Source organism: Loxodonta africana, chromosome 21 (assembly GCF_030014295.1).
Source record: "Loxodonta africana isolate mLoxAfr1 chromosome 21, mLoxAfr1.hap2, whole genome shotgun sequence".
In the NCBI taxonomy this organism is placed as follows: Eukaryota; Metazoa; Chordata; class Mammalia; order Proboscidea; family Elephantidae; genus Loxodonta; species Loxodonta africana.
In genome coordinates, this window is record NC_087362.1 from 70,005,346 (window position 1) to 70,149,524 (window position 144,179).

The following is a 144,179-nucleotide window of genomic DNA, read 5'->3' on the forward strand; positions in this document are numbered from 1 at the left end:
CTCAGTATGAAAAATTGAGACCATGCAGATAAAGAAATCTATAACATTAAAGTCATCTTGGTTTTTTTTGGGGTGGGTAACCTAACCACTCAGAAATATATCACTTCATTGTTTCCATATATCCACATATAGATTTCTTGTAAGAAATGGATTACAATATATATTCAGTTTTATAACATGAACTTTTTATTTAATGTATCTGGAACTTTTCTTCCAATATTCATATAGTTTTATAACTTACATTGTTCATTTATTATGTCATGACTATGATGCCATAGCACAGATATTATTTATAACATTATTTTTTAGTGGCTGATAGTTGTTTGGAAACCCTGGTGGCATAGTGGTTAAGTACTACGACTGCTAACCAAGAGGTCGGCAGTGCAAATCTGCCAGGCGCTCCTTGTTAACTCTATGGGGCAGTTCTACTCTGTCCTATAGGGTCGCTATGAGTTGGAATTGACTTGATGGCAGTGGGTTTGGTTTGGTTTTTGGATAGTTGTTTATTATATGAAGTCTCTTACAGTTGGACATTTCTTTTGTGTAACTTAACACACGGTCTTTGATTTCTACTGAGATTTACTACTTAGAAATGTTTACTGGACGCTTGTTTTTCTAAGTTTTGAGAGTTTCCTGCTTTTCTGCTTAACAATTGTTTCCCATTTCATTTGCAAAAGCTGATTATATATTAAAAACATACAATTCTTATCACATAAGTTGCAATACATTTTTATTTAACATTATTAAAACTTTTTTTGTGAAACATAACACATATATAGAAAACTGCTCAAAACAAAACATTCTACTCATGAGTAATCACATTGTGGACATTTGTGTGACCACCACCCAAGCCAGTACTCTAAAACCATCTCCTTTCTCTCCCTCGACAATAAAACAAAACAAGACTATCAACCAACAAACAACAGTGTGGTAACTTTGATGGTATTAAATTCCTTGTATTGCTTTGTAGTTTACTACTTAGACATGCATGCCTTCATTTTGTCAGTTTTTTGAACTGTCTCTCATGAGATGGTGCACTGTGTTGTGTTTGTTGCCTGTAGCTACAGTTCGTTCATTTTCATGGTGCCGTAGGTTTCCCTTCTGTGACTATATCACAATTTACCCATTATTCTGTTGATGGACTTTTAGGTTATTTCTAGTTTTGGGTGAAATGAATAATGTGTCTCTTGATTCATATACATATGCATTTTTTTGGGGTACATACCTAAAATTGGGATTTCTGGGTTAGAGTACGCGTATGTTCAGTTCAATATGTATCACCAAAGATTTTTCCAAAGTGGCTGTACTACTTTATATGTTTTAGGAATGCATGAGCTTTCTTCTTGCTCCATATCTCTATCAACATGTAGTATTGCTGGTTTTTAATTTATTTTAATTTTTTGTTATTTTAGCTGTTCAGGTGTGTGCATAGTGGTACCTCATTGTGGTTTGAATTAGCATTTCCTAGCTGCTGAACACATTCTCAAATGTTTATTGGCCATTTGTATGTGCTCTTTCGTAAGTGCCTGCTCAGGTCTATTCTGATTTGGCTTTCTGTTTCTTACAGCTTTGTGGTTTTTTGTTAAGTGCCCTCTGTTAGATTTTTAGAAACTTGACAAGCTGCTTATATGTCTTCTATTTCTGCAAAACAAATTACAACAAACTTAGCGGCTTTAAAAAACACACTTTTTTTTTTGTTATCTCACATTTTCTGTGGGTCAGGGGTCCAGGCATGGCTTAGCTCCTGTTAATGTCTTTTGATGAACAGAAGTTCTTAGTTTTAATGTAGCAAAGTCTGCCCCAAGGTCATGAAGATACTCTCCTGTGCTCTTTTCCAGCAGCTTTATTGTCTTTTACACTGAGATCTACAACCTCTGGGAATTGATTTTTGTGTGTTGTGTGAGGTAGGGTTGATTTTTTTCCCTCTAATAAATACCTAGTGGTTCCATTACCATTTCCTTATAGCTCTGATGTAATCTTTACCCCTGACTTGGTTATACAGTGCTGCTAGAACAGAAATACCACAAGTGGATGGCTTTAACAAAGAGAAATTTATTCTCTCAGAGTCTAGGAGGCTAGAAGTCTGAAGTCAGGGTACCAGCTGCAGGGGAAGGCTTTCTTTCTCTGTTGGCTCTGGGGGAAGGTTCTTGTCATCAATCTTCCCAGGTCGAGGAGCTTCTTAGCACAGGGACCCTGGGTCCAAAGGGCGTGGTATTCTCCTGACTCTTATTTCTTGGTGGTATGAAAATCCCCTTGTCTCTCCACTTGATTCTCTCTTTTATGTCTCAAAAGAGATTGACTTAAGACACAACCTAATCTTGTAGATTGAGTCCTGCCTCATTAACATAAGTGCCTCTAATCATGCCTCATTAACATCATAGAGGTTAGGATTTACAACACATAGGATAATCCCATCAAATGACAAAATGGTGGACAATCACACAATACAGGAATCATGACCTAGCCAAGTTGACAGTAAATTTTGGGGGGACATGATTCAATACCTGACAGCACCTATATAAAGCAAATGTTTCTAAATGCGTGGACCTGTGTCTGTTCTTTGTCATGTTCTGTTATTTGTTTTTTCTGTCCTTGAACCAAAGCTACACAGCCGTGGTTACTATAGCTTTTGAAAAGATCTTGGTAGAGTAAGTTTTCTTTCCTTGGTCATCTCCAAGACTATCTAGATTTTTCAAGATATTTTGGTTTTCAAGAGTATTCTTTGCATTCAAATACATTTTAGGATCTCTCTGGTTGGCATATTTCAAGATCCAGTTCCCATTGAGTTGACTCTGACTCTTGGTGACCTTATGTGTTTCAGAGTAGAACCATGCTCCATAGGATTTTCAATGGAGGTAGATCACCAGGATTTTCTGGTGACTCAGACCTCCAATTTTTTGGTTAGCAGCCAAGAGCATTAAACATTTGCACCACCTAGGGACTCCATTTCTAAGATGACCCCCATGATTCCTGCCTTCTGGTATTCACACCCTTGTAAAATCCCCTCCCCTTGAGTGTGGGCAAGATCTGTGGACTTAGTCCCAGCCAATAGAATATGGTAAAGGTGATGTGATGCCATATGTAATTGATATGTATGTGTGTGTATATACACGAATGTGTGTATGTATATCTATCTGGAGTCTTACCATCATAAAACTGACTCTCCTACTGGCCTTGAAGAAGCAAGCTGCTATAATGCAAAGTGACTGTGGAGCAGGTCACGTGGCAGGGAACTGCAGGCAGTCTCCGTGAACTGAGGTCTCAGGCCTACACAGCAAGGAGCTAAATTCTGACAACACCAGCCACGTGATTCTGGAAGAGGACCCTGATCTTCAGATGAGAATGCAGCCTGACCAACACCTTGTTTTGAGTGTTTTTTTAATCTTGATTTATTTTTGTGATTTCCTTGTCTGGGTTGACCTCTGATTGCTCTGTCCAGTGTTCCACTCTTGGGTTAATACTTGATATTATTGATTTTCTAAACAAAGAACTCCCTTTAGTATTCTTGTAGTTTTGCTTTGGTTTTTATGAATTCTCTAAACTTCTGTTTATCTGGAAATGTCCTAATTTCACCTTCATATTTAAGAGACAGTTTTGCTGGATATACGATTCTTGGCTGGCAATTTTTTTCCTTTGATTCTTTATATAAGCCATCCCATTCCCTTCTTGCTTGCATGGTTTCTGCCGAGTAGTCCGAGCTTATTCTTATTGACTCTCCTTTGTAGGTGACTTTTCGTTTATCTCTAGCTGCTCTTAAAATTCTTCTCTCTTTATCTTTGGTTTTGGCAAGTTTTGATTACATGTCTTGGTGACTTTCTTTTAAGATCTACCTTATGTGGAGTTCAATGAGCATCTTGGATGGAGATCTCATCTTTCACGATATCAGGGAAGTTTTCTGCCAACAAATCTTCAACAATTCTCTCTGTATTTTCTGTAATCCCTCCCTGTTCTGGTACTCCAATCGCTCGTAGGTTATTTCTTTTGATAGAGTCCCACATGATTCTTAAGGTTTCTTCATTTTTAAAAATTCTTTTATCTGATTTTTCTGCAAACATATTGGTGCCAAGTGCTTTATCTTCAAGCTCACCAATTCTGCCTTCCACTTGCTCAGTTCTGCTCCTCTGACTTTCTGTTGAGTTGTCTAGTTCTGTAATTTTATTTTTAATTTCCTGAATTTCTGATTGCTGCCTTTCTATGGGTTCTTGCAGCTTATTAAATTTTTCATTGTGTTCTTGAGTAACCTTTTTAATTTCAACTGTTTTATCTGTGTGTTCCTTGGCTTGTTCTGCGTATTGCCTGATCTCCTTCCTGATGTCTTGAAGGGGTCTGTATATTAATCTTTTGTATTGTGCATCTGTTAATTCCAGGAGGGCATTTTCATCTAGAAGATCCCTTGATTCTTTGTTTTGAGAGCTTATTGAAGCGATCATGGTCTGTTTCTTTATGTGATTTGATATTGACTGTTGTCTCCGAGCTATTTATGTTATTGTATTAGTTTATTTTATGTTTTTTCTTTTTTACTGTATCCTAGCTTTTTGCTTTGTTTTGTTTTGATATGCCAAAATGATTTGCTTGAGTGAGCTAGCTTGATTATTTTCATTTTTGAAGCTCTGACTTCCTGTCACCAGATGGTTAGAGCTGTTATCAGGTATATCAGTCTAGGAGTCCATTCACTTTCCTTGTACGGGTTCAGCTTAGGTAGCTGGTCATTAAGTGTGTGGTACAAGCTCTGTCCTACAGTCTTAGAGGGGCCGGGGTGATTGGTGTAGGTACCAGTATCTGATTGCAGCAGGGAGTCATGCTCTGAACAAGGCAGGGGGCTCAGAATCATCCCCCAAGTGACTCTGAGGAAAGTGTGTCCCTCTTCCCTAGAGCATGCATGTGGGTGGGTTCTGCAGACTGACCATGGGCACCTACTGCTTTTGGTTGTAAGGACTTGGAGGTACCAGTTATCCTTGGACCCCTGTTGCAGTTGACTGGGTGACCTGAGTGGAACCACCAGTCCTTATGCCCCAATATGGGTAGGTGGGGACCTTGTTTAATAGGAAAAGTGGCGTCAGTCATCAAACAACCACCTCTCCAGTGCACAGCTGAAACAGTTGGAGTCTGCCAACAAGGGCCTATTCTCATGAAGCAGGCCCACACAGGTCCATGTAGGGGGAAAAGATATCCAAAGTCCATGGACCATTTACGCCTAGGCAGGAGCTGCTTCTGTCTGGAGCTTCCCAGTTTAGCGGAGCTGGCAAATTATCTTTTCCCCCAATTGCGAATTTTTTCCTTCTCCAAGATCGGGAGAATGGCTCCAGACACTCAACAGGACCTATCTCAGGCCCAGAGATATCAACAGCCTCTGAGGCCAGCTGGGGGGTGGGGGGTGGAGTGGTGGTAAAATATATGCAAGTACTTAGCTTTTGCCGAGAGCGCCACTCTTCCCTGGTTCCAGAGATGCGAGTAGGCTGTGCGGCTGGCTGCTTCTCCCTGAGGGAACTGTGGCTGAATGCTACCACCAGCCCACTGCAGCCGCTCCTGGGAATGGTTCCTGAGGGATCCTGGCGATTCAGGTCTGGCAACTGCTCTCCACTTCTGAACCGTCTCTCAGTCTCTCAGCCACTCAGTCCATTTTCTAACTTTGCCTTTGATGTTCAGGGCTCCTAGCCTGTCATAAATATAATAGTTTCACCTGTTTTTTCAGGTCTTTGTTGTAAGAGGGATTGCCAGAAGTGTCTGGCTATTCTGCCATATTGGCCCCACCCTGACCAATGCCTTGATTCCAGACTTTGGAGACTCTGAACAAAGGAGCCCACTAAGCCATGCCTGGACTCCTGATCCACAGAAAATGTGAGGTAATAAATGTGTTTTTAAAGCCTCTAAGTTTGTTGGCAGTAGTCAAAGAATGCTACAGTTCACCAAGTTTCTAACAAAACAAAACAACCAAACAACCTGTTGGAATTTTTATTGAGATCTTACTGAATCTATTAGCTAAGATAGATAAGCTTAGGGGAAATCGACAATTTTACAAAATTGAGCCTTCTTATCCATGAACATGAAATATCTCTCTATTCAAGTCCCTTGAAATGGTATTTATCCAAGTTGTGGGGAAAAAAAAAAACAATCCCAAATGCTAGGCTCACATCCTGGGTCTCCATTTCCCCATCTTGGGATGGCCTGGTAATTCTTCGCTATTTTGTTAGTTCTATTTTATGTATCCTTAAAGTAGTTTTTTGTTTATTTGTTTTTAACTATATTATTAGCTGGTTCTTCAAATTGTCATGGGAGGATGGTAGTTCAAATAATCTATTCCATCTTTATCAAAAGTGAAAGTGCCACAATAATCTTTTATTTCTGTTAACAGCTTTATTGAGGTACTATTTATATATCATAGAATTCACTTACTATAATTGCACAGTTCCATGAGTTTTAGTAAATGTATAGAGTTTGTACAATAATCATCACAATCCTATTTTTGGAACATTTTTATCATCCCAACATTCCCACATACCTGTTTGCAGTTGATCCCATTTTCAGCTCTCAGTACCAGGCAACCACTGATGTGCTATCACTATAAATTTGAATTTTCTAATAAGTTCATATAAATTAATTCTTAAATATGTAGTGTTTTGTCTTTGGCTTCTTTCACTTACCATAATGTTTTTGAGGCTCATCCATTTGTTCCATGTAATGATTTATAGTTTTTAGTGTATAAATTTTATAGTTGTAGCTTTAGTGTACAAATCCTGTACTTCTTTTGATGCTATTGTGAATGGAAGTATTTTCTTAATTGTATTTTTGGATAGTTTATTCTTTTTTTTTTTTTATATAAAATACAGTTGACTTTTATAAATTGATCTTGTATCTTGTGACCTTGGAGAACTCTTTTATTAATTCTAGTAGTTTCTGAACATTATCTGCAAATAAAGAGAAATTTATTTCTTCTTTTCCACTGTACAAGCATTTAATTTTTCTTGCTTTATTGCACTGACTAGGTTTTCCACTCTACTGTGGAATAGAAGAGATGAGAATGGGCATCTTTTTCTTATTTCTCATCTTAGGTGGAAAACATTCAGTTTTTCACCACTCAGTATGATGTAAGCTGTAGGTTTTTCATATATGCCATTTATCAGGCTGAGGAAGTTTCCTTCTCTTCCTAGTTTGCTGAGAGTTTTTATTTTTTATCATAAAGGGAGGTGGATTTTGTCAAATGCATTATAGGTATCTATTGAGAAAATCATGCATATTTTTTCTTTATTTTATTAATATCAAGTATTACATCAATTAATTTTCAGATGTTAAATCGACCTTGTGTTCTTGGGATAAATCTCACTTGGTCATTTATAATCCCTTTCTTTACATTACTGGGTTTAATTTTCTAATATTTTGTAAAGAATGTTTTCTATCTCCATGAGAAATATTTATCCGTAGTTTTCTTCTCTTGTATTTTTTCTGACTTTGGTATAAGGGTAATACTGGCCTCATGGAACAAGTTGGAAAACGTTTCCTCTTCTCTTATTTTCTGAAAGCATTTGTGTAGGATTGGTATTATTTCTTTAATACTTGATAGGATTAATCAGCTCAGCTACCTAGGCGTGGACTGTTCTTTGTGGGAAGTCTTTTAAGTACTAATTACTGTTATAGTTCTTTTTTTTTTGTTATAGTTCTATTCAAATTTTCTCTTTCTTCTTGAGTCAGTTTTGGTAATTTGTGTCTGTCTTAGGAATTTGCTCATTTTATCAAAGTTGCCTAATGAGTTGGTATAAAGTTAATCATAATATCTCCTTGTAATTCTTTTGATTTTTGGAGAGTCTATAGTGATAACACCTCTTTCATTCCTGAATTTATTAATTTCTGTCTTCTCTCTTGTTTGGTTGATTTGTCTAGCTGAAGATTTATCAATTTTGTTGATCTTTTTAAAGAACCAGCTCTTTGTTTAATTGATCTGTCTCTGTTTTTTTTCCTGTTTTCATTTTCATTGATTTCTGCCCTAATATTATTATTTCCTCCTTCTTCTTGCTTTAAGTTTAATTTGCTTTTTTTTTTTTCTTTTTCTAATTTCTTAAGGTGGAAGCTTAGAGTATTGATTTGACAGCTTTCTTCTTTTCTAATATAAACTTTTAATACTATACATTTTCTATTAAGCACTGCATTACCTGAATGCCACAAATTTATTGTAGCATAATTCATGTATAATAAGCTGTACATATTTAAAATATACAATTTTATAAGTTTTGACATATGTATATGCTTGAGAACTCATCATAGTAAAAATAATAAACATATCTGTCCAAAAGTTTCCTCATCTCTCTCTGTAATCCTTCTGTTCTATCTACTCCTTGCTGATCCAAGAATTTTTAATATGTTGTGATGTTCTGATTCTGTTCAAAATATTTTAAAATTACCCTTGTGATTTATTTTCTGAGCCGCTGGCTGTTTAGAAATGTATTGTATAACTTTCAAATTTTTGTTCTGTTTTTGATTTCTAATTTAATTCTATTGTGGCCAGAGAACACACCCTAAGTGATTCTGACCGTTTTAAATTAATTGAGAATTTTTTTTATTGCCTAGACATTGTCTGTCCTGGAGAATACCCTGCACACACTTGAAAAGATGTGTATTCTGTTGCTGGGTGAAGTGTTCTATAAATGTCAGTTAATCACATTTTTCAAGTCATTGATATCTTTACTGATTTTATCTAGTTATTTTATCTATGATTTAGAATGAGTTATTGAAATCTCCATTGTTGAATTATTTACTTCTTTTTTTAATTCTGTCAGGTTTTGCATCTTGTGTTTTGAGACTCCATTATTAGATGCACATACATTTATAGTTCTTACCCACCCAGTGCTGTCGAGTCGATTCCGACTCATAGCGACCTTATAGGACAGAGTAGAACTGCCCCATAGAGTCTCCAAGGAGCACCTGGAGGATTTGAACTACCAACCCTTTGGTTAGCAGCCATAGCACTTAACCACTACACCACCAGGGTTTCCTTATAGTTCTTACATCTTTTAAATGTATTAGGACTTTTGTCATTATGGAATATCCCTCTTTATTCCTAGGAAAATTTCTTGTCTTAAAATCTATTTTGTCTGATACTAATGGAGCTCTCCTAGCTATTTTACTGTTAATGTTTGTGTCTTAAGCTGGGTTCTCTAGAGAAGCAAAACCAGTGAAGCTTCTCTCTCTACACACACACACACACACACACACACACACACACACACACACAGAGAGATTTATATCAAAGAAATGGCTCACATGGTTGTAGAGGCTGGAAAGTTCCAAGTGTGGGGGTCAGGCTGCAGGGTTCTTCTGACTCACATAGCTGCAGGGGCTGGTGAACCCAAGGTTGGTAGGTCAGACAACAGGTCTCTGGCTCATGGCCTGCAGAGGCCAACAAATCCCAAGATTGACAGTTCAGATGGCAGGCTACTGGCTCACAGACTGTGGAGGCTGATGAATCCAAGATTGGCAGGTAAGCTGCTAGTTCAAGTCCCTGGAACCAGAGGTCAGATGAACAGGAGCCGGCTGCAGGACCCAGAGCAAGCAAAAGCCCACGAGACTTGACAGAAAGTCCACCGATACTGGATGCAGGCCACACCCCAAAGGATAATCCCTTTCGATGATTGGCTACTCACAGCAGATATCATCATGGATGTGATTACATCATTATACGACTGCCAAACTACACCATAACTGCCAAACCACTGAGAATCATGGCCCAACCAAGTTGACACACAAGCTTGATGATTACAGTTTGCATATCTTTTTTCCATTATTTTATTTTTGATCTTTTTGTATCTTTGAATTTAACGTGTATCTCTTAAAGATAACATTTAGCAGGGTCTCACTTTTTTTAATTCACTCAGACAATTTCTGACTTTTGTTTGGAACGTTTAATCATTTCACATTTAATATCATTATTCACGTGGTTGGATCTATGACTGACATTTTGCTATTTGTTTTCAGTGTCTCTTATGTCTTTTCCTTGATTCCTCTGCTTCTCCTGTGCTGTCTTTTTTGTTAAACCAACATTTTTGGTGTACCATTTTAATTCCTTTGTTTTTTAAGCTATATGTATATGTATACATATAGATATATAAAATTATTATTGTTATTTTTGTAGGTGCTGTAGTGGGCTTAAAATATGCTAAGGTATCACAACATACTTCAGGTTAAAACTGATTCAATTTCAGTAAAATTCAAGTTACCAACTGATCATTTCCTTTCATTCTGAAGAACTACCTATAATATTCACTGTAAGAAAAGTCTGTTATCAACATTTTCCTCAAGTATCTAAGAATATCTTAGATAAACCCTGGACTGGTTTACACAGTTGGTGTTGTGAGCAGGGTTGGCTAGAGAGAGCCTTGACAGCATAGAACTTCCATTTCCTCCTCCCTCCTTTGTGGTATTATTGTCATATATATATATATATATTTTTTTTTTAGTGTGAGATATTATGTTATAAACCCAATGATACAATCTTATGTTTTTGGAAGACATTAAGAGAAGAAAAGAGATAAATACATATTTTTGAAGTCTTTTATATTACCCACATATTAACATTTCTGGAGTTTCTTCTTTTCTTCCTATGGATTCAAGTTACTAACTGGTATCATTTCCTTTCATTCTGAAGAACTTCCTATAACATTCATTGTAAGGCAAGTCTGCTACCAACACATTTTTCCCACATTTATCCAGGAATACCTTTATTTTGTATTCATTCTTTTTGTGGTTTACTTACTTATTTTATTGTTGTAAAAATATATATAATACATTTGCCAATTCAACATTTTTCTGATGTACAATTTAGTGATATCAATGACGATAATCATGCTGCGTGACCATCACCCATGATTGTTGCCAAATTTTCTACCACCATAAACAGAAATTCACTGTTTCCTAAACAATAGCTCCCCTTTCCCCCCTACCTCCTGCCCCTGGTAACCACTAACAAAATTTTACCTCTACAAATTTGCCTCTTATTTTTATTTCATACAAATGAGACCATACAATATTTGCCCTTTTGTGATTGAGTTATTTCACTCAGCATAATATTTTCAAGGTTTATCCATGTTGTCGCATGTATCAGGACTTTAGTTGTCTTTATGGCTGTGTAGTATTCCATTGTATGTATGTACCACATTTTGTTTATCCATTCATCTCTCAGTGGACATTTAGGCTGTTTCCACCTTTTGGCTACTGTGAATAGTGCTGTAATGAACATTGATGTGCAGGTGTCAGTTTGCATCACTGCTTTCAAGTCTCTTGAGTATATACCTAGAAGTGAATTTTCTGGGTCATATGGTAGTACCATGTTGAAATTTTTGAGAAACCACCAAACTGTTTTCCACAGTGACTGTACTGTCTTGCATTCCCACCAGCAATGGATAAGGGTTCTAATTTTTTTACATCCTCCCCAATATGAGTTATTTTTCATTTCCTTGATCTTAGCCATCTTAGTGGGAGTGAAGTAGTGTCTCATTGTGGTTCTGATTTGCCTCTCTTCAATGGCTAATGGCACCGAGCCTCTTTTCATGTATTTATTGGCCATTTCTATATCCTCTTTGGTGAAGTATCTGTTCAAATCCTTTACCTATTTTTTTTGATTGGGTTGTTCATCTTTTTGTTATTAAGTTGTAGAAGTTTAATACATATTTTGAATATTAGATACTTATTGGGTATGTGATTCTCTGAAACTATGAGTTATCTTTCCACTTTTCTGATAAAATCCTTTAATGAACACAAGTGTTTAATTTTTATGTGGCCCCCCCTTTTTTTTTTTTTTTTTTTTGCTTATTTTGTCTTTTGCTACGTGTGCTTTTGTTATCATATATAATAATCCCTCAGGTTAGGTTCTGCAGCCATACCTCTATATTTTCTTCTAAGAATTTTATAGTTTTAGTTTTCAAGTTTATGTCCTTGATCCATTTTGAATTGGTTTTTGTGTTTGGTGTGAGGTTTCTTTTATTTTTGAAGGATCATTTTGCGGGGTATAGAATTTTTGGTTAACAAGTCCCCTCCAACCCTCCCCCACCAATGCTTTGAATATATCATTTCACTGCTTTCTGGCTGCCATTGTTTCTGATGCAAAGTCAGTTGTTAATATTATTGTTATTCCTTTATAAACGATGAATCATTTGACTTTTGTTGCTTTTAAGGTTTTCTGTTTGGCTTTCCACAATTTGACTAAAATATCTTTATCTTACATTTGTTTTGAGCTTCTAGGATCTATAGATTAGTGCTTTCCATCAAATTTGGGAAGTTTTTGGCCATTGTTTCTTTGAATATTTTCTCTGTACCTTTATCTCTTTTCTACAGCTCTGAATTCCTATTAAAACATGTGCATTAATGTTGTTGTCCCCTAAATCTTTGTGGCTCTGTTTATTTTTTAATATCTTTTTTTCTCTCTGTTCTTCAAGTTGGATAATTTCTGTTGATCTTTCTTCGAGTTTATTGACTCTTTATTCTATCATCCCAAATCTGATGTTTAGACCATCTAGAAAAATTTTCACGTTTTGTGCTTTTCACTCTAGAGTTTTCATTTAATTCTTTTTATAGTTTCTTTTTCTCTGTTTTGCCTCTCAGCTTTAGTCATTGTCATCATATTTTCCTTTAATATTTAAACATATTTTTTCTTTAATTCTTTGAACATATTTATAATAGCTACTTTAAAGTCTCTGCTAAATACAAGTCCAACATCTGAGGCCACTCAAATACAGTTCATATTGATTGCTTTTTTTCCCTGTGTATAGTTCATACTCCCTGTTACTTTCCATTCCATGTGACTTTTTTTGTTGAAAATTGGACATTTTAGATAATGTATTGTAGCATTTGTAGCATGATTTTTCCTCTGAAGTTTTTTTTTTTTTTTTTTTAATTTTAACAACTTGGCTGGTCTTAAACTGTGGAATCTGTCTTCTAAGCATGTGTGGATGTTGATGTCTCTGGTTAGTATTTTAAATTTTTGTTTTTTAGTCTTGTTTCCTAAGGTACCCCTGTGTTTCCATAGATTAGTGGTCAGCCAATGATTGGGAAGATGTTGTGCTCACACGTCTGAAGTTCATAAAGGTACCACACTCTACTGATTGATGTGTGTGTGTGTGTGTATTAGAGATTTCATGCCATATTTAGGAAGTTTTAAAATTTGCCTTGATGTTTAGTTTCTATTGGACTTTCTTGGGTCTTTCCTGTACTTGCCAGAGGTTCTCTACTCAACCAAGGATGTGTGAATAACTTATTTAGCTCTAAAAGGATCTTCCTATTACATTTATGGTTTGTCCACCACTCACCTTAACTGTGACTGAAACTTCATGTTAGTAGAGGTGCAGACTTTTCCCTTTTCATTTTGTACTGAGTTTGTTACTTTTACTAACAGCACCTCCAGGCACAGGTTTGTGCTCTGTTATAAAACCGTTCAGCCTGTTTTGGAGCTTGCCTGGCAGCAAAGATGTTGTTTTACAAGGCCAGATTTACCTTGGTAAAACTACCATGCCAACTGAATCAGAGAAGACAGTAAAGGAAGTCCTTAGACAAGCAGGTCACAGACTCCCACTGTTCTTACTTAAAGTTCTAGCAGTTTTTCATGAATAAACCCTCTCAATTTTTTATTAGTCTTTAATCAAATTCCAGAGCCCTGAAATGTTTGTTTTGATAATTTTGTTCAGTTTTATACTTGTTTTATGTTGGGAGTGTTTACCTATCTCTTCACTTCACCATAGCCAGGAGTCTTGCTACCACAATAACTGTTTTTAAATTTGACCTTCTTATTTTCACATGGATGAATATATCAACATTTTCTTTATGGTTTCTACTATTAGTATCATACTTAGGATTTCTTCATTCCAATATTTATTCTCTGATATGATTTTTTTACATTCAAATTCTTAGTCTTTTTAAATTATTTATTTATTGCCTGATATAAGTTTTTAGCTAACTTTTCTCCATAATGTTAGTTGCCCCATGACAATTATTGAGAAACCTTTTTTTCTGTTGAATTTGAAAAACAATGTTTTTGATTATTATATGTTTGCCTATTTAACTTTGTATTCTATTCCATTGATATGTTTCAGTATACCTGTAACAATGTTACACTATTTTAATGATACCTTTAGAATGCATTCTAATATAGATTGTGACAAGGATTTCCCTCTTCCCATCTTAGATTTTGAACCATAAGTTAGAACCATAATTTTCATATACAAATAGTTAGCATTTATTCATTCATTTCCTCATTATTTCACCCTAAAGATATTTATGGAGCTCATACTGTGCGCTAGACAGTGTGGTGACTGAGTATTCAATGGTGGGCAACATAAACATAGTCCTTGCCTTGCTGGAGTTTCCATTCTAGATGGAGACAGGAAAGACAAGTATATACACAAATGAATAAAATAATAGAAAATGATAACAAGAAATATAGTGAACAATCAAGGTAGTAACATGAAGAATAACAGAGGGGGCCTGTTTTAGCTGATATGGTTGGGGAATTCTATTGGATAAATTGATATTTAAGTCAAAGCCTGAAGGATAGGTAGGAGCCATGAAGGAACTAAATATTTTTTCTCCCAGATATTTACTCATTTGTCCCAACACCGGTTATTGTAAACTCTGTCTTTCTCCCTCATGGGTGGAAGAGAGCAGTTCATGCAAAGAGAACAGAGCATGCTCATGCCCTACCCTGGAAAAGGCCTGACAAAAAACCTGTGTGGCCTGAATCTTGTGTTTGGGAAGGCTTGAGTTGAGTTGGGAAGGTGGTCAGGGGCCAGATTATGCCAGACCTTGTAGCCCATGGAGGGAAGTTTGGATTGTGTTCTTAATGTAATGCAAATGCCATATGGTATATACCAGGGGCAATGTTGTGATGCACATTATGTTTCAAAAAGACTACCCCTGTTGTTGTATGGCCAGGGGACTGGGGAAGGGGTTGAAGCAGGAAGGCCAGCTAGTGAGTGCTTGCAGCAGGTCAGGTGAGAGATGATTGTGGTCCCAGGTGGAGTGCAGGTTGTGTGGGTGGCAAGGAGATGGAGAGCAGGTCCTGCTGGTGTACCACACATGGGGCAGATGAAAAGGCACATGTCAAGGGTGGACCAATTTGGTCCACCTGTGGATTTTGAAAACAGGTCTTTAATTATGAACCTGGGAAGTGTAGAGAAGAAGTATGCTAGGCTTGTGTGGATGAACAAAACCCAACATGGGCTGCCTTTATTCCAGGCAGCTTCTACCCTGAAATTAGAGCATAAGCTGTGAGTGCCTTGTAGATGACTGACATGTAGACACAGCTCACTTCATTGGAAATCTGGCTGTGTGAACAGTGAGAGAAGTGACACAGAGTCTCTTGGTAAGCAGAGCACATCAGGATCAGGAAGGGCCAAGAATCCAGCAGAAAAGGCAATCAGTATGAGAGGGAGATGTAAACAATTGACAGAATGTTATGGGCTGAACAGAAATGTCAGGGTATTAAAGTGGGTGTCTGAGAAAACAGAAAGTTACAATCCGAAATGATGAATAAGCCACTGCCAGTTGTCACAAAATGTGTGAGGCATGTATGTGAGCAGAGAGGAGGCTAAGCTGCACTGCTAAGTAGCAGGCAGAGGTGGACATGACGCTAAGTCAGATAGACCATCCTGCAGCCAAGGATGGAGCCAAGATGCTCTCCTATAGCACCCTGATCCATACTAAACATTTTTCCAATCACATATGTTCCTTGCCTCCCTGGCTAGAGTGAAAGTTGTATAGGGTGGTGTGGTACGTGGGCCCCAAGGTTCCCTCCTCCTGGTGGACAGTGGACATACCCTATACAATCTTCTCCCCTTCAGTGTGGGTGGGACTTTTGAATGTGACTCCTGTGAATAGGTTGTGTATATGAAAAAGGGAGGGATTTTACAGATACAAATCAGTTGAGTTTGTGTTAATCAAAAAGGAAATTATCCTGGGTGGGTTTGACTTAATCAAATGAATCCTTTAAAAGAGGGTCTAGAGGTCAGAAACTTAAAGCAGCAGAGATGCATGCCCACTGGCCTTGAAGAAGACAACTTCCGTTTTGTGGAGGGCACCAAGTGGCAAGGAACAGTGGGCGGCCTCTAGGAGCTGAGAACCTCAGTCCTATATCCTCAAGAAGTTGAATGCTGCTGATGCCAAGTGAACTTGGAAGATGACCCTGAGCCTCAGGTGAATCACAGCCCTGGTTGAAACCTAGACTGAAGCCCAGTGAGGCCCTGAGCAGAGAATCCGGCTAAGCTGTGCCCAGATCCTGGCCTACAGAAAATGTGAGATAATAAGTAAGCATTGCTTTAAGCAATTTGTTATGCAATAATAGAAAACTAATACAAGAAGGAGACACCTTTTACTGCCTTGTTCCTTGCTGCATCCTAGTACCTAGCACAAGGTACCATATACAGGACACCTGTCCATAGTAGGTATTCAATAAATACTTGTTTAAGGAATGAATGGATGGATGATGGAAAAATGGGAAAGTGTGTGGTCTTGGTGTGTGTGGTCTAAAAGCCATGGGTTCTGGTTGCACATAGTGGGGTCAATGTGATTGGAACATTGACAAATGCTGACATGATCAGAGGTTGCATTTGCCAGGGTCCAGGATGAGGAAGGCTGAGCCTTTTCTGTCCGGGCTGGAGTGAGCACACCTGCAATGGTGCATTGACTTTTGGGTGCTGCAATTTAAGAGGCCCCGGCAAACCTGAGCACATAGTGAGAGAGTCACCAGGATGGCTCAGGGCTTGGAGACATAATCTCAAGATGTGGGAAAGGACTTTGTGGACTTGAGGATGGAACACTTGGAGGTAGGGCACAAAACAATGGTGCTGGGGTTGATGGGTAGAGTTTTGCCTACCGTCAGGAGCCTTGTTGTACATGGCCAAAATCTGCATTGAGCTAGGTGGTGATTACAATCCTCCAATGGCTTCCTATGCCTTTGAAATAAAGTCCAAACTCCATCCACACACCTGTTGGGTACAACATGCTCTGACCTGGTCTTGATTTTGACTTCATTTTCTCTCACTGAGTTCTGGCCATGCTGGCCTTCTCCCCATGTCCGAGCATGCCAAGCTCGTTGCTGCTGGGTTGTTCTCTCTGCCTGCAATGCTTCCCTCCAACTCCTCTCCTAGATGGCACCTTTCCATTATCACCTTCCCAGAGAGGATTTTCCTGACTGCCATGTCTGAAGAATACGCCCTGCCCACTCACCCAACCACCACCAGCCACTCTTTATGACACCCTTCTTTTGTTTCCATCACAGCAGTTATCACTAGTTGAAATGATCTGGTTTATTATTTTGTATACTTGTTCATTGTCTCAGTTGCTGGAACGTGGAGAACTGACAGCTTGTCTGTTTTCCCCAATTCTGTATCCTGTGTCTTAGCACAGTGTGGCTGGTATACAGTAGGTGCTCAAAAAAGTACGCATGGAAGTGTCTTAGGCTGGGTTCTCTAGAGAAGCAAAACCAGTAAAGTGTGTAAATATATATTGAGAGACATTTATATCAAGGAAATGGCTCAGGCAATTGTAGAGGCTGGAACATCCCAAGTCCATGGATCAGGATAGAGGTTTCTCTCCATTCACGTAGCCACAGGGGCTGGTGAACCCAAGGTCAGTAGGTTGGAGAGCAGGGCTCCTGCTCTCAGGCTGTGAAGATCGATGAATCCCAAAGTCTGCAGATAAGCTTGTAGTTCAAGTCCCAAGAGCTGGGGGTCAGATGAACAGGAGACAGCCACAGGATCCAGAGTGGGCAAAAATCTAGAACGTCTCCTTATGCAGGTCCTTGGATGCAGGTCACACCTCCAAGGAAACTCCCTTTCAATGGATTGGCTACTCACAGCAGGTTCAATCATGGGAGTGATCACATATAAACGCCTCAGCTAAATTGGCACACAATCTTAACCATCACAGGAAGGAAGTTGTTTTTTCTTTTGTCTTGAGTTTTCTGCACGTGAACAGTTGGCTTATTCCCCATGACCTCAGGGAGAGGGCTCCTCTGTGGACACTATTTCAAAATTACTGTGACCATCATTAAAGAGGAGAACACTAAATGGATTTGATGAAAGTGGAAAAGTGGCCCATTGGCAGCAGGGCAAGAGGGCAGGTAGAGTTGGATATTCCCAAAGGCACTGGGTACCAGCCGCCAGGTGCCCCGACCTGTGGTAACTCCACAAGCATTCTCTAGGATGCCACAGGGAAACCAGCTCACATTCCTCATCATGGCTACCATCATATTGAATTATCTCTTTAACAAAAGGCCTCACTTTCTCAGAGGTTAAACATGATGCCAGCAATATCTAATACTCCAAAATTATAGGGCAACCAATGGTTTGGATAGTTCCTTGAAGTTTATTATATAGGAATTTAATTTGTTCAAAAAGAAAATATATTGTCCCTGCCCCAAGGGCCTTGTGATATAATGGGTGAAGCCGGACCATATATTTCAGAAAGCTTGTGATTTAAAGTACAAAGGAATCCACCTGTTGCTAACCATGTCATCCTTTTGCTTAGCCAAGAGCTAAGACATCTTCAATTGGCAGCCACATGCATTCCTTGTTTTATGCCATACCAATTTTCTTGGATATTCCCATATAAGTCAACATCTTATACATTGAATTAAATACACAAGTGATGTTTGGCATTTTTTTTTTCCATGTCCAGATACATCAGTTAGGAAAACAGAAATCACTCTATATATTTCAAGTAGGAAGAGACTTATTGCAGGGAATGTGGGCCTTCTAAAACTATTGGAAGGGCTGGAGGAGTGAAGATCAGGGAAACCACTGCTGGCTCTAAGATGTGCTGCTGGATTTCAGAGTTGAGACTTTGCTAGAACCACCAACAATAACTACAGTTGCCTCCAGCATTTAGCCAGACACTTTGCAGATTGCTGCAAAATTTCTTGACTGTAGAGCCGATGTATTTGCCCGTGGCTAACAGAAGAGTATAAATTCCATCAATTCCTGGAGCCTTGTTTTTCACCAATGCCTTCAGAGCAGCTTGGACTCCTTCCTTCAGTATCATGGGTCCCTGGTCATATGCCACCTCATGAAATGATTGAACATCGACCAATTTTTTTTGGTATAGTGACTGTGTGTATTCCTTCCATCTTCTTTTGATGCTTCCTGTGTTGTTTAATATTTTCTCCATAGCATCTTTCAGTATTGCAACTTGAGGCTTGGATTTTTTCTTCAGTTCTTTCAGCTCGAGAAATGCTGAGTGTGTTCTTCCTTTTCGGTTTTCTTTCTACAGGTCTTTGCACATGTCATCATAATACTTTACTTTGTCTTCTCGAGCCACCCTTTGAAATCTTCTGTTCATCTCCTTTACTTCATCGTTTTTTCCTTTTGGTTTAGCTACTCAGTGTTCAAGAGCAAGTTTCAGAGTCTCTTTGATGGAAAACCAATTGAGATGTTTCAACAAGGGATGCAGTGCTGGAAGTGCTTGTTAATCTACGCCAAGAAATTTAGAAGACAGCTACCTGGCCAACAGTTTGAAAGAGATCCATATTTATGTCTATTTCCAAGAAAGGTCATTCAACCGAATGCGGAAATTATCGAACAATATCATTAGTATCACACACAAGTAAAATTTTGTTGAAGATCATTCAAAAGCAGCTGCAGCAGTATATCAACAGGGAACTGCCAGAAATTCAAGCTGGATTTAGGAGAGGATGTGGAACCAGGGATATCATTGCTGATGTCAGATGGATCTTGGGTGAAAGCAGAGAATACCCTGTGTTTTATTGACTATGCTAAGCCATTCAACTGTGTGGATCATAACAAATTATGGGTAACATTGCAGAGAATGGGAATTCCAGAACACTTAATTTTGCTCATGAGGAATCTGTACATGGATCAAGAAGCAGTCCTTTGAACAGAACTAGGGGATACTGCATGGTTTAAAATCAAGAAAGGTGTGAGTTAGGGTTGTATCCTTCACCATATCTGTTCAATCTGCATGCTGAGCAAATAATTCTAGAAGCTGGAATATATGTAGAAGAACTGGGCATCAGGGTTGGAGGAAGGTTCATTAACAACCTGCATTATGCAGATCATACAATCTTGCTTGCTGAAAGTGAAGAGGACTTGAAGCACTTACTGATGAAGATCAAAGACCAGCCTTCAGTATGGATTGCACCTCAACATAAAGAAAACAAAAATCCTCACAATTGGGCCAATAAGCAACATCATGATAAATGGAGAAAAGATTGTGATTGTCAAGGATTTCATTTTACTTGGATCCACAATCAACACCCATGGAAGCAGCAGTCAAGAAATCAAAAGACACATTGCACTGGGCAAATCTGCTGCAAAAGACCTCTTTAAAGTGTTGAAAATCAAAGATGTCACCTTGAGTACTAAGGTGATCCTGGTCCAAGCCATGGTGTTTTCAATTGCCTCACATGCATGCGAAAGCTGGACAATGAATAAAAAAGACTGAAGAAGAAATGATGCTTTTGAATTGTGGTGTTGGGGAAGAATATTGAATATATCATGAACTGCCAAAAGAATGAACAAATCTGTCTTGGAAGAAATACAACCTGGATGATCCTTAGAAGCAAGGATGGTGAGACTATGTCTCACATACTTTGGACACGTTATCAGGAAGGATCAGTCTTTGGAGAAGGACATCATGCTTGGTAAAGTAGAGCATCAGCAAAAAAGAGGAAGACTGTCAATGAGATGGATTGACACAGTGGCTGCAACAATGGGCTCAAGCATAGCAACAATTGTGAGGATGGTGCAGGACTGGGCAGTGTTTTGTTCTGTTGTGCATAGGGTCGCTATGAGTCAGAACCCACCCGACGGCACCTAACAACAACAACAAAAACAACCAGAAGAGTAGAAACAATGGACTCAAGCATACCAATGATCATGAAGATGACACTAGGCTGGGCAATGTTTCATTCTGTTGTACATGTGGTCACCATGAGTTGGAGCCAACTCAATGGCACCTAATAACAACAACACTGGAAGAGAAACAATATGGCTTCTGTAAAGCATTCGGCTGCTAACTGAAAGGTTTGTGGTTCAAACTTCCTCTCCATGGGAGAAAGGTGTGACAGCCCACTTCCTTAAAGATTTACAGCATTAGAAACCCTATGGGGCAGTTCTTCTCTGTCCAATAGGTTGCTATGAGTCAGAATTGACTCAATGGCAATAGTTTTTTTTTTTTTTGGTGTGTGTTATTCTAAATATTTGGCAAGTGTCTCTCATTGAAAACATGGTTTGAAGAAATGTAGTTTCCAGGTTTCTAGCCCCTCATACACATACGAAAGCTGGACAGTGAATAAGGAAGACTGAAGAAATGATACCTTTGAATTGTGGTATTGGCAAAGAATATTGAATATACTATGGACTGCCAAAAGAATGAACAAATTTGTCTTGGAAAAAGTACAACCAGAATGTTCCTTAGAAGTAAGAATGGCGAGATTATGTCTCACATACCTTGGGCATGTTATAAAGAGGGATCAGTCCCTGGAGAAGGGCATCATGATTGGTAAAGTAGAGGGTCAGCAAAAAGAGGAAGACCCTCAATAAGAGGGTTGATATAATGGTTGCAACAATAGGCTCAAGCATACCAATGATTGTGAGGATGACACAGGACTGGGCAGTGTTTCGTTCTGTTGTACATGGGATCAATATGAGTCAGAACCCCCTGGATGGCACCTAACAACAACAAAGCCCCTGTAATATGGGGAGAATATAGAAGGAGGGATAATGGTATTGAATTATCAGTAGACAGTATGGCATTCAATATGCTTACTGAATGCCATACATAATGATCCAGTGTGTGTACTGTCACAGAGAATGGAGTTAATCCCAGCAATATATAGGCTCACAGGCTACAGAGTACCCATGAATCCCTGTGATCTCATAAGAGTGGGAAATCGATGCTGGGAAACCAGTGTCAACCTCATTCGAACATCGAGGTGCCTGAGGCCCAAGGAGGTCATGTGGTTTCTCATAAGTGACAGAACTGGACTCAGAGTCCAGGATGCCTGCATTCAGTCTTAACTTCTTTCCTTGGCCCCGTAGAGCCTTTCCTGCCATGACAGCAGGAGAAAAGGCAGTTGGAAAGAAGAAGAGATAATGTGATTGAGAAAACAGGTCCAGATGGAGGCTACAGGCACTTGTAAAAGTGGTCATACAGCTCTACATGGCAATTGGAGAGTTCCAGAGAGGGTGATTCTCAAGTGAGCCAGGCTTGGGCAACCTTGTGAAGTTTCAGAAGAGTGATCTAGAGTTTGTGTGTGTGTGTGTGTGTGTGTGTGTGTGTGTGTGTATGTGTCTCTGTTTCAAGTAAAGTAACAAGCAAGGTGAAATAAAGGGAAATCTTAAAATCATGGTGGCCTAGTCCCATCTTCCAACCAACAATAAAAGATCCATTCCTATGAATCAGCCTCTGTTGCTTCTTTACTTCTGATTTATATCCCATCTGCCTCCTGAAAGCCTGTGAGGTGGCTCTGATGGAATTCTAGGAGAAATTCAGTGTCCCAACCAAGTTCATGCAGCCCAGAGATGGCTCCTGCCAAGCACGTGGCCCTGACCTAAGAGAGAATCGGGAAGTGCTTGAAATACTTGGCATTCAAGATCAGGCTGGACCAAATATGGGCGCTGCCTTTTCTCCTTACTCAGACCCATAAGCTTGAGTTTCAGTTTCAGAGCTCAGAGGCCGGGGCTGGAGGAGGTGTGGGGGAAATGCTCAATATGCCACTAGACAATGGCGGGGGGAGGGTTCCACAGGGAAAGGGGGCAACAATGCAAACCCGGAGGGCCTGAACTGGGGTCCAGGTTTCAGGGTCTGTTCCACTGAGCCAACTTCCTTTCTGGAGAAGTTGTAGTTGTTGAGCACAAGGGTGGATAGGGACAGAGGATGTCTGTGACAAGTGAACAGAGAGGAGAACCATCAAGTTTGAGGACCAAGATCATGTCCAAGCAATGGGTGCCTTCCATGTGTATTTGACTTCAGAGCTTACAGGCAGTTGGACAGACTGACCAATCGACCACACTCCTCATTGCCTTGGGTTCCTGTGGTCAGCTATTTCTCATGGAGTAGAAAATGACATGCAGCCCACCCCAATTCACTGCTGGGAGAAGGAATCTCAGAGGCTGAATCCATAATGCCTACTGCAATTGTGAAGTTTCTCTAATATCTTGTGATTTATTTAAAAAAGTCAAGAAAGTTTGCATCCTGTTTATTAATATATATATATACGTAACTGTCTTCTTTAACGTAAAAATTAAAGCTATCATTATATCATATAGAGCGAACTCTAGGAAAACATGTTGCTTTTTCCCTGTGGCTTCATCCTGTGCCTCTCTTCCCATGTCAATGCAGGCCCCACCTCCCCTTGCTGTGTGTCCTCTGGTTTGAGAAACACAGCTGGGAGGATGACAGGTGGAAAGGCCCTGGACCTGAGTATTTCCTCTGACAAGGTTCCCATCTGTCGTACTAGGGCTGTGATTTTTTAGGAGTGAGGTGTTTAGAGCAGGAATTAAGTAAACTTGAAGAGTTTTCTTCGGATGACCACTGGGATTTTCTTTGACTGGATGCCTGAACCTCAGCCCTCTCAGCTGTGAGTTAGGGCAGTGAGGGTTCTGCTAAATGAGGTCTGTTTCCAACAATCCCTGTGACACTTCAGGATAAAGGGAAGTGTCATCGGCTTTTCCTCTGTCCAGGTGAGTGGAGCCTGGCCGACACCATGATCTGCGGCAACTACTCTGTGAACACTAGGGAATCCAACTCTCAGGTCCAGTAGTAAGCCAGCCACCCACCAGATCTGGACCCAGAGTCCCACCTTCTCCCACCCCAGCTGGTCCTGGTGGCTCTGGGGGCTCACCACCCACCTGCCCGCCCATCCACCGATCTCCACAGTTTGCCTGCAGCCACATCTTTGGCCTCGATGGGAGCCAAGGCAGTCCTGTAACAGCTGGGCCTGAAACACCCAGGAAGAGAAGCCAGTGTGGGGCCTAGCTACAGTCTGCTCCAAGTCAGCAATTACCTGAGTAATGTAGCAATAAACAAAACATAATCAAGTGGGTTCCTTCTTTCTTTCTTTTCTTTTTAATTTTTTTTCCCTTTTTTTTTCCAGCAAGAGGAAAGGATGTTCCTTTCAACCTCAGCTGATAGGGTTTCAACCACACACAGAGCTGGGTTTTCAATAGCCCCTCACACTTCATATAGCAGCTGGCTGGGAAATAAAACATCTTGCATTTAGATAAATAAGCAAAAAAAAAAAAAAAGTCTGAAAATTAATAACCAGAAAGATACACTTATTTTATGACAATATTTCTGAAACAAAACAAAACACAGGCTCCATAAAAGGCAGGCCTATGGAGTAGGAACGTGAAGACCCGTTGGAGCAGCTGTGGGCCAACTGGGGGCTGACTGGGGTTGGGGGGGGTGCTGGTCTCCTGCTCAGCAGCCCTCATTGAGGGCTTCGCCTTTCCTGGGCCAGGGTGGGGCTCAAGTCTGAGAAATGGCCTGAGCTGGCCTTCCCATGCAGAGCCAGCCCTCAGGACCACTGTGACTTCGTCCCGCTGCCCAGGGATCCTTTCCCCTCAAATGCAGCCCAAGGTACTCTGTGCCTGCATGTCTAGCCCCCTCCTCTGCCCCCTGGACCAGGCTCTCCCTGCCTGTTTCTGGCATCATTCTCTAGGCCCATCCCTGCCCAAGGTACATCCAATCATTCATGAGTGTTTACTACGTACCAGAATCTGTGTACAGCACTTGACACACATAAGCCTCGAAACAGCCCTGTGAGGGGGATGCTATTATGATTATGCCTGTTTTATACATGAGGATGATGAGGCACAGAAGGTGCCCAGTGTCCACAAATAAAGACAGAGCTGAGCTCCAAGCTCAAACATTTGGGCTCTGGCTAGAAGTGTCCAGCTGCTGAGTTAGGCTCAGAAGCCCTACGTGAATTTAAATAAAACTAATAAAAATTTTAAAATAAGAGAATCTGTTCTGAAAACACTGAAGTATATTTGAAATCATTGTCTTTTAAAAATGGACACTTTTTATGTACACAATTGCAATGCATGGAAACTGCTGGTCACGGGACAGCAGACAACACAGGATACAGGGAAATGTACGGAAATGTGACTCTGGTGTGCTCACTCTTGAGGGTGTGGTCCGGGGGGGCGCCGGCTTTGAGGTCACTCCCTGAACGGCTTTGCTCCAGTGCCATCGGTGTGCCTCCAGCGCTGCGTGTCCTCACTGAAAGGTCACGGTAAACTCTGCCCCTGTCCCCCCCCCGACAAGCAGCTCGTCCTGAGCTCCCGTCACCCTGGACATCCCTCCACACCCAAACACACCCTTGCCCTTTCTTGTCTTAGGCTGGGTTCTCTAGAGAATCAAAACCAGTGAATATATTTAGAGAGATTTTTCCCAAGGAAATGGCTCGTGCAGTTGTGGAGGCTGGTAAGTTTCACATCCATGGGTCAGGTGTCAGGCTGGAAGCTTCTTCTGGCTCGCGTGGCTGCAGTGGCTGACAAACACAAAATCAGCAGGTCAGGCAGCAGGCTGCTGGCTCAGATCCCAAGAACCGGAGGACAGATGATGATGAGCTGGATGCAGGGTCCGGAGAGAGAGCTTTCCGAGTATCCATATATGTTGGGTGCTGGTCACACGTCCAAGGAAATTCCCCTCACATCAGATGCTTGCGTAAGAGTGTGACCTGAGTAAGGGTGTGACTCAAGATACACCCCACACTAATCCTGCTTCATTAACATATAGAGGTTTAGGATTTATGACACATACAATGGTGGGTAATTATATAATATTACAAAATGGAGGGTAATTACATCAGATCACAAATGGAGGATAATTACATAATACTGGAAATCACAGCCTAGCTGAGTTGTCACATACGATTAACCACCACGCTTGTTTCCTTGCCTTTCTTCATGTGAACTTCTCTCCTTCTCTTTCCCTTTCCCCCAATTGCCATCTGTGTCTGATGATATCTGACTTGTTCCCAAGTCCTTTACAGAAAAGTTGCAAAGACTCTATGCTGGAGCACTGTTCTGTGATGTTGCAAGGATCCCTCCAGCTGGAATGTAATCTCCCAGAGCACAGGAAGCTGTCTTACCCTTCCATGGTCCCTACAGTGCTTGACAAGGTGTCCTGCACACAACAGGTGCTGAATGACCAACTGTCAGATGGTGTTGCTGGCTGGAAGCCTGTGAGGACTCTGTACTCAGCCCTGGGCGAAGGGCTTTGGGGAGGTGTGAGTGGGTAAGACATGGCCTTGGTCCTGGGTTTCCAGTCTCACATATGGGAGAAAGGAAAAATACATGCACCAATACCTCTGATAGAAGAACACCATGAAAGTTTTTGAGGAGATGAAACCCAACCACAAGAATTCAGAGTAGGGGATCATGTCTAGCAGGGAACAGGGAAACTTGAGAAAGCCTGGAGGTGGGCCTTGGAGGACAGGGCACTGTGTCTTCCTAGGCCTGGCATGGTCAGCAGGCGTTACTTGGGGAAAAGTGCAGGAGGGAATGGGCATGCTTTCCCTACTAATTCCAGGCATTGACAGGACCTGCAGGGTAGACATCCCAGCTCCACAGAGAGCCCTTGCAGGTGGTGAGTTAAAAATGGAGCTGGAAGCTTGAGAGACTAGCTATGCAGACAGCTGTTGATGACATTGAGTGCTAAGGCCAGAAGGCTCAAACTGGTTGGCAGGATGACCCCAATATCTTTGACCTGAGTAACTAGGACAAACTGACCTTAATTGAGATGAGGAAGACTGTAGGAGAAGCAGGTGCTGGGGAAGGGGTGGTAGGATCAAGTTTTAGAGACTCAAGTGTTAAATACCAATTGCTTTGGCAAGGGTGAGGTCAGAATCTGGAGTATAGGGACTGCGCTAGGGATCATGAACATGGAGGTTGATCCTACCTTGTGTGAAAGACTTATATGTTCTGCAGGTGAAGAAATCAAAGCCCAGAAAGGTTACATAACTTGTAAAGGTTCTCACAGTTAGTGATGTCAGGATTCAAACCTGGGTCTGAGTGACGCCTCACCTGGTGCTCTAACCACTGGACTACCTGCGCATGAATGCAGTGCTCCTGCCTGTTGGAATAGATTACCCCTCACTCTGACTCCTCAGTGTTTTTTTTTTTTTTTTGCTTTATTGAAGCCCCCCACCACCTGGAAACAATAAGAACAAACTATAAATGTGCTTAACAAGGCTTTCATTGCCCTGAGCGGTGGTCCTCAAAGTGTGGTAGTTCTCAAAGTGTGGCCCCAGACCAGTGGCAGCCATATTACCTGGGAACTGGGAAAAATGCAAATTCTTGATCCTCACCCAAAACTACTGAATGAGAAGCTCTGGGGCTGGGGTTTTAACAGCCCTCCAAGTGATTCTGATGGCATTGACATTTGAGAACCACTGGCCTATTGGTAAGGAGCCCTGGTGGCACAGTGGTTAAAGCACTCAGCTGCTAACCGAAAAGTCAGTGGTTGGAAACCACCAGCAGCTCCTCGGGAGAAAGATGTGGAAATCTGCTTCTGTAAAGATTGCAGCCTTCGAAACCCTATGGAGGCAGTTCTACTCTGTCCTGCAGGGTTTCTATGAGTTCCAACTCAACATCAACGGGCTTGGTTTGGTTGGTTGGCCTATTGGAATTCAAATACTTCCCTCTGCCCTCTCCTGTCCCTCCCCAAGCAGCTCCACTTGCCCGCTGCCGTTACCCTGGGCAGGGGCAGGTAGGAGCCTTGCTCAGCGGAAGCTATGCAGCAGGGCTGCCCTGATAGAGAGCTACCTATGGCAACAGCCCTGGGAAGCACCTTTACAGGTTTGATAGCATTGCTGCTGAGAAAATATGGTTTATGGTTTTCTTCTTCTGGTCTGTGGTGGGTGTGGGAAATAATGACAGAAAGCAAAAGATGCTCCTTGACATTCTTTCCTCCCTCCCATCACGTGGACCCCAAATCAAGGAAGGGAGTAGCCTTAATTGCGATGGTCAAAGGTGCCTGCCTGGCCAGAGAATACAGACACGGTGTCACTTGGGGTGTCACTGGGGGCATCCCAAGTTCAAAAGACTTTCAGCATGAAACACCAATGAGTGAAGTGGGGCATGTATAAGAAACACATGCAGTTCGCTTGGTCTAGCTCTTCTTTCCACTTTTTTTTTTTTAATGAACTTTTTATTTTGGAAAAATTTTAGAATTATAGACAAGTTGCAAAGATTACACAGAATGCTCTTGTGAACCCCTCACCCAACTCCCTCTAAGGGTAACATTTTACATTACCAGGGCACATTTATCAAAACTAAGAAACCAATGTTGATAAATGGCTATTTACTAAACCCGAGACTTCATTTAGATTTCACCAGTTTTTCCACTGTCTGTTCTAGGATCCAGTCCAAGACACCACATTAAACTTAGCCACATCATGTCTCCTTATTCTCTCCTGGTCAGAAACAGTTTCTCAGTCTTTTCCGATTTCCCAAGACCGTGACAGTCTCAGCAAGTACTAGGAAGGTATTTTGTAGAATATTCTTCCCATTTTTGATAGGAACAAGTGAAATATCCTAATTTTAAGATGCTGGTTGTTGTTGTTAGGTGCCATTGAGTTGGTTCTGACTCACAGTGACTCTGTGTACAACAGAACAAAACACCGAGCCCATTGTTGCAGCCGCTGTGTCAATCCATCTAGTTGAGGATCTTCCTCTTTTTCAAAGACTCTCTACTAGGAAGAAGTACAACCATAATGCTCCTTAGAAGAAAGGATGGCAAGACCGCATCTTACATATTTTGGACATGTTGTGAGGAGGGATCAGTTCCTGGAGAAAGACATCATGCTTGGTAAATTACGGGATCATCAGAAAAGAGGGAGACCCTTCACGAGATGGATTGACACAGTGGCTGCCACAATGGGCTCAAGCATAACAATGATTGTGAGCATGGCTCAGGATCGGGCAGTGTTTCATTCTGTGGTACACAGGGTCGTTATGAGTTGGAACTGATTTGATGGCACCTGACAACAACAACAGCAACTACTTCACCAAGCATGATGTCCTTTCTCAGGGACTGGTCCCTCCTGATAACACATCCAAAGTATGTGAGACGAAGTCTGGCCATCCTTGCTGTATTTCTTCTAAGACGAATTTGTTTATTCTTCTGGCTGTCCATGGTATATTCAATATTCTTAGCCAACATCATAATTCAAATGCATCAGTTCTTCTTTGGTTTTCCTTATTCATTGTCTAGCTTTGGCATGCATATGAGGTGATTAAAAATACCATGGCTTGGATCAGGCACACCTTAATCCTCAAAGTGACATCTTTCTTTTGAATACCTGAAAGAGGTCTTTTGCAGCAGATTTGCCCAATACGCTGCATTGTTTGATTTCTTGACTGCTGCTTCCTTGGGTGTTGATTGTGGATCCAAATAAAATGAAATGTTGATTACTTGTTTTAAATGCTAGTTCTCACTAGGCAACAGGTCACAACTCTCGTAGGTGCCATTTACATCACATCTGAGGGAAATGTTTCCTCCTAGAGTTGTGCACAGTTGTCAACATGGGCCCTGTAATGACAACTAATTAACAATTTAGAAACACATACACACTATGTATGTCAAACAAACACATCTGCAACCTCTCTCCAGCCCATGAGCCTTGACTCATGGGTTTTAGAGATGGAAGGTAGTCATTGGACACCCAGGGCAATGGATTTGGGAAGAAGTAAAATTTTAGCTTTTGCATATCAATCTCACTACTGTTTACTGTTTAACAATATTGCTTAATGAGTAACCATTTTTCCATGGGGTCCCTGGCTTATCTGATCATGGTGACCTTGATCAGAAAACTTTCTGCTGAAATTCTTTTCCCCAGGCATGGACTGAGTAGATGACTGTCTGCCAGGTTTATAATGAACTTCAGTCTCAATGGGTGGGAGTCCATTTGGAAAGCGATCTTGTCTATAGCTGGCCTAAGAGAGACTTACTTTTAATAATACCAATGGAGTGTTAGTGACATGTTTCTGGAGGGTTTGGATTCACCGGCGAGAATTGGCGTGCAAGTCCCTTCAACCATGCACCAGCCCCTGTTCCGAGGGCATTGGTAAAGTTACCTTGAATGATACTTCAGTATTCTCCATCCTTCTCAGGACACTGAGGCACAATGAGATTAAACTGCTTGCCCAAGATCATACAGCTACCTGGTTATGGACCCTAGATTTGTCCCCAAGCAGTCTAGCTGAGGACTCAGTGTTATAGACTCTATTCTTTGCTGAGATCTTTGCCAGTTGAATGGGAAGGTGGTGAGTTTGCCTAGGAAAACACATGTGGTCTGGAAAAAAGTAATATTTGGGTAAATGCCTGGTGAAGAATGAACAGAATTTGTAAGTTATCACCCAGGGTATAGATAGATAGCGGCCCTTGAGTCGACTCCCACTCGTGGTGAATTTACATCAGAATGAAATGCTGCCTAGTCCTGCATCATTCTCGTGATTGCTGGCGTGTTTGAGCCTATTGTGGCTACTGTGCCAATCCATCTCAATAAAGGTCTCCCGTGCCCTTGTCGGTCTTCCACTTAACCAACCACGATGTCTCCCTCCAGCTGTTGATCCCATCCGACGGCACGTCCTAAGCAAGCGAGTCAGATGATATTCTGTTGTGATGCATAAGGCTCTCACTGGCAGATTTTCAAAGCAGATCACCAGGCCTTTCTTCCTGTCTTGCCTTAGTCTAGAAGCTGGAGTTTGTCTACCATGGGTGACTGTGCTGATATGTGGAATACTGGTGGCACAACTTCCAGCATCAGAGAAAACTGTGCCGTCGAGGCAATTCCAACTCACAGTGGCCTTATAGGACAGAGAAGGACTGCCCCACAGGGTTTCCAAGGAGCAGCTGGTGGATTTGAACTGCAACCTTTTGGTTAGCAGCTGAACACTGAGCCAGACACCAGGGCTCCAGCATCATAGCAACATGCAAACCACCACTGTATGAAAAACTGACAGATGAGTGGTGGGCCTAGGGTGTACCCAGGTTCAGTTGCAGGAAGACCATCCACAGAGGGGCGTGTGGAGCTCTCAGAGTTTCAATTCCACCTCTAGGATCAACCATATCAGCCAAAGTGCAGACAAAGTACCTAGTCTTAATGTGCCCATGAAAAACCTCTGGTGTCTGTGTTCCCCATTGCAAATTCTTAGATTCCTGGCAGCATAGTGGTTAAGAGCTCAGCTGCTAATCAAGATATCGGCAGTTATGAACCCACCAGCTGCTCCTTGGAAAACCTATGGAGCAGTTCTTCTCTGTCCTATAGGGTCACTATGAGTCGGAATTGACTTGACAGCAATGGGTTTGGTTTGGGTTTTGGGGCTAATGCAGAGGCGAGAAAGACCTTTTGTACTTGTAGAGCTGTCACGTGACACCGCCCAGCAAAGCTCTGGGGCTACTTGAAAACCCTCAGCTGTGGGTGAGAAGGAAGACACGTGATGCCTGGTTTTGTCCGCAGCCTTGAAGACGCTGTTCCGTGGCTGTGCAGTGCTCGGTGAGGCCTGGAGACACTTCACTGTGGGAGTCACGTTTCCAGCGCTCACAGCATGCTGTAGAAATCTTACAGTTGTTTTTCTCCTTATCTACATAAAGAACACAACTTTGTCAGAAAATTGAAAATGTGCACTTTGTCCCATCAGCTAAAATGTCTGTCAGATAAGGCTTTTTTTTTTTTTCCATTGTATCCGATGAATGATGTAAATGGTTTTTGGCTTTGGAGTTTTTTTTTGCCAGGCGCTAGAGTAAATGATCAGAGTGGTAACATTTTTAACCTTATCTATCACACTGAAACATTTTTTCTGCCTCCAATAAAACCTGTCAGAGTCGATTAAGGACATTTTTCCATGAGGTATAATTCACAGATTTTAGTAGCAAATCCAAGAGCACCGAGGTATTAAAGAGGCTGTGAATACTTAATTATGGTTACGTTACTATCCTACTTTTGCCTGAATTCCCTTAAGACTTGGGAGCCCGGCTCTGCAAACGTGCGTTTTGTCTGGTAGCGAGGCCGGGAGAGTCGCAGGTACCACAGCTGGGGATGTGACACATTGTGTCTAGTGACAGGGCCATGAAAGATAGGGCGGCTCAGTCCGTTTGGCAGTGCTTATCTGGTACATGAGTGCACATTACTTCCCAAAGACCGGGATCACTTTGGACAGTATCATTAAATGCCACGTCATTACCTGTTATGGAGCAGAGCTTTAGCTTCAAGGGCCTCTTGAGACACGTGCAACAGTCAGAAGAATGATGCGCAAAGATGGAGCTGGCATTAAATTTTCAATGGAAGCAGTATTGGTTTTGACTTTGCGGAAGCCTTATCTGTTAGATGGTGTTTGTCACTGGGCTGCGGAGCTGTGGATGTTCGTCAGTTGCAAGTTGCAGGCAGTTGAACGATATGGACAGGTGAAGCCTCCATGGGGACCGGCCAGCGTGCGGAGAGCTGGAGGGGGTAAATTGAAGGTTTATTTATCCCGTTCGCTGTCAAGGTCAGCTTACTAGAGAGCTGTCCTATGGATACTTACAAATGCCAAAATCCTGGCAAATTGTCGGAAAGAGCTTCCAAATCACTGACCTTTGTACAGCTCCCATCAACATGCCGGTGTCTCTGAGCGGGGTCCTCAGAGGGTTGGCAAAATGAGGCTGATGCTGTTGCTGTAATGCCGACAGAGCTGCTATGTATATTTTATTTCCGTGTTTTCAGCAATAAGGACGAAGTGAAAGATATGATCGACATAAGAGGGAGGGGGCACTGAGCAAAATAATTATGCTAGTGTGGTTTTTGGCAAACGGGTTGGATGGAATTTGTACATGTGAGCATATTTTGAGCTTGAAGTCCGAGACACTTAAGTGTCTCTGTTGTTATGTCCCTTGGTGGAAAAGTGCATTTCAGAGTCTTGTCATCCCTCCTCTCTACCCAGGGAGCCTGATGTAGCTTTAGGGTCTCATGGGGCTGGACATTCTGAGTGATACCTTTGCCTGCTTGGAGTTTTGGTCTGATTTCCTCATGACAGCTAATTTAAGGAGACAGGACAGACCCAATCTTACTGTCTTCTGTTCCTTTTGTTGAGGTGTGGTTTGGGTGGAATTTACTAAGTTAGCCAAATACGGAGAGAATTACCTAGCACTCCAGGGCCACCCATATCCTGGAATATCATGCATCCATTAAATGCACCTGAAGACTTGAAGTGAGAGTCACAGGACCCTAAGTGACGATACTCAGGTGCTGAGATACTCTAGGCGAAAATTTCATCAACAATTCTCAGATTTCACAGAAGAATACCACCACCCCCTGCCTGGGATTTCCAAATAAAATACAGGACGTCTAGTTAAATCTGAATTTTAGATAAACAAGGAGTAATTTAATGAAAACTTAAAAAATTATTTATTATTTTTATAAAATTCAAATTTAGGCAGACATTGAGATTTTTATTTGCTTAATTTGGCAACCCTTCCCCTCCTTCCAGATGAGTATGTAATTATGTATATGTGATATATATATGTATACCAAAAAAACTCCAAACCCAGTGCCGACGAGTCGATTCCGACACATAGCGACCCTATAGGACAGAGTAGAACAGCCCCACAGAGTTTCCAAGGAACGCCTGGTGGATTCGAACCGCTGACCCTTTGGTTAGCAGCTGTAGCACTTAAGCACTATGCCACCAGGGTATATATATATATCTATACATACACATGCACACATACACACACACACCTATATGTACACACACATATACTATATATAAAAAACACGCATATACACTTTGGCATATATATATATCACGTACACGTACATTATATATGCATATATATGCATGTGTGTGTGTGTGCAAGTATATGTGCGTGTATGTGGTTGTATGGGTTACACAGTTGATAAGAATTTCCTGGAGGGGCTGCATCTGGGTTGATGAGAGACTGTGGTGCAGGGAGCAGATGGCGGGGGAAGGAGCAAGGGAATCAAGGCAGAGCAAACACTTGTCCATTCTACCAAGGCTTGTAGATATTTCCTGTGTCAGGGCCTGAGCCGGGCTAGCTAGACTTCTGAGAGTATATGGCCAGAGGCCCAGCCTCTTGGGGCCCGCCCTCCAGTGGAGAACGCCAATCCTGGAAGTCTGCCTTCCTAGTGCACAGTCCTGGTGCTGGCTGCCACAGGCTCGCAGGAGGGGTCTTGGCCCTGGGTGAGATGTTCAACGGTTCTTCTGGCATTGCTGGTTTGGAATAAAAAGTAAAAAGGTGCATCTCATCAGCCCTGTTTTCACTCTCTGGGAATCCCTTCTGGGGTAAACTTTCTGCTTCGCTCTCATAACATGACAGAGATGGCCTCACAGCATACATTTGGGGACAGTTGGGGACATGGTAGAGGGGAAGAGCAAGCCAGCTGGGAGAACACCACCTCCCATCTCTCTTCATTTAATGGTGAAGACAGTCACTGTGGGGACCCAGGCATCCACTATTTACAAGACCGTTGAAAACCCTCCTTCTTATTTCCGAATTCAATTAGAGAGCTGTTAATATGTCCCAGGCTTGTTGTAATGAGCCCATAACAGAAACTGACATCGTTATCAATTCAGACAAAACACAAACACTTCATCTTTTGCTTCCTCAGGGAAACACCCAACTTCCCAAACCCCACCTTTCTCAGGCCAGGAGGATTCTGGGAGGCTCACCTGGGTTTCTTTCTTGCAAATACAAAGGGCTCTGCAGAGGGCACTCTCTTACCACTGCACCCTGCTCCCTTTGGTCAACCGAGATTTTGGTACTTATGGTTTTGAAATGTTCTTTCTACAACCCAATTCCCTTTTGGGATTCTTTTAGGAGAGGAGAAACTGCATAAAGCTTGGCAAATGGGGACTGTCTGTGTGTTGTGTGGCCCAAGTCTCCCGTGCCCTTGGCTCTGAACATCTGCTTTGTGTAATACAAACTTTCTGGGGTTCCAACACCTCCTCTTCTGAAACAAGGAAGAAAGAAGCCAAAAATCCCATCTCAGTAGAAATGCAGAGGGAAGAGAAGGAACGTGGCAGTGTCTATGTGTGTGTGTGTGTGTTTACGGCGGGGAGGAGGTGAGAGGGCCTAGTGTCAGGGAACAGAGGGTGAGGGATGGGCAGAGTGGGTGACCCTGAGCGACCTGAGGGTCCTCAACTTGTAGCCAGGGCAGGACATATGGGCGCCTAGGGATGTGTCCAGTTGGGCCATCCATCTGACCTAGGACCTTGTTCGCAGGTGTTCCTAGGAGCTGTGAACTCGCTAGGTTTTCCTCGGATGGTGCATTGAAAGAGAGGTACAATGGATTTTAGGGAGATGGGACGTGAACAGTTACTGAACGCAAACAGAAAGCCAGAGATGTACTGAGCACATGACAGGTGCGTGGTGACCTCATTAAATTCCCTCAACAACCCAAGACAAAGGGAATGACAGCCTTAGTATTTTCAGATTAGAACTTCAGGTCACTGAGAGGCTATGTCATTTATCCACCTCATAAAAAATCTGCTTAGTGACTGAACTTGTTCTCCAAGATCTTTCTAGAACAGCTGAGAGGTACAAGCACCTGCAGAGTCTACCCTGTGAGCTGTGAACTCACCCACAGGTGACCCAAAGCCCCACTCTTAATGTACAAGATAATACTTCTTCGACCCTCCTGGGTCCTCGTGGTTTAAACACTGAGCTGTGGTTTCTCTTGTCGTGTCTCTCTCTGTATCCTGAACACCTTCCTTGTTGAAGGGCCCCAGTGTCCCGGGGTCTAGCTGGAAGCTCTCGCATACACTGAGGAAATCTGGCCTGGAGCCCACACTGTCCTGGGATGTGTGCCATTCCTGACAAGGCCATGAGTCTGAGCTGGCCACACTGACAGCCAGCATTTCCCATTGATATGCGCTTGGTGCAGTGGGCTGGGGACACGCCTCAGCCTGGCTGAGGTGTGCTGCAGCCTGTTCCAGGAGGCCAATGCACAGCTTCTTTACAGACCCTGCTTCTGGGAAGGATTTGGGGTCTAGAGCCCAGGAGAAAAGGCCCGTCAGCAATGCCTGTGCTGAGCCTCTACAGCACTTGCAAAGGAGGTCAATTTTCCCCTCTCCCCTCTGTCAACCGCTCAGCCCTAGGCTTAGGTTTAGTGACCCTTCTGTGTGAAGGTGGAGGCTTCAATTGCTGCTGACCATCCTGCAGTGGAAAATGACCAGTGATTTCTGCACAGAGCGCATCAGCTTTGCCTCAGCTGGCACCCAGCTCCTGAGCTATGTTTCTCATGCAACTTCATGGACTCCCAAACAGCACACCCACCAACCCCAGTGCCATCGAGTCGATTCCGACTCATAGGGACCCTATAGGACAGAGTAGAACCACCCCATAGAGTTTCCAACGAGCGCCTGGTGGATTCGAACTGCCGACCCTTCGGTTAGCAGACGTAGCACTTAGCCACTACACCACCAGGTGTTTCCTAAATAGCACACACGACCCCCAATTCCAGTGACTGGTGAGTCAGCCCACAGAAAGGCCAAACTCTGCTTTTCGATTTGTTTTCCTTCCTTACTGTTTGATGGATCTCGCTTTAATCATTCATTCCTTCAACCCCTGCCTCCCTCCCTCTCCCACCAGATAGGTATTGAGTTATTGAGGGCACGCTGTTAGCAGGCATGGTTCCAGCCCCTGAAGACAAGATGCCTTCATGGAGGTTATGTACTTTGGGGGAGCAGACAGTAAACAAGCAAATAAGATAATTTCTGAGAGCAGTAAGCTCTAGGAAGAAAACACCAGGTGAATATGATGGTCAGCTTTGCTTAGGGTTTTGAGTTGAAAGCTGGAAGTCCAAGGAGCCAAACCAAGCCTAGAGCTTGCCTTGGACTTCCAGATCTTGCCTTGGTTGGTTCCCAACAGAGGAAAAGTTACGTGCAAATGCCCTGGCCAGGAGGAGCCGGTCTGACTGAAGCTTAGCGAACACAGAGACATGTGGTTGGCAATGAAGTCAGAGAGGTATAGAGAGCTGGATCACACAGGAGTTGAATTTTATTTGCAGCCTAGTTGCTCACAAAGGGCCCAGAGACTGGAGCTTCCTGCTGCTTCTGCTGCTTTACTGGGGCTGCTGCTTCCTTCTCTGAGAAGTGCTTGCCATCTCTGCCTACTGAAATTATACTCATCCACAATGGTCCCTTTTCCAGGAAGCCTTCTGTTTCCCCGGCAGGACCCAGCTCTCTCTTCCCTGTGTCCCCCTTGCACATGACGCCCTGCTGACAGCACTTCCCATGGTCTTGCCAGTGGGATTCTGAGTTGTAGAGCCTCACTGTGCTGTCTTTGCAGCCTCACAGCACCTGGTACACAGCACATGCTGATATGGGTCCCTCCAGGCCAACAGGTGCTGCGTTCAGGAATGAGGCTGGCAGGCTGCCCTCAGGCCAGCCTGGGAGACAGAACCAGAACTAGACTTCTGCGTGTTCCCTCCAGCCCTTAGGAGGAGCCTTGGGCTGGGGCCCCAGCGGGAGTTGTTATTTTTTGTTTTGAGTGAGCTGCTGGGTAAGCAATGACTCAGAATGGTGAGCATGGGCAGGCAGCTGAAGGCAGCATCTTTATTGCAGACTGTGGACACAGCACTCCTGACAACCTCTGCTGTAGGGCTGTGCTAACTGGGGCCATCACTGGAAGAGCCTAGGGTGGGTACATCTTTCTCACCATGGGCCATAAACATTCATCCATCCCAGAGCAGGAGGACCTGGGGGAGGCAGCTTCTTGCGGATTGATGCTGTATAGAATCCTCTGGCCCCAGTGACACATGCCTGGCCCCCTGAGCAGACCCTTGGTCTGTGGAGGGACTTTTGCATAGTGGAGCCTGGTTTGGCTGAGGGCTGGTCTGGATCTCTCTAGCGAGGACCACATGTTACAGTGGGACTGTGGAGCTGCTCCTGTTTACTGGTGACCCTCTAGAGAGGGGTTGGATGGAATTTTCTCTGGGTGCTCCCCAGGCCCTTGCTGTGGATGAGTGCAGCTCCAGCTTACAGGGAGGTGGCGGATGGATTCACAGTGTGGAGGCTACTCTGCTAGAGCAAGCTGAGTGTCCAGCCTCCTCTCTCCTTAGGCCTGATGAGAACTGGGAGGCAGCTCACTTGGCAGCCTTTGAAGTCTGAAAGCACCGTGTCTTCCTAGTACCCACCCTGCCCCAGCTAGGTGCGAGGGTCAGCTCTTCTCCTTGGCCTGTCTCACCCACCAGCTCAGTGTCCTCTTAGAGGGATGAGTGGAGCAAAAAGGAACCCTTCTCCAGCCTGTTCTGCCACTGCCCAGACCTCTTCTCTCCTTGAAGACAAGAAGATCTGCCTTCTTCCCCCTTGGTGTTCCCATCCCCTTCCCCCTCCGCTATTTTTGGTGGCAATTGTGCTTAAATCAACACCAGGGTACAGATGGTGGCTGTAGCTATATGCCCTTGTTGTTGTTAGTTGCTGTCGAGTCAGCTCCAACTCACGACAACCTTATGTATAAGAGAACAAAATGTCGCCCAGCACTGTGCCATCTTCAAGACTACCGGCATGCTCGAGTCCATTGTTGCTGCCACTGGGTATTTTAAGTGCCTTCCAACTTAGAGGGATCATCTTCCAGCACTGTATTGGACGATATTCTCCAGCCAGGGTTTTCATTGGCTGAATTTTGAGAGTGGATCGCCAGGCCTTTATCCCTTGTCTGACTTTGTCTGGAAGCTTCTGCTGAAAACAGTCCACCATGGGTGATCCTGCTGCTATTTGAAATACCAATGGCATAGTATCCAACATCACAGCTGCATGCAGGCCGTCACAGTACAACAAACTGACAGGTGATGGTGTATGCCCTTAAACGCCTCTCTAACCAATAACCAACACACTGATCTCAAGTGTGCTGGGTGCCCATCAGCCCATGGCAGGGGTACGGGACTTGGCAGTTGTTCCAGTTCTGTCTCTGCCCAGCAGCTGTCGCCTCGTAATGGGTGGTGGTCAGGACCAGAGTCCAGCTGTGCTCAGCTGTCTCCGAAGCCCCCAAACATATACAGAGCCTGGCACTGGGGAACTGCTCCAAGGACACAGAATTCTGTGGCTCTTGAAAGGATATTTTCTCCACGAGTAGCTGACTTTGCTAAAGGAGGTGAAACTGTGGCCTTGACCTTGAGGTGGCACCGTTATCAACAGAGCTGCATGGCTGCTGTTCTGGGCTGCCTGCGTGTGCCATGCCAACTTGCCAAAAATACCAGGAATATTTACAATTGGTCTTTAAACAGCAGTGGGTATGAATAAAAGAGCAATATCTCACATCATTACTCCATAAATATGCAGTTTAGTTTTATTTGTCAAATAAAATAACCTGAGATTGAACTGCCTAGTTGAAAGACATAGATATACGCACACTGTCTCCTTGCCCCACCTCTTTCCCGATCTCATGTCTGCAGGCCCTCAGGAATGTTCTTTGCCACATGTGTCCTATTCTCTCCTTTCCCTGGCATTTCTGGGGAAGGTCAGTCATCCAGGCAGGGCTCTCTCTCCTGTCTCTTGAGGGGAGTCATTGAGTCCATCAGCTAAAGCTTCCCAGGAAGGAGCATTTGGAGTTCCCTCCCCTGCTTTCCTTATTAAAAGGAATCTCATTTTCATTCTTCTATAAAAGGCTTCCCCCACTTATCTGTCAGCTTGTCGTACTGTGGTGGCTTGCATGTTGATGTAATGCTGGAAGCTATGCCACCAGTATTTCAAATAACAGCAGGGTCACCCATGGTGGACAAGTTTCAGCAGAGTTTCCAGACTAAGACAGAGTAGGAAGAAGGGCCTGGCAATCTAATTCTAAAAAATTGTCCAGTGAAAACCTTATGAATAGCAGAAGAACACTCTCTGATATAGTGCTGGAAGATGAGCCCCTCAGGCTGGAAGACATTCAAAATATGACTGGGGAAGAGCTGCCTCCTCACAGTACAGTCGACCTTAATGACGTGGATGGAGTCAAACTTTTGGGACCTTCATTTGCTGTTGTGGCACAACTCAAAATGAGAAGAAACAGCTGCGAACATCCATTGATAATCAGAACATGGAATGTACAAAGTATGAATCCAGGAAATTTGGAAATTGTCAAAAATGAAATGCATGCTTAAAGATAGATATCCTAGGTATTAGTGATCTGAAATGGACTAGCATTGGCCATTTTGAATTGGACAATCACGTGGTCCACTATACCAGGAATGACAAATTGAAAAGGAACGGCATTGCATTCGTTGTCGAAAAGAACATTTCAAGGTCTATCCTGAAGTACAACACTGTCAGTGATAGAATAATATCCACACGCCTAAAAGGAAGACCAGTTAATGCCACTATTATTCAAATTTATCCACCAACCACTAATGAAGAAACTGAAGATGCTTACCAACTTCTGCAATCTGGAATTGATAAAACATGCAATCAAGGGGCATTGATAATTACTGGTGATTGGAATTCAAAAGTTGGAAACAAAGAAGATGGATCAGTAGTTGGAAAATATGGCCTTAGTGATGGAAACAGTGCCAGAGATTGCATGATAGAACTTTGCAAGACCAACGACTTATTCATTGGAAATATGTTTTTTCAACAGCATAAATAGCGACTGTATATGTGGGCCTCACTGGATGGAATACACAGAATCAAATCGACTATATTTGTGGAAAGAGACTATGGAGAAGTTCAGTATTATCAGTCAGAACAAGGCCAGGGACTGACTGCAGAACAGACCATCAATTGCTCATATGCAAGTTCAAGTTGAAGCTGAAGAAAATTAAAACAAGTCTACAAGAGCCAAAGTATGACCTCGAGTATGAAACTGTTGCTGTCGAGTCAATTCCAACTCATAGCAACTCTACAGGACAAAGCAGAACTGCTCCCATAGTGTTTCTAAGACTATAAATCTTTAATGGAAGCAGACCACCGCATCTTTCTCCCAAGGAGTGGCTAGTGGGTTTGAACCACAGACCTTTTGGTTAGCAGCTGAGCGCTTTAACCACTATAACACCAGGGCACCTAGTTGAGTATATCATGACCTTGAGTATATCCCACCTGATTTTAGAGACCACCTCAGGAATATATTTAACACATTGAGCAATAATAACCAAAGGTCAGACGAGTTGTGGGATGACATCGAAGACATACATGAAGAAAGTAAGAGGTTGCTAAAAAAGAAAAGGAAAGACCAAAATGGAAGTCAGAGAAGACTCTCAAACTTGCCCTTGAACATAGTGTAGCTAAAGCAAGTGGAAGAAATGATGAAGTAGAAGAGCTGAAAAGAAGATTTCAAAGGGTGACTCAAGAAGACAAAGTAAAGCATTATAATGAAATATGCAAAGACCTGGAATTAGAAAACCAAAAGGCAAGAACATGCTTGGCATTTCTCAGGCCGAAAGAACTAAGGGAAAATTCAAGCCTTGAGTTGCAATATTAACGGATTCTTTGGGCAAAATACTGAATGAAGCATCAAAATAAGATAAAATGAATTCACAGAGTCACTGTACTAAAAAGAATTGGTTGATGTTCAGTCATTTCAGGAAGTAGCACATGATTAAGAACAAATGGTATTGAAGGAAGAGGTCCACGCTGCACTGAAATTATTGTAGGAAAACAAGGCTCCTGGAATTGATGGAGTACCAGTTGAGATGTTTCTGCAAATGGAGGCAACACTGGAAGCTACGCTGAGAAATTTAGAAGACAGCTACCTGGCCAAGCGACCAGAAGAGATCCACATTTGTGTCCATTCCAAAGAGAGGTGATTCAATAGAATGTGGAAATTATTGAACAATGTCATTAATATCACACACAAAATTTTGCTAAGGTAATTCAAAAACGGTTGCAGTAGTACATCGACAGGGAACTATCAGAAATTCAAGCATGATTCTGAACAGGATATAAAATGAGGGATATTAATGCTGATGTCAGAAGGATCTCCGCTGAAAGCAGAGAATACCAGAAAGATGTTTACCCTTGTTTTATTGACTATGCCAAGGCATTCAACTGTGGATCATAACAAATTATGGATAACATTGTGAAGAAAGAGAATTCCCGAACACTTAGTTGTGCTCAAGTGGAACCTGTACATAGACTAAGAGGCAGTACTTCAGAGTGCAAGGCTGAAGGCCGAGCCCCATTTGCCCTGCTCCCACCTGGCTCTGAATAGGGGAGACCTGGTGATGGATGCTTGCACCTGGGCTGAGCCTGGTCAAGTGGACCATGTCCAGAGTCTGGTGTTGTAGCAGAGAAGGGTGCTCTTGACCAGTGGGTGTGGCTGGTGACTGGCCTCTGCCTCTCAACGCTGTCTGCAAGAGTTTCTGAAGAGATAGCTTGAACTTCATCTAACTCAGGCACTGCCCAGCCAAAGTAGTACATGTTCTGATCTGAACTTTAAACAGTTGTTGGTAATTTTTTTAAGCAGAAATATTAAAGATAGCTTATCCTGTCAACGTACAATATCACCATGACTTAGTATATTAAGTCTGAACTTTATCTCAGAATGTCAGTTCTTTTTGAAAAAGAACTTTGAATTCCAAAGTAACGTTCACCTTGTAAGGCTTAGAGGCTGAGCTCCAACAGTGAGGCTGGGGGAGGTGATGGTGAAGTGTGCGTGCCTTTGGGGAGCACGGTGAGTGTCAGAGTGTACCCGCCAAATTTCGAGGGGCTTCTGGGAAAAACGTTCTTGCTGGTACTCTCCTTACAGGCTCAGCTTTTGCTGTTCTCTGTACCCTCGTGACAACTCTGGTAAAACAGTCATAGATAGATTTTATATTCTCACCTCTTAAACACAAGGACCCAAATACAAAAATAAGTCATAGTTTTCAGCTAATATGAGGCAACTTTTTCTTATTGCTGCTTCTTCGAGAGATTTATGTTCATGGGTGCCACGTTTTATTAAAGTAACCTGTGTGTCTGTGTTTTTTTTTTTTTTAATAAGGAAGCTGGCAATGTAATGAAATTCAAAGCATTTTATTTTCCCCATCAAAACACCCTCTTTAAAAGGTACTGAAGAAGGCATTAGGCTTTCATGTTACAAAGTGATGTAAGAGATACAATGAACTGAAAATTCAGCCTTCTTAGGACCTACAAGAAATACACGGAATTTAAACAATTGTAAAAAGTAGGAAAAGGAAGAACATTGTGCCCAGTCCGAACTTCACTGTGAACAACTCATAGCCTCGGCACCTGGTATTGTGCAGAGTCGTGCAGCATCCACTCTGGACTGAGTTTTTGGGTTGAACTGGGGGACATTTTACAGAGTCCACCTTGAAGTTTGATAAGAGCAGACCTTTTCTGGCATGATTTGTAGACATGGTCTTTGGGATGTGGGAGGAGCCGGCTGTTCTATTGCGTATCTCTGTAAAATCTTACCCTTTTGGTGTCCTTGAGAGTTTCATCTTTTTAAGTGATGGTCATTTTCTTGGTGCCAAGATACTGTTTTTGTGCTTGAGCAGTTGTCAAAAATTGTGACATAAGACAGAACTTACACTACTTGCCGTGAACAAAAAGGAATGTGTCTTGTTAGCAGCCCAGGCAGGATACACAGCCCAGGCCGACTGCTTTTATTGCTTTTGCACAGCAGAGGAAAACATCATCCAGCTCAATGAGGCTATATTCTTGAAGAAATAGACAGGGTTTAACCCGAAGCATTGAACAGTGGGTTTCCAATGGCTCACTTCGGCTGACCTTCAGACACGGGTTGTTGGGGAGATGCTCAGACTACTGAGGTGGAGTAGACATGGATTGTTGGGGATAGTGCTAGGATTCTCAGGGTGGTGTGGATATGGATTGCTAAGGGGCATGCTCAGACTGTTGGGGTGGCATAGATGGATTTTTGGGGAGAGCGTGCAGGCCATTGGGTTGTTGTAGACATGGATCTTTGGGGAGCATGCTTAGACTCTCAGGGAGATGTAGATAAGATTGTTGGGAAGCATGGTCAAATTCTCAGGAAGGTATAGGTGTGGATTGTTGGAGAGTATGCTCAGACTCTCAGGATGGTATATATCTAGATTGTTGGGGAGCGTGGTCAGACTCTCAGGGTGGTGTCTGGACAGCAGAACCTCACATGCACGTGAAGTAAGCACCCACCGCACTTGGCTGAGTCACAGGAAGTGTACCAGGTTTCAGATCCTGGGCCGAGTGCTTTTCAAGGTGCAGATGCACACCTTGTATAGCCCCATTCAATGAAACTATGTTCAAGGCCAGGTTTACACCCGTTACTTCTTTCCTTAGCTTAAGCAGGCCCTGTGCTCATTAGATATTCAAGGAATGGGACTGATGGAATGACTGGCTGCACAGCTGTCAGTGCCCGTCTGGTGAACTGCCTTAACTGAAACGATCTGGTGTTCATTTCTTTGTTTCTCTGTAGACACAACTAAGAACATTTTTCCTGAAATGCTTGGTTCAGGCTCAGCCTTAGCACACTGTCAGGAAAACAGCTAAGTAAAATTTCCATGAAAACTGTTTTAAAAGGCAGTTGTTGACAAGAAGTAAAAGTGTAATAAAAAGTTTAAAATGCAGAAATTTTTTGGCCTGGGTTTTCTTCTGTAAGGGCCCTTCAGAACAAGCTGGTCAGTTCAACCCCTGTCCCCAGCCCCAGTTGATAGAGAGCCCTTTCCTGGGGCACAGAATGGGTGAGGGAATTGCCACAATCCCCACTTTACCGCCAGCTGGGACCCAGGCCTGATGCCTTCAAAGGGGAGATTAGAGTCAACTCCCAGGGGAAGGAGGAGGCTTCGCATTTGAGGATGTGCTTAAAGCATTTATAAAACATCTCGAAACTTCTTCCAGGAACAAAAGTTTTAAGTGGTAGAAAGAGTCTCAGCTATTTCAAGGTTTTGGATCCATTCCCTTTCTAGCATTTGTGAGGAGCCTTGCAGATTTTGAAGCAGCCTCCGGGAAGGGAGGAAGACTGATTTGGCAAGTTTGCAAAGAGTCCACTTCCGTCCTGTTTTAAGGTAAAGCCTCTCTTTGTGTGAGGAAGATAGATCAGAGCCTGAGGCTTGATTGTAGTGGTTGTGGCATATTTCACGTTTCACAATGTTTTAATAAATTGACTACTAGTGTGGCAGTTGGACACAGGTCATTAAGGAAAGAAGCCAAATTAAAATATGGGGGCCCAAGCCTTTGCTATCTTTGCTTGTGGCCCTCATGTGATCTTTATCAGTTTCTATTAACCTGCAGTACTTCCAGAATGACCACGCAATTAATGGTGGCTGTCTGGTGGTGCAGTAGTTGAGAGCTCGTCTTCAAACCAAAAGGTCAGCAGTTCAAACCCACCAGCTGCTCCTTGAAAACCTTATGGTGCAGTTCAATTCCATCCTATGGGGTCGTTCTGAGTTGAAACTGACTTGACAGCAAGGGGTTTGGTTTTTATTTGGTTCTTTGGCCATGGAATCCCTAGTGGTGCAAAGGGTTAATGCGCTCAGCTGCTAACAGAAAGCCTGGCTGTTCGAATCCACCTAGAAACCCCTCAGAAGAAAGACCCAGTGATTTACTTCTCCCAAATCAACCATTGAAAACCCTGTGGAGCACAGTTCTACTCTGACACACATGAGGTTGTCATGAGTCAAAATTGACTAGATGGCAACTGGTCAGGTAAGTCCCTGGGCCATACTGGGAGCTCCTTGAGAACAGGACTGTATCTTAGTTTTGAATCTCCATCCTATAGCTTGAATGTTTGGCAATAAAAGTGCCCAAAAGAAGCTCATTGACTGACATTCAATTGCCCGTCTCTTTCCCTCTCCCCAGTAAGACTGTGCGAAGGTATGATAGGAAATGTTCTGGCTTAAAAACATGGACTGTAGTCTCCATGAGAACATTAGCTTTTTTGCTTATGGTTTCTGATCATGCTTCCCACGATGTCTGTACTGCTGAGCATGCCTTAATCCAGACTTTGAAAATCAAGTGCCACCTGCTCTAGAAAGTTTTCTCTGTGTTCTGCAGGACAGATGTGCACACACAGCACACACATCCTTAGGGATCTGACAGCCATGGGGGTGTTGGGAGGAGGAGGCTGGGAGGAAGAACTGGGAGGATCCCGTGCACCTTTATCCTGGGTAGGAAAAGAGAGGTGTTGACTATGGCTGGAGGAAACCATCAGGAGCTGGAGCAGCTTGTGTCTGTAACTGAGGGAGGGAATGGGTCATTTATTCTGGAAAGATAAGGGCTGTGATCCAGGGTGAGGTGAGGTCAAGGGAAGCATAGTGACAAGGAAAACCTATCCGATTACTGAATTTCAGGATTACAGCCCCAAATGTCCATGACAGGAGCAATCCCAAGCTGTGGACTTATGTGCACTAGCCAATTAAACTAGGAGAGACACTTCAAAGGAAAGTCATTCCAGCAAAAATTTCACAAGCTTGGGCTGACTTTGAGGATCCATGTGAAATTGCAACGAAGCAAGTTTTTTTTTTTTTTTTTGGTTTTTTTCCTTTTAGTGTTTCTGGGCTAAGATATTGGAGTTCTTGCTGCGTAAGTGTTTGGAGGCAGGACCGTCTTTTCCTAGAGATAAAGCCTGGAGTCACAGAGGCTCTCTTGAAGAGAGAGGTACTCAGATGAATCCAGGGGGGCCAGGCAGGCAGGAGGGGCAGGAGGGAAGGGGGTTGGATGGAATGCTGCAGCCAGGTTAGGGTGTGTGCAAGCAAGCTTTGCAATGACTCCTTGTCTCTGGTGTTTCCCTCAAGGTCCTCTTCTCATGTGTGCACAATGTAGACAGATACGAGGAGATTCTCCGTCCTCTGGGCAAAGTCTGGACCCTCAGGTCAGCAGTGGGAGCATTTGCTTATTGATAGTGTCATGTTTCAAAGTGAATGGGAGCAGTTTTGGGGTGAAGAACAAAGTAATCAAAGTAAAAATGACAAATAATAACAATAATAATACCAGAAGAGCACCCAACGCCATAAGTGGATTCCTAGAGAACAGTATCTGCTGGCATGGTCAACGAGATGATGCCATTTCAATCTTCCACTTTTTATTTCAGAGACAGATAAAAAAGAAAAATAACCACAAGCTGTCTATCTACTGATAACACAAATATAACTGTAAATAAACATATCAAGGTCTATACACAACATCCATACACAAAGTCCGAGCATATTCATGCAGAATCTGTCCTCTTGGTTCTTCTTCAGTTATCAAGCATATGTCCCTCGGAGCCTAAAAAATCACACTGTTAATTCAGTCTTGGGGTTTGGGGTAAAGTTTGTGAATATAGAGGTAAGGCTAATTAAGTGGTGTTCACTGGGGATTTAGAAAGGAAGAGACTTCTCTGTGGGAAGGTAATTATATCTTCATTGACCCTCACATGTTTCCTCACCCCCAGTGTCTGGGCTCTCTGATATCTCCTTTTGGGCTGAGCTGCCTGTCACCTTCCGAGGGTCCCTCTCCACGGATGTATTTTCTAATCAGTTCACATGATTGAGCTTACACCAAGTGATGCTTTACTTAATTCCTTTCCGCCTGTAGGGTGTGAGGCTTGGAGGGCCTCTCGTCAAAACTTTGGAGAGCTCTGTCAGTTTGAAAAGAACATGACCTTTAAATTGTATCAGTATGTTTGCTGGTGCATAAGGGAAAGGAAAAGGTTGGTCCTGATGGAAAACCACTTGGAAACCAAGGAGTAATTCAGAGGGAACCAGTCCAGGAAGTGAATTTGTTTATACATAATTTGCTAAGTGGGGCGAGAATAGGGACATGGTGAGAGAGGGCTGACGATTTGGGTCTGGGGACATTTAGTCTATCTTAGAGTATTTTTCTTTTCATTGCATCTCCCCTCTGAGCCGCAGATGTTGCTCCTCTGTTATTAGAACCGGTAAAACAATATAGTCCTGTTACTGCAATAGAGGGAATGATTTTAGGAACAAGCTACCTCTATACTCCTGTCAGCTCTTGAGCTGAATTATTAACTCCTCCAGCGGGATTAGTTGGGGCCATTCTGCTAGAATGTGACTGAAGCGGGAAGTGAAGATTGGTTTTGAAAAAAGAAGTTTAAGAAAAAAGGAAATGGTTTTTTATAGATCAAGGCGTATATTCTGAGTTTACTTTGAAGGTTTTATTAGAATAGAAAGAATCCAGGAAGTCCATCTGTTTTACACACAAACACATACGCACGTGTGCATATACTTTTTATGCTTATTTGTGTAATTTTTTAAGGTTGTACGACTTTCAATGTATAAAACCTTTAATTATGGCCCTTCCTGTCAAGGTCTGTTATGGCTCCCTTCTTTTTTCTAGTTAAAATATTTTGATTTATAATGCAGAAAAAATAGAGGTTAAGATAATGGACATCTCCTGGTTTAAGGAGGTGACCAAAAATAACAATTTGAGCTTGGAGTAGACATGTACTTATTATTATTATTTTGTAACATGCTTATCCTTCATAATCAAGAAAGCTGCCCATGTTGTCATTCCTCTCAGTGTCTGTGGGTATGGAAAACCACTAAACGTGTATGTCTTAGGTTTGTCTTAGATTGCTTGCTCATACCACTGGGATAGAGCACTTTGTTCTCCTGTGGAGGCTTAAGCTATTTCTGGAAATTAATAATTTTGGAGAGAAAAAAAAGTGGCTTCTTCCAAAGAGAGGAGCTGCATAGATGGTGGTCTCGTTACATAAACATATTGTTACTAGACTCTGTATCTGCTGTTTGCAGAGAGAAAGAACAACTAGCAAGCTCTTTGCTCTGAGTCCTGTTTATCCTCGTGCTGTGAAACGCAATCATTTGTCAGCTTAGGTGAGGTGCCTGTGCTCCAGTGCAAGCTGTGGGGCTGTGAAGTATTGACTGAGTCTGGGTTCCCAATGCAAAATGCAAAATGGGAACTGAAACACACTTGATGGAATTAAAACACTAGAATTGGCTTTCAGCTCTTGATTCTCTAGCCCCTGTAGTAAATGCAGGCCATCTTCAAAATAAAAACCAACAGAAAACACCCAGGTACCTTTGCAAGGCAGATGAGGCACACAACCTCATTGTGAGATTTGCAAATTGATTTTCTCCAGTGCGGACTCTAGCAAATGTTTCATCTCTAACTTTGACATATATTTCCCATTTATCTTATGTTGGAGGCTTTTATTTTTACTGTGCGTATATGAAGACACTGTGACATGTTAGATAAGTGAAATAATCTGGATTACTACATTAAACCGTATACAGGGATCTTATAAAGAAAGTGCCATAACAATTCTAACACAGGTACATTTACTATGACAAGCATGTGCCTATACTGGGCCTTCTCCACGGTGTAGCACGCCATAGAATGGAATGTGATGTCTGGCCTCTTCCAAGGAAGCTCACAGGGAAGGGATCATGAGAGAGCCCCCGATGAACATGGATCCTGGTACCTTTCGAATCCTGTCCTTTATTAAATAGGTTTAATATCATCAATGAATAAAGAAGACTGAAGAAGAATTGACTCCTTTGAATTATGGTGTTGGCGAAGACTATTGAATATTCCGTGGAATTCCAAAAGAACAAATGAATCTGTCTTGGAAGAAGTACAGCCAGAATGCTCCTTAGAAGCAAGGACGGAGAGGCTATGTCTCACATACTTTGGATGTGTTATCAGCAAGGACCAGTCCCTGGAGAAGGACATCATGCTTGGTAAAATAGAGGGTCAGTGAAAAAGAGGAAGACCCTCAAGCAGAGGGATTGACACAGTGGCTGCAACCATGGGCTTAAGCATAACAATGATTGTGAGGATGGTGCAGGACAAGGCAGCATTTCTTTCTGTTGTACATAGGGTCGCTATGAGTTGGAACTGACTTGACGGCACCTAACAATGACAACAACAACAACAATATCATCCATGTGGCAGGAACCAACACTTCGTGGCTTTGTGGACATACTTCTTTGCACCTGGTGCATACTTAGTCCCAAATCTTGGGACTCTGAGTGAATTGTGATGACCAGACCTTTATGCCCCAATTAATCCAGCTTTCCCATCACCTGACTGTGGTGGCTTGTGTGTAGCTGTGATGCTGGAAGTGATGCCACCTGGTACTTCAAATGGCAAAAGGGTCACCCATGGTGGACAGGTTTCTGTGGAGTTTTTAGACTAAGACAGACTAGGAAGAAAGGCCTGGTAATCTACTACCAAAAATTAGCCAGTGAAAGCCCTGTGGATCACAGCAGTATATTATCTGACATAGGACCAGGCAGCATTTCATTTTGTTGTACATGTGGTCACCATGAGTCAGAACTGATTTGACAGCAGCTAACAGACAACACACTGCTTTAATTTTCTCTACTTCCTCAAGGGTTTGAGTACATTTGTGTCTGTGTGATGCTCACCAACAGGCCTCTTGCTTGGGCCAGGGGGCAAAATGGCACAAAGGACCACGTTCAGCTTCTAGACCTATCCACTCACTTATTTGTCTAACTTTCCAGCATTTTCAACTGAGAAGAAAGAAAGCCATGGTGATATTTTCTAAAGGACCTTTTGGCCTGGTAAAGCAGTACACTATTTCCTTCTCTTCTTTATCTCAAAACTTGTCATTTCAGTCACTTTTCCTCAGACCCAATATCTATTCCCCAGGCCTGGCAGTTTCTCAGCCCTGGGAAGGCAAGAAGTTAAATGGTGGTAGTGGCAGGAGTGGGAACCTTTGGCCCAAATCATCCACTTAGCTAGTAGTCATGGGTGGAAAGCCTCAAGGGGAGCCACCACTCACTAGTCACCACTCCCCATGGATCTCGGCTGGCCCATGGAGGCCACACTGGACCTGAGGATGGCTTACCCTGACGTACCCCAAAAGTTTCTGGTTCCCTTTCATGTCACAAGTCCCTGCTGCTTCGGTAGCCTTCCCCTCTAGGGAGCTCTAAGACTACCTTTTTTGAAGCAACAAAATTTGTTGGGTCTCAGAGACCCATTCATTCTAGACTCTGAACCCCCAGGTCCCTGGGACTGCATCTTGGCACCCCAGCCATTTCTCTCCAGAGTTTATCTCAAGAGTCATTGTGAGATGAGTGCAAGAAGGCCGTTTGACCTCAGCCTGCAGAGCTGTCTCCAGTTCCTCTAGTCTGAAGGCCTCAGCTTGATTTCAGGTGACTTTCCCTGGGGATGGGAGTGGTGTGGGCTCCCTGGTTGGTGCCTGGATCTGGCATTCTGTTTTGTGTGGAGAGTGAGCAGCTCGGCCTGTGGAGCAGGGAATATTGTCCCAGGGTCTGAAACTTTCCTGAGACGTGGGCCTATCTAGACAAGGTAGATTTGTGAGGCTCCAGACACATTTTGAGTGAATTGGTTTCAGCTTTCACGAAACGCTAATGTTGATATTGTTTACATCTCGACGCTTTGTTTTTTACTTTAAAATTACAGCTTTAGTACATTAAGCTAATTTCATAATACTGTATTAACTTAATATTCCATAAATCACACATGTCAGATTGCATTGTTACGGATGCACGAAACCCAAATTTACTCTTCAAGCTTTCCGAACACATGTATTCATAATTTGCTCCAGCGAACGCTGCGTCGCCATATAGGGTTAAGGAATTACACATTCCAAAGCCAGGCACAGATCACGCTGCTCTCTCTCTGCGATTGTTCTCCATACAAATTGAAACAATATATTTCCAGCCATTTTCATAGTTGTAATTACTAGCAAAAATCGTAATACCACGAACATATTTTAAACACCTGCACTCTTGATCCAACTCTTTTTCTTTCTTTCTTTTTTTTTAAGCTGAGCGTTCCTGTTTGAATCACGTTGAGAACGCTTGCTGGTGGTAGGAATAGTTGGGTATGTTTTTTTGGTTAAGATTATAACTTTTGACTTGAAAAAAGAAAGGTAAAGAGATAGGCAGAAAGAACTCAGTTTGCAACCTCTCTATCTCCCCCTTCTCTCGCTCCCCGCTTTGGCAAGGGAATTTAAGTGGGGCAGAAGTGGCTTTTACATGTTGCCTGGTCATCTTGTGTGAAGCCCAGCTTGCTGGTTCCCAGGAACAAAGAGCAGGATGCTCTCTGTGGGGAAATGGTGGCAGGCTGGGGCAGTTGGGAGCCTCTGTAGGTTTTTAAGCACACACTGTCTAATCGCGCTCTGACAAGTCCATAGTAAATCAAAGGTCTGGTAAGTGGGGATGCCAGAAATGTTTGATCTCCTTCCAAGCCTTGAAACAACTTGCTTATTTTTTCTGCAGTTTGGCTCCTCACTAAAATAAAACATTGCGAGATGAATGTTCTGACGGGTCATTGTGTGTCAAGCTGTCACTCTGTAATGGTTACATATTTCAGCTGGATTGAGGTGGTGCCGGTTGGGGGAGGTCTGAGAGAAAGAGGGAGGAAGAGAGCCGGCGAGGCTAAGAAAGAGACAAAGAGTAACAAGATTTCTGCTTTCTCCTTGTGGCTGATCTTCATTTAAACCAAACACTTGTCATGTTCAGGGGAAGTTTTATAAATTTTTAATGATATTGGGTACAACTGGTGCTTTGAAATTTGCTGTACTTTAATTTTTTCTTCGTTAGCAAGGGTTCACTAATGCATTGAAGTGCTAACAGCGTATCCCAAGGATGCCACGATAATTGTGTTGTTAATAATCCTGTGGCACTAGTAATGTTCTCCTGGTAATCAAGGCATGAAATTTTTTTTTAATATATTCAGTTATTACACTGCATCTCGTACAAATCATGTCAATTACAATTGCCAGCCTGTGACAGTTAAAATAATTGTGTACGTTTTCTAGAATTTTCCATTGGCTTGGCTAATCAAGCTAAAAAAAAAAATCAACACATTATTTTCATTAATTTTGTTTCTACTCTGTTTCTACTCCTAAATCATTTGTCCATCTCCTTCAAAAGGCAGAACAGTAAGTATTTTAACAATAAATATACAAACACATTCACACCAACCTAATTTAAGAATACTTCTCTAGGGCTGGCAGGGCAGAATCATCTGGTGGGAACGTTTTGTGTGACTGGGTTTATGACTTTAACTAGTGTGCAGGCATGCTGATATTGAGTTCCTGGTGTATTCGCTTGGGATATGCGGATTATATGTTTATAGAGACAAACCTTGTAAGAGCATTCATTTTCGTATTTTCTATTTCTATATTCAGTACCTAGTTCTGTCTAGGTCAGGAAAATCGTATGATTTTGGTCTTTCCATTTTGGCTTTGCTGAAATAGCTCTATATCCCCCTGCACCAGGAAATGATGTATGTAATACTTTGCAGAACGGCGCTGCAAATTTGCAGCTCAAACGCCAGTCTTCTATGGGCTCTGCCTCCTGACCAGCACTGGAGCTTTCTTTATTTGGAACTAAAATAGCTAAACACTCAAAAAGTACTGAACATTTGAAACCAGCCGCACACGAAAACCCCTGCAGTGTCTTAGCAAATTTTCCCAAAGCCTAGGCTTTCGTGAGTTTCCGCAGCACCCCTCCCTGTCACAGCTGAGAACACGGAGAGCTTCCTTTACCTGGAGGCATTCAGAATGAGGACCCCGGGAGGCTGGCTGGGAGTCTTCCTGCCTGCCTGCCATAGCACACAAGGATAGTGGGTCGGGGACAGAGTAAGGTGTCTGCCCGAGGATGATTCCTGGGGAGAACCTGAAGGGTGAGTCAGCCTGACCTGTTTCAGCTGTGAAAGAGGATCAGAAAGCAAGCAGGGAGTGTAGCAATTTCACAAGGAGGCCGGGAACAAGAAGGAAAAGCAGCTTTTGCAAAATAACAGCAGCAGAAGGTTCTAGAAATGACAGGTGAACATGACAGGATTATTTGAGAAATTATCAGGCAGCCTGGTGATATTATTTGGAGAATAATAAATAAGTTCCCAGATTTCTGAGCCCCCACCCCTCCCCACACCCTCCTGAGCGATGTTTATGGCGTCAAGATTTGTGCATGAGAATCACTGCCCACAGGTTATGGGGGTCAGGGACACAAAATATGTTTTTTTTTTCTTTTTTAATGCAATCGTATTCTCTTAAACATGGCTTGAACAAATCATCTCTCAAAACATAGAATTTATTTCTCAACTTTGCCTGGAGGTAAAAGCAGAGAGAACAGATTTTTTTCCCTCTCTCTGGCCCTTTGAGTCTTGACCATACAGAATGAATGGCTTTAGAACTGTACACGGACAGGAAAATCAATGCGTCATACCAGGAGGCTTCAGGGGTTAGGCTCCCATGTTCATGTCAACAAGGCTATTGGTTTTTTTAATGCTCTGAAGTTATCACTTCCCGGCTGCAAGAGCCACCACTGTGACTTGTGTGGCCAAAGCTTAACAAAAGAATTCTCCCTTTGCCCACCACTCGGGTGGTGTGTAATTTAATCACTGCGTGAAGATAATCTTTCCACGTATGGCAATTGAAAACAGGCCTGCCCCCAGCAGCAGACATTCCCTGGGCACCAGACTGGTGTGTTTCAGTGAGTGTCATGGATCTTGCCGGGGGTGGGGACACCATGTTTGTTCCAGGTCTCAGCTCAGTGGCCCGATGGAGGGTGACCTGGTGAGTTTCTGCTGCCTCCAGAAGCTCCCGGGGTCCAGCCTGCTGGCCACAGGAGGGTCCTCTCGGTGTCCCTTGGAATCGAGGCAGGTGGCAGTTGGCGTCGTGGGCATCCTTCCTGCTTGGACCACTTGGACAACTATTAAGGATGCTTCAATTTGTCAATTGAATTACATGCCACCTTGCTTCAAATGATATTTGTTGTCATCAGATTTTAAACTGATTAACCGGCAATGAGGTCTTGGTTAAATCTTTGCGGATTTAATCCCTCCAAACACTGCATCTGGTTGGCAGAGCCAGGAGGAGTCCCTGCGCCTGGACAGCAGCCCTCTATGCGGTCTTGAATTTCTCTGACTCACAAGGGCAGCCGGCTTCCAGCCTCTCTGTGTGCCTGGCTGGGCCCAGACCCCTCCCAGACGCCTGGCCCGCGGACCCCGTGCCCTCCTCAAGCGGCCCTTTGGTCCGGTTTCCTTCTCGCCGCCCCCTCCCCCACCTGCTCTTCCCCGGCTGTCCTGCCTGCGGTGACACAGTGCTAACGCCATGGCGCTGGAGGCCACGGTGAGCATTGCTCACCCACAGCAGGCGGATGAAAAGGCAGTGCAGATGTAATTTGTTTTCAATGGCTGTTTCAAAAGAATAATTGTGGTGACATTGCCTGATCAATATTATAGATTTTTGTTTTCAAGTACACTGTATGTGTGGTGCTAAGGGGAGGCAGGAAATACAACGGTGCAGCCTGAATACAATAAAAATGGATTGAGGTCTGTGGGTATTTGTCGGGTGCTAGCCGTCACGGGTTTGGAACATCATTGGTGGGATTACCGAGTTTGTCCTCTGGTTTGGTTATTTCACGGCGAACGCGTGCAAGGTTTCCTGCAGTTTTCCTCTTGCGCATCTTTGGGGACCTGTTTCCTAAATCTGTGTAAAGTAACTGGAGATGAGGGTCCATAAACGGCGTCGTGCCGGCTTTTGCTCACAAGTGGTGGTGGTGGGGTGGCATGCCTGTGGACTGCAGGGGGGTGTGGGGATCTATGGATCTGTGGAAGAGCCGGACATTTTCATGAGGAAACAGCAGCCTGTAATCCAGCCCGGGCATAGGATGGCTCTGGCAATGGCTGCTTACGCCCTCCAGCTCCTCACATAGAGGCTTTAAAGGGTGAACCTCACCTCAAGTGTTTGCAGGGCCTGGATTGAACCCAGGACTCCTGTGATTGTGGGAGCTCCTCCCAGCCCCCGCTGGAGGGCCTGAGGCTGCACCCCGGTCCAGGTCCTTGGAGAGTGTGAAGCCTGTCTGAATATGAGAACTGTCACTTGGAAACCCCGTGAACGCCAGATGAGGTGATCGAGGCCTCCAGAGTTAAGGTGGGTTTCCTGAATTGGGGTAACTAGACAAAAATGGAGATCCTGGGGTGCAAATTTTATTAACAAAGAATTAGTAATAAGGCTGCATCCATGTAACCATGCACCGAGATGTGAAAGGGAGTGTGGTGCGTGCTTCACCCTCCACCCTGATCTTTAATAATCAGCCCTAGAAAGAAAGGGAAATTTGGGCAAAATACCATTCTAGTTGCTGGCTTCAAACGGTAAATTGAAATGATTTTGTTTGGAGTAGAGGATTATCAGGTAGAGGGTAGAATTTAGAATCTACTCATTTTACAGATGAGTAAACTGAGGCATGGAAAGGAAAGGGCCTTCCCTAATCTTCCAGTGCCTTCATGTTGTTATTGTTGTTGTTAGTTGCCACCAAGTCGGCTCTGACTCACGGCAACCCGATATACAACCAAATGCAACTTTGCCTGGTCCTGTGTTACCTTCACGATCATTGGTAAGTTAAAGTCCATTATTGTGGCTCTAGTGTAGTGTCAGAAACCCTGGTGGCGTAGTGGTTAAGTGCTACAACTGCTAACCAAAAGATCAGCAGTTTGAATCTGCCAGTCGCTCCTTGAAAACTACGGGGCAATTCTACTCTGTCCTATAGGGTCGTCATGAGTCGGCAGCGGGGTTTTTTTTGGTTTAGTGTGCTGTCTTCCAACCTAGGGGGCTCATCTATAGTGGATAATATTCTGTGGTCCATAGGATTTTCATTGGCTAATTTTCAGAAGTGGATGGCCAGGCCTTTCTTCTTAGTCTGTGCCAGTCTGGAAGCTCTGCTGAAACCTGAATCAGGTTTCCTCGCAAACTGACAGATGAGTAGTGGTGTGTGTTTATAAAGGCTGTGTATTTTTTTATCCTGCCCTCCAACCCAAAGTTTCTTGGCTTTGGTCTCAGCATGTATTTGTTTCCTTTTTACCTTTCGTTTCCTTTTCTTTCCTTTTTACTCTCTCTTTGCTTAATTGAGAAGAAGTATACAATTGGAAGAGTTCATATGAAAAAATCTAGCTCTGGATTCTTTTGAAAAGCAGAATATCTAGTAACACTGGCCCATAGCTGCCTGGCAGCTTGTGCCTGGAGTGGGCCTGCTGCCTGCCCTGGCTGGGGCACACCCTCTTCTTCCCTGCCTCACTCATTCATGCCCAGCCCAGGAAGCATTTGGATGTGTGGCCCCATCACAGAGTGCACTGTCACGTTTGTACAATTGGCCTTGTTTTCCCCTTCTGGGATCTATCTGAAGAGCGCTGAATACCAACAGGATCACTCCCCTCAGTGTTCAGCTCTCCTTAGTCCAACTAAGCATAGAGTACATTTGTAAATATGAACTCATCAGTGCCCTATGACACTGTTCTTGTGTGACCAAACTGTCTAGAAGAAATAAAAAATGAAGCATCTACATTTTTCAAAATAGCCAGATGTTTACATTCACACTTCCCGAGGATTTAATTCAATAAACATTTGCTGAGCTCCTCACTTGAGGTTTAGACAAGAGTTTCCAACAAGAGAGTTCCTTCTCTCAAGGAGCTCGAAGTCCAACAGGAAAAACAAAAACAAAAACAAAAAAACCCAAACCTATTGCCATCAATTCTGACTCATAGCGATCCTCCCTATAGGACAGAGTAAAAGTGCCCCACAGGGTTTCCAAGGAGTGGCTGTTGGATTCCAACTACTAACGTTTTGGTTAGCAGCCAAGCTCTTAACCTCTGTGCCACCAGGGCTCCAAAAGGAAAAAGCCTGTATTAGTTACCTAAGATGTAAATGCAGTATCATTTTCTGAGCACGAATGGGCACCCGGCCCTCTGTCCACCTTTTAGGCCACTTACCAAGGAAAATACCCACAAAAGACAGGCTTCAGTAGAAAAGGCTGTACTTCTGTGTTGAGGGGTCTGAAACTAGTTTGAGGAAGATCTCAATAATTCATTTAACAGATCTTTATTGTCTAGTATGAGTTAGGTATTGCGCTAGGTGGTGGAGCAAGTAGTGAGCAAAACAAACATTAAATCAAACAATGAGGCAAATATATAATTCGAACAGAGGTGTTATAAAGGAAGGCTGCACGGTGCTATGAGCCCATAAAAGAGAGGAATCTGATCAAGTGTGGGGATGGTCAGCGGCTTCTCTGAAGAGGGCACATTTGGTCTGAAGGCTGAGGGACAAATAGGGGGCCAGAAGACTCTTTTGTACCTAGGAATTGGGATATGCAAAAGCTCGGGGCCGGAGAAAGCATGCCATACCTGGGGAACTCAGGGAAAGCCAGCGGGGCTGGAGGAGAGAGAGTGAGGGGGACAGGTGTGAGAAGAAAGCTGCAGAGACAGATAGAACCTTGGGGTGCAGTGCAAGGTGTTCTCATCCTCATAGGAACAGAAAGTGGGAAGAGTTTAGGCATATGTCGGTGCACACACAGTAACGCAAACAGGTGTGTTTTTAAAAGACAATGTCTATCATAAGTTTCCCAGGAAACAGATTTTGAAGCTCATAGATTTGGGTGTAGAACGTTCGTTGGGGAATGCTCTTAGGAAACCCACCTATGAAGAGTGAGGAGTGTGCGACTGGGCAGAGGGAAAAGTTGAATCATAATCAAGTTGCAGCAATGCCCTCAGCAAATCCATAGGGGATTCTGAAGCCGGCATGGCTCTGCAGAAATGTCCTGCATTGTGATATGGGGGTCAGGTCATTGCAGCCCGACACCCCGCCACATCAACCGGACATTGGATGTGGGCTCCCCCTGGGACAGGGTATGACCTTGGATAAGGCTCTTCAATTGAGTACTATTTTCAAAGAGACACTCAGCTGACAGCTATCAGCCACCAATAATCTCAGCACCTGGGGGAATGAGTTCCTCAGTTCTGAAGGGGAATCTGGGGAGTATACCAAAAGTCCACTACAGTCCACCCCTTGTACTTCTTAGATCTATTTGATTCATGTAATAAGTTATGGAAACATGATCAAGGATCCTGGTTGGTCTCTTTTCTGGGAGACTTAAAAAAACAGTGTTAGTGGAACAAAGTACAATCCCCACCACTGCAGCTGGTCTTTTATTCAGTGACCCAGATAGTTATCTTTAAGGGGAGTGGCCTCCTGGCCGACATGCCCTTCTTCAGCCATAGCTGCTGTGCTAACGCATATGTTTTTCAGAATAGAGCACTGGTGACGGGAAATTCCTCCAGTGGATCACCTGGCTCTCTCCAGTATATAACAACAGCCCTATCTCCTCCTTTCTTTTCTACTACACTCTTGGCATAGGAACTCAAAATGACCAGGTGACAGCTGTAGCTAAAAATGTAATGGGACTCTTACTGTGTCCTCTGGTAGAAGAGTTACTTTTCAGAATTGGGGTCCTCCAGGCCTAGAGTTACAAGGGCAGCGAGCATGAATTCCCCAAGTGGCTCATTAGGAGTGCGATAAGTAGAGCCACTCCTATACTTCTACCGTTTCATTCCTGAACCCATGTATTCTACCTCCTGACAACACAGAATCATGCATTTTTCATTATTTAAGAGTACATTCTGAGTCTTGGAGAAGCTATTCCATTCTTCCAGGTTATCATCTCCAAGTTGGTGCCTTAGCTGAGTCTTCGAAGGGATATTCTCTTATTCTATCAAGTTGGTAACTTCTTCATGGTGTGCTAAGTGATAGAATCAGTGTGGCTTACTGCCACACTGATTTATAAGTGGTCCCTTGGTACAATGTAATGTTATGCTGGATCTAGTTTTGGTAGGTGAAATGTTATTGTTGTTAGGTGCCATCAAGTCAGTTCCAACGCATAGTGACCCTATGTATAACAGAACAAAACACTGCCTGGTCCTGTACCACCCTGACAATCGTTGCTGTGCTTGAGCCCATCTTTGCAGCCACTGTGTCAATCCATCTTGCTGAGGATCTTTCTCTCTTTCACTGACCTTCTACTTTACCAAGGATGATAACCTTCTCCAGGGACTTCTCCATCGTCTCTTTCCACAGATGTGGTCAATTTGATTCCTGTGTATTCCGTCTGGTGAGGTCCAAGTGGTGTATAGTTGTTGTTTATGTTGTTGCAAAAAGATATTTGCAATGAATAAGTCCTTCGTCTTGCAAAATTCTATCATGCAATCTTCGGAATCATTTCTATCACCAAGGCCATATTTTTCAACTGCTGATCTTTCTTCTTTGTTTCCAACTTTCACATTCCAGTCACCAGTAATTATCAATGCATCTTGATTGCATGTTAGATCAGTTTCAGACTGCATAAACGGTGTCATGGATTGTACTGTGTTCCCTCAAAATATCTGTCAATTTGGCTAGGCCACGATTCCCAGTATTGTGTGATTGTCTACCATTTTGGCATTTGATGTGATTTTCCTATGTGTTGTAAATCCTATCTCTACGATGTTAATAAGATGGGGTTATTGGCAGTTATGTTAATGAGGCAGGGCTCAATCTACAAGATTAGGTTGTGTCTTGAGTCAATCTCTTTTGAGATATAAATGAGAGAAGCAAGCAGAAAGATAAGGGGACCTCATACCACCAAGAAACAAAAGCCAGGAGAATAGCATGTCCCTTGGACCTAGGTTCCCTGGGGTGAGAACTCCTTGACTTGGGAAGATTGATGACAAGGACCTTTCCCCAGAACTGACAGAGAGAAAGCCTTCCCCTGGGGCAGGCACCCTGAATTCAGACTTCTAGCTTCCTACACTGTGAGAGAATAAATTTCTCTTTGATAAAACCACCCACTTGTGGTATTTCTGTTACAGCAGCACTAGATAACTAAGACAGTTGATAAAAACCTTTACTTTCTTTGTCTTTGGCATTAGTGTTTGGTGCATAAATTTGAATAATAGTCATATTAACTGGTCTTCCTTGTAGGGTATGGATATTATCCTATCACTGATAGTGTTACACTTCAGGAGATCTTAAGATTTTTTTTTTAACGATGAATGCAATGCCATTCCTTTTCAACTTATCATTCCTGGCATAGTAGACCATATGATTGTCTGATTCAAAATGGCCAATGCCAGTCCACTTCAGATCACTAAAGCCTAGGATATTGATCTTTATGCATTCCATCATTTTTGATGATTCCAATTTTCCTACATTCATACGTCATACATTCCACGTTCTGATTACTAATGGATGTTTGCAGCTATTTCTTCTCATTTTGAGTCATGCCACATCAGCAAATGAAGGTCCCCAAATCTTGACTCCATCCACATCATTAAGGCTGACTCTACTTTACTTTGAGGAGGCAGCTCTTCCTCAGTCATATTTTGACATTTTCTGGCACTATATCAGACAGTATTCTGCTGTTATTCATAAAGTCTTCACTGGTCAGTTTTTTTTTAAGAAGTAGATTGCCAGGTTCTTCTTCCTAGCCTGTTTTAGTCTGGAAGTTCTGCTGAAATCTGTCCACCATGGGTGACCCTGCTGGTATTTGAAATACCGGTGGCATAGCTTCCAGCATCACAGTAACATGCAAGGCATCACAGTATGACAAACTGACAGATGAGTTGTGGGGTAGGTGAAATAGCAAAGACAAACTCATATCCAGATCATGTGTCAATTCCAGTTAAGATGAATCATTGCCTTTTCCAGAGCAGAGGGGTTTAATGTAATCAACTTGCCACCAAGTGGGTGGTTAGTCTTCTTGAGGGATGGTGCCCTGTTGGGGACTCAGTGTTAATTTGCTGTTGGCAAGCCAGCATTTGGCAATGGCAGTAGCAAGACTAGTCTAGCAGAATAGGAGCCCATGATGTTGGGCCCATGCATAATGTTTGAGTCTGCTACCATGGCTACTGTATTCATAATCCTTTGTTTCAGCACTGAAGTGGTCAATGACAAAGGCTGGCTGATATCAACTGGACGAATCATGTTTTCTACTTGATTGTTTAGTCTTTCTTCCATGGTTAATGTTTCCCAGTGGGCATTATCATGTGACACAAAGATCATCACACTTTGAGCTCACTTCCATAGCCCCATCCATACCCTCTTTCCCAGGCCTCCTTGTTTGCAGTATTCCAATCATTCTCCCTTTGGTCCTCTTGACCAACCAGCCAAGTCATTTGCTACTGCCCATCATTTCCTTTGCTACTGCCCATCATTTCACATGTATCCTTATCTCAGGTCATTTCTTTTTTCACACAGAGTCAATTTCCCATCTGAAGCTCAGGCTTGGGAAGATTTTCCCTCACCACTGTCTTTTCAAGGTCATCACTGAGTGGGGCTGTAGTGTAGCAGCAGTTAGGTTGAGTTTGTGTTTCCATACTGAGCTGATCCACCAGAGAACCAAGCTCAGCCCTTAACCTTCTCCATCAGCTGGTCGTAAGGGACCCACTCCACCAGGTACCATAGATACTAGCGGAGGGAAGACGTTCAGGTTCAATAGTAGTGAATGAAACAAGTGTCTGGGATACCAGCTCATGAAGCTTACTTGTGCCCTCTGGCCCTATTTCGCCAATCCTGGTTGTGATTCTTCTGTCATACAATGGATTGCTGCTGGTTTGACCTGACCTTATGACTTGATGGATATGAAAAAATCCACTAAGTGATGGATAGCTCTAACCACATGGCAACTTGATATTCCGTGGTCAGGCATTCTGTCCCTACCACGGCCCATTAACAAACCATGAGTTGTTTTTTCAAATGATATAATTCCTTGCTGCAAAAATTCCACACCGAGTCTTTTCTCACTCAGTTAGCTCTAATAACACTGTGTCTGCTGGGTCATGAGTAATTGCACTGCATCTTGAGCCTGCTGCAGAGCCCTTTCCTGCTCTGGGCTCCTCTCAAAACTAGCAGCCTTTCTTGTCACTCAGCAGAAGATTTGTACCCATATTCTGAAGGGTGGAGCAGTGGCCTCCAGAACACATGGGGACTTCAGACACTGTGCTTTCTTTTAAGTTGCCAGCGATGTAAGATGCAATAATTTGTCCTTTACTTTGAATGGGAAGTCCTGGTGTGCCCTTGACCACTGGACCCCTAGTAACTTCAGTGTTTGGTGGGTCTCTGAATTCTCTCAGGGTGTATCTCCTCCCCTCTGGAGTGCATATTTCTTACCAAGGTAGTCCACTGTCATCCTTCAAGATTTGTTTGGTTTTCGTAGGAACGAGGCTGGTAAATTAATTATGATATGATGCAAACTATCCCCCATTCATCATATATATTTACTATCTTGGCTGTAATGAATATATTGAATATACCATGGGCTACCAGAAGAACCAACAAATCTGTCTTGGAAGAAGTACAGCCAGGATGCTCCTTAGAAGCCAAGATGGCAAGACTTGATCTCACAAATTTAATATTCTTGTGGGTTCCAAGACAGACAAGTTGAGACCACTTGGGTGGGAATTAGGGTAAAAATTAATTTCCTATAAAAATTTGGCCGGGTAATTGGCTGATTTTGATGGTATTGTCTCACTCAAAGTCTGAAATTAGGGTTATTTTTTTGTCCTGGAACAAGAAGTATTAGAAGGACAGCTCCCCGCAGAGGGACTAAGGAGCTTTGCCCTCTTAGATGGCTTATCTCTCCAGCATAGTCCCTACTGCAGATTAGATATTTCTACTTCCTGGGTCTTCACAACATGTGTGACTGTGTGAGAGCTGTGAACCCAATAGAGTTGCCCAAATCTTATCAGTCTAAACAGGAGGAAAGGGGGTAGTCCTATTTCACCTCCTGATTCTGAAATTTTTTTATTTGTGTGTTGTAGGAAATACTTTGTAGGATTTAAATTTACTATGTATTGAACTCCCTTGGGTCGGAATGTCCTTTCTAAAACTTGTCATGTTTTCCCCTGGTATCTTCAGTTACTTTGCTCAGCTTAGGGTCAGGACACCCCCCATTAGAACTCATTTATAACACATTGGAGGCTAAAGTTGAATAAACTTGGAACTCAGAATTTTCTGATCAACAAGTGTTCTTTGTTTTAGACAAGAAATAATAAGATTTCTTGCTGCTGTAACAAATTGCCGCAAGCTTTTTGTTGTCGTTGTTAGGTGCCGTTGAGTCAGTTTGGACTCATAGCGACCCTATGCACAACAGAACGAAACACTGCCTGGTCCTGAGGCATCGTTACAATCGTTGTTATGCTTGAGCTCATTGTTGCAGCCACTGTGTCAATCCTCCTCATTGAGGGGCTTCCTCTTTTCCGTTGACCCTGTACTCAGCTAAGCATGATGTCCTTCTCCAGGGACTGATCCCTCCTGACAACTTGTCCAAAGTATTTAAGATGCACTCTCACCATCCTTGCTTCTAAGGAGCATTCTGGTTGTACTTCTAAGACAGATTTGTTCATTCTTTTGGCAGTCTGTGGTGTATTGAATATTCTTCGCCAACACCACAATTCAAAGGCATCCATTCTTCTTCGGTCTTCCTTATCGATTGTCCAGCTTTCACATGCATATGATGCGATTGAAAATACCATGGCTTGGGTCTGGCCCACCTTAGTCTTCGAGGTGACATCTTTGCTCTTCAACACTTCAAAGAGGCCCTTTGCAGCAGATTTACCCAATGCAATGTGTCTTTTGATGTCTTGACTGCTGCTTCCATGGCTGTTGATTGTGGATCCAAGTAAAATGAAATCCTTGACGACTGCAATCTTTTCTCCATTTATCATGGTGTTGCTCATTGGTCCAGTTGTGAGGATTTTTGTTTTCTTTGTGTTGAGGTGCAATCCATACTGAAGGCTGTGGTCTTTGATCTGCATTAGTAAATGCTTCAAGTCCTCTTCACTTTCAGCAAGCAAGGTTGTATGATCTGCATAACACAGGCTATTAATGTCTTCCTCCAATCCTGTTGCCCTGTTCTTCTTCGTATAGTCCAGCTTCTCGTATTAATTGCTCAGCATACAGATTGAATAGGTACCGTGAAAGAGTACAACCCTTCCTGACTTTAAACCAATCGGTATCCCCTGGTTCTGTCTGAACAAGTGCCACAAGCTTAGTGGCTTAAATAATAAAAAAAAAAAATTACTGCATTACAGTTTTGTAGGTGAGAACTTTGACATGGATCTCACCGGACTAAAATTAGAGTGTTGGCAGAACTGCATTTCTTCTTGAGGCTTTAGGGTAGAATCTGTTGCCTTATTTTCCAGCTTTTGAGGCCACCCTATATTTCTTGGCTCATGCCCCTGATTCTCCCATCTTCAAAGCCAACAACGTTGCATCTCCCTGACCGTTCTTCCATCTTCACATCTTTCTTTCTGGCCAAAGTTGAGAAAGATCTCCTTTTTTAAGAGTTCATTTCAGTAAGTTTGGGCCCCCATCTCAAGGTTCAAACTTTTAATTGCAACTGCAAAATCCCTTTGCCCAGGAAGGTAATGTATTCACAGGTTCTGGGGCTCAGGGTGTGGACATCTTTGGGACAATTATTCTGTCTACCATGGACCACAACACCTCAAAGTTGTAAAGAATCTTAGGTTCTGATCTCTAATCTCCTACTCATTTTGGAATCCATTCTAAGACATTCCCGGGAGATGTCATCGAAGTCTCTGATAGGACACCCCAGTGATGGTGAGTTCACGGTGGCACCAGGCAGCATTTTGAAGGCATTTGCTTTAAGGAAGCCCTTCCCCATCCTTTTTAAAATCTCTTTAGATTTTTTTTCTTCGTCAGGCCTGAGTCTGGAATTTTATAGAGCAAAGAAAGACATTTGGTTGACTCCACATGGTCATGTTGCAGACAATGCTGTGTTTATGGGTAGATTCTGAGTTTGAATTAGAATTTTTTTTCCACCAGAGATGGGGTAGAGAAGGTGTCCTTTTAGTGATGATCAGACACAGTTGGTTTAGCCATCAGCTTTGAGTAGCCTTGTAGCCTCCAGAAAACAAGGGAATTAGATTGTGTCCTGTCCATTCATTCATCACTCATTCATTTGCAAATATTTATTGAACCATTGCCGTGTGCCAGGCATTGTTCTAAGTACTAAGAATCAACAATGAACAAGGCAAAGCTCTTGCCCCATGTAACTTCCATTCTAATGTGGGGGGGGGGGAGGATAATAAAGAAATAAGTATATTATAATACCTCAGAGAATTAGGTGTAAGAAGAAACATAAAACAGAGTAAGGGGATGGGTAAAGAATGATGGGGCTGTTCTGTATGGGATGGCCAGGAAGTTCACTTTGGGGTGGTAGAATTGAACAGAGTTATGAATGGAGTCAGTGAGTATTCCATCCACAATTAGGAAGAGTTGTGCAATAGCATTCTGAGACATTAACTAAGGTCGTTTTCTATCCTCTTGTTTCCTTACATGGTGTTCCTTAACTCTCCCTCAGGAAGCAGTGGCATGCCATCACCCTGCCTCAGGAAATGGTTGCCAAAGTGGAACCAAAGTTTGGGTCAAGCTGTATAATCCAGGATAATTGCCCAATCTTAAGGTTTTTCATACCCTTAATCACATCTGCAAAGTCCCATTTTCCCCATCAGCAATGCTTTATAAAATTTCAAACCAGATTCTAAAACACACTCTTGGTCAAAGGGTTTTGATTTGCCAGAACCAGGCTTTTTGAATAATGAAGTCTTGAAGAGCTCAGGGTCTAAAGTTTATGTCACAAACAATAGATATGGAAGACCAGGTGAGCAGCGCATCTCTTGGGTCTCAGGATAAACATTCCATAGGGTGTGTAGGAGGGTAGGGAGGGAAAGAGAGGGCTAAAGCATGTCCCTTGATGTTTACAACAATGGTGTGCTATAGGTATTATTACCTAAAAAATTGGATAATACTGAGAAAGTCTCTTGCTGAAGGTTATATGACCAGCTATCTCTACTCTGTCCCAAGTCATGATCCCAAATCTCGGCATGTCTTAGTTTTCCCTTTGCTTCTACATTGAGTGTCTGAGGGAGATTTGTTCCCAGTCTTGGGTCCTAAGGATCCTGCATGTTCCAAGAGCCCTGATAGGAACACCGGGTTCCTTTGAACCAATAGGATCTGGCAAATAGAGAGGACAGACCGTTCTCATTAGCCATCTCATCACCTAGAAAATGCTTCTGAGCTGCTTCCTTTGGATTGGTTGAATTCAGACACAAAGGAGTGCATTGAATAGGGAATATTGAATGTTTCCAATTTGGCCTGTTCTTCCTGGACTAGCCTAGAAATCCCAAGGCCTGGAGGCTGAGCTCCCAAGACTCCCCTCCTCATTCATCCTCTCCATTCTTCTTCTCTCTCTTTGGTGCAAGGACAGCCTACAGCAAGCTGAGCCAAGCCTAAGTTGGGTGCTAGTATATTAGCATAATAGCCAGGGCAGTGCAAGACTTTGCTTCTCAGGGAAGTTTGTAACATCATGGTAAAGCCTGGGAAAGGCTGCTGCAGCCCTGACTAATAAGGATTGAATCACAGTGTGGCCATCAAAACAGCTGGAAAAGCGGCAAACCCTGTTAAATGAGGAATTGGGCAAATATCTTGACACAGAAAAACTGCACGTGTACCCTGGTAGAAATTACACTTTTATAGTTATTTTTACATCCAAACATTACTCTTTGAGTGCCGTCATATTTTATGAAAACTTTTATTAACATTTCAAAATGACCTTACCCTCATGGTGGGAACTATCAGTCCCAGGAGCCATAACCTATTTAAAACATTTTTATCTTTACAAACACAATAAAGTAAGCTGTCTTCAACATAGATTTGTAGATCTCATTAGAGATAATTTTTAAAAAGGTAGTGCGTCTCTGGGGAGGACAATGACAGGTTGTAATCTTTGCGTGCAAAGTTTTCAAACATGAACACTTTGTGCAAACGGATTGTTTCATCTTTGGGGCGTTGTTGTCACCAGATCCGTTCTGTAATTGCCCTGGTGTTCCATGGGGATTTGGTAGGGATCTGCCTCCCTGAACAGAGCAAGGGGCTTTGGATGGGGTGGTGCTGAGGGTCCCCACAGGGTAGCTCCTGACTTGGCTTGACCATCTGAGGGGGCTGAGGAGGACAGGGGCACAAGGAAAGCTCACTGCAGAGACCGGAGACATATGACACCTTTCCTTTGATTAAAACCCACTCCATCTCTGAGGTTGTAAATAAGGCATTTCCCTTGGTAGTGACTGGCTTAGGTGGCAGTCGAGGGGGGTAATTTTTCAGAAATGCTGCCTCCAGTGGGCCAGTGTTCTAAAGGTTTCCTGTTTAAATGGTCTTTTTATACAGCGAGATAATGGCAGCTTGCGCATTGCTAAATCAGGCCTATTTTCTGAGGAATGGTTGCATTCAGGGCACTTCTAATTTGTCAGAAGAAAGGCAGGCCATCTCTCCAGGAGCCTGCTGAAGAGGACATCATTTCTCCACCCGCTGGCTGGGGTCAGTGTGTAGCGCAGCTTGCATACCCACCCCCTCCACCGCCCTGTTGCTTCCACCTCCCAGGGATATACTCTGATTTGTTAGGATTAAACTAGCCACGTCCTTTTCCTGACTCAGTCCACAGGGTGAATATTCTCTCTTCCCCTGCTCTCTCACCTGTTTCCTCCAGAGCCAAAAGGCAGGAGAAGGTCACTTAAATATGTTCCATCTGTCTTATGAGAGACCTTGCTGAGGAAGCTCCACTCTGCTGGGGTGGAATGTTGTGGCTTAGAGGCAGTGCTAGTCCAAAAGGAGCCAGGGCACCAGGCAAGCATACTCTGGGCATGGCTGTCCTTCTGGTTTTGTAACCATGAGATGCCAGTGAGACAGGTATAGTTAGTTCAACAACTGGGTTTCCAGAACTGGAGAGATGACATCAAAGCCATTGGTAATTGAATAAAATTACTTTTGCCAATATCTAAGGGGGGAACAAAGCTCAAGTGAGCCACACTGCTGATGCCCCCAAATGTTTGTCTTTTAGCCATGTACATTGCATTTCCGTTGACGCCCCCCTCCTCTATGAAGCTCACTTAAGGAAGCACTGCTCCAGCTTCACATCCATTTTAAAGCTTTGTCTTGGGAGTAGATTCAGAGTAACACTTGTTTTTATGGACTATCTGACAAATTTGGGGACGAGCTCTGTGCACCAGCACCGTCTTAACTCACCCCCATCTTGTCGACAATGTTTCAGTCCATATGGAAGTTCAGAAAGGGGATTTGGGGCATCACTTGTACTTCTTGGATTGAACAGTAAGGAATGTGGTTGCAAGAGTTTGGGGCACATTGAACTGACCCTTTTATCCCTATCCTGGGTGGCACAGGTGCCGCCATATAGAAAAGGCAGCTCATTGACAAGGGCAAACGCTTTTTCAGGAGCTGTCCTTGTCACCCACAGCTACAGCCCAGTAAGCAAAACCAAACCAAACCAAACCAAACCAAGCCAAGCCAAACCAAACCAAACCAAGCCAAACCAAACCAAAACAAAACAAAACCAAAACTAAACAAAACAAAACAAAATTTGCTGCCATCAAGTCGATCCTGGCTCGCGGCAGCCTCAAGTGTCACAGAGTAGAATTACTTCCTAGGATTTTCTTGGCTGTAATTTTTTTTTTAAATCTTTTATGGAAGCAGATCACCAGGACTTTCTTCTATGGTGCTGCTGGCTGAGTTCAAACTGCCAACTTCAGGTTGGTAGTTGGAGTGCAAACTGTTTGGGCCAATCAGTAAACCAGAAATCAAACCCGTTGTCGTTGAGTTGATTTCGACTCATAGCAACTCTATAGGACAAAGTAGAACTGCCTCACAGGACTTCCAAGCAGTGGCTGGTGGATTCAAACTGCCTACCTTTTGGTTGGCAGCCATAGCTCTTAACCGCTATGCCACCAGGGCCCTGGGCCACTCAGTAGCCAGCTCTAAATACCCATGAGAAGGCCAGACTCTTGCTGGGATGGGTGAGCTCTGGATGCAGACTTTGTCCTCTCAGGCCAGCCAGGCATAAGCAAGTATAAGAGCACAGAGGACTTGATATACCCAACAGTTCAAGAGTCAAAGGACAGCTGAGAACATGGAGTGGCATCCTGAGCAGGGGTTATGAGCTTAACTTTGGGGTGTGAGGTAAAGATGGAGTATTATCAAAATCACTCTTGAAAATCCCATAGAGTGTATGCATATGGTTTTGTGGTAGCAAGACTGTATAATAACTCTTATACACAGTAGACTACTGATCTAGACAAAGGAATGATGAAAGAGAAGTCGGACTGACTTTCAGAATATTCTTTTCAAAAGAATCATCACCGTAGTGGTAAAAGGGGAAGAAGGGCAGATAATCTGGAAGTTTTTCTGCTTCCTTCCATTTTGTTTAATATGAAGTCTCTAGGATCATCATAAGCCCTGGTGGCACAGTGGTTAATTTCTCGGCTGCTAAGTGAAAGGTTGGCAGATCGAGCCCACTAGTGGCTCTGAGGGAGAAAGACGTGGCAGTTGGCCTCAGTAAAGATTGCAGCCTTGGAAACCCTATGGGGCAGTTCTACCCTGTCCTACAGGATTGCTATGAGTTGGAATTGACTCCAGAGCAACGGATTTGGTTTTGATTTGGTTTAGGATAATCATACATGTTGTTAAGTTCATCTGTGGGTGTGAGAATTAAGTGATGTAGTAGCGTCACTTTTTTTTTAGCCTTTGGATTACTAAGTCAGCACTGGCTTTCACTGTACTTGCCTTTCTACTGTACCCAGTTACTTCCTACAGAACCAGAAGTGAATGAACTGAGACAGGCTAGGACAAAAGCAGCCTGAGTATTATTTGCTTATTCACCAAGCACATAAGCACTGAGTGGGTTTATGCTCATGAACTGCAGTCTTTGCTGAGGAGCTTACTGGCTGGGGGTGGTGGCTGGGTATCAAAGAGTGCCATCCAAGAGTGCATAGAATGGGTAGAGGCATGGCTCACACAGCTTGGGGTTCAGAGCCCAGCTCTCAGAGGTGAGTTTTGACCCAGGCCTTGAAGGTTGGATGGATAAAAAGTGAAAGGGTCTCAGTTACTAGAGTATCGAGAAATAGTAGGTATTATCCAAGGTGGATGGAACAAAGAGTATGTGGGAAGAAGAGGTGGGACTTGAGACAAGGTAGGCCCTAACATAAGAGATCAGGATAATCAAATCAATTTTAAGCATATTTTGGAAGACCAAAGGCAGGAAGGCTTGTTGAAGGCTTGTTGAGAGCTGCCATGTTCTAGAGTGCAAAGGGATCTCATGCACACTATGTAATGGCACCTGCTGGATCTGGGGAACATGGCGGCCATAGCTGAAATCCTCCAGAAGATGGAAGTGTGGTCTGACAGAGCAGTAGCCGTGGGGATAAAGAAGGTTAAGATTGGAAAGATGGGGCTTTGAGAGGAGAAGTTGTTCATTTATGGATTAAAACTCATCCTAAAGGAGATATGAGGAGCCAGCAAATGGAGGAATGGCCCCTGCTTTGGATGGCATCTGGAAGATGGGATCTCCCAGTTGGAGGGTGAGTTGCAGTTTCCTAAAGTTACTTAAACTAATCAGAAGTAGAAGTGGAGATACAGTCCTGGTGCTTAGAGGTGGGCCAGCTCTCCCTGCTCTGGCCACCCAGTGTCCTTCCTTCAAAAGGGTGGTGTGCAAAAGGACAGCGCATGGAGCTCCACAGTTCCAAGTCAGGCCTGAGAGCTAGTTCTCATCTGGATTTGGTCTGATTCCCATCATGGGTGCAGTCTCTCTTATCTTACCTCCTCATGGATAACCTTCATCCCTGTGGCCCCCAGATGCTTCCTTCAGCAGTACAGCAGAAATGTCATGGTGTGGACTCCACATTGGACCACCAGATGAGATCTTACTTCTACTTCTTAGCCGCTCTGTGGATAAATTACGAAACTACCCTGGGGGGTCATAATCAGAGCCATCTCATAGGGTCATTGTGAGGATTAAAAGAGTTAATACGACTGGTAGAATAGTAATAAACCCTCAGTAGGCAGAAGCTCTATTATTGTCCTGGTTGGCTGGGCTCTCTGGCTTGACTATCCTGGCAGCCCTGATTTCTTCCCCTGCCTCTAGCAGGCTTTCCTCTATTACGACCCCAGGAACTTTATCCATGACTCGGGCTATTTCACAGCAGCCTTTGTGCATTTGAGAACCTTTTCACAGCAGCAGTACATCCGAGGATCATGGAGGTAGGAACATATGGTTTGTGAAGTTTTTGCCTAGTTTGCATGGTGAGTCATACTTTACCATGTCTATTCTTACTCATGGCTACATACTTTACCAGGTCTACTCTCTTAATGGGCTGCATCTGGCTGAAGAATGAGACGTCTTTGGGTGGAGAAAATGGTTTGCACTTGGCTACTTACTGAAAGGTTGGCAGTTTGAGCCCACCCAGCAGAGCAACAGAAGAAAGGCGTAGCAATCTGCTTCCGTAAAAATTACATACCAGAAAACCCTATGGAGCAATTCTACTCTGTATTACATGGTGTCGCCATGAATCAGAATCAATGTGATGTCAAGGTATGTTTTTTTTGTTGACCGAAGAGTTTGGAATCATTCCGCCAAGGGGTCGAGAGTTGTTGGCCTTTCTTCCTTGAGGAGTAAACTCTGGCTGCCTCTGATTCTTGGCTTGGTGCCCTGAGAAGGACAGTATTCTGTGAGAAGAGGCTGCCAGCCTGCAGCCTGATGTGTTCTGAGACTCTTCTCCTCCTTTGTCTCTGCATCTGAATGATGTTTCTTTACCTCTTCTCGAGTCAGCTTCCAACTCAACTGACTTCCCAGATCATTCATTCACATATCATTGGCTTATTCAACCTACAAATATCTTTTGAGGGCCTAGAATTGATGCCTTTGAATTATGGTGTTGGCAAAGAATATTGACTATTCCGTGGATTGCCAGAAGAACAAACAAATCAGTCTTGGAAGAAGTATAGCCAGGAGGTGGCGGAGCCAAGATGGCAGAATAGACAGGCACTTCTGTCGAGCCCTCTTTACAATAAAGACCCCAAAAAACAAGTGAAACGAGTATATTTGTGACAAACTGGGAGCCCTGAGCGTCAAAGGCAAGCTTAGACAACAAGCTGAGGAGCAGGGGAAGGAAGAGACCATTCAGAAGCAGAGAGGAGTTACCGGACCTGAATTGTGGGGAGCCCTCAGGCACCATTCCTGGAGTGCAGTGGCAGCAGCGGTGGGCTGGTGCTAGCGTTAGGCGGCAGTTTCCTCAGGGAGAAGCAGCCAGCCACCCAGCCCACTCATACCTCCGGGACCTGATGAGAACGGGGCTCTCCACAAAAGCTAAGTACTTGCGTATATTTTACCAAGCCCCACCCCCGCCACCCCCAAGCCGGCTTCAGTGGCTGAATCCCTGGGCCTGACATAGACCCTGTTGAGCACCTAGAGCCATCCTCCCGGCCTTGGGGAAGGAAAAAAATATGCAACTGGGGGGAAAAGATAATTTGCTAGTTCTGTTAACTAGGGAAGCTCAGGACAGAAGCAGCTCCTGTCCAGGCATAAACCGTCCATGGACCTTGAGCAACTTTCCCTTCTGCATGGACCTGTGTGAGCCTATCTTGGGAGAATAGGCCCTTGCTGGCAAACTCCAACCATTTCGGCTGTGCGGTGGAGAGGTGGGTGTTTGACATTTGACATTGCTTTGCCTATTGAACAAGGTCCTCACTTACCCACATCAGGAACCTAAGGACTGGTAGCTCCACTCAGGTTGCCCAGCCACCCATGACAGGGGTCCAAAGATAACTGGTACCTCACAGTCCTTACAACTGAAAACTTTGGGTGCTCATGGTCTCTCTGCAGAACCCAACCACCAGCACAATCTAGGGAACAGAGACACGTTTCCTCAGAGTCACTTGGGGGTCAATTCTCATCCCCTGCCTTGTTCAGAGTATGACCCCCTGCTGCAATCAGATACTGGTGTGTATGCCAATCACCTCTGCTCCTCTAAGACTGTAGGACAAAGCCTGTACCACACGCTTGATATCGGCTACCTAGAAATATGAGCTGAATTCATACAAGAAAAATGAATGGACTCCTAGACTGATATACCTGATAACAGCTCTAGTCAGCTGGGGACAGGACACCAGAGCTCCAAAGGTGAAAATAATTAAGCTAGTTCACTCAAGCAACCCACAGGGGTATACCAAAACAAAACAAAGCAAGCAGCTATGACACAGTAAGCAAGCATAAACTAATACAATAACTTCTAGATGGCTCGGAGACAACAGTCAATATCAAGTCACATGAAGAAACAGACCATGATAACCTCAACAGGCTCTCAAAACAAAGAATCCAGGGATCTTTTAGATGAAAGTGCATTCCTGGAAGTACCAGATGCAGAATACAAAAGTTTAATATATAGAACTCTTCAAGACATCAGGAAGGAAATGAGGCAATACACAGAACAAGCCAAGGAACACACAGATAAAGCAACTGAAGAAATTAGAAAGATTATTCAGGAAAATAATGAAAAGTTTAATAAGCTGGAAAAATCCCATAGACAGATAGCAATCAGAAATTCAGAAGATTAACAATAAAATTACAGAATTAGATAACTCCGTAGAAAGTCAGAGGAGCAGAATTGAGCAAGTAGAAGCTAGAATTTCTCAACTTGAAGATAAATCACTTGGCACTAGTATATTTGAAGAAAAATCAGATAAAAGAATTAACAAATTTGAAGAAATCTTAAGAATCATGTGGGACTCTATCAAGAGAAATAATCTACGAGTGATTGGAGTACCAGAACAGGGAGGGATAACAGAAAATACAGAGAAAATTGTTGAAGATTTATTGGCAGAAAACTTCCCTGATATTGTGAAAGATGAGAAGATATCTATCCAAGATGTTCATCGAACTCCACATAAGGTAGATCTTAAAAGAAAGTCACCAACACATATTATAATCAAACTAGCCGAAACCAAAGATAAAGAGACAATTATAAGAGCAGTGAGGGATAACAAGGGAGAGCCAATAAGAATAAGCTCGGACTACTTCGCAGAAACCATGCAGGCAAGAAGGCAATGGGGTGACATATCTAAAAAATTGAAGGAAAAAAATTGCCTGCCAAGAATCATATATCCATCAAAACTGTCTTAAATATGAAGGTGAAATTAAGACATTTCCAGATAAACACAAGTTGAGGGAATTCGTAAAACCCAAACCAAAACTACAAGAAATACTAAAGGGAGTTCTTTGGTTAGAAAATCAATAATACCAGGTATCAACCCAAGACTAGAACACTGGGCAGAGCAACCAGAAGTTAACCCAGACAGGGAAATCCAAAAAAACAAAGCAAGATTAAAAAAAGAAAAAAAGCCCAACACAGGGTAACAGTGATGTTATTACATAAAAGAAGACATTAAAATAATATAGAGGGACTAAGAAATGTAATAATACATCTTCCATATGGAGAGCAAGAAACAGCGATACAAAGAAATAAAAGTTTTTTTAAATATAGAAAAATAGGGGTAAATAATAAGGTAACCACAAAGGAGACAAACTATCATACTCATCAAAATAAAATACAAGGGAAAAATACAGACTCAGCAGAAACAAAATCAACAACAACAAATATGAGGAAAGGACAATATACAAAGAAAATCTATTAAGCACATAAAATCAAGTGGGAAAAAGAAACTGTCAACACCACACAAAAAAAGACACCAAAATGATAGCACTAAATTCATATCTATCCATAACTACCCTGAATGTAAATGGAGTAAATGCACCAATAAAGAGACAGAGAGTGGCAGAATGGATTAAAAAACAAGATCCATCTACATGCTGCTTATAAGAGACACACCTTAGACTTAGAGACACAAACAAACTAAAATGCAAAGGATGGAAGAAAATATATCAAGCAAACAACAATCAAAAAGAACAGGAGTGGCAATATTAATTTCTGACAAAATAGACTTTCAAGTTAAATCCATCAGAAAGGATAAGGAAGGACATTATATAATGATTAAAAGGGCAATACACCAAGAAAATATAACCATATTAAATATTTATGCATCCAATGACAGGGCTGCAAGATATATAAAAAAAACTAACAGCATTGAAAAGTGAGATAGACAGCTCCACAATAATAGTAGGAGACTTCAACACACCACTTTCGATGAAGGACAGGACATCCAGAAAGAAGCTCAATAAAGACACGGAAGATCTAAATGCCACAATCAACCAACTTGACCTCGTAGACCTATACAGAACACTCTACCCAACAGCAACCAAGCATACTTTCTTTTCTAGTGCACATGGAACATTCTCTAGAATAGACCACATATTAGGTCATAAAACAAGCCTTAGCAGAATCCAAAACATTGAAATATTGCAAAGCATCTTCTCTGGCCATAAGGCCATAAAAGTGGAAATCAATAACAGGAAAAGCAGGGACAAGAAATCAAACACTTGGAAACTGAACAATACCCTGCTCAAAAAAGACTGGATTATAGAAGACATTAGGGATGGAATAAAGAAATTCCTAGACTCCAATGAGAGTGAAAACACTTCCTATCAGAACCTTCGGGACACAGCAAAAGCAGTGCTCAGAGGCCAATTTATATCAATAAATGCACACATCCAAAAAGAAGAAAGGGCCCAAATCAAAGAATTATCCCTACAACTTGAACAAATAGAAAGAGAGCAACGAAAGAAACCCACAGGCACTAGGAGACAACGAATAATAAAAATTAGAGCTGAACTAAATGAAATAGAAAACAGAAAAACAATTGAAAGAATTAACAAGACCAAAATCTGGCTTTTTGAAAAAATCAATAAAACTGATAAACCACTGGCCAAACTGACAAAATTAAAACAGGAGAGGAAGCAAATAACCCAAATAAGAAATGAGATGTGCGATATTACAACAGACCCAACTGAAGTTAAAAGAATTATATCAGATTACTATGAAAAATTGTACTGAAACAAATTTGAAAATCTAGAACAAATGGATGAATTCCTAGAAACAGACTACCTACCTAAACTAACACAAACAGAGGTAGAACAACTAAATAGACCCATAACAAGAGATTGAAAAGGTAATCAAAAAACTCCCAACAAAAAAAAGCCCTGGTCCGAACAGCTTCACTGCAGAGTTCTACTAAACTTTCAGAGAAGAGTTAACACCACTACTCCTAAAGGTATTTCAGAGGATAGAAAAGGATGGAATAGTATCAAACTCATTCTATGAAGCCACCATATCCCTGCTACCAAAACCAGGTAAAGACACCACAAGAAAAGGAAATTACAGACCTATATCCCTCATGAATGCAGATGCAAAAATCCCCAACAAAATTCTAGCCAATAGAATTCAACAACATATCAAAAAAATAATTCACCATGACCAAGTGGGATTCATACTAGGTATGCAGGGATGGTTCAACATTAGAAAAACAATTCATGTAATCCAACTCATAAATAAAAGACAAGAATCACATGATTTTATCAATTGATGCAGAAAAGGCATTTGACAAAGTTCAACACTCATTCATGATAAAAACTCTCTGCAAAACAGGAATGGAAGGAAAATTCCTCAACATAATAAAGGTCATCTATACAAAGCCAACAGCCAACATCACCCTAAATGGAGAGAGCCTGAAAACATTCCCATTGAGATCGGGAACCAGACAAGGATGCCCTTTATCATCACTCTTATTCAACATTGTGCTGGAAGTCCTAGCCAGAGCAATCAGGCTAGATAAAGAAATAAAGGGAATCCAGATTGGCAAGGAAGAAGTCAAAGTATCTCTGTTTGCAGATGACATGATCTTATATACAGAAAACCCTAAGAAATCCTCCAGAAAACTACTGAAACTAAAGAAGAGTTCAGCAGAGTATCGGGATACAAGATAAACATACAAAAATCATTTGGATTCCTCTACACCAACAGAAAGAACATCGAAGAAGAAATCACCAAATCAATGCCATTTACAGTAGCCCCCAAGAAGATCAAATACTTAGGAATAAATCTTACCAGAGATGTAAAAGACTTATACAAAGAAGACTATGGTAGGCTTCTGCAAGAAACCAGAAGAGACTTGCATAAGTGGAAGAACATACCTTGTTCATGGATAGGAAGACTTAACATTATAAAAATGTCTATTCTACCAAAAGCAATCTATATATTTAATGCAATTCTGATCCAAATCCCATTGACATTCTTTAAGGAGATGGAGAAACAAATCGCCAACTTCATATGGAAGGGAAAGAGGCCCCGGAGAAATAAGGCATTACTGAAAAAGAAGAACAAAGTGGGAGGTCTTACTTTACCTGATTTTAGAACCTATTATACCGCCACAGTAGTCAAAACAGCTTGGTACTGGTACAACAACAGAAACGTGGACCAATGGAACAGAATTGAGAATCCAGACATAAATCCATCCACATATGAGCAGTTGATATTTGACAAAGGCCCCAAAACAGTTAAATTGGGAAAACACAGTCTTTTTAACAAATGGTGCTGGCATAACTGGATATCCATCTGCAAAAAAATGAAACAAGACCCATACCTCACTTCATGCACAAAAACAAGCTCAAAATGGATCAAAGACCTAAATATAAAATCTAAAATGGTAAAGATCATGGAAGAAAAGTTAGGGACAACGTTAGGAGCCCTAATACATGGCGTAAACAGTATACAAAACATAAAGAATGCAGAAGAAAAACGAGGTAACTGGGAGCTCCTAAAAATCAAACACCTATGCTCATCCAAAGACTTCACCAAAAGAGTACAAAGACTACCTACACACTGGGAAAAGTTTTTAGTGATGACATTTCTGATTAGCTCCTGATCTCTAAAATCTACATGATACTGCAAAAACTCAGCTGCAAAAAGACAAATAACCCAATTAAAAAATGGGCAAAAGATATGAATAGACACTTCACTAAAGAAGACATTCAGGTAGCTAACAGATCCATGAGGAAATGTTCACGATCATTAGCCATTAGAGAAACGAAGATCAAAACTACAATGAGATTTCATCTCACTCCAACAAAGCTGGCATTATCCAAATAACACAAAATAATAAATGTTGGAGATTCTGTGGAGAGATTGGAACACTTCTACACTGCTGGTGGGAATGTCAAATGGTACAACCACTTTGGAAATCGATTTGGCCCTTCCTTAAAAAGCTAGAAATAGAACTACCATATGATCCAGCAATCCCACTCCTTGGAATATATCCAAGGGAAATAAGAACCTTTACACGAACAGATATATGCACACCCATGTTTATTGCAGCACCGTTTACAATAGCAAGAAGGTGGAAGCAACCAAGGTGCCCATCGACAGATGAATGGATAAATAAATTATGGTACATTCACAAAATGGAATACTCTGCATCGATTAAGAGCAGTGAGGAGTCTGTGAAACCTTTCATAACATGGAGAAACCTGGAAGGCATTATGCTGAGTGAAATGAGTCAGTTGCAAAAGGACAAATATTGTATAAGAATTTGAGAAATAGTTTAAACTGAGAAGAAAACACTCTTTTGTGGTTACGAGAGGGGAGAGGGAGGTAGGGTGGGAGAGTGACATTCACTAATTAGATAGTAGATAAGAACTACTTTAGGTGAAGGGAAAGACAGCACACAATACAGCGGAGGTCAGCACAATTGGGCTAAACCAAAAGCAAAGAAGTTTCCTGAATAAACTGAATGCTTTGAAGGCCAGCGTAGCAGGGGCAGGGGTCTGGGGACGATGGTTTCAGGGGACATCTAAGTCAGTTGGCATAATAAAATCTATTACGAAAACATTCTGCATCCCACTTGGAAGAGTGGCATCTGGGGCCTTAAACCCTAGCAAGCAGCCATCTAAGATGCATCAATTGGTCTCAGCCCACCTGGATCAAAGGAGAATGAAGAACACCAAGGACACAAAGTGATTACGAGCCCAAGAGACAAAAAGGGCCACATGAACCAGTGACTATATCATCCTGAGACCAGAAGAACTAGATGGTGCCTGGCTACAACCGATGACACCCCTGACAGGGAACACAACAGAGAACCCCTCAGGGAGCAGGAGAGCAGTGGGATGCAGACCCCAAATTCTCATAATGGTCTTAATGGTCTAACTGAGACTGGAAGGACTCTGGTTGTCATGGCCCCCAGACCTTCTGTTGGCCCAGGACAGGAACCATTCCTGAAGCTAACTCTTCAGACATGGATTGAACTGGACAATGAGTTGGAGATGGATGCTGGTGAGGAGTGAGCTTCTTGGATCAGGTGGACACTTGAGACTATGTTGGCATCTCCTGCCCGAAAGGGAGATGAGAGGGTGGAGGGGGGTTAGAAGCTGGTGAAATGGACATGAAAAGAGAGAGTGGAGGGAGAGAGCGGGCTGTCTCATTAGGGGGAGAGTAATTGGGAGTGTGTAGCACGGCGTATATGGATTTTTGTGTGAGAGACTGACTTGATTTGTAAACTTTTACTTAAAGCACAATAAAAATTATTTAAGAAAAAAAAAAAAGAAGTATAGCCAGAATGCTCCTTAGAAGTGAGAATGGCGAGACTTCTTCTCACATGCTTTGGACATGTTATCAGGAGAGGCCAGTCCCTGAAGAAGGACATCATGCATGGTAAAGCAGAAGATCAGCAAAAAAGACCTCAACGAGATGGTTTGACACAGTGGCTACAACAATGGGCTCAAGTATAACAATGATTGCGAGAATGGCGCAGGACCGGGCAGTGTTTCTTTCGGTTGTACACAGGTTCCCTATGAGTCAGAACTGATTTGATGGCACTGACCAACAGCAACTGTGTGTGTGGCACAAAGACTCAGGAGCCAAAATAACATTGCCCTTTTTTACATGGAGGTTGGCCTAGAACATCGATCTGTTCGTTTAAATATCTCATCCTCTGACTTAGTTCTGGGCAACTAACAAGGTTATGAACTTGGTGGAAGCTTCAGTTTTGTTAGAAAATGTTGTTCCAGCTGAAGAACAAGGACATGAGGCTCAATTCTCAGGTTAAGTTCATCCAAAGGAATATTAGAAAATAATTCATTTTGTTGCCTAACTGCTTTTCCAACGGGGAAGATGGATTTAAAATTTTTTGACGTGGTTTTGTAACCCAGCAGCTGGGAAGCTGTTGCCCTTCCCAGCCCAGAGTCATTTTAAACTTCCTCATCATGGATTCTACTCCAGCGTACCAGCCCTAGTGTACAAGGAGCAGTTAGGGATGGAGGTGTACACACAATGGGATCAGAGGCAAGAAAGACAGGTCCTTGCGCCTGGTTGTTTGAGTGCTGAGTCAATGATGTTGGGACTGAAGGAACGAGGCTGTCATCAGCCTCATCATAGAGGCTAGAGACACCTTTCCTGGGAAGAGAACTGACAAACCTTCGCCTGGCAAGGGATGAGCATCCTTGGGAAGCCACAGGATGCAAGGCACAGGCTTTCATTGATCACCACCCTTGTGATGCTCCCAGCATTGTGCTGTCTAGGAAACCATTTAAACTGCTGAAAAGAGGATACGGCATTTGACGATGGTTGTTTTGTTTTAAGACACATGCATTAAAAATACATCTGAAATCCGGGGCACAAAGAATCCAAATAACATTATTAAATTTCTTGTTGAAGGGGGTCCCAGGGGACAGATGGCTCTGCTCTTTCCGAAAGACTTGCAGAACCCAACTTGTATGAACAAAGCGTCTTCATTTCTTTTTTTCTTCTGCCTCTCTCTTTCTCTTTTTTGCATTTTCCGCTTTCCTATTTCTCCCGAGGAGACAAACAAATCTCTGAAGGACTATTAAGTTGCAAATATACCAGAGCCAAAAATAGAAGATGGAGCCTTTATAAACATCTTGCATATTTTGGTGTAATTTGTTGAAAATAGTACAAAATATGCTCACAGTTGGCATCTAGAATGCAAATATTAGGAATCCAGTCCCCTGATACATTATGGTTTTGCAGCAGTGTGGGCTCGGCCAATAGCTATTGTGTGACTTTGTAGTTTGTTGGAGTGTGAAAAATATCAGTGACTTGTTTGTACAGTATATTAGAGAGATACATGTTCCCAAGTGATATTAGCTCCTATTGATGCTCTGGGGGCCAAAAATCTAGAGTGGAATGAAGGAAAAAACAGATAAGTGTATATGTATATACCATCATTGATGCTATTTGCTTTTCTGAGACATTTCCTTAAAATAAAAGCCAAGCTGGAGATCAAAGTGTGCAGGGGGGCATGTGGACGTGCTGCCATCTCCCTTAGTGTTCCAGAACACTAAGGTTAAGTGGCGGGGCTTGAGGTGAGGGAATCTGCAGCTCACAGGCCAGCCTGACGGAACTGTCTCCCATCCAGAGCTTAAATGAGCCTGACCGCTTTTATGGCAGGCGGTAAATTCATCTTCACTCTCCTCTGACAGGTGAGAACTGTCTTCCCTTGAACAGGGGCTCCCACTGTACATCTGGCACCCACCTCACAGGTGAACCCTTCCATTCCTAAATGATGACTGGTAAGAAAAACAAGACGTCTTTCTTGGTTATAAATTTAACTCTTCTATGATTAGTCTGGGCAATTAGGACACCCCTGGGGTTCAGTCTATGGCTGAGGCACAAGCTGGAAGTCTGATTAGCTCAGGTCTCTTGATGCTTGTTCCTGGTAGTAAATGCCTGGCACATATAGTATTGATTTTCATTTAGATATCTTAATGTTTCCAGACAATCCCGGCAGATGTGGGCTGAACTCAGATCTGCGGGAGCACCGGGCTGCAATCTGCAAACATTTTTCTTGCCACTTTGTTTCATTCTTCCTAAACTTAACTGATTTGGAATCGGGAGATATAAATGAAAAACACCGAGTTGGCCCATCAATCACGACGTGCACAAACATCACCACTGCCCTTTCCTAACATCCTATTACCACCGGGTAGTTGGCTAGTCAAACAGGAATAAAAATTACACTGCAAACATCATAAGTTAGGCTTGATTTGTTGAGCAAGTAGCCTGACAATTCGGTAAGAGTTATATACCTCAGCTTCGCTGAAAATCAGGCTTGTTATGGCTCTGGTACGTCTATAAAGATTGTTCATTTCATATAAAGCAGCTACCTGCACTGAACGCCCTGAAAGGAAGAATGATGCTGGTTATAAATATAGAGGAAAATCTATTTGTCTGCCCCTTCATGCTGTTAGCAAGTCACATGGAGCAGCCCTTCGGTGCTCCTCGGCAGCAGGGGGAGATCTCTGCGGCCACCTTCTCCTTGGCCAGGCTGGCCTGGATTGAAGCGCATCATCCCTCTTTGTCATCTGAGATAAAGCAGTGAAGTGTGACCGGTGCCACCGCCTGGCTCTCCGCCCACCAGGGGGACGCTAATGATACTGAAAAACTCGACGGCGTGGCATTGCCACCAAATGTGAGGGGAAGGCTGTCTGTTGGCCGGCTGGGCCGGATAGCCGTTAACGTCAGAAAAGATAAATAGAAATTATTAGAATGGGTTTGGAAGGGATTTTTTATAGGGCAGGGTTGTATTCGTTTAAAGATACATTATTGGACTGTTATATCTGATTTCAAGCTGCTGGGTAATTAAAGTGATTAACACCCCTTACTCATAGAGTTCAATTCATTAAAGTTTTAAGCACCCTTTGTGCTCAGAACAGAAGGATAGTACGTTCACGTTGACTTACGCCAGGAATCATTCAATTTGGCTCTGTGTTTATTTTTACTGATCTTGCAGGCCACTGTGTCTGTTTCTAAAGGGCGGGAGCATAGTGAGTAGAAAACATCAGCTTTAAACACTCACCCTATAGATTCCCTTGTTCAGACAGGAGGGAAGGAAAGGAACTAGAGAAAGCCAGAAAGCCCTGCTAAGGATGTTTACCCCGGTTCTTCTCACAGGCATAGGTTCTTCCCAGCTGCTGGTACTGGGGAACTGTTGCTTTTAGGGTTTGTTGACCAAAACGTGTGACTAGCCCTCAGGTACGCAGTGTCAGCAGATGGTCTGGACCGGGCAGCTGCCTCTTGCAAACTCGAGGGAACGTACTGTGGACATGGCTCCCATGATTTTCTCAATTTAAACGTTGCTAAAAAAAAGAAAGAAAGAAAGATTGTTTCCTGTGTTATATTTCCTATTTTTTGCATTCATAAAATATCCAAGGTGCCCTGGTGACGCCGTGGTAAAGTGCTCAGCTGCTAACCTGAAGGTTGGCAGTTAGAACCCACCAGCCAATTCGCAGGAGAAAGATGTGGCAGTCTGTTTCCGTAAGGATTACAGCCTTGGAAACCCTATGGGGCAGTTCTACCCTGTCCTATAGGGTCACTATAAGAAATATTGTTTCCTGTGTTATATTTCTTATTCTTGCCTTCATAAAATATCCAACAATGCATTGGTGAATAAATGGAGTATTTTAAAGAACCCATTCGTGGTGACAGGATAAAAAAGTTATTGTCTTTAAGGTACACTCATTTCTGCCATCTTGTTCCCCAACGTTCAGGAGAGAGCATGACATGTCCTCTGTATGAGTCTCCTCCTTAAACCTTAACCGTCAGTAGCAGTGATTTGTCGGGCTGCTCTGGACACAAACTTATTTTTCAAGGCAAAGATATGGCATGAAATTTATCACCTTGTGAAAGATTCTGGGGCAGTTAACACCAGCTCTGTGCAGTGGTGTGACCTTGAGTGAGACAGTTAACCTCTCTGAGCCTCAGCGTCCTTATCTGTAGGGTGGAGACAAATACATCTCCTTTATAGGATTATAAGGACTAGAGAGTGTCAGCAGCAGCACAACGCTTGGCACAGAATGGGTGCTTAATACATGATAGCAAGTTACCATCCATGATAATGCGAATAACAATAGTACCATTTTGTATGTATCTCAGCATTGACACTGAGAATCCAAAGGGGATAAGCAAAATGGAGCCTGGCATTCCTCGCTGAGCTGTGGCCAGGAAGTGTGGCCTAGAAGGCGAACTGTCATTCTTAGCTGGGTAAGAGTTCTCCAGCCATCTCCTTGCCCCAGATCATTAGCGGACATGGAAACTTCTGGAAAAAAATAAACACAATCTGTATTTCACCTAATTGGTTTTTAAAAAGCACTAGAAAGGAAGTACTCATAAATACTGCTGCAAAAATGGGCTTCAGGTTAATATGTAGGGAATTGGCAGAGAGAGGGTTGCCCCAGAGTATGAAGAAGGTTCTCCCAGCATGGAGGTCCCAGAAGCGGCCTCCACGATGCTCTAATTACTCTGCTTTCCCTGGAGAGGGGTTACCTGGGGCACTGCTGGCCTGTCCATGGCTAACCACTCCCTGCTCTGTTTCCGGGCACTGTGGCCCATGAGTAAATACACCACGTTATTAATGCTTCCCTTTTTTCAGATAGGATGGCCATGCACTTGGGTTTCCCAGATCCATCAAGGCCAATGGCTGTTTTCCTGGTTTAATTAACAATGCCCCTTTCAACCTGCAACGTGGTCCTCTTTGTGTAATAAATTATATGATCGCCCTAGGGTTTAGGGCAGCAGGCATTTTTGTCATTGCCCCAGGTAACTTAGAAGGCCTACTAAAGTTATGGACCTGGAGTAAAGAGGTCAAGGAGTCTGTCCTAAGGTTATCTGTGTGAAGGTCAAGGCTGTAATCAGCTACTTGCTCAAAGGGCAGCAACAGTAATACGTTTGCTCCCAGGTGTGGAAATCCATGCTCATGATAAGGAAAAAAAAGGGGATGTAATTGAAAATGTCATTTTAAATGTGTATGACAAGTGCTTACTTCTGGGGAGAAGCTCATTTTAACTCTTGAGACCAAATTATTGGTAAAGTTTTTTAAAAAAGTCAAGGCTCACATCCATTTTATGACATATTACTCAAGTGATTCTGCTCTGAAACTTTTCAGAATGGCTTTGATGAGTGTCAGATCAAAGTCTCTAGCTCTTACATCAGAATAATTGTTTTCATTTGGTCTTGGCAGTGGTGTAACAGAATATTGGAAATTAAGATGAACAGAGCATTAGTCAACAACGATTCCCTTTTTTCCTTTGTTTAGGGGTTTATTATGCCTTGGGAAAGCATGTCATTGTCCCACATTGGTGTCACTCCAATCAAAATCACCAAGTCTTGTGTGTTTTGCTTCTGGAAGTCAGGTTTCCAAGTCTGGACCCAGTTGGGTTGGGGCTGCCTGAGTGGGTTGGTCATGGGAATGTCCCTTTTCACCTGTTTGGATGCTCTCTGCAGTTGACCAAGCACTTACACTGTCACCATCTCACTTGATGTGCCCGTGTCATGTACGTCAGGGGAGCCAGTGTCCTCATCTAAGATTTACGGAGGTCACACACAGAACAACGGACACCAGAATCATGCTTGGTCCACTAAGGAGTGCTTTCTTTCCTCTCTGAACACTCTCACTCTGGTGTGGACAACAGTTGTCTTTATTCCTTGAGGCCTGAGCTGCCTGTTTTTTGGCATGCCAGGGTGGACACAGCACTGAACTGAGATCAAGAAACCTGGTCTCCGGCTGTATGTTGCTGCTTATTAGCTGTGTGGCCTTGGGCAACCAACTTTCCCTTTCTGCTCCCATTTTCTCACCTTCAGATGAACACAACTGCACCTGGGCTGTGTGCCACGGAGATTTGCTACCAGCAGGGTGAGGAATATTTTCCTCGATGGGTTATCTCTACCTCTCGTTAGGTGCTGCTTTTCTACATGTATCTGAGTTATTAGTGATTTCGTCCTAGCTCCCCACTGAGGAGTAGGAGTCTCAAAGGTAAGGAACATATTTCATGGTCTCTGGGTTTACCGTGGTTACAGGCAAATTGATCAACCAGCAAATAAATTTTGATTGTCCACTGTGTATGTATTCAAACGGAATGAGCCACCTACATCTAAAAAGAGATTTTTCCTGAAGATCTGTCTTCTTTGGGAAAAGAAACAAGAAAGAAAGAGATAGAAACAACAGGCCTGCATTGCTGCAGTGCAGCAATCAGCTGCCACCAGTGGGGCTGCTGTTCAGTAGGCTTCAACTCCTGGGAACCTTATGTTGCCTAGTCCTGAGCCCTCTTCATGATCCTTGGTGTGTTTGAGGATATTGCATAGTGCCTTCCAACCTAGGGGAGTCATCTGCCAGCACTGTATTGGACAAAATTCTGCTGTGATTCATAGGGTTTTCATTGGCTAATTTCTGGAAGTAGATCACCAGGCCTTCCTTTCCTAGTCTTCTTAGTCTGGAAGCTCTGCTGAAACCTCTCCACCATGGGTGACCCTGCTGGTGTTGGAAATATCTGTGGCACAGCTTCCAGCACCATCATAACACACAAGCCACCACAGTACAACACATTGACAGACAGGTGATTGGTTGCTGCTACATAAACCAGGTGCTGTCTAGTCAATTGTGACTCATGGAGACTCCATGTGTTGCAGAGGAGAACTGCACTCCATAGGATTTTCAAGGCTGTGACTTTTCAGAAGCTGATCACCTGGCTTTTCTTCTGAGGCACCTCTGGGTGAGTTCAAACCACCTTTTGGTTGGTAGTTGAGCACTTAACCATTTTGTGCCACCCAGGGACAACATTTTGTACATATGGAAAAACTCAAACCAAACTCTTTGCTATTGAGTTGGTTCCCACTCATGGTGATCCCATGTGTTACAGAGGAGAACTGCTCCATAGGATTTTCTGAGTAGCATAAATGGTTAAGCACTAGACTACTAACAAAAAAGTTGGTGGTTCAAACCCACCCAGAAGCACTTCTGAAGTAAGGCCTGGTGATCTGCTTTGAAAGGTCACAGCCTTGAAAACCTTATGGAGGAGTTCTAATGTGCACACATGGTCACCATGAGTTAGAATCGACTTGACAGCAACTAACAATAACATCAACGACAATCTTTATGAAAGCAGATCACAGGTCTTTCTTTAGGGGCATAATAGGTGCTTGATGAATAGTTAACAAATCAATGTATATATGAATCAATGACTGAATGTAAGAACAAGGCTAGTCAGTTGCTGGTTACTAGTGGAGGGAGGGGTGGTTGAGTAAGGAGCCTGAGCTGGCTAGTCCATTTGGAGTGCAGTGCAGATGACGTCAGACTCAGAACTGAGTATCTGAGAAGACCCGAACACATGTTGAAAACATATGTCTATGGCACCATCGGAATCTCTGAACCGATGCTCTTGATCACTAATAGGGGAGTGAAAATCATCCAGGACAACTTTTCCCACCTCTGGAACAACAAAACAAATGAGTGAGTTTTATTAGTATTATCCTTCAGTCAAAAAAACTTCACTGAGTACTGGCCACACACCCACCAACACGTTAGAAATTGGGATACAGAGGAGCAGAGCCATGGCCCCCAGCCTCAAGAAGCTCATGAGTTGATGGGAAAGTGGACAAAAATAATTACAATAAGCAATGAAAATGATAGAACCTGCAGCGGGTCTCTTCCTTCACTGCTTTCTCTCTTTCCCTTTCTCTGCCCTATTCTCAACTCCCAGGAGGCTGATTTGTATGGATTATATTAAGGAGTTCTGGGCTATCTGGCTTCAGGTTGGGTCCTGACCAAGGGGAACCCCACCAGCCAGCTAGGATCTGTGGCAGGAGATTGGAGGGAGGGCTGAGAGTGAGGTCGGAGTATTTATTCTGCTGTATGTCTCCCTCTGTGTCACCTTGGGCCAGTTGTGTCCCTTGACTGAAGACCTCTGTCATTTCTCAAGATGAGGCGGATTCTCTTCCTTCGGGACCCAGGAATCTCTCCTTTTCCATCCCTTTAGGCCCAGTGTCTGGTTCCTGCTCTATCCGAGGAGGTTCCTCTACAGCCACCTACCCTTTTGTAATTCTCCCCTTTGCACCAAACCCTCCTTGAGTTATTCCTGTTTAAAGCTGCCCTCTGTTTTCTGCTGGGACCCTGACTGAGAGTGCCACAAGGGAGACAGGTAAAGTGCCCCTGGAACATCTGAGGACAGAGAGGGGATGGAATGAGGGAGTGTTTCAAGGAGCAGTGGGCATTTGAACTGCCCATTGATGGTTGATAAGGATTTATAAGTGAGGAACGGTGAGGGGGAAGGTGCATTTCCCATGGAGAATAAAGTATGATGCCAAGAGCTGGGGCCAGGATGGGGAGGGGGCCTATGTGAGTCATTTCCTAAAAGAAAGAGGATGCATAGGAGTGACAGGGACCGAGATTGGAATGTCATGCTGTGCTTCTTCTTGGAAGGCTTTATCTCCAAGTTAAGGAGTTTTGCACTGTTCAGTGTGGGTTGGGGAGTCAATGGAAGGTTTTTGGATAGGAGATGAAAGAACTGGAGCTCACATTTTGGTAGGTTGGATAAGAAACAAAAACCTCTAAATGCACGTTTAGTGTGAGGTTTCCCTTTGAAATATGCCACCCCCCCAAATGTAAATAGAGGGGAAAATTTGTGTTCACGCTGGAAACCAGAGAAGGCAGCCAGCCACCCATATCTCAACATTTTGGGGAATTTCTATGAAGTATAGCACAAAAATTACCAGGCAAAGGGAAGGGCCCATCTACATCTGGTTGCATGCAAATCAGCAACTTACCTGGGAAGTGAGTAGAAAGTTTAGTAGAGCCACTAACTGAGATGGAGGGGAGGTGTGAGATGGGGCTGTGTGATGGGAAGTGTGGGGCCAATCTGAGCTGGGCAGAGGGAGGAGGGAGGATCCTGGGACTGGATGCCAGTCCATCCACTTATTTTCCATGGGATTCCCATATTTTCTTCGTGGGACCTCAGTTTTGTTATCTATAAAATAGGGTTAATCATAATCCTAACCTAATAGGTTTGTTGTGAATATTAATTGAGGTGATCTTTCTACAGTACTTAGAACAGAGTCTGGTCCAGGGGAGGAGCTCAAGGAATGCTGGCTGGGGTAGATAATACTTGTGCTCCTGGGTGGTCTGCTAAGTTCCAAAGACTGCATCAATTGGGACTCCGATCCTGGCATTTATCCTTGAATCTATGAGTTAGAAGATAATTTCTCATAACTCCAAAGAAAGGAATAAAATGGTGTGACTGATTGAAAGGACAGTAAGAAAACAAGTTCAGAAGATAAGTCCAGAAGATGCAAATGACATATCATGAAAATTTTAGAAGGAAAGAGAATAGCAGAAGAAAAAAAAAATTGAAGAAAAAAGTCGATGAGCTCAATAAAAACTTTAGCTTTTAGATTAAAGGAAGTCACTACTAATGAAGAGTTCCATGGAGATAGAGCCTTACGGCATTTTAGAATTTCCAGGGTCAATAAAGTATCTTAGGAAGCAGGGAGGAATATCAAGTTGCTGTCTGAATTTTCCTCTGCAATATTAAATGACAAGAGGCTAGACAGCAATGTTCACAGAGATTTGAGAAAGAAGATTGTCCCTCAATAGAGATACAGGAGGAGACAGTCAAATCCAGAAGATGGAGCATTCGTTCCAGTCCCTTCGACAACCACTGTCATGAAAAGGGCCTGTTGTTAACTGCTGTCTAGTTGGCTCCTGACTCCTGGCAATCCCACGCACCATGGAACTAAATGCTGCCTGGTCCTTCACCACCTCCATGATCGGTTGTGCACTGGACCATTGTGATCCATGGAGTTTTCATTGGCTGATTTTCAGAAGTGGATTGCCAGGCCTTTCTTCCTAGTTTGCCTTAGTGTGGAAGCTCCACTGAAACCTGTTCAGCATCCTAGCAACACACAGGCTTCCAAAGATAGGTGGGTAGTGCTGTGCATGAGGTGCACTGGCTGGGAATCGAACCCAGGTCTCCCACACAGATGGAAAGAATTCTACCACCGAACCACCACTGCCCCCGCCGTGTTCTAGATTAGAAGTAATTTAAGGAATATAACCTCCTGGTTTGGGCCAACCATCTGCATAGAATAATTGGGGCTATTTGAGTACAGTCTGAACGTTGGTTGATATTACAACGTGATGTCATGGAAAGGTCAAAATTTATTTATTGAATTAAATTTGTTATTTTTGTGGGATGTAAAACAATGTCTACAGTATGATCTTATTTTGATAAACATACATATGTGTGTGTCTAGAAAAAGATCTGGAAAAATACAGTCCAGGTTGTTAACATGGTAATGTCTGGATGGTAATTTCATTTTCTTATTTATCTACTTTTTCTAATTTTCTACAGTGTACGTATACTGCCATTGAAATAATAAAAGGTAATTTTTTAATCAAAAGTACAATTCTACATCCTCTCAAACTATCGTTCCTGAGACAATCTTGCACATTTTGAAATATTCGAGTACTTAGAAAATTTACTACCCATGTGCTTTTCATTAAAAAAATAGAGAATTGCTCCAGCTGAATTAAGGGCATAGAAATAATAAAGAAGTCAAGAATTGAGAAGACATAGTGTAAATGAAATGGCACAAAGCACTAAGAAGGAAACATAATATTTATTCAGAATAATCATTTTAAAAATGGCTATGGAGTTTATGGCAAAGGGGAAAATAAGTTCTTTAATGGAAATATTTGAATTCCGTATTATATCAATTAAATTGATAACAAAGAGAAAAACATGACAAAAAATACACAGAATTTATCATTCCACATAGAGGAAGGTAGAGAGATACTGTATCATTCTCAAAGTTAATGGAGAAAAATAAATTAAAATGTATTTTCTCAATAGTTAAGCCCAATCATGTGAGCATAAAGATAGTTGTTTTACTTCAATGTCTCTAATTCTTTTTTTTTTTTTTTTTTAAGAAGAAACAAAACTAGGCCTACCGAGAAATGATAGAAACAAAATACAAATAGTAATCATAAAAAAAGGGTTAAATGAGGGGATGGAAGAAAGACCAATTGTATCAGTTAGGATAAAAATCATAGGGGGTTATTCTTTCTATAGGAAGCTCTCAAAAGATGTTTCCCAGTCAAACAAGAGGTGAATCAAAATCAGTATAAGTCAAGAATGGAGAATATGAGCTACAAAAGCAAATAATAATTGAAATCACTTAAATATTTAATAAAGCCTAGACAATTGTGGTAAACGTGGCTATAAAACAAAATGCAAAATAATGCTCAAAATATAATTTAACAGTTGTCACAAATTACAATTATAGTTTGGGCCTAAATATTTATGGCTATATTAATAAAATCAGAAAGGGCATAGGGAAGTAGTATTAATTTTCTCATCTTACAAACCCCCCCCAAAAATCAAAAAAACAAAAACTCTAAAAATCCATTGCAGTCAAGTCTTACAAAGAGTTTCTAAATATAATACTTCTCTTGTGGTACCCACACCTATAAAAATAAAGGTGGTATGTATTCTTTCATTAATTTTTGTTTAACTTTATTCAAGTATCACATATATACAGAAAAATACAGATATTATAACTACTCAGCTCAGAGAATTTTCAAAAGCTGAACACAGCTGTGTAACAAGCACCCAGATCAACATAAAGAAATGACCAGCACCCAGAAGACACCCCCTGCTCCCTTCCAGCTACTATCACTTCCCCAAGACTAATCACCATCTGGCTTTTACTTAATATAAATTGAATCATACAGTATTGTGTATTTGTTCTGGATTCTATCTCTCAACAGTAATTTGTGAAATTCATCCAGAGTGTATAGTTGTAGATTGTTCATTGTCATGGCTGTGTAGTATTCTATTGTGTGAATGCATCAAAATTTACTCATCTATTCTATTGTTGATGGCATTTGAGGAGTTTCCAGTTTTTGACTACCATGAATGTTGCTGGCATGAATACAGTCATGTGCCAAGTAACATCTGCTTGGGAAACGTCTGACAGCATATATGTCAGTGGCCCTAACCCCTGTAGAACCTGTTATATTAAAAATATGAGGTACATATGATTCATAATAACCAAAGGGCCCTACTTTGTGATGTACATCAAAACGTTATTATTATTGTGACTGTATTATTATGTTAAAAATGTTTTAGTGTTTCCGGAAGTGTTCCTTTAATGTTTTTTATGCATAGAAAGGAACCCTATACAGATATTTGACTAACTGATATTAGATATGAACTGTACCTAACCTTTCCTGCTTATGGGCAAATTCAATTTAAAGATAGATTTAGGAACAGAAGTCTTTCGTAATCCAGGGACTGCCTGTATATAATATGGTGTTCGCGCAAGGTCCAAATCACTGTGCCTTTATTTCTGATGGTCAGTCCATTGTACTGTGCCTTTATTTCTCATTTCCCTGACGATTACTTTGGATTCAAACATACCAACTTTCATGAAGCTAGCGTGCACACACACACACACAAAACCAAACCCGCTGCCGTTGAGTCGATTTCAACTCATACTGACCCTATAGGACAGAGTAGAACTGCCGCATAGAGTTCCCAAGGAGTGCCTGGTGGATCCGAACTGCTGAGCTTTTCGTTAGCAGCCATAGCACCTAACCATTATGCCACCAGGGTTTCCGAAGCTAGTACAAGACCAGGCGATATTTCGTTCTGTTATTCATAAGGTCTCCATGCGTTGGGGCTGACTTGAAGGCAGCTAACAACATGGACAATGACTACTTAAGATGCCTTTTTGTGTATTTATTGATCATTTAGAAATTCTCTTTTGTGAAGTGTAAGTTCATGTCTTTGGCTTATTTTCATAATTTTAAAATGTTTTCTTTATCAACTTATAGGAGTTTGTATATAAATTTGGATAAGTGACCTTCGTTGGAGATTATGTATATGTGTGTTCCTTTTACCACTCTACGGTTGACTTTTTCACTCTCTTAATGGTATCTTTTGATGAGCAGAAGTTCTCAATTAGCAGTCCAATTTATTGATTGTTTTCCTTTATGGCTAGTGCTTTTTGTGTCCCATTTAAGAATCTTTGTGTATTTCAAGTTTGCAAGGATGGTTTCCTGTTAAAGCTTTATTGTTTAACTGTTCACATTTAGAGCTGCGAGCCATCTGGGACTGATTTTTTGTGTGTGGTGTGAGGTGAGTCAAGACACATTTTTCTCCCATATATACATCCAATTGAAAAGGCTACACTACAGAGTCATCTTTTCATAAATTAGGTGACCGAATATTGGATTTTTTTTTTTTTTCTGGACTCTTTATTCTATTTCCTTGGTTTTGTTTTGTTGTTTGCCTATCCTTGCACCGATATCATCCTGTTCTCTTTATTATAGTTTTATTATAAGTCTTGATACCTGGTAGTGTGACTCTTTCAGCTATCGCTGTCTTCTTTAAAACTGCCTTTGCTATTCTTGGCCCTTCGAACTTTCATTACAAGTTTAGAATCAGCTTGTCAATTTCCACACATATGAACACCCACACAAAAAAACTGCTGACATTTTGATCGAGATTGCAGTAAATTTATAAATCAATTTGGGGAGATTTGAGTCTTTACAAAATGAAATCTTTAATTTATTTAGGTTTTCTTTAATTTCTCTCAATGTTTTATAGTTTTCAGTGTAGAGATTCGCACATTTTTTCCTTTGATTTATTTCTAGGCATTGGGTGTTCTTTGATCCTAATATAAGTGTTAATACTTTTTAAATTTTATTTTCTACTTGTTTGTTGCCAATATATAGAAATAAAATTGATATTTATATATTTCTTGTTACTCAGCATTTTTGCAGGTTCTCTGTTAATTCTAATTGTAGGTTATTCTGGATTTTCTTTGCACACAATTGAGCCATATGCAAATAATAATATTTTCCTTTCTAATCTATATGTCTTTAATTTATTTTTCCTGCTTTCTTGCACTGACTAGAACCTCCAGTAAAATATTGAATGGAAGTGGTGAAATTGGGCATCTTTGTCTCATTCCTGATTTCAAGGGGGAAAGTTATCAGCCTTATCATTGGTTATATATTTGTTTTGTATCAATAAAATATGTATATGTGTGTGTGTATGTTTCATATCAATATTCTTTACCAGGTTAAGGAAGATAATCTTTATTCCTAGTTTGCTAAGAGTTACTTTTTTCCAATAATGAATGAGTATGAAATCCTGATCTTTCTCTTCCCCCTCTTTTAATTTGAAGGTAAGGATTGGTAGAATAGACAAATAGGCTGTGAATCTAAAAAGTTAGAGAAAATAAGATATACATTAAATTATAATAGCTTAAACCATTTTTGTTTTGTTCAAATCTGAATATCAGCCCGAACACATGGTAGGTGCTCAATAAATATTTGTTGCATGGATAAAGAGGATTAAACCCCTTCAGGGATCAAAACTAAATTAAAATAGAGGCTTTTACTGTTTGGGAGAAACAGCTAAAGCAAATTGTTAGAGGAAAATTACAAAGATAGGAATAGGCAGGATATGCCAAGAAACTATAAATCAAAAGAAAGCTTTATTGGCGATATTAATATCATAATAAACGAAATGTAGTCTAAAATAATAAAACAGAACATAGTTGTGTTACCTTGACAAAAAGTCTACTTCTTTGTGAAGCTTGAGTAGTCATGAATTTTTAGGCCCCCAAAACATAACATCTAAACATATGACACAATTTTTTTTAATATAATTTTTATTGTGCTCTAAGTGAAAGTTTACAAAGCAAGTCAGTCTCTCACACAAAAACCCATATACACCTTGCTACACACTCCCAATTACTCTCCGCCTAGTGCGACAGCCCCCTGTCTCCCTCCACTCTCTCTTTTCATGTCCATTTCGCCATTTCCAACCCCCCCACCCTCTCATCTCCCCTCCAGGCAGGAGATGCCAACATAGTCTCAAGTGTCCACCTGATCCAAGAAGCTCACTCCTCACCAGCATCCCTCTACAACCCATTGTCCAGGCCAATCCATGTCTGAAGAGTTGGCTTAGGGAATGGTTCCTGTCCTGGTCCAACAGAAGGTCTGGGGGCCATGACCACTGGGGTCCTTCTAGTCTCAGGCAGACCATTAAGACCAGTAAGAGAATTTGGGGTCTGCGTCCCACTGCTCTCCTGCTCCCTCAGGGGTTCTCTGTCAGGGCTGTCATCAGTTGTAGCCGGGCACCATCTAGTTCTTCTGGTCTCAGGATGATATAGTCGCTGGTTCACGTGACCCTTTCTGTCTCTTGGGCTCGTAATCACCTTGTGTCCTTGATGTTCTTCTTTCTCCTTTGATCCAGGTGGGTTGAGACCAATTGATGCATCTTAGATGGCTGCTTGCTAGCGTTTAAGGCCCCAGATGCCACTCTTCCAAGTGGGATGCAGAATGTTTTCGTAATAGATTTTATTATGCCAACTGACTTAGATGTCCCCTGAAACCATCGTCCCCAGACCCCTGCCCCTGCTACGCTGGCCTTCAAAACATTCAGTTTATTCAGGAAACTTCTTTGCTTTTGGTTTCGTCCAATTGTGCTGACCTCCCCTGTATTGTGTGCTGTCTTTCCCTTCACCTAAAGTAGTTCTTATCTACTATCTAATTAGTGAATGTCCCTCTCCCACCCTAGCTCCCTCCCCTCTCTCGTAACCACAAAAGAATGTTTTCTTCTCAGTTTAAACTATTTCTCAAGTTCTTATAATAGTGGTTTTATACAATATTTGTCCTTTTGCAACTGACTCATTTCACTCAGCATAATGCCTTCCAGGTTTCTCCATGTTATGAAAGGTTTCACAGACTCCTCACTGCTCTTTATCGATGCATAGTATTCCATTTTGTGAATATACCATAATTTATTTATCCATTCATCTGTTGATGGGCACCTTGGTTGCTTCCATCTTCTTGCTATTGTAAATGGTGCTGCAATAAACATGGGTGTGCATATATCTATTCGTGTAAAGGCTCTTATTTCTCTAGAATATATTCCAAGGAGTGGGATTGCTGGAGCATATGGTAGTTCTATTTCTAGCTTTTTAAGGAAGGGCCAAATCGATTTCCAAAGTGGTTGTACCATTTGACATTCCCACCAGCAGTGTAGAAGTGTTCCAATCTCTCCACAGCCTCTCCAACATTTATTATTTCGCGTTTTTTGGATTAATGCCAGCCTCGTTGGAGTGAGATGAAATCTCATTATAGTTTTGATCTGCATTTCTCTAATGGCTAATGATCGTGAACATTTCTTCATATATCTGTTAGCTACCTGAATGTCTTCTTTAGTGAAGTGTCTATTCATATCTTTTGCCCATTTTTTAATTGGGTTATTTGTCTTTTTGCAGTTGAGTTTTTGCAGTATCATGTAGATTTTAGAGATCAGGAGCTAATCAGAAATGTCATCGCTAAAAACTTTTTCCCAGTGTGTAGGTAGTCTTTGTACTCTTTTGGTGAAGTCTTTGGATGAGCATAGGTGTTTGATTTTCAGGAGCTCCCAGTTATCTAGTTTTTCTTCTATGTTCTTTATAATGTTTTGTATACTGTTTATGCCATGTATTAGGGCTCCTAACATTGTCCCTATTTTTTCTTCCATGATCTTTATCATTTTAGATTTTATATTTAGGTCTTTGATCCATTTTGAGTTAGTTTTTGTGCATGGAGTGAGGTATGGGTCTTGTTTCATTTTTTTGCAGATGGATATCCAGTTATGCCAGCACCATTTGTTAAAAAGACTGTGTTTTCCCCATTTAACTGTTTTGGGGCCTTTGTCAAATATCAACTGCTCATATGTGGATGGATTTATGTCTGGATTCTCAATTCTGTTCCATTGGTCCATGTATCTGTTGTTGTACCGGTATCAGGCTGTTTTGACTACTGTGGCGGTATAATAGGTTCTAAAATCAGGTAAAGTAAGGCCTCCCACTTTGTTCTTCTTTTTCAGTAATGCCTTATTTATTTGGGCCCTTTTTCCCTTCCATATGAACTTGGTGATTTGCTTCTCCATCTCCTTGAAGAATGTCGTTGGGATTTGGATTGGAATTGCATTAAATGTATAGATCGCTTTTGGTAGAATAGACATTTTTATAACGTTAAGTCTTCCTCTCCACAAGCAAGGTATGTTCTTCCACTTACGCAAGTCTCTTTTGGTTTCTTGCAGAAGTGTACTGTAGTTTTCCTTGTATAAGTCTTTTACATGTTTGATACGGTTTATTCCTAAGTATTTGATCTTCTTGGGGGCTACTGTAAATGGCATTGATTTTGTGCTTTCCTCTTCAATGTTCTTTTTGTTGGTGTAGAGGAATCCAACTGATTTTTGTATGTTTATGTTGTATCCCGATACTCTGCTGAACTCTTCTATTAGTTTCAGTAGTTTTCTGGAGGATTCCTTAGGGTTTTCTGTGCATAAGATCAATGGCAGAATTTTTTAAAGTTGTTATTGAAAAACCAAATTTACAGTGAAAGATTTAAACAAATCATTTCCAATCTTTGACAAATCAAGAAGCATAATAAAGAAGGATATAGGAACCAAACCAAGAACCAAACCCATTGCCGTCAAGTTGATTCCAACTCATAGCAACCCTATAGGACAGAGTAGAACTGCCCCATATGGTTTCCTAGGAGCGCCTGGTGGATTCGAACTGCTGACCTTTTGGTTAGCAGCCGTAGGCCTTAAGCACTATGCTACCAGGGTTTGTGGATATAGGAACAGTGACTATATAATTCACCTTTGTCATTATAAAATTAATCTTAATTTGCTTAACACATGTGTAAAACTTGTGGAGAATATACATATTCTTTAAAATGATAATAGAAAATTTAGAAATATGTTTAATCTCCTAAGTCATGGTAACTTGTACAGGGCCTGGATCCTGTTAGTAGGAGTGGTTTTTTTTTAATTAATTAATTTTGTTGAGAATATACAAAGCAAAACATACAACAATTGAATAGTTTCTACGAGTACAATTCCATGACATTGATGACATTTTTCAAGTTGTTTTGATGTGCTGGTGGCTATAGAAGCCAGAAGAGCAGAAGCTGAGAGTGAAGAAGAGTTTTGTTGTCAGAGGGAGGACTACATGGTACTCTGTGCTTTCTGAGATTGTGTGGTGGCGAACATATAGATATACAGAATGGAAAAACAAATAAAAAAACAAAGGCACCAAACTCCTATAGTAAGTAGAAGAGAAGGAGCAGCTCTTCAACCAGTAAGGCAACAAATTCTGAATGATTAAAAGTAGATAGGGCTTATGAAGGAAACCCTGGTGGTGTAGTGGTTAAGTGCTACGGCTGCTAACCAAAGGATTGGCAGTTAGAATCTGCCAGGCGCTCCTTGGAAACTCTATGCAGCAGCTCTACTCTGTCCTATAGGGTTGCTATGAGTTGGAATTGACTTGATGGCACTGAGTTTGGTTTTTTGGTATGGCTTATGGATAACATAATATGGGAATAATGCAGGCCAGAATATGCATCAAGAGGGCAGCTGAGGAGGTGAGGCCCAGGTGACTTGAGAGGTTCCTGGCTCAGAGGTAGCCTGTCGGCCAGGACAGGGGAATGAAGTTGGTCTACAAGCAGGTGGATTAATTGGAAGTCTGTGTGTAAGGGCACCAGTTGACACCACCATCTTGTCCTCCTTCCTACAAGCTGAGTTGAGTGCTAGAATTTACTTCTAGGATAAGGATAAAGAGGATCTTTATGCAAAAAAAAAAAAGGAATATGTTACCTGGGAAATGCTAAATCTTCCTGTCTGAAAGATAATGCCTGGGACTACACTCTTCTCATTTTGGAAGGTATTTGTTCTCCCCCACTCAACTTGTCATGGGTTGCTTACCTAACCCAATGCCTGTCACTCAAATTACTCTCTCATTTCCCACCCCTCAAAGACTCCCTTTCAGGATCTTTACTCAAGAGTGAGGAAGGAGGAATTTGTCCTGCATTCCAGGTACAGAGGAAACTCACCCAGTCACTCTACCCTTCTTGCATATGGATAGACAACCAAGGATCTGCAGGTATGTGTGTCAGGGTGGGAACAGATAAAAGAGAAAGACCAAGGTAATAAAAGCAGGATAAAAAAAATTAAATTCTAATGAGCATATTCAGCAACATTCAAGAAGAGCGGTACTTCTTCATTCAAAGAGAAGGACGGGAGCTTAGGGAAAAGGATAACTCAGAAAACAAGAAATGGCTCTTAGAGTTTAAAAATATGATTACCAAACTAAGAGAAGCAATAAAAGTTTTGGAAGAGGAGAAATTATAAGATAAGAGAGAAGAGAAACAAAGGCTCAATCCCTAGGAGATCTCATCCTTGCGAGTCCTAGTAGAAGAGAAGAGAGATGTGGAGACAGAGAAAAATGGCCAGGAAACAACAGAAGAGGCTTCCCCCAAAGGGTAATAGTCTTTATATTGTAACAGTTCTTTTAGTGCTCAGAACAGTAATAAAAAAGACATCACAACTGGATTTATCTCTGAGAAATTCCAAGGCAGAGGGAATAGGGCTCATAGAACAGGACTTGGAACACTGTAAGTTCTCAGTAAAGGTTTGTTAATATCATTATCATAAAAAATTCAAGAAAAAGGAAAAAGTTACCTCACAAGAAAGAGAATCAGGCTGTTGTTTGAGTTTTCATAGCAACACTGGATTCTAGAAGACAATGCTTTCAACCTAACATTCATGAGAAGAAAAAACAATTTGACCCAGAATTCTGTACTCAGTTTAACAACCCTCACTTGAAAGTGAAGATGATATAAGGGCAAATACTCAGTAAAGACCCAGAAACCTTATCTGCTAAGCACCCTGAAAAAAAAATTGATGTAAAATTTATATAGAGTCAAAAATTTTTAAATTTAATCTTGCAATTTGACAAGGTTTTACACATGCATGGTCATAATAGAGAACATTTGTGCCCCCCCCCAAAAGTTGCCTCCTAACCGTTTACAGTCATTTACCTTCTGTCCACAACTTTTCAGTTTCATGAAAATGGATCATACAGTAAGCGGTCTTTTGTGGCTTCTTCCCTTTAGTACAATGCTTTTGAAATCCACCTGTCTTAGTCATCTAGTGCTGCTGTAACAGAAATACCACAAGTGGATGGCTCTAACAAAGAGAAGTTTATTCTCTCCTGGTCCACTAAGCTAGAAGTCTGAATTCAGGGTGCCAGCTCCAGGGGAAGGCTTTCTGTCTCTGTTGGCTTTGGAGGAAGGTCTTTGTCATCAGTCTTCCCTTGGTCTGGGAGTTTCTCCATGCAGGAACCTCAGGTCTAAAGGACGCACTCTGCTCTCACTGCTGCTTTCTTGGTGGTATGAGGTCCCCATGTCTCTGCTCACTTCTCTCTTTTATATCTCAAAAGAGATTGACTTGTAGACCTCAACAATATAACTGCCACTAATCCATTGTATTACATCATAGTGATAGGATTTACAACATATAGGGAAATCACATAAAATGATGGACAATCACATAAAATGGTGGACAATCACGAATAGTAAGAATCATGGCCCAGCTAAGTTGACAGATATTTTGGGGGGACACAATTCAATCCATGACACCGTCTATATTATTTAGTGTATGAGAAGTTCATTCCTTTTTATTGCTGTGTAGTGTCCCATTGCATGGCTGTGCTACAATGTGTTTATCCACTCAGACCAGATGAGGGACATTTCAGTTCGTTTTTGGATATTATGAATACAACTGCTCTGATCATTTGTATACTAGTCTTTGTATGAATGAATGCTATCACTTCTCTCGGGTAAATACCTAGGAGAGGAATGGCTGACTATTTAACTTTATAAGAAACTGCCGAACTGGTTTCCCAAGCAGCTGTATAATTTGCGTCTCAATATCAATGCAAGGGAATTCAGTTGCTTCACTTTCTTGTCAGCACTTAGTATTATCACTTTTTAAAAAAAAAGTCATTCCAATAAGTGTATAACGGTATCCCATCGTGTTTGTAATTTGCACTTTCCTAAGGACTAATGTTGTTAAGTACCTTTTCACAGGCTTGTTTGCCGTCTGTATATCTTCTTTTGTAAAATGGCTGTTCAAGTCTTTTCCTCATATTTTTATTTTTAATATTGAGTTGTATGGGTTCTTTATATATTCTGGTTATGAGTTCTTTATCTACATATATTTTGCAAAACTTTTCTCCCAGTCTGTGCCTTGCCTTTTCATTAAACAAACAAAAAAACTGTCCTTTGACTTGCAAAAGGTTTAATTATAATGAAATCCAATTTATCATTTTTCTTCTCTGAATCTTTTTGTGTCTTGTCTAAGAAATCTTTGCCTTACCAAGGGTCCCAATAATTATTTTCTGTTTTCTTCCAGAAGGTATAGATTTAGTTCTTACGTATAGGTTTATAATTAATTTTGAGTTAATGTTTGTGTCTAGCATGAGGTGAGGGTCAGGGCTCATTTTTATTTTTTATTGATATGGATGTTCAGTTTTTCCAGTACCTTTGTTGAAAAGACTATCTTCTCTGTATTGGATTACCTTGGTACCTTTGTGAAAAATCATTACCATGTGTATTGGGGCCTATTTCTGGACCCTCCATTCCATTCTATTGAGCAATATGTCTATCATTTCATCAGTACACACTGCCTTGATTAATATACTTTTATATTAAGTCTTGAAACCAGCTAATATAGGTTGTTCAATATTGTTTCTGCTTTTGTAGGTTATTTGCATTTTCAAATAAAATTTTAAAAAAGACTTGTGGATTTCTGCTAAAACCTTGCTGGTATTTTGATTAGCATGACATTAAACCTATAGATTGATTTGGAGAGAATTGACACCACTATTGAGTCTCCTGGTCCAAGAACATGGAATTTCTCTCAGTGTATTTACATTTCCTTTACTTTCTCATAGCAATGTTTTGTAGGTCTCACATGTATTTTGTTAAATTTATCCCTTGGTGTTCAATATCTTTCTTGCAATTGTAGATGACTTTAAAATCTAAATTTCTAATGGTTAATTGCAAGAATATGGAAATCCAATTGGTTTTTATTATTGAAATTGCATATTGTGACTTTGCTAAACTCATGTGTTTGTTCTAGAATTCTTTTCTGTATATTCCTAGAATTTTTTACATAGATGATCATCTGCACATAAAGACAGTTATATTTTTTCCTTTTCGATATGTATGACCTTATTTTTCTTTTTCTAGCTGTCTCTTTCTAGCAAGGTCCATTGTTGGCTAAATGGGGTGGTAATGGACACCCTTGCCTGTAACCTTATCTTAGCAGAAAATGTTGATTCTCTCATAGTTCAGTACGATATGAGTTTTTCACAGATGTTGTTTCTCAGATTGAGGAAGTCTCCTTCTGTACCTAGTTTGCCAAGAGATTTTTTGTTGTTTTTTTATTTACCATGAATAGGTGCTGAAATTCGTCACTTTTTTGCATCTATTGAGATCATTGTATGGTCTTCCTTATTTAGTTTGTTAATGTTATTATTACATTGGTTGATTTTGGAATTTATGAAAATTAAACCAGTCCCAGGCATTTCTTGGCTTGTAGGTGCAACACAACTCCGTTGTCAATTGGTCGTCTTCCCTCTGTCTGTCTCTGTGTTGCTTCTCTTTTATAAGGGCACCACTCAGATTGAATTAGGACCACCCTATCCCCTACTCCTGTAGGAGCCCTGGTGGTGCAGTGGTTAAGAGCTTGGAGCTTGGCAGTTCAAATTCACCAACAGCTCCTTGGAAACCCATGGGGCAGTTCTATTCTGTCGTATAGAGTCATTATGAGTCGGAATCAACTCAACGACAGTGAGTTTCTATTCCAGTATGACCTCGTATTAACTTAACTGACAACATCTTCAAAAACCTTAATTCTAAACAAGGTCAGGTTTACAGGTACCACGCAGTAGGACTTCAACACATCTTTTGGGGAGATACAATTTAATCCAGCACAGACACATACTAGAAAACCTAAGACTACAGGTCAAGGTATTTGATGAAAAAAGGTGTGACCTTGGAATACTGTATCCAGTCCATTTGTTTCCCATTTATAAAAGGTATAGAAAAAGTCTTAAATATGAGAGGACTCAGATGATAAAACACCCGTTCTCCTTTATGGCTACGTAATTCAGACAACCAAGAGTGAATTCAAATAATGTACAAAAGAGGAAGCTGTTTTACAAAAGCACCAAGCAGATAGCACTGATAATTATTATTACGAGACAGCATCAAAATATTTTATTATAGAAAGAGAATTACGTAATATGTAAATAATTATAGCTAAAATAAATAGGGTGGAAAATATCCCAGCATAAAGACTTAGAGAAGGCCTGGAATGTGGATGGAGCCAGAGATAGTGCTAGAGATGTACTATGGAGAATCTTTATCTTTACTAAAAAATGTTCAAAAATCTGAAATTGTTATATTGAGAAATATAGATTTAAGGGTATTACTTAAAGCTAACACATACCCACCACCAGAAATATAAACTAACTGAATTATATCAAAATTACCAGATGGGAAAAATAAAATATAACATAGACCTTATATATAGAAAAGTGAAAAAAAAGGAAGGAAATATTAAAAATAGAAAGCATAAAATAAATACGACAGAAGTAAGAGTAAATATTTTTTAGCAGTAAGTATGGAACTCAATTTAAAAGATGTTTTGAGTATGGTGTATTTAAGGGACACATTTAACTTAGAATACTCAAGACTGGAGGGTAAAGTCTGGCTTAAAAAAAAGAGACTCTATAAAAAAGCAAGCAGAAAGAAAGTAGGAGCCAAGGCAATGGTAACAGAATGAGTTAAATTCATGTTAAAATGCTGAAGTATAAGTAAAGTACATCACTTAAGAACACAGACTCTGCCTCATCCATTGCTGGTGGGAATGTAAAATGGCAGCTACTGTGGAAAAGAGCTTGCTAGATCCTCAAAAGGTTAAATGTAGAACTACCACATGACCCAGCAATCCACTCCTAGGCAGGTACTCAAGAGAACTGAAAACATGTATTCACACAAAAACTTGTACATGGATATTCACAGAAGTGTTATTTATAACAGCCAAAAAGTAGAAAAGCCCAAATGTCCATCAGCTGATGAGTGGATAAACAAAATGTGGTACATCCATACAACGGAATATTATCCAGCCATTAAAAAGGAGTGAAGTTCTGACACATGCTACTATGTAGATGGACCTTGAAATCATTATCCTAAGTGAAGGAAGCCAGACACAAGAGGTGATACATTGTAGGATTCCATTTATATGAAATGCCCAGAAGGGCAAATCTATAGAAATAGGAAGAAGATTAGTGGTTGCCAGGGTTTGACGGTTGGAAGAGTTGGGACTAACTGCTAACAGGTATGGGGTTTCTTTATGGGATGATGGAAATGTTCTGGAATCAGACAGTGGTGAGGGCTGCAAATGCCAAAACAAACAGACTGAAATGTACACTTTAAAGTAGTGAAATTTATGTTATGTGAATTATATCTCAATAAAGAAAGTAAAGAAAGAGTGCAGACTCTGGAACCTAGGTTAAAGAATGCTTCTTCCAATTACTCTCTGCGTGGCCTAGCGCATGTTACTGAACCTCTCTGTGTCTCAGTTCTTTGTGTGTAAAATGGGGATAACATCTACCTCGTAGGATTGTTGTGAGGGTTAAATGACCTAATATTTCCAAAGTGCCTGTAAGAGTTGTTACATAAAGATGTTAAAAATACATGGGCCTAAGAGGGTCTCAGAGTGATGGATGTAAGCAACAATACAAAGCAAATGAATAACTGTCATGAATAGTTACACACAAAATTTGTTGTTAGCTCCATCATGTCGGCCCCTGACTCATGGCGACCCCACGCACAATGAAAGGAAATGTTGTTTGGTCCTGGGGCATCTTCATGACTGGGTGAAGATTGAACCCTTGTGAACGATAAGGTTTTCATTGCTAATTTTCAGAAACAGGTTGTCAGGCCTTTCTTCCTAGTCCATCTTAGTTTAGAAATTCTGCTGAAACCTGTTCAGCATCATAGCAACAGACAAACCTCCACTGACAAACAGGTGGAGGCAGCAGAGAAGGTGCCTAGGGAGAGAATTGAACCTGGGTCACCTTCACGGAAGGTGGGAATTAGACCACTGAACAATCACTGCCCTCTATGCACAGAATTAAAAAAAAAATTGCAAAGTACTAAATTATGCAAAGGAGTATAAGTAGTAAAGAGAAGTCAACAAAAGCCCAGTGATAATGATGGAGCCTAATGCATGCCTCAATCCTAGATCTATGTTATGGATTGAATTGTGTCCCCCTCAAATGTGCGTCAACTTGGCTAGGCTGCGATTCCCAGTATTGTGTGGTTGTCCATCAGTCTGTCGCCTGATGTGATTTTCCTATGTGTTGTAAATCCTACCTCTTTGATGTTTGTGAGGTGGGAGTAGAAGCAGTTATGTTAGTGAGGCAAGACTAAATCTACAAGATTAGGTTGTATTTTGAGTCAATCTCCTTTGAGATATAAAAGAGAGAAGCCAGAAGAGAGACAGGAGGCCCTCATACCACCAAGAAAGCAACTCCAGGAGCAGAGTGAGTCCTTTGGACCTGGAGTTCCTGTGCTGAGAAGCTCCTTGACTGGGAAAGATTGATGACAAGGACCTTTCCCCAGAGCTGACAAAGAAAGAAAGTCTTCCCTTGGAGTTGGTGCCCTGAATTTGGACTTCTAGCCTACCAAACTGTGAGCAAATAAATTTTTGTTTGTTAAAGCCATTCACTTGTGAGATTTCTGTTACAGCAACACTAGGTAACTAGACAACCACCAATCAGATAAAGGAAGTTTTGGGGTGAGCTCTGAGGCCCACACAGTGCCTTGACCTCCACAGCGGGAGCATTCTTTTCTTACTGAACCCAATGTAGTCCATCAGAGTGTCAGTAGAGTCAAATAAGTAGATATGGTTCAAGCCATATTCTTCAACCATTTTAAGACTAGCAGTAGATAACAAGAGAAAAATGCCTTGTTTCTGTCCTAACCATTTAGAAATTAAAACAGCAACACTTGTCTTAGGAAACAAAACAAAACCACCAGTAAACTCTTGTGCTGAACATAAAACTATAATCACAAAATATCTTCCTTTTAGTATAGTATTGACAGGAACACTGGATGGTGCAAAAAGTTAAGTGCTTGACTATTAACACAAAGGTTGGTGGTTCGAATCCACCCAAAGGCACCTCAGAAGACAGGCCTGGTGATTTGCTTCTGAAATTAAACAGCCTTGAAAACATTGTGAGCAGTTCTGCTCTACACTCACGGGGTCGATATGAGTTGGAATTGACTGGACAGCAACTAACAACAACAACAACCCTTTAAATATCAAAAAACAAAAAAGAATATAAATTAAGTATTCGACTCAAAAAGTTTATTAAAAAGTAACAAATTAAACTCAAGAAAATAGAAGAAAGACATTAATAGTGATAAAAATTGATATTTGATGAATTAGGGGCTAGAAAAGTGATTGAAGTATAAAATAAAATTAAGAGCTAGATTAAAAAAATAGGTAAATTTTTCAAAAGTGTACATAAGAATGAGAATAAGAACACTAAAGTACAGAATTAATAAGGAGAAAGGAAAAGAACCATATTATAAACAAGTATAAATAGATCACCAGTAAATATTACTAATCTTTTGCTTTTAAAAATTGAATTAATCCAAGTGAAACAAATGATTTTTTTAGCAAAAATAAACGGCAGGATTAATAAATCTAACACTTGCTATAGATACATTTCTGATAGAATACATTTCTGAAACTTCAAAACTATAGATACATTTCTGATATAATTATCAAGGGAATGAGAAAAAAATTCCCTTTCAAGCATATAAGACAACTTATGAGAAAAATGGGAGCAATCAAATCCTTTTTAAAATATTATTTTTACAAGAAATAAATTAGGGACTTAAAACCGAGAATTGAAAGGCTTAGAATAGACCACTTTGTAGAATTCTGATATAACAGTTTTGACAACATGGATGAAAGGAACCACCTCATAGGGAAGATCATTCTAGATGATAGGAGAAAAACCAAAGAGACAAATGTAATTGTGATACAAATTTAAAAATTTGGGGAAACAATCCACCTTCAAATATGTGTAAGCCCAGCCACTCCCGTTTTTTCCAACTGTGACGGGATGTCTATGAAATAAACCGTTTCCTCATAGGACAATGAGAATAAATATGTGTCAAAAACAATAGCTGGCAGTGGGCTTACTGGCAAAACAATCAAAGCACTTATAATAAACTATCAACACAATAAGGGTTACTTTTTCATTTAATGAAATTTAAAGTACTTCTCCTAAATCCTTTCTGTAAAACAGATAGAGAAGCATCGTTCCTGAACATGATCAACACACGTGTATCTCAATGACAGGCAGTGCCGCTTCACGATGAGAAGCTAAAAAAATGCTTTAAAACTGGTAACAAGATAAGTATGTGCTTAATCATTGCTATTATCTAATATAATTCTGGGGTTCTTAGGCAATGTAATTAGATGGGAAAATGGCACGAGAATAAATATTGAAAAGAAAGATGTATGCATCACTATTCAGATGATATGATTACGTACCTGGAAAACCTAAGAGAGTTGACTCAAAAACTATGAGCATTAATCACACAATTAAGAAATGTTTGTTAATTACGTGCTTTATTCCTGGAACTAGAGATACAGTAATGAGCACAGCAGTGTCTCTGCCCTCGTGGAGCATGGATTCCAGCTGGGGAGGCAGACAAGAGCAGATAAGCCCACAAAGGGTACAATAGGATGTCAGGTACTGATAGAGGCTACAGCGCACACCAGGCATGGTAAAACAGAGGGTCAGTGGAAAGGAAAAAGACTCTCAATGAGATGGATTGACACAGTGGCTGCCAACAATGGGCTCAAGCTTAACAACGATTGTGAGGATGGCTCAGGACCAGGCAGTGTTTCCTTCTGTTGTACGTAGGGTCGCCATGAGTCGGAATCTACTCAAGGGCACCTAACAACAGTAACAACCTTAGATGGGCTGCCAGAAAAGAGGCCATTTGAACTATACCCTTCCTCCCCCAAAGCCCTTGCCCATTTATTATGGACGTACCCAACAGAATTTTGGGTGGGGCAGCAGCTAACAACAACAACACAAAGAACAGCAAGTAGAGAAGGGCATCCAGAGTGATGGGTTGCCACTTAGAATACCTGGAGGAAGAGGATGCCAGCCAGGCAACAGTAGGTGCAAAGGTCCTGAGAGAGGAATTAGCATGGGGCGTTTACAGAAGAACAAGGAGCTGGCGAGCTCAGAAAGCACCCATTGTGTAGGGACAGGGCTGGGATGGGGGAGAAAATGAGATCAGGGTCAGTTCCTGGTCAGAAGGGTCAGATGGAAAGCTCTGAGCCTTCAAAACCCACTACTTAATCTAGTCAATTCCGATTCATAGCCTTCCTGTAGGACAGAACAGTACTGCCCTATAGGGTTTCTAAGGTTGTAAACTCTTACAGAAGCAGACTGCCACAGCTTTCTCCCTCGGAGGTAGGTTTGAACCACTGACTGTTAGCAGCCAGTTAGCATTGTTCGTAGCTGAGTGCTTTAACTACTGTACCATCAGGGCCAAGGTTAGGACTGTGGTTTTTATTCTTAGAGTAGGTGAAGCACCAGAGGGTTGACAGCAGGGAAGGGTCCTGATCTATTTTATGTTTTAAAAGGACTCTCTAGCTGCTGGTTGAGGGGTAGCAGTAGGGTTTTTTAATATCCGGAATTGATGGAAATATGATTGGATTTTTTGTTCAATATGAACAAAAATATAACCTATGCAGGGTCTATATGAAGGAATATCCTTCATATTAGTGAGGGACTTAAGAAAACAGGTCCCCTTGTAGCATCTTGGATGGCAAGACTCAGTGGTGTCACGATGCCACTTCTCTAAATTACTTTTCAACTTTAACACGATGCCAGGCAAAGCAATTCCTTCCTTCCCCCCTAAATCTCTGTTATTTATTTCCACTGACTGATATAGGAAGACTTTGTCATATGTTGCAGAATTTTCATTTTGAAAACTTAGTTCATGGCATCACTTGCATGAGAGAAAGTTTTAAATTTTTATGTGGTTAAAAATAAAATTTTTTATTGGTGAAAAGGAGCCCCGGTAGCACAGTGGGTAAGCGCTTGGCTGCTAACTGAAGGGTCGGCAGTATGAACCCACTAGCTGCTCAGTGGGAGAAAGATGTGACAGTCTGTTTCCCTAAAGATTTATAGCCTTGGAAACCCCATGGAGGCAGTTCTCATTTGTGCTATAGGGTTGCTATGAGTAGAAACTGATTTGACTGCAATGGGTTTGGTTTTGGGTTCATGTAGTGAAAGCTACCATTATTTTAAGATATAATTTTGATTTTCTGTACTTTTCTACATTGAATTTACTTAAAAATATATTCATGGCTTTAAATTTAGAAAAATTAATAAATGGACTATACCATGGGCTGCCAAAAGAATGAACAAATCTGTCTTGGAAGAAGTACAACCAGAATGCTCCTTAGAAGCAAGGATGGCAAGACTATGCGTTATATACTTTGGACTGGTTGTCAGGAGGGATCAGTCCCTGGGGAAGGACATCATCCTTGGTAAAGTAGAGGGTCAGCAAAAAAGAGAAAGACCCTTGATGAGATGGATTGACACGGTAGCTGTAACAATGGGCTTAAACATAACGACTGTGAGGATGTTGCAGGAATGGACAGTGTTTTCGTCTGTTGTACAGAGGCCACTATGAGCTGGAACTGACTCAGTGGCACCTAACAACAACAACAAAAATAGGAAAACGTTATCAGTTATCTTCGGGTGATGTCCTGATAATGGCTTAAAAAAAATTTTTTTTGCTTGTGTATTTTAGTAAACATGGATCATAATTACAGTAAATGGAATAGAAAATAATGACAATGAGGCCATTAAGAAGCAAAACTCATAGGATGAGATTAAAACTAAATTTAGGAAAACTCATAATGTACACGCTTTCATTATTACACCATGTAGTATAAATGTAAAGAAACTAAATATCTAATGAAAGCTATTAAAAAAGAAACTGCGAACTAAGTGTAGAAATGAAAAGGAAATAAAATAAAGATGAAAGCTTTAATATATATTAAACATTGAATATATATTAAAATAATATGTTGAATATGTATTAAAGCTTTTACATGTGTACAGATATGTGTATGCATGTATATAAATATGTCTATATGCATATACTGATACAAACTTAGAAAAACAAGCAGATTATAAATAGATTGCTAGTCAATACCAATTTTTTTCTTTTTAAATGTTGAATTAACCAAAGTGAAATGATTTTTTCAGAGCAAAAATAAACAGCAAGATTAATAAATAAATCTAATGTTTGTTTCTTTAAAATTATAAATTTCTTATACATTAATCATGAAAATAAGGAAAAAATTTCCCCTCAATCACATAAAACAAGTTATGAGATGAATGGAAGTAATCAAATCTGTTTAAAAATGTTAATTATACAATGAAAAAAATTAGAGAATGTGTACATGAATTGCTTGGCTTTAAGAAAAAACTATTATTTTAAAAATCGCCCAAGGCTGTAGAACTCTTGAACAAATAGATATAAGATAACAATGTTTAAATGTTATCAAAAGTTTACTTCTAACGAAAAAGAAACATATGATGTTTTTTATGGGTAATGCATCTTTTTTATACAAACAGTTTCAGAACATCATAATGCTTATAAACACTACCTAGTTCATTTTATGAAGCTGTGGCAACTCTAATACCAAAATCAGGCAAACACAGTTCAATAAAAGGAAAACTCATTTTTGAACATAATATTAAACTACTAAATAAAGTATGAGGAAAACAAATCTGGCAGTAGAATAAAAGAGTAATATTCTCTGACTATACACGTTTTTCCTTTCCATTAAGGAATTCAAGGATAGTTCAATATTAGGAAATCTATTAATATATTTAATACGTCAAAAGGAAAAAATTACACACTTTTCTTATTTAAATGACTTTTAATAAAATTCAACATCCAATCCCAAGAAACAGAATCCAAAATCAAATACCTATTAGTATGGCCACTAATTAAAATGTTGGCAGTTCAAATCCACCAGCCACTCCTTGGAAACCCTACGGGGCAGCTCTGCTCTGTCCTATAGGATTGCTATGTATCGGAATTGTCTCAACAGCAACAGGTTTTTTTTTTTTTTAATCAAGAAAGAGGCTTTCACTTCTAAATCGACAACTATATCACATTTTAGCTTGAAAAATTAGACATTCCTATATAACTAAAAAAGGATTCTCACAATTTCAGCAATATTTGACGCAGTTCTTTAAATTCTGGCAGCGAAATAAAACAGAAAAAAAGATAAGGGGGCTGACTATTTGAAAGTAGATGACAAAGTTACCCTCATTTCCATGTGATAGGATTATCTGCCAGGAGAATAAACTGAAAAATTACTACATCCTGAAGTGAGTTCAGAAATAAAATTTGTTCAAAATAAACACATAAATGAAAAGTTACAGCTTTCTATGTACCAGTGATATAATGATATAAAATATCTCATTCACAATAGCACAATACCTACCATGCAATTGACAGAAAATACATAGGACTGAGATGAAAAAGAACTAGGACAGTTAATGAAAAAATGTGCCATGCTCCTAAAACAAAAACAAACACAAAAACAACAGTATGCAGTCACCAAATCTCTCTAAATGTATCTAGAAGTTCAATGCAATCTAAATAAAAATATAGGTTGGAGGCAGATAGTGCTTTATCAAATTAAAGTAAAACTTACACAGAACTTTGAAAAAACCAAAAACATACTGGAAAAATAGGACGAGGGGGACTCACCCCAATGGATAAGTAATGCACAATGATATATTTTTAAACAATTTTGTTTAATTGCAGGGATAGATGGATAAATCAGTGAAACAGTACAAAGAGAACAGAAGCAGACCCATGTAAATATGAGTTTCATAGAAGATAAATATGGCTTTTCAAATCAGTAGGGAAAATAGGAAGAATTTTGTTAGTCAACTTGGTCAATTTGCCGACCATTTGAAAAAAAAAATCCTTACATTACAACATACATTAAAAAATCCCCAATTGATAAAATATTTAAAAAAGAAATTTGAAACCATAGAGCTTAAAAAATACCTGAGTATTTATCTGATGTGATCGGGGGAAGTACTTTCTAAGAATGTTTGTAAAGGCAGAATCCATAAGATAAAAGACTAATAGATGTTACTACGTCTATTAAATGACAAAATTCTCTGCTAAAAATGATCATAAACAAAGCTAAATGTTAGATTACAAACTGGAAGAACATTTTTGCAACAAAAGGTAAGTGTTTAATATCATTTTTATATAAGAGTGTTTACAAGACAACAATCAAATGATGAACCTACCAGGGGAAAACAGGCACAGAAAATTAGCAGATAATTTGACAAAGAAGATTCACAAATGGCCAATGAATGTAAGAAAAAACAAAGTTTGACCTCTGTAAAAGTTAGTCGTTGTCCTTGAAAGGAATAGTTTACTTAATGTATTTAGCTGAGTGCCAGGAACATAGAAGGTTCTAGACAAATAGTAGTTCTTTGTAATGTGATAATAATGATGGTGATGGAGATGATGGTGATAATGTTTCCCTTCAAATGAAGATAGTAACAATTGGCTTATGAAATAGTGCTAAAGGGATTGTCTTGTTGGTAGAGAATAAAATGATACATTTCTGAAGTGTGATTTTGTAATGCATAACCAAAGTGTTAAAGGAGAAAATTTCTTCTGGTAGGTTATTCTCATTCAGATAGTTATTCTAATGAGATCATTTTGGGTCTCCTCAAGGATTTATTTCCAGAATGTTCACTGCAGTATTGATTATAATAAACAAAAACCCAAACCGTTGAGTTGCTTTTGACTCGTGGTGACCCCATGTCTTACAGAGTAGAGCTGAGCTCCACAGGGTTTTCTTGGCTGTGATTTTTATGGAAGCAGATCTCCAGGCCTTTCTTCTGTAGCACCACTGGGTGAGTTTGAACTGCCACCTTTCGATAGTAGTCAAGTGCAAACTGTTTGTACCACCCAGAGACTTCCATTGATTGTAACAATGACCATAAAATTGGGTACAATAGAAGCTTGGTTAAAGCACAGAACACCCAAATGGCAGAAAATGATTTGGCGATTAATGGTGATGTCATAGAAAATCATTTACTGATGCGAACTCAGTCCCTACATACTAGGTGAAAATGGATATTATGGCTAAATCATGTGTATGTACGCGTGGAAGAAACCTACATGTGCGCTTAGAAGTTATCAGTGTTTACCTCTGAATAGTGGGATTATGGGTGATTTTGACTTGTTCTGTGTGTGTGTGTTTCAATGTTTTGATAATTAGCAGGTAGTTTTTTTTAGTTCTGTAAGCAGAAAGAGAAAAACCCCACTGGTAAATATCACTTTTCAATTTTTACTTGAAGATGCCTGGGAATTTGGGAGCTGAGACCTGGGGCAAGGATTTAAGATTGGCCGTGTAACCTCCCCCTACAACAGCCCTTAATTGACAGCCATGATGGGAAGCAGCTTGCTTGGCAGAGTGGCAGGAGCCATGCAGCTGCCCAGGTGCTGAAGAGGGCCAGGAAGCTTAATCAATCTGGGAAACATGACGTGCTTTGTGGTGCAGGAGCCCAGCGCATCCCTCTTTATCGACCTTGTGTCAATAGTAGCGGAGACATTTAGCTCTATAAACACAGGGCTTGAGCAGCAGCGCCCTAAATGCTTAGCCAATAGATCAGGATTTAAACATAGACCCACAGGCTTCAGGCTGGAAGACTTTCAGGGGAGCATCTGTTCCAGTGCCCCACATCTGCAGGAGCCTGCATTGTGATTTAAAGTTTGTCCTGCCCTCAGAGGAAGTCAGCTCTATGTTCCCGGTTATCCCAGCCATCTACTTCTGGAAAGGGGACACAGCATTCAGCACCCCTTTCTGGACATGGGAATTCCACCTCAGAGTGTGAGGAAGGGCCATAGGGACATTTGGAGGAGATGGGTTTCCTCTGAAGGCTCTCCAGGGAAGTGGCCCCAAGGCAGGGTTGAAGACATGTGTCCTGGGTAATAGGGCAAATAAGACATTGGAATGTGCCATCCTGGCACCTGTCCTTTCTGCTTCCTTCTCCCTTAATCCAAGTCAACAGAGAGTGACAGTTACGTGCTGGGCTCTGTGCTAAGACTGGGCACACTCAGCTCCTGAGTCCTGATCCCAATCCTGCTCTCAGCTAATTGTAGCCTGATCATGCCATTCTCTGTCTGAAAACCTTCAGTGACTTTCTATGACCTCTAGGATAAAACGCCTGCAAGTCCCCCATAATCCACACAGGCTGCCTCTCCTGTAGGTCTCTAAATTGTCATCCTTCATCTCCCCCTCCCCACAGCCAATCTATCTTCATTAACTTGTTCAGTACCCACTTGTTCTCCCTTAAGGAAGCCTTCCTTGATTTTTTAAGACTTGATTAGGTCTCCTTGCCAGGTTACAGTGCCTTCCCATAGCCTAAACACCAAGGTGTAGCTTTGTAATCGCTCCTTTTGTCTTCTTCTTGTACTTGATGGCTGCTTCTCTGATGGCATGTCTATCTAGGCCAGAAACTACTGTGGTTGAGTACAGTAGGTACTCAACTGGTGAGCAAATGATTGAGTGAATGGTTGAACATGAAATGAGGAAGATACAGCCTCTCTTTGCAAGAAACTTCTAGGGGAGACAGGCTTGTGAATACGTGTTCAAGGGACAGCCATAGTGGAGGTGATTAATTAATTTGATCTCAGAGTTGGTGATTCTGGTCATTTTCAGAGAGGAGGAGTCCATGAGCAGGTCCACAAGGATGACTAGAGGGAGCTGTTAGGATGGGCCTAGTGTGGAAGGCCTAGAGTCAAAATGCACACCCAGCTGGAGAGAGCCCTGGAATGTGTGGCTGTCATTTCAGACTGAGTGGGCAGTTGTGGAGTTCTGACTGTGTGTCTGGCCCTGACTACAGTGAAGGCTTGGTGGGGCCCAGCCCCCCTCCCCTTGTGCTGCAGCCTTGGTGCATGGTTGACCTCTTTAATGGGCTTCCGACAGCCAGGCGTGAGGATTCGGGCTGAACTTGAGGAGCGGGAGTGTGAGGGGTGGGCAGCCTTGCCTGCCAGCAGCACCATATGCCCGCGCCTTAGCCTATTCCAGTCATGTCCCTGGGCTACCCAGCTGTCACTGTCATAATTACCGCAGCCATGGCCGGGGGACCGTGTGGTTGTAGAGACCCTCCGGTCTCCTTAGAACTTTACTACTGTTGTTATAGCTTATCAGGACACAGCACGCCTTCTGTTGGTCTCTTGAAAACGGCTGTAATTCTCATCCATCTTGGGGCAGGCCAGCTGCTGCAGTGGCAGCTGTCAGGATGAGGACTCTGCGTGCTCCCTGACATGCTGGTCCTGACCTTGGGGAGGCAGCTCCAAACCCAGTGCCTTTCTTGGTAGGTCATCTTTTTTCTCTTGACTTGTACTTTGTGCCTTGGCCCTGACCTGCTTGCCCATTGCCTTTTATCTGCCCTGGACCATGAACTTCCCAAATAAAGGGACATTCTGTAGGCCACAAGTAGCCTTCTGGGGTCAAAGGCTTTATCTTAGATTTTTAAAGAAAGTATTTCCCACAATGTAAAAATCATAGACAATATAATAAGAATAGATAATATGTATTGACTGGTTACTATGTCCAAGGCATTACAGTTATAACCCTATACCAAAAAAACCTAAACCCATCGCCATCAAGTCAGTTCTGACACATTTCACCCCCATGAATTACAGAGTAGAACTGCGCTCCACGGGATTTTCTTGGCTTCTTTGTGGAAGCTGGTCTTTCATCTGTGGTGGGTTCCAGCCTCCAACCTTTAGGTTAGTAGCTAATTGCAAGCCACTTGTGTCACCCAGGGACCTTCCAAAAAAACCCATTGCTACCAAGTCAATTCTGACTTGTAGCAACCCTATAGGGCAGAGTAGAACTGACCCATAGAGTTTCCAAGGAACAGCTGGTGGATTCAAACTGCCGACCTTTTGGTTAGCAGTCAAGCTCTTAACCACCATACCACCAGGGCTCCCAGGGACCTTATAGCTCTATAAAACCAAAACCAAACCTATTGCGATGGAGTTGATTCTTACTCATAATGGCCCTATAAAAAAAAAAGGACCATCTAATTTATTATTCAGGACGGCACCATGAGATAGCACCGTAATTTCCATTTTGCAGATAAATAACCCTTGCACCAAGAGGTTATATAACTTTTCCAGTGCCACCTGGCTAATGAGTGGGGTCTGGGATTCAAAACCAGAAAAGCCTGCTTTCAGGGTCCATGGACATGCCTCATTTGAGGAAATTGGAAAAAAACACAAAAGTAGAAAAAAATCATCAATAATTTCACATTTCAAATATGATTCATTATATATTTGATATATTTCCTTTCATTATTCTTTCTATTCACTATTTTTATAAAATTGTGATTATGTTGTGTAATCAATTTTGTGTTATTCTTTCAAAATTAACATTATCACATAAGCATTTTCTCCTGGCTGTATAACCTCTATCTCATGAGTTTACTACCCTTTATTTCACTATTCCCCTTTTGTTGCTTATTGACTTGTATCAAGTTTCCCCCTAATCTAACTAACAAATTAACACCGTGATGTCTATCTGTGTGTGTGTGATACTCACTAGACGCCTAGCCTCTTGTTAAGGTTTGTAAATACAACATTTAATTTTTTCTTTGTGTAATCCTATGAGGGAAGGAAATATCACACACCTCTCCTCATTTTACAGATAAAGAAACTAAGATTTCCACAGTTGAATAAATCACTCAATGTTATACACCGGCAAGGAGCAAAGCCAGAATTCAAACTGATGTCATTTTGACCAAGGCCATGTTTTTGGCCATTAGTATATACTTTGAGTATAAAACTATTTCCATATCATATGTGTTTGTTCACTTGTTTTTTGGATATACCGCCACAAGTGGAATCATTGAGTCAAAGAGGGTAACCATTTTTAAAATAGTTGGAGGAATTTATGCTCCATTCCTGTAGAAAGAAGTCACCTTGAAGACTAAGGTGCACCTGACCCAAGTCATGGTGCTTTAAATCACCTGGTATGCATGTGCTAGCTGGACAATGAATAAGGAAGACCGAAGAAGAACTCACGCCTTTCAGTCATGGTGCTGGTGAAGAACATTGACTACACCATGGATTGCCAGAGGAACAAATAAATCGTTCTTGGGAGAAGCACAGCCAGATGCTCCTTAGAAGCAAAGATAGCCAGACTACATCTCTTATACTTTGGATATGTTATCAGGAGGGACCAGTCCCTGGAGAAGGACATCATGCTTGGTAAAGTAGAAGTCAGCGAAAAAGCGGAAGACCCTCAAAGAGATGGATTGACACAGTAGCTGCAACAATGGGCTCAAGCATAACAATTATTTTGAGGATGGCGCAGGACCGGCTGTGTTTTGTTCTGTTGTACATAGCGTCACTATGAGTCAAAACTGACTTGATGGCACCTAACAACAACAACGGCAACTAGTACCTTAGATGGGCTACCAGAAAAGAGGCCATTTGAATTATACTCTTCCTTCCCTCAAAGCCCTTGCCCAGTGGGGTCCATTTACTATGGACGTACCCAACAGAATTTTAGGTGGCACACAAATGAACATTTTTTATAGTTAAGAATTAATTTTTATGTTTACCAGGAAATAATTAACTAGCATATTAAACTGTGCGTTAACAGATGCTACTGCTTACAATAAGGCTATGAGAAGAAGCAACTCAACACAGAAACTTAAAGGCGACTATTAAGTTATCAATGTTATGGGGAGCACACAGATCTCACAAAGATAATAGGATAATTTATAAATGACTGAAGTTTGGGAAAGACAGCTCTACAGGGTAACATCCAGACTTTACAGTGTGAAGCCACATGTCTTCATGAGCCAGCCCCAAACTAGCCTCCTAGCCCTCTGCCACACTCCCCCCAGGCATACACCAGTTCCTATGCCTTTTGTTGTTGTTGTTAGTTGCCGTGGAGTGGTTTGCAACTCATGCCAACAGTATGTATGACAGAATGAGACATTGTCCAGTCTTGACCATCGTCATGATTACTGGTATGTTTGTGTCCATTGGTGTGGCTCTTGTGGCAATCCATCTCGTTGAGGGTTTCTCTCATTTTTATTGGCCCTCTACCAAACACCATGTCCTTTTCTAGCACTTGGTCTTTCCTGGTGATGTGTCCAAAGTCTCTCCATTCTTACTTCGAAGGCGCATTCTGGTTGTATTTCTTCTAAAACTGTTTGCTTGCTCTTTCTGCAGTCCAAGGCATATTCTATATTCTTTGGCAATGTAACAGTTCAAACCCATCAATTCTTCTTCTGTCTTCTTTTTTCATTATCTAACTTTCACATGCATATGAGACAATTGAAAAGAACATGGCTTGGGTCAGATGCACCTCAGTCATCAAAGTGACTATCAACTTGTCAGTTTGTTCTTCTGTGGTGGCTTGAGTATTTCTATGGTGCTGGAAGCTATGCCACTGGTATTTCAAACATCAGCAGAGCCTCCCATGGGGATAGGTTTCAGTCAAACTTCCAGACTAAGAGACTAGGAAGAAATGCCTGGCAATCTACACTCAAAAATTAGCCAATAAAAACCCTATGGATTACAATGGAATTTTCTATGCCTAGAATTTGTAAATGCTAATCACCCCTCAAGCCTTCTCTATCATTGTCCCTGGGAAGGTAGATCACTTCTACTTATCCTTTTTTGTCCTGGTTCACTTTTTATTTTGTATTTTCTTTAATTGTTCAAGAGCCTTATTTTCCCCTCTGGGGATTTATTTGGAAGCATAGCCTGAGCTTTGTTTCAGTGGCCAACATTAGCCTACATAAGGTGCTTTTCTACCTACTTAGAAAATTTCTTTGTATTTATTATCTAGCTGGCTCCTTACAACAGCCTGTGAGCCAAGCATCTCCATTTTACAGCTGAATGACCTGCGGTTCAGACATTGTCAAATGCCATTCAGCTAGTAATTGCAGGGATTCAAACTCAGGAATATGACCTAAAAAATCCATGCTCTTACCATCCTACTGCATGGTTCCTTCTGCCTCTCCACAGTGGCCAGCATGGTGCCTTATACAGTAGGTACTCAATAAAGGTTTGTAGGGTGAATGAACAATTTTTGTTGTTATTTGCCATCGAGTAGATTCTGACTCATAGCGACCCTGTATGACAGAGAAGAGCTGCCCTGTAGAGTTTCCTGGGGATTGTGTTGGTGAAGAATATTGAATATACCATGGACTGCCTTGGAAGGACAGCCAGAATGTTTCTTAGAAGTAAGGATGGCAAGACTTCATCTTACGTACTTGCGACATGTTGTCAGGAGGGACCAGTCCCTGGGGAAGGACGTCATGCTTGGTAAAGTAGAGGGTTGGCAAAAGGGAAGAAGATCCTCAATAAGATGGACTGACACTGTGGCTGCAACAATGGGCTCAAGTGTAACAAGGATTGTGAGGATGGAGCAGTGTTTCGTTCTGTTGTATGTGGGCTCGCTATGAGTTGGAACTGACTTGATGGCATCTTACAACAACAACAACAACAACAACAACAACAACAACAACCTTTACGGGAGCAGATCGCCAGATATTTTCTCCCACAGAGTCACAGGAGGCTTTGAACTGCCAGCCTTTCGGCTAGAAGCCAAGTGCTTAACCATTGTGCCACGAGGGATCCTTGAATGAACTATTAGCACCTTCTTATTTCTATTACTTTTTCTCATTTCAAACCTGACAACACTTTGACCAAATAATTTTGGGTCATTTTATATACTAAGAATTGGAAACTCCTGGGCTGTTAACTAAAGTCGGAAAACCCATGCATTTTTGTGTGTCTTCCCCCATGTGTTACTATGGAGCGGTGATGCTCTTTCCACCTCCCTGGTGACTTGTCAGAGTGTGGGTCCTTGGGGGGAAAAAAATCCCCTTCAAAATAAACATGGATTGACTGGAGATATAGCAGGGGCAGAATGATGCTTTAAAAGCAGTAGTCTGAATTTTGGCTGAAAACCGCTTGAATGGGTTCAGCCTATGTACTCATGGATAGCCAGGAGCACTATTTATACTTATTTGGAAGACATAACATTGAAGACTTAATTCATTTTTAAAAATGTGAATACTCTTTGTAACCCATTGATGCCTTCCAAACCAACAGAGGCATGCTAGGTGCTTAGAATCAGTAATTTAGGGTACAGTTTTTTATGGGCAGAAATGATGTACTAGAAAGACTAGGAAATACTGGGGAGCTGGATTCTACTCTGGGCTTTGCCACTCACTCCTGTGAGTACAGCGTAAGTATCCAGCTGGAGATGTACTTAGTTGATAAGGGGCGAAGAGGGAATATAGACCCTGTAACCCAGCCAGCATGTGCCCACAGGAGCTCAGGAAAATGCAAGGACTTGGATTCTGAGGGTGGTTGATTCAGGAGGCTGGATTAGAATATAAAATAAAGAAGGGTTTTTCAATTTTAGAGCTCTCTCTCGGGCTACAGAGTTTAACATCCTGAGAAAGACCCCAGGAAAGGGGGGAAAAAAATCAAATAGCTCACTCCAAGTTGTGTTGAAATGCCAGAATTTTCATGGAAAATTATGAAAGAAAGGATTTTTAAAAAATCAGAGAAATGGGCATACCAAGTATATGTATTGTGTCAGACTAGTAAACCTTCCAGGGGATTATGTTCCATGGGAAGACCCAGAAGATACACAATTCACCAAGGCCACCAGGGATGGACTGGTGGGAAGGGCACCAGAATCACTAAGTTCAGTGATGGCACTTTTCTGTAGGCCAGGATTGAGTGTAGGAGCGGCTTTATAGAACTAGACCCATTGATAACAATGGGGGTTATCCAAAGAAAACGAAACCCACCACTGTTGAGTCAATTCTGACTCATAATGACCCTATAGGACAAAGTAGAACTGCCCTACAGAGTTTCCGAGGAGCGCCTAGTGGATTCGAACTGCTGAACTCTTGGTTAGCAGCCATAGCACTTAATCACTACGCCACCAGCGTTTCCAGTGGGGGTGATAACAATCCCCAAAACAATAGAAGTCAGATGGCAGTGCATATCCATCAGAAAGTCAGGTAGATGCAGTTATTATAATGAGTAGGCATGATGGAAGGTCATCCAGGTTGGCCTGCTGCACAGAGAGATACAGATATAGTTAAAAGAACTTGGCTGTCCCTAAGGGTAGCCAACAAGGCTACTATTCAATTCGTACCCTCAAAAAGGGTACAACTCAAAAAGACTCAAGGATGATTGATCAGGAGGCCAAAAGTAATTCCCTCAATAAAATGACACAATTCTATGCACAGTTTTTAGACCTGAACTAACTTTTGGGCCTGGAACCCTTGAACCAAAGAAAATGAAGGCTGCTTCAGCATTGTGACAAGTGTACCTGGTTATGGATCCCTCAGTCTTTCCCCGGAGGGAACTTTAGCTATAAAGGTAACTATGTTCTGGGAAAAGGGGAATAGTTAAACATGTCAATTAATGTTGGACACAGGGTCTAAGCTGACATGGATACTTGGGGCCTAAAGTGTCATCATGGCCTTTCTATGTGAGTGGGACTATATGGCATTAGGAAACAAACAGAGTCTTGGCCAAAGACCATTCACCCCATAGCCATTTCCTTTATCTCCGAAGGTACAATCAGAATAAACGTATTTGGCATTTGGCGCAAACCCCATGTTGGGCTCTTGGACTGTATGGTAAGAGCTATCATAGTGGGGAAAACCAACGGGAAGCCTCTAAAGCTGTCCTCCAATCCCCACTGCTGCCAAGATAGTAAGAAAAACTTTACATCTCAGGGGAAGAGGCTTATGGAAATTAGTTCCGCTCTTAGAGAGCTAAAGGGTGTTGCAGGGGTGGTTGTTTGTCCCTTAGCTCCATTTAATTCAGCAGTCTAGCTTCTGTAAAAACTAGGTAGGACCTGGAAAGTGATGGTGAAGTACCATGAACTTAACTGTGCAGTGGCGCTGACCACAGCTGCTGTGGTACCTTTGCTAGAACAGATTAACACAGCCACAAGTCCATGGCATGCAGCCATTGACCTGGCAAATGTATTTTCCATCCATATCATATACGATCAGCAATTGTTTTCATCACATGGAATAGATGAGAGTATGCATTACAGTTTTGCCCCAGGAATACGTTGACTTCCATCTGTCTGTCATAATATAGTTCAAAGTTATCTGCCCCGTCCTTCAATACATCACATTAATCCATTATATCAAGTATATGCTAATTGGACTAGATGAATGAGAGGAATCTAGCATGTTGGAGACCTTGGTAAGACATACGTGGTCCAGAGGATGGAAGATAAACTCTATGAAGATTTAAGTACCTGCCACTACAGTAAAAAGTTTAGGGATTCAGTGGTTAAGGGCATGTTACAACATTCTATCCAAAGTAAAGGAATAATTAGTACCTTCATCTCTCACCGTGTAAAGGAGGCACAATGCCTGGAAGAGTCTGGGTTCTGTGACCAGTGCAATCTGTGCCTGGGAATACTGCTCTGACCCGTGTATCAGGTGACATGAAAAGGCTGCCAGATCTGAATGGAGGCTAGAACAAGAAAGGCCTCCGTAACAGGTCCTTGCCACAAGTCCTGGCTACAGCCCTGCCACTTGGGCTGCATAACACCCCAGGCCCAGTGGAATTAGAGGTATCCATGATGGGAAAATACGCCATGTGGAGCTTATGGTGAGCTTCAGTGAGAAAAATCACAAGCAGTCCCTTAGCGATCTGGTTCAAAGCAATACCATCTGCTGGGGAGAATTATACACCATTTCCCAAACAACTCCCGGCTATGCTATGGACTGCGGTAGAGAAGAAGCATCTGACCATGGGCATCAAGTGACTATGGGCCAGAACAACCTGTGGTGACCTCACCAGAACAAGGCAAAGAGGTACTGTAGGTCAGAAATTCTACTCCTGGGTAGACAGGGCAGGTCATGGTTCTCTGCACTCTTAACCCACTTTGTTTTGCCATAACCCAAGCTCTCTTCTATTTTCTGGCCTACCTATCCTCAGCCTGGTGGAGAGGGGTTCTTGGGGATAGTAATGTGTGTTGAGGTTACTCAGTGAGAGGAAATAAACATGAACAAGAAAGAGGTTTCCTACCGTGCAGAGATTCCTTCCTGATGACCCAGGGTTAAGGAGATGAGTAGACTGAATCATAATGGCAAAGGCGTAAAACAAGACGGGATACACTAATGATGTGTCAAGAGGCAATGGCCTGACTCAAGTAGGGCTGGGGTAAAATAAAGCTTGATCTCTTGGGAAAGAGGGATAGAAAAGAGAAGAAGAGGGGAGACTAGAAGAGGGGCCTTCCAAGGTGGCAAGGAGGCAGCCTCAGCCATGACAGCAAGAGGACCTCAGAGCAACGTTAGCCCAACAGCGCTATTCTGGGCAATTGCGGGATGTGCGGAGGCCAGGAATCTTTCTAGTTACTGCAGGGCTCACCTGCATGGCTGCACCCACACTTTTGTCCTCAGCACCTTGCAAAATGTCGATTTTTGAACTGGACCAGGTGGACTGTGCAGGAACTATATTTATGCATGTCTTGAAGGTTCTGAGTTTGAATAATGGACTGCGCTTTGCACAGCAACACTTCAGCTTTGGCCTGTAAGAAATTCATGCAAGACTGTTAGTACCCAACTTAGCTTACCATTCACCCACCTCAGGAAATTGTGCTCTTTTAATTAGCAGTGTGCATGTATATATCTGGTGTATGGGTGCAGTTAATAACAGAGCCGGTTCAGACTACTGGGCGAGGCTTTGATACGGGGCTTAAAATATGGAATGTGGCTGCGAAAGACCTTGCCAGATCTTGGCCGTGTGGACAGAGATTGGGCTGTGCTCACAATGTGTGGTGATGCATAAATATTAGCCTTAAATAACTGTGAATACCTTGTTTCCTAAAAAGATTAGTGGCTGTTCTCTGTGTGATAAATTGTGTGAGTTACAGTGCAGACCTGTCTTCCCACAGTATTATCCCAAAGCCCTTTAAATAACCAAGCCCAAATTATGCTCAGCAAGCTGTGGGGAACGCTTGGGCAAGCTGGAGGCAGAGAAGTTTAATTTGTGTTCATCCTTCTTCTGTTTCTACTTTTTTCTCTCATACTTTTATTTCACTGCCACCTTAGCCTTTTTCTCTGATTCATCTCTCTCCCACTTTCACTCTACTTTCTACTGAGTTTCTGACTTCTCTTTCCCCATCTCTATGGAATAATAATGATAGCTAATGTCTATTCATTATACTAGACACTTGAAGTCAGTGAAGTTCTAAGCACTTTACTTCTATTATCCCATTTACTTCTAACAGCACTCTTGTGAGGTAGTCACTTTGACTGTACCTATTAAGCAAGTGAGTTAACTGCGGCACAGAGAGGTTAAGTGACTTTCTCAGGGTCACACAGCTAGTAAGGGGTGGAGCCAAAACTTGAACTCAGGTCTGTCTGACCGCCCAGCTGGTACTCAGCCTCTGTCTGCTGCCGCTGTGCACGAAGAAGTCAGGGCACCAGAAGCACCACTGGGGATGTAGAACTTCCTGCTCCCCACTGTGCCTCTATGGCGCCACCCTGTGGTAGGTAATGAAACTGCCACCTCATTCTGAAGGCACATTTTGGGGATGACTTAGATATTCAGACTCCCCAGATGACATGGCAGGGTCCGTTCACCTCCGCACCCTCTCATTACAAGCAGGGAAGGTGAAGTGGAGGAATCGCAGCCGAGGAGAAGGGATTCAGCCCCAGTCAGGCCTGGTTGCTGCCCTTTGGGAGGCATCTGCTGGGGGGCTTTCCCCTTCTCTACCTTGTGGCCTACGTGAACCCAAGGGAGATAATGGGCAACATATTTGGTCGTAACGAGATACTTCCTCCAGCTTCTAAAACTCTGGGATCAGCCTGCCATGGGATTCCCCTTCCCCAGCTGAGCAGCAGCATGTTTGTCGATTTTCCAGTTGAGTTGTTCACTGGGTTGTTTTCCAGATTCGGTTATTATGGAAATAATACTCCTTTAAAAGTGGAGAGATTTTTTTTTTTCCTCTTCTTTTCTTGCTTTTAAAATCAACTTTATTAAAATAAATTTACATACAATAAAATGTTCAGATTTTAAGCACACCGTTTGATGAGCTTTGACAAAGGAACACACTCATGTAGTCAATACCCCAGCCTAGATATAGACCATTTCCACTTCCCCCTACCTCCCCAGAAAGTTCCCTCATGCCCCTCTCTGGTCACTCTTTGCACTCCTCCCTCAGGCGACCACTGATGTGACTTCTGCCATCATAGGTTACTGTTGCCTGTGGTAGTACTTCATGTGAATGGAATCATGCAGTATGCACTTTTCTATGTCTGGTCCAACATGATATTTTTGGGATTCTTTTCTCATATAGCTAGATCTAGCGGTAGCTTTTTTTAATTTTTATTTCTGAATAGCACTCATTGTGTCACCATAAAACAACTCGTTTATCTGTTTTTCAGTTGGTGGATATTGCGTTGTTTCGGTATTTGGTTATTATGGGAATAGTGCTCCTATAAACATTTATGTACAAATCTTCTCATAGGCAAATATTCTCACTTCTTTTGGATAAATAGCTAGGAGTGAAGTTTCCTGGGTCAAACAGTAAATATTGGTTTAACTTTATAAGATAATGCCAACCAGGTTTCCAAGGAGTTCCATTTTACATTTACAGACTTCTAGTTGCTCCACATCCTTGTATGCATTTGAGATAGTCTTTTCAATTTTAGGCATTATACTAGGTATAAAATGGCATCCTGTTATAGTTTTAATTTGCATTTATCTGATGACTAATGATGTTGAACATTTTTTTCATATGCTTGTTGATGAATCCTGTAACTTTTTTTGTGTAGGTGAAGTGTCCATTTCAAGTCCTTTGCCTATTTTGGAACTTTATTATTATTGATTTGTAGGAGCTCTTTACATTTTGTGGAATTAAGTCATTTGTCAGATACATGCACGGTGTGTATCTCCTCCCAGGCTATGGCTCACTTTCTCATTTTCCTCATGGTGTCTTTTTTGAAGGGACAATTTGATTCCTGACCTTGCAGGAGTTGTTCCTGCAGTATGAATATTGAGGACTTTGGTAACTGGGATGTATGTCTCTGATGATTTCCATTTATTAGAATTGGGGGCCAGGGCTGAGTGGTCCAAAGCCCAGAAGCAGCAGGCCTATGACTCATTGGGCCAGGTAAGATAGCTCCTTGTTGAATCCTAGAGATAGTTGAGAAGGCGGGGGACATTTTTGAGAGCTTTGCAAGAGACTAGCGTTACTGTGTGAACAGGTGAGGGGTTAATAGCAGAGAGACTCTGCAATTCATCTCACTGGTACCTCACGGTTTCCCACAAGTTGAAACCTGGAGGTACCCTGTCCACAGTGGGCGACCCTGCTGGTATTTGAAATGCCAGAAGCATAGCTTCCAGCATCAAAACCACACACAAGCCACCACAGTCAACAAACTGACAGACACGGCGAGTGGGGGTGGGGTAGACGATACCACAGTCATCTTTTTCCTCCAGGCTCAGTGTTCTTAGTTCCTGAAGCCCATCCTTGGTCAGCTTAATTTCGAGGCTCCTTGCTCCCTGTCCCCACAGTACTCCCCTGGTTCAGCTTCAGTTTCTCAGCTGAGGTGGCTAGAGATGAGCACAACCTTCCCCCCCCCCCCCGCCCCGGAATTGTGGCCTTTGCTATGGTGCTGTTGTCAGGCTCCTGGAGCAGGCACAGGGCAGATTTGCCTTCTGAGATGGGAGCCAACCTGCCTCACTCACCAGTCATCCACTGAGCACCAGATATCCACTGAGCACCAGATATCCATTGAGCACCCTCGCCAAGGAAAAGACCAGAGGCAGGAGGCAGAACCACGGGCACAGCAGAGAGGCTCCTCGTCCCTTCCCCATATGCTGGCCTCCAGCTTCTGTTTTAGTGAATTGCACAGGCCATGTAAAATAAACAACTAAATGAGCATCATTTGTGTACATTTTTCTGAGGAAATAAGTAAGGGGAATATCATACAGAGAAATGAATGAGGTGCCTTACATAAGATAGGGGGGTCGGGCCAACTGACCTCTGAGCTTTACGAGAATTTTATCTGCTGGGAGCAGAGTGTTCCAGGGAGACAGAGTGCCGTTTGCAATGTGGTCAGTTAGAAACACCCACTGATCACTCCAGGGCACCAGTGCCAGTTGCCGTCCAGTTGATTCTGACTCATGACGATCCCGTATGTGTCAGAGTAGAACTGTGCTCCATAGGGTTTTCAATGGCTGATTTTTCAGAAATAGATCACCAGGCCTTTCTTTGAGGCACCTCTGAGTGGACTTGAACCTACAACCTTCCTGTTAGCAGCCGAGAGCATTAATTGTTTGCACCACTCAGGGGCGCCCACTCAAGAGTAAACATCATTTAAGCTGTTCGATGTAGAATCCTGGAAGGTCTGGGCTGGGGATTTCAACTGAGGAGGTCCTCAGCACAGAGCTGTGATTTAGTGGCCTGGGGCTGGATGAAATTCTAGGGTGAGAGTGTGGAGAAGAAATGGAGACAGCAACCTGGACAGGGCGCTGGGGAACATCGGTGTTACTTTAGAGCTTGACCAGATAAGGAGCAGCAAGGGATGCAGGAGGGAAGGCTCAGGAGATGGACACCCCACAGACGAGCACTTTACCTGTTTGCCTGTGCTTCACCCAAGGATGGCGGAGTCAGGGCGCTCACCTTGGGCCAGCCTCACATCCGCATTCCTGCTCCCCAGACCTTCTCGGTTATTGGTCCACTCTTGGTCAAATGCTTCCTGAGCAACATGAGATAGGATATTAGAGAGTTCATTTATTTTCAGCTTCGGAGGAGGAGGCACCCACATCCCACCCCTTCAGCAATGATTCCCCTGAGTTGGACACCTGAGCGTTAGCAGAAGACTGACTTGTTTCTGTCTGACCCTCACCCCTCATTTGTTTTGCTGAAGCCCCTCACTGGTTCCCACCCCCTTCACAGCTTCTCTTCCAGAGTGCTTTTTGATTAAGAGCTTTCTTGGTGAGAGCAAAGTGTATCAAATTTCCTTGATTTGGAAACTTCTCTCCTTGTCTCTGCACTTAAGAGTTTCTAAGAATCCATTACATAGAGAATCGGCCCACCACTTTCATTAACAAGATATGAGAGATTTTCATCAGCAGGTAGAAGGAGAGAGCTGAACATTAAGCATGCAAATCAGTTACATTGCTTGAAGTATCGCAAGGAAACCACTAAAAGATTCAGAAGCAGGTGCCCGGTGGTGAAGAGAGGCAATGAAGTCGCCGTGGACAACTGCTCGGATCCCTCCCATCCCACATCTGACACCTAGTCAGGCCCCGTGGAAGGGGATTTTCCCCAGAACATCCTCTGTGACTGCAAATCCTGACTCTCTGGACTTGGAAACAAGTGCTTTAACCTTGAAAGATTAAAATATTTTCATGCAATCAGTAAATTCTGTTATTAAATGTTACAGCAGCTAAATTAAATAATAAGAATAACTAGTATTTTGAAATTCTGTACATCTTATAATTAGACCAGCCTTTAAAAAATATTCCAAGTTAAGGAACATTAGAATGTATTCCACAACATGGAGACAGCCTGACAAAGAAACATTATTCTTAGATTTACAATTAATTACCCTTATGTCTATACCTTGCATTCAATTTACATATCTTAAATGTGCTGTAAATTTCACAGGCCTCCTTGTTATTTAAGATCACTTCGGTTAGTAAAAGTTTCTTTTGTGATAACTTTCTCCTGGTTATGCGGTTGTGCGGTCAGTAAATCTGGCTCTACTTTGCTCTCCCATGTTATAATTTTTCTTTTTTTTCTGTGTGTTTTTCATTATTGGGCTTCTTGTTCCTTCTGCCCTCTCATTTATTATTCCCCTAAAGAACCAACAGATAGAGGAGGCGGCTGGAAGACGAAGTGAGTGGTCAGAGCGTGTGATGTTATCTTTTCCCCACTACGCCTTGGTACTGGGTATCTGACATGTTCTATACATCTTTCTGGTGCCAACCTCATTAAACAAATACTACTTGATGTAGAGCTCTCAAGAAATGAAATTTCAGGCAACAAATTTGTTCTTGCCCCAGTTGGTGTATCCTGCCCCTTCACTTGGCCCACCTTCTCTCCCTCTTGCCCTCCCTTTCTGGGCCCCTCACCCCCAAAGTGAGCTACAGCATTGGGATTTCTTGTTGCAGCTTCATCTGGTCACCTCTAATTCCATAACCTTCCGTTTGACGGAGACTTTACCCTCACTGCGAACGGTATACTTTAAAAAGAGTGCGTTGGATTCCCTAGGTTATTCATGAGGGGCCTTTGGGACTGGAGAAGCCATTCCATATTTGGCAGACTGTTTACCTTCAGCAGACACTCATGGAGCATGTTCTTGGATCCACACCTACCTTCTACCACGTGTACACTGTAATGTCTTGTGCTTCCAGAGCGCACTCCCCTGTGTAAAAGTGGTTTCAGAGGGACACCAGGGTCACTGTGCACCCTTCAAAGGAGAAGGACCCATGTCCTTTTGCTTTCACAGAATTGTAAATAGCAGTTGGATTCTGCCACAACCAGTTGAAATGACCTAAAAAAAACAAAAAGTAAGTTTCACCAAAAAGACACTTATAGTTTAATAAGAACTTTTTTTCCTTTTTAAAACTCATTAACGCAGTTAAAACTGGTATCACCACTGTATGGAGTTTTGTTGCAGTTGTTGTATTTTTTAAATGTATTTTATTGCCATCATTTACTAAACCTAGGCTAATACTTCACTTTTCAACTGAGTTAGTTGTATAACATATGGGTATGTTGTACTATGCAGTGTAGGCTTTGTCTTAGGAGCTAATACTTCACTTTTCAACTGAGTTAGTTGCATAACATATGGGTTATGTTGTACCACGCAATATAGGCTCTGTCTTAAGAGGGCTTGGTGCAGAAAATCACAACCTGGTGTGTGGAAGCATGATCCTTGTGCTTTTGGAGAAATGAAGAGAACAGATATCCCTCTCCCCCTTTAATTTTAAGACCAACCAGGTAATTTCTGGTGCCTTCCTCTTCCTTATTAATTGGCAGTTTATTAAAGCAATTTTTAAAAAGTGGATACCATTGTCGTTTCTTCATTACAGCTCCCAGAGAACTGAGTGTGAGGTAACAGCAGAGAAGGAAGGAAGCAGCTGGCCAGGAACGCACAGGTATGGAGGTTGGGAAGGGCACCCAGCCTCACCGCTACCCAGGAGCCTCTGCCCTGGCTGAGAAACAGGGTTCTCCCTCCCTCTCTTCTTCCTGTTCCTTTCCTTCTCCTACCTTCTCTCTGTTCCTCACACCCAGGTATCTTCTTACTTCTTCTGGGAGATGGGTGAATGGAAGACTTTTTTCAAATTTGTTAATTTCTGACAGTGAAATTCTGCCTGACAATTCAATATGTAAGCGAGTCCCGTGACTTCAGAAAGCCCATTTATCCTGCCTTGTGATGGCTGAATGCAAGCGGATGTGAAAGTGGCTCTCTCCTCGTTGATTATAATATAATATTTCTATTAAAATCATTTTTTAAAAGCCTTCCAAAAATTCTAATAATACTTTTTCAAAGACGATAATGCTACACTTCCGATTAGCTGTCCTGGAATACCTTGGCAAAAGTATCCAAGTAGCAAGAGTTTTCCTAGTCTGATGTCCCATATACATCTGTTAAATTACTCTGAGATCTCATTAAATAAAGCTAATGTACTTGTAAAACAGTAGGGAGAGACAGTTTATCATTGTAACTGTTAGAGAGAGCCATTCAGGTAGGGAGGGAGCCAAGAAGACTAGGTGTATGCTGGTCAGTGTAGATGTTTCTAAGTCATAAATCTTGGCTCTTTCTCGCCTAGTTATTGTGTATTTCTTTACGTGAGAGATTGATTGTAGCAGCTGAAGATGAATTTGCCCACAGTCCCTTTCTTCTTCTTCTTCCTTTTTTTTTTTTTATACTCCTGATGCTTCGCCAAGGTGATAATGCTTTTTCTCCCCCCTGCAATCATTTGTTTCAGATTAAAAGCGTGAAATGGCACAAAGAAACACTGGAAGGTTGGTTTCTGTGGTCAGGCAAACAGGAGGACATGAAGACATATAATGCCCCAAGTGGGAGGAAGCCCTCGCGGGGCCCTCAGGATTTATAAGAGGCTCACCTGAAGGAGAAATGGGGACACTTACGACATCAGATACCTGGAGAGGCACTGCCATTTGCTTGCTGAGTTTACAAGCAGATGGTAAAAGGGGTTTAATTTGAAAACACTGAAACATTGTGTAAGCTCAAAACCATGACAATTGCAGTTTTATCGTCCCCACTCAGGGAAATGCGTGTCTGGATCATCTTGTGGCCCGAATGGGGAGAAAAGGTACTTTTCATGAATATATATAGATGCTGAATTTATAAGGATCAATATAGTCACCAAATGTTGTACAACATGTCAGCGTATCGTAAAAAGCAGGCAGTTCTACATAAAATACCAGCTTAATCTTGGAGATTTTAAAGCCTCATTAAAATGTGGATAAAGTCCATATATGGAAAGGCAGCCTTCCAAAGGTTGAAGTTATATATCTGTGGGGCAGGGATTGTCACTGCCACTTCTGAATGTCAGTGGTCTTGTGGGTTACAGTAGATGAGGGTCAGAGGCTTCAGGCTGGGTGGCGGCCTGGTCTGGGGGGTGGTATTGTGGAATTGGGGCCAAGGGCCTTCCATGCTCTAGGATTCCCCAGCCCTCTCCTTTAGGGCAGTTGATTTAGTTAGTGTGGCCACAGGGACAGGCCAGCTGCTGTGATCTTTGTCAAGCTGGCACATTTACAGATTCAATTATTTTTTAAATTGGGGGTTGACTTCCTTTGCAGCAGAGTGGGGCCAAAGGGATATCCACAGGGTCTGGGTGAGATGACCAGGAGACAAGGGGATTCTGTCTGATCATCTGGGGGCTCATTGAGCCCCTTCCTCTTTGTCCCTGCCTTCCCCCAGGAGAAGATACTCCCTGGGAGCTGTTCATGCAAAGAAATCAAGGCTAGTCACTGTTCCCGAGTATCTGGCTTTCTATCCTCATTTAGCCCACAGCCTCAGACAGACCCCACTCCTAAGTCCAGGGCTGAGAACAGGCCAGCTCTCCGGATGCAAAGCTGGAATTGGCACCTTGTTGAAAATCTGGCTTTTTTTTTTTTTGGCTTGTTTGCTTGTTTTTCTGGAGAAACTTTGAAAGTCAAGCCAATACTTTTATCCTGACCTTTCTGCAACACTGGCCCATATTCACCACTTGTCAGCAGCACGAGCTGGCCTGGAGTCATCCGTCACTGCCAGCCGTCACTCCATCGCCATTCCCATCAGTCCCATTACCTGGGATCAGGAGAGAGCCCAGCCTGGCATCGGAAGGATCATTAAACTTGAGGCTCCCAGGTAGTACAGGTAGTCCAGGTGGCCTGTTGTTATTTATAATAAAAGAAAGCACAGCAGAAGAGCCTGACGATGGCCCAGGAGGCCTGGCAGAGGACACCTGAGCAGTGTCATCGCTGAAGGACAGTTAAAAGTGGACTCTTTCCCACCCCCCTCACTGTAAGCAAAGAGGATTTATTGAACATCTGTTCTGTACATGGCTGGGAAGATTGATTAATTTAATTGCTCACACTTTGCTTAAGTAACATTTGAATACTTAATGTCAAGTTTGAAGGATATTTCCACGTTCGCCTGCCCACTTTCTCCTTAAAGTTGCAGAGAGAGCTTTGGGAAAGGAGGTGGAAAAGCGTGGCCATCTGAGCCCCTTCTAAATTCTCCTTCCTGGATAGCCTGTAGGAGTTACCAGTGGGAAAAGCTGACTCTTTTCATAAAAGCAACTAGTTACTTTTTACATTTTCCCATTGTGATAAATCATTAATGTAATGAGGTTGAATCTCCTTCGCTGAGTGGTGGTAATTTTCCCTCTGGTATCAACTAGAGAGACAGTTGAGCGTATTATATATTTCTGTACCCTTTAACATAATACCCTAACCGTATGAAAGTACCAGGTGAGTTAAAGCTGTAATAATTTATTACAGGTTACCCTCAGGCAGCATATTTAGAAGGAACTCCTGGAAGTTCTACAGAAAGCCAGCCTTTAAATGGCTCTCAGCTCATCAACTCTTGCCCTTCCCATCATCGGTTGGTTTTTCCTCATCTTAAGTGTCAATCTTATCTGGCTCGTGGAGCAAGAGGTACCTCAGAAACACTGGCTGTTCCTTTAATGAAACTTTGCTTTGGGAGGGGTAGGGAAACCCAGGTATCTCATGCATTGAAATGGTAACATGTAAACTCCATACTGAAAATCAGTCTTAGCTATACACATCCAGACCAGAGCATGGAAGTTAACATTGTAAAAGTCCCTCCTCAAAGGCTTTCCTTCCCCCTATGAAGTTCTTAAACATTTAATGTGGAATTCCGTTTACAAATAAAGAAAAAAAATTACACCATAGAATGAGGCTGGCCAAGGTCTAGAACCACCATCCATCTGTCAGTTTATCATTCTGTGTTGGCTTGAGTGTTGCTGTGATACTGGAAGCTATGCCACTGGTATTTCAAAAACAAGCAGGGTCACTGTCTTAGTTATCTAGTGCTGGTATAAGAGAAATACCGCAAATGGATGGCTTTAACAAAGAGAAGTTTATATTCTCACAGTAAAGTAGGTTAAAAGTCCAAATTTGGGGTGTTAGCTGCAGAGGAAGGCTTTCTCTCTCTGTCAGCCTTCTCATAAATCTTCCCCTAGACTAGGAGCTTCTCTGAGTGGGAACCCCAGGTCCAAAGGACATGCTCTGCTCCCAGCGTTGCTTTCTTGGTGGTATGAAGTCTCTCTGCTTGCTTCTTTCTTTTATATCTCAAGAGATTGGCTCAAGACACGGTCCAATCTTATAGACTGAGCCCTGTCTCACTAACACAACTGCCACCCATCCTCCCTCATTAACATCACAGAGGCAGGATTTACAACACATAGGAAAATCACACAATACCAGGAATCATGGCACAGCCAAATTGATATGCACGTTTTTGTGGAGGACATAATTCAATCCATGGGAGTCACCCACGGTGGGCAGGGTACTTCCAGGTTTTAGCAGAGCTTCTAGACTAAGACAGACTAGGAAGAAAGGCCTGCAACCTGCTTCTGAAAATTAGTTGATAAAAACTGTATGGATCACAAAGAATATTTTCTGATATAGTGCTCAAAGATGAATCCCCTAGGTTGGAAGATACTACACAATGGCCATAACGATGGACTCCAGCAACGTTTCATTCTGTTGTAGACAGGGTTGCCATAAGTTGGAACCAATGAGAGGGGAAGTAACACAAAACAAAGGTCTAGAACAGTGGATAGTAGCTGAATTTGACTTAAGAGATGACTGGGAAGGATTTTTACTTATTTGTAAAAACAAAATACGCCACTTTCTGTTTCTTTCTTCTTAGGAATCCCATTTATTTGTCCATTCATTCATCTCTCCTTGCACGCTTTCGTTCATTCAATAACTGTGTCCTGGGCTCTCAACTCTCTCGAAAGCAGGAGCATTTCTATTTTGTTGGCAACTTCTTTCAGATACAGCGAGGTTTTCCAGCTCTAAGGTCTTTTTGAGGCAGGGAGAATGGAGCAGGGTGGGTAATAAGGACCTGGAGGGAGCTGGAATACGTTGCTCCTGCAAGTTCTCCAACTAGAAAATGGTGCCAGCACAGTGCCTTCATTTCTTATTGTCAGAGATGCTGTATGTAACATGCTCACAAAAAACACCTCCATCTGAGAAGGCTGGGGTCTAGCAGGCTGCACTACTAATTTACTGCACAGACCTTAGAAAAGGAAGAAAATCTGAGACCAAAGGGCTGGGAAGGACCCCACCAAGGGCCCGAGTTTGGGGTTCCAAGGAGAGTCCCTAAGAGGGCCATGGGCACATTTTTTGGGACGCTACAAACACAAATCTCCCTCAGCGAAGGATAATCTCCAGTCCCGTCTGAGTGGGGCCAGATGTGGCGTGGCCTGATTTTTTTGAGAGATGCCTGTCTGTCCCCAGCTTTGAGCACACACAATACATCCCACACCGGGCCTCAGACTGTCAAGGCCAGAGCCAGGTGCCTGGGCTACGCGTATCCTTCTCCATCAGTCATACTGCAGGGAGCAGACAATTAATTCTGGAGCAAAATTGAAAGTCAGAGGCAGAGTCTGAAAGAACAGAATGACAATAATAAAGTGCCCCAGCCTCGCATTAATCTCCCTCACTTCAGGCCTGTCACAGCCGGCCTGGCTGTGACTAATGCCAAGCTTTGCATACAGTGGTCACAGACATGAGCAGCATGTTCCCTTTACAGCGCCTGCGATGCGCTTTGTTGGGTTTTTGACTCCTGTGGAATCGCCGAGAAAACATTGCCGCTGGTCATAGGTAAGGGGACAGAGTTCCTCCATCATATATGTGGTGACTGATGCCTAGGTCTGGGAACCAGATGCAGGAGCAATGGAACGCTCCTCTCCCTCTTTCTGGATTACCTGTTTCTCTCCTCTTTTCTACTTTCCTAACTCACCTCTCTCATTCCTACCACCTTGCACTCAATTCTCGCCATCTTACTTGATTCTTCTACCTGTTCTGATTGCTCCTTGTGGGCTCTTTGCTTTTTCTGAAAAAGCCTCCCTCATCCAATTACCATTCGAGGGAGGCAAGCTGGTAAGAATAGCTTTCGTGTGGGCAAGTGTGCTGGGTGCTGGGGAAACCATATTGATGGAGGAGTCTGGGGCAAATAAATAATTGGGATTGGTGCCTACTTCCTTGTGAGCTTTGGAGAAATTCAAATGGGAAATGGTAGCATGTTGGCCTAAGCTGCAGTGGGTCCCCACACGACCATGGGATGCAAGGACCACTAGAGCAATTCAATGCCTTCCTATAGCCCAGTGGGCTTCACAGCCCCAACAGGTGAGCTGGGAGAATGCAGCAGGGGGTGACTGATCAAGTGCAGGCTCAGTGAGCCCCTAAACAAATCTAACCCACCGGAGGAAAGGAAAATCATTTCTCCAGCAGGGAATCATGCCTCCCTGATTCAACTGAGTTTTTCTGAGTCAACGAGAAGGGAATGCTAGGGTGCAAGAGTCAGGACAGACTTCAGAGAACCTGCGTGAAGTCCCCTTCCCCCCAAAATTGTTAGAACTCTCACACTGTGGACATTAGTGCTAACATACATTTCGTTCTAGGTACAGAAAACAAAAAGTAGGGTTGAACAGCCATTTCTTAGATGCTGAATTACATTTTTCCAGGGAATGTTCTGGTGAGCTTCTGGGAAAGGTGCAAGGAAGTCCCACAAAGCACTGTGGACAGGCAGAAAAGCAGGATGAACTTCAGGGTGGCAACACCCAGGGATGTGGGAGAGAGGAAGGTCAGGGGCCTAAGAAAGGCGAAGTTGCCTAAAGTCCTCAGCTTGTTCTCCTGATGCAGCTGCAGTGGGCAACACAGTTCTGGGAGGGCGGAACAGACCTGGAGCATGATGGAGACCCCGGTGTGTGTGAGCATCTGCACCAGGGACCAGCCGCCAGCGATGAATCAGTACCTAGAAAGGGCACATCCCATTAGCACCACTGGTTTCTCTGGACTGCTTCTTAACAAAGACACAGGGGAGCCACAACAGACCCTGAGAGGTGGCTCAGCCTGGCCATTGCAGCAAAGGCAGTTCAGTGCAAGGGCTGGGTCTGTCCATTCCAAAGGCCTTTTGTATGTTGTTCTCTGCTCTCCACTGTCCTTGGATGCCCCCCTCAGTCAGACATGTCCATGGTCTTAGACTGGACAGAGTGGGGGCTCTCTCTCTCTCTGTGTCCCTCTCTGGGCTTCTGTCTAACTCACCTTTGCCCCGCGCTTATGCTGGGATAGAAGTCAGCCCACCTGCCCTGGGCCAACACTGTAATCCTAGGTATTGCAGTGCACTCTGCTCTCTCTGCTCCTCTTCCTGCTCCTGCCCTCACCTGGCCACCCTCCCTAGTCCTGGAGTTCCATCAAAATCCCAGTGTTATGCTGGGGAGTCCATTTAGGGCTGAGTTTGCCACACTGAATTCTTCAACCCTCCCACTAAAATGACTCATCTATAGACATTTTAGAAATGCTGGGCAAACCAAGTCAAACACTAACTTTATCCTAACACTTCTTAGGACCAATCAGCCAGCATGTGTTGTGATTGCATGGAATGAAAAATTTGATGAAAAGTTTCCTGAATTTATTTCAGCATTGAGGTCTTTTTCTAGGTATCTGTACTGTATTAGCTACAGAGTTCCTGGGCAGGGCAAACAGCTCACGTACTTAGCTGCTAACCAAAAGGGTGGCAGTTTGAGTCCACCAGAGGCACCTGAGAAGAAAAGCCTGGCAATCTACTTCTGAAAAGCCGGCCGTTGGAAACCCTGTGGAGCACAGTTCTACCTGGATACACACGGGGTTGCACGCACTGGAATTAACTCAATAGCAGCTGGTGTTTTTGGTGTTAGTAACACAACTGCCCTCCTGGCTTTAGGTGTCACTTCCCTCCAGACAAGCCAGAAGAGGAAGATAAATAGATAGATAGACAGACAGACAGACAGACAGACAGACAGACAGACAGACAGACAGACACAGATAGATAGATAGATTAGATATAGATAAAAAAAAAAAAAATCATTCAATTCCAGAACGAGCAGAGCAGAGTGGCGAGTAATTATAGACCAGGATCCAGAGGACACGGGATCTTGTTCTGGCTTCACAGCCTGTTAGCTGTGGGACCCCGAGCAAGCCACTCCCACTCTCTGGACTGGTTTCCTTGTTTCTAGATGATGGGGCTGGAACTGTCAGCCTCTGTAAGAGTCTTCCAGCTCACAAAGTCTGCAATTTTATGTATTTGTCAATCTGCTCTCGCCACCCCCTGCCCCACTCTCTTGCCCCATGGACTGAGCCAACTTTTCAGAATGAATGAATTTGGCAGAGGGGTTAGCAGGCTGAGGCGAGGAAGAGCAGCACTAGCTGAGGCCAGGCGCCCGCTCAGAGCAGCATGATCTCACACCTCTGAGGCCCACTAATCCATTAACATTGCAAACGACTTTGATGGACTTTGGGGAATTGTGCAACATTGATTTTATTGTCATCTTTTTGCACAAGCAGTAAATAGGCTAACATTTTAGGTACAGAGTAATTATTCCCGAAAAGCAAGACATCAAAATAAAGTTTATATAGTTAGCAGCCTGGCATTTTGACAGGAGCAGTGTGGAAGCTGCAGAGAGGCCTCTGAGTTACTGAAAGGTTGAAAATCAGTGTGCTGTACCAGACGCAAAGGTGGCCTCGCTCTGGGCCGGCTCCCACACAGGCTGAGGTCCTGGAGGAAGTTCTAGGAGCTTCTCGTTTCCTTCCAGGATTGGAGCTCTGAGTTCAGAGAGTGAAGAAGAAAGTTTGTCCTTTCTCAGTGTCACATGACTTCCAGGGGGAATATGTGGTGTCAATATACCTACTGATTTGACAGCCTTGGGGTTTTTCTCCCTGGAAGCAGAACACAATGATACAGGAACCTTATCCCACACAGGCTGAGGTCCTGGAGGAAGTTCTAGGAGCTTCTCGTTTCCTTCCAGGATTGGAGCTCTGAGTTCAGAGAGTGAAGAAGAAAGTTTGTCCTTTCTCAGTGTCACATGACTTCCAGGGGGAATATGTGGTGTCAATATACCTACTGATTTGACAGCCTTGGGGTTTTTCTCCCTGGAAGCAGAACACACTGATACAGGAACCTTACCCACCTCTCAGTCCTCTGCCAGGGGGGATGCGAGGTGGGGCTGGGGGAAGGGACCACTACAGCAGATTCCACAGGTCAGTAGGTAATCGAACGCCTTGTACACCTGGCTTCTAAGGTCACCTGACTTAAACCAAATCCAAAGAGATTATGTAGGCTTTGATTAAAGGACCAGAATGGCTTTGTGTTCCTGGATGCCATCCATGCCAGTGAGGTCTTGTCACCAGCTCAGTGGATGGCTGACGCCATCCTTTTTTGGGGGGGATCCATGTGCCAATGATGAGAAAGGTTTTAGCACAGACCTTTACACGTAGACTCTGAGCAAGGGACCGCCTCACTCTGGAGGCTGCAGTCTCTGGGCTCTGCACAGCTCTTCATCTGACAGCCCTTACAGAGTGTCTCATCGACACCAAGTTCCTTGCTTGTTCTCCAGATCCTGAACTTGGGTGTCTGTGGGTGGTGGGGGTGTTGTGAAGACTTACATGACCCACAGAATGGACTTGAAGCTGACCTGCAATCACAGTTCTTTAGGATGGATATACCTCCTCTGTTCCAGAGGCTGTTGTCTTGGGATTTTGTGTTTTTCCTGGGCACCTTTTGGCTTTCTTCCCTGGTGCACTTGGGTCACTTGCAGATCTGTGGAGCACCTGGCCTCCTTCCAGTCCATATATAGGAAAATGTACTTCCATATCATGGCTGCGAAAATCATTTCTATTTGAATCCCTGCGTGGGGCACTCATTTAATGTCTTATTAGGTGAAAGAATTATTCCAAGAGGACCTGCGAAGAAAGCTTCTGAACCTGCTTCCTGTGTCTGAGTGATTTGGCTCAGAGTCTTCCTTCCCCTTGCCCAACTTTTCCAGTGAGCTCATGGAGGAAATTGCTGGAAATTGATTCATTTTCAAGAAAGAGTGGAAATGGGACTTCCCCTGCAGACATCCTAAGACTGCTTTTTGGCATGAGTTTCAAGTCCCTGGGTGGTACAAACAGTTAACATGCTTGACTGCTGACTGAAATTTGCAGGTTAGAGTCCACCTAGAGGCACATCAGAAGAAAGGCCTGGCAATCTACTTCTGGAAACGCAGCCATTGGAAACCCCATGGAGCACAGTTCTACTCTGACACACGTGGGGCCACCATTAGTCAAGGTCAGCTCAGAGGCAACTGGTAGGTCCTTGTATGGCAGAAGGGAGCCTGGGAACTGTGGGCTCATCCTTGGCCTCGCCATGGTCCAGGGGCTGGCCTCGACCACATAGAGCTGCTCCAGTTCCCTGAAAGAGATCAGCCCATGCACACTTATCTCTGGGTCTTTGCACCCATCCATCATTCTGCCAGGAACTGTCCTCTCAACCCTCCCACCAGTTCTTCATGTTTCAGCTAAGCATCTTTTTCTCCAGGGAGTTTTTTCTGCTTTTCTGTTGCCAGACTGATGCACTGGCATTTATCTTTACCAAGAACTTGCCTCACTGCCTTGCAGTAGCCAATTTGTTTCCTTTTGCTCTGGAATGAGTTGATCACCTTGCCCCCCTCTCTGTCCCCAGCAACTATCACAGATTGTGGCATCTGGAAGGTGCTCCAGAAGCATTTGTGGAAGGAATATCAATCCTACATATCAAATTAATTGCTCTTTTGAGCTTTCGTGGACGTGAGGAGAGAGCTATTTTGTCAATAGTGCAGAGATCCCTGTGGTGATTTCTCTAGGCCCTTCTTTGAAGACCCTCTTAGATAATCTTTTACCTCTACTCTAAGGAAATTCTGAGAAGCTACAAAAATAGAAGTTTTGAACGTCCGTTATTTTTATTTAAAATGTCAACATTTCTTTTCTTTCCCGAAAGCCAAGTGTTCTCTAGGGATGCTAGGAAAACTGGCCTGTTATGCACCGTGAGTGTCTCTTGCCCCATGGCCACTTTTGAGGTTCATGAATTCAACCGATGGAACATTTTTAGTAAAGTAAGTACTCGGTAGAGGATGTCCCAGCTACCGCATCTGTGTTCCGCAGCAGAGTGTCAGCTTTCTGTGCTGGGAATAAGGGGGATCCTCCACCCCAGGATCTCCTTGTTGACTCTACTTGGGCTCCATAGGAATCGTCCCCTCCTGCCAGTGAGATGATCTCTGTTCTTTGTTCTGCATGGAGCATAGAGGTAGCTTTTCGGGACCACAAAGGCATAATCAGAGTCTAGATGTTTTGTCTCCACAAGGCCAAACTAGCAAGATACAGCTGTTGTTGTTGTTGTTAGGTGTTGTCAAGTTGGTTCCAAGTCATAAAGACCCTATGTATAACAGAACTAAACACTGCCCCATCCTGCACCATCCTCACAATCGTTGTTATGGTTGTGCCCATTGTCGCAGCCACTCTGTCAATTATTGGATATTTATTTCCTATTTTTATCGGTATCATTATTATTCTCACAGTTTAACACTGAGGCCTAGAGGATCAACTGGAAACATGGCTGGTTAGGCTTCAATTCCTGTTCTGCCATTTGCTACACACATGACCTTGGACAATTTATTCTTTCAGTCTCAACTTTACCTTTAGTAAATGGGGAAAACACTAGCCCCTGCTTCCTCAGATGGTTGTTAGCATCAAATGGGCTGCTGCATGAAAAAATATTGGGATGAGGTTGTGCTCCTCAGTAGAATTGATTGAGAAGGGTATGGGCTTGAAATAATTCCAGTTGTTCTTTGCAAAACTTGACCTGGGAGTCGTATTTCTAGTCCTGTTATGTGTCTTGACTTTTTTGGAAAGCCTCTGAGAAAGGCCTGGACCAACATCCTTTCTGTGTGTGAACACATCCCAGCCATCTTCCCTTGGCGTGGAAATCAAGGCCAGGACGTTCACAATGAATGGTTATTCTTCTCCCTTTGGGGGGAAAAAACCTCACATCTCTCTCCTTTTGTGCCACTGCAAACATTGGGACGTTTTTGGCGGGAAGGAGAAGTTATTTTGTGTATGTGTGAACAAGAATTTTGATAGACAGGATAAGTTGCAATCCAATTCTAAACTATAGATTTTCAAGCAGATTGATGCAACAAATTGTTAGCAAATAGCAGTTTGCAATTTGATGCTAATTAGACATAAGGCAAATATGTGCCATGACAAATTAGCAGCGAACCATACTGCAGAGGATTAGCGAGAGCTGGCACAGCTCACGCCCGGCTTCGCACACCTCCCTGTCGCCGGCGTCAGCGTCTCCACGGGGGCCTGAGCCAGCTTCGCCTCTCTGTGAGCAGGAAGCCAGAGCAGAGACCAACTGCATTCCAGGCCAACTCTCAGAGAGATACTTGGTCACTTCATACTCCACTCATGCCTGCCTGCCTGCTGGTCAACATGTCCTTTCCTGGGCATCTCAGAAGATTCTGGAAAGCTCATATTATACAAATATTCATATTATAAATATAAAAATAATCATGGAAACATTAGAAAGTACAGAGAAGCAAAAAGAAAAAAAAAAATGAAAATAGAAAATTAACCAAAACCTCATCACTCAGAGAACCATTGTTAGTAATTTAGTGCTTTTTGTTAAAAATCTTTGCTTCTGTGAATAAATATACATATCTTACTATAAAGTGTATAAATACGAATATAAGATATATATATTAAAACAGACACATTTTTATTTAAAACAAACAGGGATCTTATACACTGTTTGCAATCTTCTTTTCTCACTTAATTCTACGTTGTGAAATTTTTTTTTGCAAGTCAATAACTATGGCTCCATGTCTTTTTTTTTTTTGAATAGTTACATGGTATTTTCTTCTATTAACCTGCTCATTAATTTAGTCACCCATTTGCTGCTGTTGACCACCTAGATTGCTTTCTGCTGGAATGATACTGATAAAAATAGGAAATAAATACCCAGTAATTGACAGAGTGGCTGCGACAATGGGCACAACCATAACAACAGTAGGCGGTTCATTCCCCTACAAGTGTGTGTGTTCCTAAGGATGCGTTCTGTGAGAAGCACGATGGTGTTACAGCAGAAAGTTTGCATGAACTCTCTCCCATCAGTAGGTTAGGGTGTCCGTTTTCCTGGATCTTAACCAACACTGATTTCCTTTTAAATCTTTGCTAATTAGATATTAATTATCTGACCAAAAATGTCACCCCGTTTACATTTGCTTGCCTTTGTTTATTAGTTAGGTTGATCATTTTTCAGGAGTCCTGAACCACTCGCTGCTGACCTCCTCAGATTGTCTCAGATCCTCACACTCCCTTGGAAACTGAATGGAGTTGATGTTCAAAATGGTTTTCCTCAATTTCTCTATCCATTATACAGATTTTCATGAGATTTTAAAGTCATAGAATGAAGCGATGCAGTATTTCTCAAACTCGCATCATCAGAAGAAATGCCAGTGTGGTGTGCTCACAATCAAAGTGCCCTCCCTGCCCTGAATATTCTGATTCAGCGACCTTGGAATGGGGCTTAGGTACTCCTCAATTAATGCTTATCATTGGATGTCTTTGGTAAGCACTGCTGAAAAGTGTAGAAATTCCTTAGCACAGTCCCTTAACTCACTGGTGCCCCCTACCACCATAAAAGTGGTTGTTAACTCATGGGAGTTGAGGGGCCAGATTCTGGAGCCAGGGAGTGAAGGCTCTGCCTGCTGCGGGAAGAAGATCAGGTGACCCTGCTCTTGCCCCTGGAGCTGCTCCAGTCCTGGTATGCAGTCGAGAGACCTGGGTTCAAGTCCCAGGTCTGGAAGCCACTATTCTATGAATTGGGCAGGGAAGTCTCAGAGTCTTTGTGCCCTAACACCCATAATGGAACAAGAACAGCACAGATAATGTAATGCCAGGGGTAGAGTCAGTAGTATTTATGTGCACTTTCACGTCTGAATAATCATGGCAGGTGGAAATGTGTGATGAAAAGGTGTGAAAAGTTGTAAAGTGATCTGGAATTCCATGAGGCACCATGGGGCATCACATGAGAGTCAAAGATCTCAATGTTGCCAGTAATAACTTTGGCAACTGTTGTTTTGGTTCATATAATGCATACTACGTGTGTTTTGTTCATGTTTCTACACGGATATATTCAAACTCCATATACGCATAAGCACAATCCTGTATAAGGGAAGTCTAGTCACCTCTGCAGAGGCATTATCTGTATTTT